General features: G+C 35.4%; 1 protein-coding gene across 1 annotated transcript; it reads right to left on the bottom strand.

Moving 5' to 3' along the window:
• Positions 1-31176: 31176 nt before the first annotated feature.
• On the bottom strand, positions 31177-114786 carry Dh31 (diuretic hormone class 2). Its single transcript, XM_090415219.1, has 4 exons — positions 114642-114786; positions 49913-50022; positions 34739-34837; positions 31177-31312 (listed from the first exon to the last, which is right to left on the bottom strand). The coding sequence occupies exons 2-4, from the start codon at positions 50011-50013 to the stop codon at positions 31177-31179; spliced, it is 336 nt and encodes a 111-aa protein (XP_090271345.1). The 5' UTR covers positions 50014-50022; positions 114642-114786.
• Positions 114787-144179: the final 29393 nt, after the last annotated feature.

Raw genomic sequence — 144179 nt, 5'->3', positions numbered from 1 at the left:
ATAACTTATTTGTAAATTAGCCATGATGGTTCTGAGTGTTGTCCATCTCTGCTTTTCCCTTAGGATAATCGGTGGAACCTTTTTATTGGGGGGAAACAGAGGGATCTGAAATGGGAACATCCTAGTCCATACCAACAACATTTGTTGACTCAGCAGCGAGAATTTTTCCCTTCTTACGTGCGTGGATTTCTTCTTGATCAGAAGGATTAGAAGTAGAGACAACTAGATTGAGTTTTTCCTCCATTTGAGGGAGTCTTCATTTTCCTTAACGTCGACTTCAGGTGAAGAATACAAGTTTAAATAGCCGGGCCAATCCCGTTCAAACTTTCTGAGAAGTTTTTTAATAAAAGTGAATGCTAGCCTTTTATCGAGTGACTCGATAATGATGTCGGGGTCAATGATGCTAGTAGGCCATGTCAGCTTGAACTTCTTTTCGAGTTTATCAATAAGTACAAGAGCTGGCTCTTTATCGAGCAAATCAGTGAATACGTCTAGGTCAGGTACGCTCATATCGATTTAACTGCGTATGTGCGTTAATAAAATATCCCGCAGGTTTAAAGACCTGCCAGAAGAAATTTTTGTAAAATATCCCGCAGCCGCAAAGGACTGCCAGCAATATCAAGCTTAGGCTAAAGAAATAGCAATTAAATATGCATCTAAACAAAGTCTTACCTTGATATTTCACGAAATGCCACGATCAATGCAAAATCAAAACAACGCAGTAAATATTTCCGAACAAGTGATCTTTTACCACTCAACTTACTCTAACAACTATCAAAATCACTGATCATATAAATAAACATTTGGTAACCGCCATCACGCACCAGTGCCATCTCCCAAAATCAAATTGAAAATTGAATAAGTTCTTATAAGAACTGGGCGATGGACTGAGTCCTTGACTCTTTATCCCGTCATCTGAATGAAGAAAATCTGTGTGGATGGAGTGTTATTGAGCTAAAAAGCTCTAGTCATGGCTGGGTAACAGCAATAGCCGAGCCTCAGTTAAAACTTCATTGGCTACAGCATTGCCATTTGTTACCCTGGATGTCCTGAAAAGGACTTTGGCTCTTCATGTTCTCCCTATCGAAATTCAAATAGAATAATACTTTAAATTTTATTATTTATATAAGTGTGATATATTTCATTTAAAGGTGTATTGAGTACATTACACAAAACTATTAAATATTATGCAATTTTAAGAAATGTTTTAAATAAATTAATTAGTTTCATTATTTTTATTATTAATATTAATTAAATGTTATACTCCCTATTACATTATTAATATTAATTAAATGTTATACTCCCTATTATATTATTAATATTAATTAAATGTTATACTCCCTATTATATTATTAATATTAATTAAATGTTATACTCCCTATTATATATTATTAATATAATTAAATGTTATATTAATAATATGTGTATAACATTAATAATAATATTAATGTTATACCCCCTATTATAATGAATAATCGTTCATTCATTAATGAATAATAACTTAATTAGTTTTTCAACTTTCAACTTTACTGACATAGGGGTGAAGCAAAAGCTTTTCATATTCCCAGCTATCTTGAGAGAAACTGTGAGTGGAGAAAGTTTATGGGCTAATTGCTCGCCCTGTGTGGGCTAGGAATTAATTAGTTACATAACATAACATAACATCACTGGCCAGAAGGGTGAAGCAAGATGCTTTTATTCCCCGTTGTCTGATAGGGAGAATGAATTGAAGGAAAGATTCATGAGCTGTGAGCTCGCCCTGGGGGGGGGGGGGCACGGAGATTAGTCACGGAGATGGCTTTTGGCCTCTTGTATTTGAAGAGGTCAGTTTCGTCATGGTTTGCTGCCTGTTTAACTAGATCGTTGGAGCGTGTAGAGATCTTTGAGAAGAATTTTTCCGCTGTATTAGTAGGAAGGAGTAAATGTAAGGGATGTTTGTATCTCTATGCAGTTGGACGTTCCTTACAAACCACGGTGCATCCAATATCATGCGCAAACACCTATTTTGCACTCTCTGTAGCCTGAGGATGTTGGTGTTGGATGTGTGGCTCCAGGCTGGAGATGCATATGCCACTATGGGGCGGATCGTCAGCAGGTAGACGATTACTTTGATTCTGGTGTTTAGTTTGCTTCTTCTATTTATTAAAGGGTAAAGTTGTGCGGTGGTTTTAGATGCTTTCGCGCATAAGGCGTTGATGTGTGGGTTGAACGTTAATCTTTTGTCTAGAATTACCCCAAGATATTTTGTTTCTGTTTGTCAGGGGATTTTGGTGTTGAATAGATAAAGGTCCCCCTTGGGAGTTGCCAATCTTCTGGTGAAAAGTATCGCTATAAACTTTTGGGGATTCACTTGTAATCTCCATTCGGAGAACCATTGTTTCTAGTTTTAGTAGGTTTTCTTGCAGTTTTTTAGTGACAAGATGTGGTCGTAGAGATCTCGCAAGTACTGCTGTGTCATTCGCATAAAGTGCTAAGATGGATGACATTGAGTTGTGTGGGATATCTGCCATATATATCGAGAATAAAATCGGTGCCAGTAGGGAACCTTGGAAAAATCCCGCAGAGATCCGTCGCTGACTTGAAACTGTACCATTTATTTTGACTTGTATGTGTCTGTAGTGGAGGTAAGATTTAATTAGGTGGACGATTCTTGATAGTATGCCTGCTGAAATGAGTTTGTGTAGTAGTCCCAAGTGCCATATCTTGTCAAAAGCTTTCACTATGTCAAGGAAGATTGCTCCAGTGTGCTGGTGCGTGCCAATTGTAGCCGGTGGAGATGTACTCAATTATCCTATGAATTTGTTGAGTAGTACTGTGATGTTGTCTATAGCCAAATTGTTCCTTAGGAAGGATATTTAACTCATTTATTGAGGCTTGGAGTTTAGAGAGGCTAATTGTTTCGGCAATTTTGCCTAAGTTTGAGATTAGGCTGATGGGTCGATAGCTTTCAGGCAGGTGTGGATCTTCACCTGGTTTATGCACGCATCTGCGACTTTCTAATAGCTGGGGAAATAGTTAAATCGGATCATGGCGTTAATTATGGTGGTGAGATGTACGACAGCTCTTCGGGGAAGCAGTTTAATTATTCTATTTGATATGCCATCTGGGCCAGGGGCTTTTTTATTCTTTAGCTTTTTAGAACTTCATAGATTTCCGCTGGTGAGGTGTTTGGAGGAATGTTTCGGTAACTTTCAGTGCATGTCTGACATGGAGGTGGATTTTATAGACATGCTTGAAGTCCAAGTTGTCGTATGTATGGCTACACTGTTTTTCTAGGTTCTTTGCTATTTCTTCAGCTTTTTCTGCGTCCGTGTGTACTAGTCCCATGTCTGACTTGAGTGGGGGAAGAGATTTGTGTTTGTTTCTGAGACTTCTTAATATGTTCCAGATGGAGTGTTCGCCGGATGATACAGAGGCTAGTTTGGCTTCCCATATTTCGTTCCTGTGAGCTTTAAGTGCTTCTCTAACTCCATTGTTCAGTTTGTTGAGGATCTTTTTGTCATGAGGTGCACGGGTGTTGTGGTACCTTTTCCTTGCTTTGTTGTTGTCCCTAATTAAATCCATAATGTCTTCGGGTAGTCGGTTTGGCTTAAGAGTGGCTTTGGTAGAGGTGACAACCCTTATGGCTGTGTTGATTTGCTGGGTCAGGTTTCTGACAGCATTTTCAATTTCTTTTATGGATCTGATGTGAGGGACAGGTCTAATGTGTTCCGATAGTACTTCTGGTAGTTTTTTCCATGAGATGAAGGAGTGGGGAGGAGGCAACAGTTGTTCTTGCTTTCCCAGCTGGAGCAGGATTGGATTGTGATCGATGACAGCTCGTTTAAAGAGTCTAGGGTTGAAGCTTAATATTTTTTAATATAGCAATGTCAAGTGTGTCGGCTGTGCCATACGTACTATGATGTGTTGGTTCTTCAGGGCATGCCACCACTGCATAATTTGAACTGGAGTAGCTGAAGAGTGTGTAGCTGTTTCTGTTGGTGGTTTTACTGTTCCATGCCAGGTGTTTCGCGTTTAGGTCACCGGCAATGATGACTTGATCTTTATTGCCCAGGACGGCATCCAGATCTGAATGTAGTAGATTCTTTGATGGAGAGTTGTAAGCTGCATAAAGTGTTAGTTTCCCAGCTGAGGTAGTGGGTACTACTGTTCCTGTGAGCTCTAGATTTTTGGTTGAGGGGCTGGTTACAGAGTGGTGAGCGATGTGGTTTTTTATGAAAATGGCGGTGCCACCTCCTCTGTAGTTTATTCTGTCGTTTCTGTGAAGGAGGTATCCTCTAACTTTGGGGTTGTCTGCTGGTCTTAAGTGGGATTCGTTTATTAAGATGATGTCTGGATTGTATCTCACTGCGAGTTCTTGGAGTTACAGAATCTTGTTTCTGAGTGCGTTCAAGTTCCAAGCGATGATCTGTAGGGAAACTGGAGTGCTTTTATTTTTATGAATTTATGAGAGCTGCTAGGATGGATTGGGTTTCTTGTAGAAATCGTTTTCTGGAGTCCGATGTGGGGTTAGATTTGCTGAAGTCTTGCAGCATATTTGCAAGGGAGTTAGTGATGACGGCTGTTAAATTTGGGTTGTATTTGCTCCTGAGTGGCCTTTGTTGAGCGGATTACATCTGCATAGGACTTCGTCTGCCATTTGAGGTTTGCTTCGATCGCGGCAATTGGTTTTGTATCGTGTTTTGGTGACCTCTGGAGGGTTGAAGAGTTGAAGCTACTGCTGCTGGTTTTTGTAGATTAGTAGAGGTAATCCTTTGTAGTTTGCTGGATGCGGGCCCCCGCAGTTTGAACATTTAGTCGGAGTAGATTTTGGCTTGGTGCAGGTGTTTGTGGGGTGGCTCTCCGCATTTTAAGCACTTGTATTCAGATTTACATAATCTATGGACATGACTATACTTTTGGCACCTGTGGCACTCTCCTGATGAGGTTCTTTTTCTTAGTGGTTCTGGGCTGATTTTTAGCCCACAAATTGAAGTTAGGTCATATATGTTTTTATATCCCTGGTGGATCTCTACTAAGACGAGTGGCACTGGACTTTTGTCTGCTCTGGTCATTCTGCTGACCTTGATGGGTGGTAGGTCTTGGTAGCAGAGATCGGCGGCTAGGTCTTCTGTATGTATGTGCTCTGATACACCACTGAGAACCACCTTCAGGCTCCTCTCGGAGTCGAGGGTGAAGGTGTAGTATTGCACACCTTTACTGTCTAGCTCCTTTGTGAGTCTGTGGTAGTCCATTATAGTGGCGGGTTGGATTTTGATGCCATCGTCTAAATTCTTTGCTGTAGTGTATGCTATCTGTAGACTAGTCATAGTGGCCCTTAGTTCTGTCGGCCTATTCTTTTCTCTTAAGATAATTGGAGGCAATTTCTCTTTAGTGGAGGCAGGAGGGTCAGAGTTGTGTCCGTCTTCCTCCATACCTTCATCTGTGGGTGGTTCTGTCGCCTGTGTTTTGCGTTTTTTCCACGGGTGGGTCTCTCCTTGATCCTGGGGGGGGGGGCGATTGGAGACCACCAAATCCAGTTTTTCCTCTGTATTAGCAGTATCCTCGCTTTCCTCATCATCTTTCATTGTAGAGTACAGGTTCAAATAGCCTAGTCATTCCACTTCAATTTTTTTTAGTAATTTTTTGAGTAGGCTTAACGCCAGACCTTTGTCTAGTGTTTCTATCAGGGCGTCGGTGTCTATGTCAGTCATAATTACGTCTAGTAGGTTTTGATTTGGGATTGGTCAATTACTAAAACTGAGAATTAATAGCGAAACCTTACTTTTCGATGAGTGAATCTCAATCAAAATGCACTCCTTTGTATCAAATGCAACTCGAAAAGTTTTCCACAAGTTAGCTTTCTGCGATAGCTACCGTTAAAAAAATCACTACAATTCCTAAATTGCAACTAAATCAAAGTCTTACCTCTATATATCAATTAAATGCATCCATCATATCAAATGTCAAAATCACGGATCATATATATATATATATATATAAACACTTGGCAATCGCCATTTAATTAAAAAAAACGAAGTCATCTGTCCTTAAATAAATTAAAATGGCGAGTTCTAAACTACCATTAATTATAATTATATATATATATATATAAATATATATATATAAATATATATAAATATATATATAAATATATAAATATAAATATAAACATTTGGCAACCGCCATTTAATTCAAAAAAAAGAACGAAGTCATCTGTCCTTAAATTAAAATGGCGAGTTCTAAATTACCATTAATTAGTTTCACTATTTTTATTATTAATATATAAGTGTGACATATTTCATTCAAAGGTGTATTGAGTACATTACACAAAACTATTAAATATTATGCAATTTTAAGAATTGTTTTAAATAAATTAATTCGTTTCACTATTTTTATTATTAATATTAATTAAATGTTATACTTCCTATTATAATGAATAATGAATAATTGTTCATTTATTAATGAATAATTTCATCTATTCATCATTAATAAACGATTAAATCACAGGAACAGACAGTTGAATTTGAATAAACGGCGAAGAGCAAATTTGAATAGTTTTAGCAATTTACTACTTCCACGAGAAATATCACCCACTATTCAAACCAAAAATTAAGTTATTTAATATTTTGTATTTAGAAAATAAAAACGTGTTATTAGAACATTCCAAATAAACTCTGAATATTTTACAGTTTATGCATATATGTATTTATTTATTTTTGTTTAAAACTGAGAGGTTTAAATAATAGCAAAGTATATTAAGATATACATTTTCCCTACTTTGATATTATTAACGTTTCAGATCACAATGAATTTTTTATATTTATTTATTTATAGAATACGTGTTGTATTCATGCCTTCTGTCGTCGTCGTCAGAGCAGTTAAATATTAAAATGTAATTTAAGTAAATCAACGCAACGACACTGGAATTTTCTACACGTGTAGTTTTCCTCCGATTTTTAGTTAAAACGTAAAATTCTTAAACTTAGATGCCTAACCAAAAAATCTCCCTCAAACATTAATAATTAATTACAAAACCGGTACTTCTTGTACAAACGTAAATTGACTACACAGGAACAAATAAATGAACCGTGCTTTAGTATTATTAACGAATCAAACTATTTACATTATTAAATGGACTTTATTCGCTAATGATTAATTCTTAAAGATTTGATAAATAAGTTTTTCAACATTATGACTATAGATGGCGCCACTTAAGATGGGAATGATTATACCTTCGCAATGTTCTTAAAATGCTGTAATCTGAATAAATTTCAAAAGTAACACAATGCATTCATAAAAACAAAATAAAAAAAAAATTACAAAGTATTTCATTTTAATTTATTTTTATAATTTGTTTTATTGAGAATTTTATTGAAAATACTACTTTTTAGTAGTTTAACAACAATTAAGAAAAGTGAAACAACATAATACGTTATGTTGGTTGTGTTTATGCCTAGTAATTGTATCTAGCGTATGGCTGAAAAGATGGAATAAAATGACTCCTAATGAACATATTTTTAATGCACAGTGAATCTATTCAGTAGCAGCGTTAATTACATTTCTATGCAGTGAATCAGTTTAAAGTGGATTTAGCAGAAAACCGTGTTGTAGTATTATCGCAGTTGAAAGTATTCATAAATGTAATTAACTTAAAAAAATGTAGAAACAGTTTGCATACAAATAAACGACTAAAACAATTCGCACAGTAAAATTACTTTCTACTTTCCTCACTGATAATTTGTTAGATGCGGTGCCGATATATGACCATAGATGGCACCACTTTAACTTGTTATTATTATTTAAAAAAAAAAAATTCCCGTATTCTTTGAAATTATTTACTCAAAAATTGTACAATATATTAAATAAAAAATAAGGGAAGTATTTATGTAAAACTGACATTTTCATAATTTATTATTTTGAAATATTTTATGAGATAACATAATGGTCACAAACATCTCTTTCAATTGAGAAATAATAATTGAAAAGAGCAAAACAAAGTGAATTTACTATGAGCTTTCGAAATTTGTAAATGTAAATAAATTTAAATGCTAATTAAATGTAAACATACATCTTCAAGGCCCACTCTTCCTAATGGGGTTGTGGGGGCAACAGCTGCAAGAGGAACTTCCAATAGTCACGATCCTCTGCCACCAAGTTCAGGTGTTCTGGTGGGATTCCCAAACGTGTCCACCGAAGGTTTCGGATATAATCTATCCAGCGAGTCCTTGGCCTTCCACGTGGCCTCCCACCCTCTGGCTTGTCAAAGAGGGAATGCTGAGGGAGCCTCTCTTGTGGCATTCTGACCAGGTGCCCGTACCAGTGTAACTGTGATCTCTCATCATGGAGAAGCAGCGGTTGAGTATTGAGGGTTTCCCGAATTGCAGAGCTTCTGACCCTGTAGAGTTTTGTCAGCCCCGCAACCCCTCGAAGGAACCTCATTTCAGCCGCTTGGATTCGTGTCCGCATTCTTTCGGATTACCCAACTCTCATGACCATAGGTGAGGATGGGGACATAGACTGTATTGAAGACAGCCAGCTTTGCCTTCTGGCTTAACTCCCGCTTCAATACTACCGAACGGCCAAGCTCCCGCAATATTGAGCTTGCTAAGCCAATTCGAGTATCTAGCTCTACGTCCCATTTTCCATCATTCGTGAATATGGACCCAAGGTATTTAAACTTCTCCACCTGTCTCATTGGGACTCCACTTACATTTAGAGTGCACTGGGATGGTTGTCTTGAGACCACAAATGTTTCAGTTTTGGACACACTGATCTTCATTCCGGCATTTGCACAAACAGCTACAAACCTATTCAGGGTCCGCTGGAGGTCATCTGTGGAAGAGCTAAGCAGAACTAGGTCATCTGCAAAAAGCAGACGTCCAATGCTACATTTTCCAATTCTGACACACTCACTGCCTCGGCTGTGCCTATCAATCCAGTCCATAAATATTATGAAAAGGAGGGGTGACAGAACACATCCTTGGCGGAGGCCAACGGAGACTGTGAAAGGTTCAGATTTTGTGATATTTACCATGACACAAAACTCTGGGCATTCATACAGGGACTTGATGGCAGTTAATAGTTGACCATCCACTCCATACTCCTGTACTACTTGTCAAAGCGTATCCCGAGGAACCCGGTCATATGCCTTCTCCAAGTCCACAAAACATGTGTAGACATTCTTGGCATATTCCCAAGATTTCTCAAAGACTTGCCTTAAAGTGAAGATTTGGTCACTTGTGCTTCTACCAGGACGAAAGCCACATTGTTCTTCCTGGAACTTTGACTCAACTATGCTCCTGCACCGTCTTTCCAAGCACTTAGCATACACTTTCTCAGGCAGGCTGAGCAGAGAGATGCCACGATAGTTACTGCAATCCTTCTGGTCTCCCTTCTTAAAGACTGGTATTATTATGCCTGTCTGCCATTGCTTTGGTGCTTGCCCAGAAATCCAAGCAGCCTGACACACTCGACTCAGCCAGAGAACACCGTCTCGATTTAAGGCTTTTAGCATTTCGGGCCGAATTTCATCATCGCCAGCAGCCTTGCCCGATTTTAGCGATTTTATTGCTAAATGGACCTCTTCTGCTGTGAGACTAGTCATTGCCCCGATTGCACCTCTTGGTTGTCCACGACTGCTGGGCCACCTGGGTTAAGAAGGCTCTCAAAGTATTCCCTCCATCTGTGGAGGATATCCTTCTCGGTTGTTAAAAGTGCACCATCAGAAGCCTTAATTGCCCTTGCTGTGCACGATTTCCTCCCTCGAAGGCGGCGGATGGTCTGCCAGAATACTTTGTTTGCATTTGCATAAGATGAGTCTAATCTTTCTCCAAGGGATTCCCAAGCCTTCTGCTTTGCTGTCTTTACTGCCTTAGCAGCAGATTTTCGTGCCTCAGCATACCGCAAACGCATCTCAGGTGACCTGACCCTAAGCCATGTTAGGTAGGACTCCTTTTTTGCCCGGACAGTTTTTCGTACTTCTTGGTTCTACCAAGGTGTCCTTTTCTCACTGCCCGTTGTCACGCCGAACCGCTTTCTGCCACAACATGAGAGTGCAGAGGCAGTGACAGCTGTTCTGAACAGCTTCCATTCCTTCTCAACATCTGCAGTATGCTTGGGAAACTCTTTGAACCTGGAGGAAATGTCATCTGCAAAATTCTTCCACACAGCCTCATTTTCCAATGTCTCCCATTTCACGCGGTATAGCTGCTTAGGCCTACCAGCGTTGATGGTAGCATCTGGTTTCTGAAGCCGTAGAGTGCACACAACAAGGTGGTGGTCAGTTGACAATTCTACCCCTCTTCTCACACAAACGTCCAACACTGAGGAAAATAGGTCTGCTGAGACTATAAAGAAGTCAATCAGAGACCTTTTTTCTAGTGTATCCGTGTACCAGGTATACTTATGGACTTCTCGGTGCTGGAAGAAGGTATTCATTATGGACAAGCTGTTAGTACAGCAGAAGTCCAATAATTTCACCCCATTCGCGTTAAGGTCACGAGCACCGTTTCTCCCAACCACACCCCTTCATGTCTGGTCATCTGTTCCAACATGTGCATCGAAGTCACCCATTAGCAGGACTGATTCCATGTCTGCCACTCTGTCAAAAGCAGCATCCACTTCCTCTAGCAAGGCAGAGTATTCTGACTCTAGATTAGGTGCATAGGCTTGCACCACAGCCAAATCATGGTTTTTCATCTGAAGCCTTAACACACATACCCGTCCCCCCGATGGGATCCACTCAGCAACACAGTCTGACAGCTGGGGGCTTGTGAGTATCCCCACACCTGCCTGAGCAGAAATTTGTCGGGCTCACACTAGAGTAGTAGAGCTTCCATCCCTTATCCAGGTTGACAGTTCCAGAGCCTCTCCTCTTGGTTGAAGAAAGCCCGACTAAGTCTAGCCGGTAGCGCTTGGCTTCCTCAACCAGTTCCAACTCCTTCCCTGTCAGAGAAAAGATGTTCCAGTTGCCTAAAGCCATAGTCTGGTGCCGTTGTCGATGCCATTTCCGTCCTTTTGCAGAACCATTTCTTTGCGCTTCCCCTAAACACCTCCCCAAACGGGTAGCGGGCCCATTGATGAAGTTTCCTCTAGCAGTGTGCTGAGGAGTGGTGTCTAAGGGAGACTGTAACATATTTTTCGAACGGGTCCCTCTGGCTAAAACCCGAACGCTTCCCTTGGTAACCCCCGCGACGGAAGATGCGGTATGAACATTTTTTGATGGCCTGATCATGTTACAGTGTTTGATAATGTCCTGTTAGCACAAGACGAAATGACATAGAAAAATAGGAAAGATTCCCCTTCAATACTCTAATAGCATTCGGGGGAAGGAGCAAGAAGAGAAGAAAGAAAGAATCAAGGGAGGAAGAGGAGGGACCAGTCTACAGATAATATAACAGATGTATATTACATGAAGTAAGGCATGGTCCAGCATCAGGTACCTCGGGTTTGCCACACCCGTACTCACTAAAGTGAGCCCCTGAGGTCTCACTTTAAATGTAAATAAATATTAAAATAGTATCTAATATAACATGCATTTAATAAAGATATACATACATGATTATATAATATTTATAGATAATTATACATAATTATTAATAATTATCTATACTTATAATTGCGTTGGATAATTATTAATAATTATCAAACGCAAATAGACATTTTATAGATATAATTAAGTAATATTTATAGATAATTATATATAATTATATTTTGATAATTATAAACGCAAATAGATGCTGTAGAATAAATGTTCTAAAAATTTCTCATTTATAAATAGTTCTATTACTTAAATTTTAAGTAGGTATTTTTATTTTATCCTTAAATTATTTTATATGATTAATTAAACTTAATATTGTGAAAATAATTTATTTAATTATTTTGGATTTATATTTCTTAAATAAGTTTAAATACGTTATTATCATTAATTCTAGCGCTTTCTTTTGTAGATATACATTGTAATCAGATCAACAGATTCCTTTTTGGGGGGGGGGATATTAAACAAATTCGCGAGGAGAACATTTAATGGAGGTTATTCAAAGAGAATTTGCTATTCCTTTGCAGTATACACCAATGCTAAATCAGATAGAAAATATGTCATCACGAGAACTAGTAAATAATATCATCGTAGATTTTAATAACATTATGGATTCAAAGCCAGACAAACTGAGTTGTGACACAAAACCTTTGGTTGTTCTAAGTATTCTTTTTTCCCAAATTGTACTCTACCCTGTAGGCCCTAGAATAAATCCACAATTCTGATTTTTGTTTGTTTGTTTGTTTTATGCATAGATGTGGTGAAATACGTATGCCTCGTATCACTGTGATTGATGTTTCTTCTATGAAAAAAAATTGCCTTAACGTTTTTAAAAAATTTTAAATATGGCTACCCTAAAAAGTTATGCAAGACAGATTAGTCTAATTCTGTTATTTTCGTCATTCGTTCAGACTAGATAAACAGACAGGTTTTTTTTTTTAGAAAATGAACAAAACTGCACCCCCCCCACCATCGTATTTAGTATGTCCATTTATCAAAACATAACTTTAAGACCTCCCGAGTGGCGTAAACTAAACACGTTTTAGGTCACCAGCATTAATTTGAAAGTAAGATATAATATTTATTTTTATTTTTTATTCTTATACCAATAACTTTGCTATACGGGCAAAACTCAACATTTCGTCGCCTTATATCATCATATTCATGTATGAATAGGGAAATATATGCAGAAATATTCATATAACAAAAACTTATGAATATAAATGTATGAAGAAAGTGAGCCATAGTGCTCTGTTTGTGCCAAATGGTAGATGTCAGCTGTTTTAGGAGCCTCATCTTCAAAAAAGGAGTTTATGTATTGGCAAAACTGTTTTCTTGGTCTTCTTCTTTCTCTGCTTCCATTAGGTGGTCTGTAACGAGGAAGAGCACTGATCGTAAGTGAAGGTAGATGTGATCTCTCTCTCTTAAAAACATTCTTTTTTTTTTACAATATTAAAGGATTTAAAATTAACCAGAGACTTCAATTTTAGCTGTTTTTAATTTTTTTGCAATTTTGAGACAATTTTTTTCATAGAAGAAACGCATCAGACAAGGCGATTTTACACAAACATATTCTACTACATGTATGAACAGAAGATACAAAAAAAATCAGACTTGGATCTTGTCCTAAGACCTGCTCGAGTACAAAATGGGCGAAATGAACACTTGGAACACTTAAGAAGATGGACACCAACTTGAAAAAATATTAGTTTGTATAAAAATACAAATAGGAATTCAAAAAATACAAAATACACACTCATGAAATTTAATAGCAGTAAAAATTGGATAACTGGAAATAAGTTGGGGTTAATTTTAAACTAACTGAAATTCTAAAAATTCTCTGGTCACCGAATAAAAATGGCCTCCATAATTAATATGAAGTCAGAAAAATAATTAAAAAAATTTTTTTCTTCCATATAGAATAGGATAAATCAAACAAACTACTTTCATTAAAAATATTATGAGGCGTCCGTTTAATTTTTATTTTGATGATTTTATACTGAGTGTACCCCATTCGTAAGGATATTACGTGCAATAGAAAAATGAGCAACAACATCGAAGGCAATTTGAGTATATTTCAATGCATGTATTGTAATATACTTAAACCATCATTATCGGTGCCATAATGTGCCTGATAATAATGGTAATTAGTATAAGGTTCTACAGTCCAGTTTGGAACATTTCAGACTTTGCTACCAAGGGCGTGTCTATGACTACTGTTTACTTAGAGATATTCTTATAGACTGACAGAAAAATAAATCATAGCCATAAATATATTTGCTCGGAACAGATTATAGTTTTGGCCTATCTTAACAAATAGATTAAACCATAATTTTACAAGAAATCATATCATTGAAATAAATGTTCTGAATAAAAAATGATTTTATTGTTAGGGCCTAATCCGTAATTCTGTTCCCTAGATTTTTGGGATTTGCCTGCTAGTATTTCAATATTAGTCATTGCAATCAGCTATCCTTAATCAGGAATCAGAGTCCTTGTCTAACCCCTTTTATAATTTCCGTTGTATCTGACTGTGCAATTTAAATTATATTTTGACTAGTTATATTATTGTACAGGAATTTTATGGGTTTTTTTGACAAAAACACGGTAACAGCAACTATGAAATCATTCAAAAATATTGAAGAAGTTGATTAAGGTTCAAAATGTGGCAGAAAATATGAACGAGGATCGTAGGCCAAAAGTATAGAGATAGAAAAATAGTATATGATAGCTATAATCAGTTATTAGATTGCATAAGAGGTCCATCATTAGGGGATGATGATATATCATTATCACGTGCCTGGAAAAGATGTAATGAAAAACAAGCGAAAAGTGTTTACATATTTGGAATGAAAGAAAAAACCAATAATGTAATAATAATATATTTACTGGTTTAGTAAACAACTATACCTAAAATCGTATCAAGGAGAGACGCAGAAAAAATTGAAACATAAAGACAACGATGTAGAGGATGAATCATGTAAACAAAAAATTTCAATCACAGGCAATTCTCTGTAAAAAAAAAAAAAAAATCTGGTTAAGTTTTCCAAATCCTGTTATGATATTAAGTAGGAATTCGACGACTCAGTATTCGGGGTCTTTTTCAAATACAGTCATCCCTCGACTTAAGTCGGGGTGCCGTTAAATCAGGCACGACTTAAGTCGACACATTAAATCAACAGAGTTATAGGGGTTAGGGACTTAATCTTAATAAGTATACTGTCATTTTAATTTTTAAACCTTATTATAAAACTGTGCTGTGTGTTAATGCCACTATAAAACAGGAGAATAATCACCCAAATCTTCCTCCACAATCATATCTTCGTTACCTTCCCTATGTGAAAGACCAGGCTCCTCTGGTGTGACTTTTTTTTTTTTTTTTTGATGAAAATGTCCAGCGTGCTTTGCTTATTCGTCTTCTTCTTTTCATCATCAATTTGTTCATAGCAAGAAAACGCATCATGTACTTTCCTTTCTACTAATAAGTAGCGTTCAATTGGGGTCCATGTCTTTAACCATTTTGAGAACATCGCTAACTGCAGAGAACATTTCTGCAAGACCCTTCATTTAATTGTTTAACTACCTCTTCCTGTTTCTCTTTTCCCCTCTTCCTTTTCTAGTTTCTCCTTTTCTGCAACAGATGTTCTTCCAGTTCGACCAATTCCTCGTTGGTCAACCATTCAGGGGCACTTTCTATGAGTTGAATTATGTCGTCATCATTCAATTCGAGATTCAGCTTGTTTGTTAGGCTCATTATTTCTTCACTCAATTTACAAAGGTCTTCATTTTTTTTTTCAAAACTTCCAAAATCGCGCACAAACCTTTTTAATGTCTTTTTCCATATGCCACTCACACATTGAGAGGTCACTTCGTCTCAAGCCAAAGCAATATTTTTAACAGCATGATAAATATTGAATGTTTTCCAGAATTGCATGAGCCATTTCCTTCAGTAACAGAAATGGCTTGTAAAAAAAAGTTCTCGTAGATTGTAAACCTTAAACACGACTAGAACTCCCTGATCCATCGGTTGGACCAATGAACTGTTTGAAGGGAGAAACATGTTGAAGATCACCGATATGAGACGGATGACTTGGAGAATTATCTATAATCGACAAAATTTTAAATTCTACATTTTCTTTCACACAATAGCTTTCCATTTCACTCGCATAACAGTTGATTAAGGCATCCGCAAACAATTTTTGAGTGTCATCCACGACTTCTTATATCTTTGCTAGTGAACTGGAAGAGAATGTTTCCTAATGTTTTTGAAGGCTCGTGGATTCTCACCGTGCCATATCACAAATGGTTTCAGTTTATATCCAGTCACATTACCTGCAACAGAATCGTAATTCGGGCATTAAGAGCTTTAAAATTAGGTATAGATTCTAGCTTTAGGTAGATGCATGCTAAGGGGTATGCGCTTTTGGTTCAGGTCCTGTAAGCATGATGGAAGTTGCTTCTCCAATCACTGATAGGACTTTGTCTTTGCTTCGTCACTATCGTTGACCTTGCAACTGCGTTTCAAGATCAGTTGCTCGCCTCTTTTTCTGTGATTCTTCACTAGGTTTTATAATTGGGCGTGTAGGGGCCCACGTTGCACAAAATACTGCGAAACATTTAACGATAAATACACAAATAACATATTTTTCAAACACAAAATCAACAGAGGAACTGTTGAAGCCAAGTGCCGACTGCCGAGGGTGGTTGCCTCTGAATGCGCTGTTTCCACTGCATCGTTGCTAAATAAAAACCTTTTTACTTTACGCTCGCTTGCGTTGCGTCTTGTTCGAAAGTATAGTAGAAAATGTTATTTATTCCCTTATGGGATCACGGACGTATCTTCGAAAGGACGTAACTCGAACGGACGTAAGTCGTGGGATCACTGTATTCATCTTCGCCGAATCAGTAGAATGATTCGCTATTCGGCTCTAAGCGGAAAAATTCCTGTTACTACGTCATAGCAAACATAACTAATCAGATAAAGCCTCTTCTGATTTTGCCCGACCACCTACAAAGGCTTTTCATTTGTTATAAATACTTTGAGTTTTTTTATTTTAGTTTATGTTATGCAATCTTAAAAAAGTGTTTATGTTATGATGCATTAAAATATTAAAAAGTATACAGTTTTGGTCATGAATAATAAAACAGCAATATTATGAAATTTTATGATTTATATGCAGATTCAAACTTTGTGAAATGTAAGATATGTAAACAACAAAAAATATCTGATTGATATAGATAAAAAGAAGTACACATCTCTGATTATAAAAAAATCTAAACTCAAATAATCTAAAAAATGAGATGCAAATGTCAGAATGTATTACATTACATTACGCTATGGCTATAAAAATTGCTTTGGATAACATGCCATAATCAAGTTTTCAAAAAGAAGCATTTTCAACGTTAATTGAGTAAACTTGTTCCGCAGTACAATTTCTGAGAAAATTTTATACGCACTAGCTATTCCAAGCAAGAGTCTTTTTCAGAAATATTTATGAAGAAGACATACGTAGCCTTTCCCAGAAACACTAACAAATTCCTTTTCCTACATCATGATTTATCGCAAATTTGTTTTGATTATTAAATTCATAATTATTCTATATATTTCACAATTTCAAATAGAACTTCCGTTAATGTTTTATTTTATTATTTCAGGAAATAAGATTTTTTTTTTAGTTTTATACTGTATTGCTTTTCAAATTAATTTAAATGGAAGTTTTATTACATTGAAAGTAAACAAAAATTTATATATCCATATATACAGTTTATATTGCAATATATAGAACTTAAGTTTTTATTTACCAGAGAACTCAATATTCGGAAATCGCCTTTTATTAATATAGAACTGAAGTTTCTATTTAAAATAAAACTTAATACACAACTTTATTTACCATAGAACGTAATACCGGGAATTCTAATATCAGGCATTTACATGCCTGACAGGAAATGAATATATGAATCCAAAAGCTCTCAAAGAGCACACCTCCTCTAACCAATGTCAGGAATTTAAAATAATCATAAACAAACTTTTGTAGGTGGCTAATAAAATATTAAAATATAGAGCGAAAAATTCAACTTTTTTAAAAAAATAAAAAAACAAATACAGAGAATATTATAGATCCATATATATTTTATAGCTAAATTTAGAAAAACTTAAGTTTCAAAAATTCACTAAACTTATCAGAAGGTAATCTTCTCATTAACTCTCTGGAAAATTTTCGAAATATTTTTTCTGTTTAGCTATAAAATATGGATAGTTCCAAAACATTCTGTTTTAGTATCTTACTTATGACAAATATAAGCCACTTTACTTTAATATTAGACAATTATTATATTTAAGGAAAACAAACAAAAAAATAAAATTTAATGATATATATATATATATATATCATTAAATTCCTGACATGTCCGCTCAAGGGATGTACAGGATACAATAGTATTACAGGAAAAACTTACATCATTACTAACTCTACAATTTTCCTCCGATTAATCAATCTGTTACCTGTTAAGACTCCAACATTATCAGATCTTATATTTCTGTCTTCTAAGAAGGCACTTTTTATCGTATCAATCCACCTATATCTTGGTCTTCCTCTAGGTCTGTTTCCTGCCAACCTGGCAGAGAACACTTGTTTTGCTAATCTTTCCTCGCCCATTCTGTTTAAGTGACCATACCACCTGAGATTAGCTCTGCTAACGCATTCCTGGATGCTGACAATGTCAAGTTCTTTCCTAATATCCTCGTTTTTAATATGATATTGCCATCGATGCCATCTGTTTTCACGCCTCTAATCTTTCTCAGGACTCTCATATCTGCGGTCTCTAGTCTTTGGTCAAGTGTTTTACTTCTGACGCTCTAAGATCCATAAGTTAAAACTGGTTTGAACGTTGTCTTGTTTAGCTAATTTAGTGTTTCCGACTAATTTCTCTCTTATTCCATATGAATTTATTCAATTGCCTTCCTACCATACCATCTTTGTTGATTCTGTTGTCTATTTCCATATTTAATTTACCATCTTCACTAAAAATCGTGCCTAAGTAACTGAAATGTTTTACATGTTCTATAGATTCTCCATTCAAAATACAGTTGATGCGTCTGCCTATTTTCATTGTCTTTGTCTTGTAATTGCTGACCTTCATACCATATCTATTACAACAGTAATTTAAGGGAATCTTGTAGACTTGTACTGGATGTCTTTAAAAATATAACATCATTGCATAAAGTAAAGTGCTGAGATTAACATCTACAGTTTTGATATCAGGTTTAATACCACTTTACTTTATAATGTGGTCCATGTAGATGATGAATAACTTCTATAACACATGACTTAACATGAAATAATCTTCCTGTGCTTCCTTCAATTCTAACTGCTGATTTACAACTCAAATAAAGATCACGTATTGTTTGATATAATGCCCCATTGACACCATACAACTGTAGCGTTTTGAAAAGCTTCTCTCTTGGCTCACTCATGTGCCTTTTCCAGATCTACAAAACTTAAATACAGATCTTTGATATATTCCCATGATTTCTCAACTATTTGTCGTAAAGTGAAGATTTGATCCTAACAGCATCTATTTGGCCTGAATCCAGCTTTTTCTTCACCAAGCTTCTCTTCTACAATCCTTCTCAACCTTTTCTCAAGTATACTTGCATAAATCCTACCGGAATACTCAGTAGAGAAACTTCTTAATTCATTCTCACATTCAGTTTTATTTCCCTTTTTATATATGGGTACTATGAGAGCTCTACTCCAATGATCAGGAATTCGTCCCTCTGTCCAGGCCTTCTGAACTATGCAGTGCAACCACTGTAAGACTTTTCATACCTCCATGCTTGAGTATTTCTGGTTTCTGATGTTTTTTTTTTTAACTTCAAGTATGGATATGTATTCTTGACTGGCATGCCTGTTGGGTATTTGTTACCACTGTGCTGTCACTGCATGTTTCATTTAGCACGTTTTTGAAATAATTGCTCCATACATCAAGGATATTTTTTCCTCCAGTTTTCATGTCACCTTTATCATCTCTAATTCCTTTTACAACATTCTTTCCTCCATTTCGGAGCTTCTTCAACAACCTCCAGAATATTTTGCCACCTTCATGATATTTATTTTCTATATTCTTGCCAAAGTCCTCCCATGACTTTTGTTCAGCTAGTTTTACACAGTGTTTAGCTTTTTTGCATTTGTCAGTGTATTCTCTAAGAGCACAAGCTGACTTATTTGACAGGAACTTTTGATATGCTTTCTTCTTTTTCTTCACTGCCATGGAGTTCTGAGTTTTCTATTCTTACAGACAACCTCGCCACATACCTCTCTGGCTGAATCAATCGGTGTTTTCTGTAGGGCTTGCCAATGAATCTCCAAGATGTGGTTCCTGTTCTCAAACTCTTTCGTTTTTTTTTCAATAATCTTTGTGTATTTTAGTCTACAGCTCACATCTGAGAGCTGCTCACTTTTATTCGCTTCGAAACTTTATACATGTTCTTCTTTTCGATATGAAATTCAATTTTATCTTGCTGAAGACTAAATAGTGATCACTTCCAATTTGAAATTCTCTGTACAGGAACAGAGAATTTGGTGTCACTCTGGTGTCCTGCACCAGAGAGAAAACATCATTATCGACAATAACATATTCAATGAGACTTTTCATATTCCATGCCTCTTCTCTCCATTTGAATTTGTGCACATTTTTATGTTGGAACATGGTGTTAGTAATAACCAGTTCATGTCCTCAGCAGAAATCCAACAGATATTTGCCATTATTATTAGCTTTGCTCTTTTCTGCAAATTTTCCCAAAATGTATGTCTGACAATCATTTTCTACTCTGCTATTTAGATCCCCAACAAGGACCAACTTTTCCTTTTTCATTGTGTCAGTACCTTTCTCTAAAGCCTCAAAAAATTCCTCCACTTCTACCTTAGTAGAACCTTCTGTGGGACCATAGGCACAAATAAGTCTCATTTTCCAGTTCCCCATTCTCATATTAGCCCACATCACTCTACTTGATATTGCCTGCCATTCATTTTTTAAATGTTTTGTCATTGTATAAATTGACTAAGGCATCAAATATTCACCCGAAGCATGCTATTTAAACATTCTGAATTAAATTTTATATAAAAAAAAATGTTTTGGGAAAAATTTACTCGTTAAAAGTTTTATCAATTTTTAATGAGTGCATTTTTTCTTCGAAACATTTGTTTATAAAATTTAATTCAGTAAGCTTCAATCAACTTTCAAACCGAATATTCGCTATTAGTATTCAGTGATTATTTCCCCAAATCATGGTTCGGCACATCCCTAATATGAAGCTCCCTTTAAGAGAGGAGAATTCACCCAACCAGATAATCACGACGAGTAGCCATCTGCGAAGTAACATTTATTATCTTTATTATGTCATTGGAATTTATATTTGACAGCTAATTTGCTTTTCGAGCGAAGTTTAGAAAGTAGCTTTATGAAATAAGAGGCTGTTAGATGTTCGTTTTGTTACTTTCTGTTACAAAATGTATTTGTAACAGAAAGGTTGTGTTTCTTTCTGTTTGTTTTTTCCACACAAACAGAAAGTAGCAGCTTACTAACAATAAAATAGTGTGTAACTTGCAGGCTTACTTGGCCGTGTGGCGTATCCGCACTTTAACCAAATACTCTCTCAGCATAACATTGAACGCGTTATTTTTATAAATGTGAACTGTAAGTTTGTAGTTTATTTTTGGGAACACGCTGAATTAACTGAAATAGTTTAAGATAAATCATAGAAAAACATGATATTTTCCCTCCTCTTATGTCTTTTAGATTTTGTCCGAAGAAGTTTCTAAGACTACAAAAATACTTTAGTCTGCTAATTTCCTTTATCTTTTTTTATGTAACATCAGATAGCTGATCATGTTCCAGTGAGTTTAGCTAAAATTCCTCTTAAGCTTCCGACGTTTATCTGCTGATTTTTTTTTTTTTTGTAATTAGCCTTACGCTTAATATAATTGGGTATACATCTTTATACAGCTAATGTTAAGGTTTCTTTCTTTCGTCAAACCTTCTATATATCAATCACCCCGCAAATCCGTGGAAAATCCAACTTTCATCCGATTTGCAGATGACAGTACAGGATAAACGTAAGAGGTTTAATTCTCAGTTCAGTGATATCCATGAATTATGTTCATCCATTTTGAAATGGCTTAAAAGAGTATTTTTTTATTAAATAAAATATATTAACAATCTGATAGAATTACATTTCAATTATTTCGTTTTTTTAAATTATTATTTTTTTTTTTATTATTGATTTGGAATTACCGTCGAGCAAACGTCGCCGAGGCTATGATCCCAATGTGTACTTGCGTGCGTTTTTTTTTTTTTTAATTATCAGCCTGTTTTGAGTGGAGAAAGGGATGATAAATGGTAGTTTCAGGAGGAAACTTAACTCACTTTCATTTTAAAAGCTTATAAAATTTGTGTACCAAAAGGACATCGTAATTCTCGACTGAACTGGACGCTCCTGATTATTTTGAACAAGTAAGTATTAGTAATGCACTTTATTGACAAGAAATTCATCTTTGGTGAGAACATGTAAGATAGAGATAAACAATCTCCGACATTTCACTTTACTTCCTCAAGCCATTCAGTCCAAACTTAGAGAATGAATTCCAATACACGTACATCACTATTAGAGAATATTCAACATATCCTCTACTGGAATTCTGCTATATTGGAGCCCTTCAAGTCTCCTATACTGAAGAATTGCGCACCACATACTTGGATATTATCAAAGACAAATAAAAGAGATCAAGAAGTGAAAAGTGAGATCTTTATTACGAAAAATAAAATGCTCCAGTTGAAACTGAAAAAGTTATCCTACCACTTAACATGGTCCCTATGGACGGGAAGAACATCGATAGTACCTAGCAAACATGATGCAATGTTGGAATGTGTCCGTAGAGTTCGAAGAATAAATATAGTAGGAATGAAATAGATGTTTAATCTTATTAAGCAAAAGATTCGTAAGAAAAGGATGATTGGAAGAATTGCCGAGTACATAAGAAAGATATCGTTATGAAAATTATAATTATAAGTAGGCCAGAAAAATGACAATTGTTGTTCAAAGGAGATGAAATATCATAAGCATGAAAAGAAACTGACTTTACAAACGAATCTATAGTCCTTATAAGGACTGGCTTAAAGGGGCGAAGCAAGAATGCTTTTCATATTCCCCGTTATCTGTAGCGGACAGTGTAGGGATAAGGTTATTGAGCTATTATTAAAGCTCTGATCATGGCAGGAGAGTAACAGCAATAGCCGAGCCTCAGTTAGAACTTCACTGGCTACAGCATTGCCATCCATTACCCTCCAAGGGTATTGGATTGAATCAAACGAATCTATTTTAATGATTTATGATTTATTTCTTAAAACTTTTTTATATTAAAATAAAAACGGTGTATTATTATTTTTCCCTTTAAACTACAGTTTAAAAAGATATTGGAAATATTTTCGATTAATTTCTAGTAAATTATAATTTATTAACTTATATTTTTATTTTATTTCTATTTTAAAAACTATATAATATAATGATATGTGAAATTTATCGGTAATACTTGAAATCAAAATAAATGTTTCGAATCAGTGGAATATAAAATCAGTTTAGCATGCAAATATGGTCAGAAGCATAGTTAAAGGTAGAGGAAGCATACCTCAAACATTATTTATTATCTCAAAATTCTTTTTTTTTATTTCACTCTAATAAACGTTTATTCGTTTTTGCAGAAGTTTTCAAACACATCAGTCATATTTCTGCAAGCGATGCTTCATCATATTTCTGCAAGTGATACTTCATCATATTTTTAAACATTACGAATATTTAGGATACTATTAATATATATACTTCTTAGTATTTGTGTTTGTTAAACATTTCGATAAGTACGTATTTATGAAAAGTACCATTTAGGTATTGTGTACATTAAATATATATGAATAAGTACCATTAATTAAATATCAATAAACATATGCCGTTTTGAAAGTAGCCGTGTTTGCTAATACTGTATATTTCAATTATTGCATTTTGAGTATGCGCTTTTTAAACATTAATATTTTAAATATTTTAAACCTTAATGTGTACTGGCATAATCGACGAGTTTTATTTATTAGCAATAATGCTATTAAATATACAGAGGTATTTATGTCTATTAAAATACTTTAAATGAAATATTAATTTTATTAATTGGTATTAAAAAACATAAGCAACTATCTTTATTTATTAGATATATTACTTTACTTAACACCATTACTAAATATACATAATTTTGATTTATTAGTATTATTAAACAGTTTTATTTATTAATCCCGGAAAAGTCCTTTTTAGGACTTACAGGGTGACAAATGGCAATGCTATAGCCAATGAAGTTTTAACTGAGGCTCGGCTATTGCCGTTACCCAGCCATGACTAGAGCTTTTTAGCTCAATAACACTCTATCCATACAGATTTACTTCATTCAGATGACGGGATAAAGAGTCAAGGACTCAGTCCATCGCCCAGTTCTTTTAAGAACTTAAGAACTTATTTATTAATGGAGAAAAGTGCTTATATCATATTAATGGAGAAAAGTGCTTATATCATATCGTATCGTAGAGTCCTTTTTAGGACTTCCAGGATAACAAATGGCAATGCTGTAGCCAATGAAGTTTTAACTGAGGCTCGGCTATTGCGGTTACCCAGCTATGACTAGAGCTTTTTAGCTGAACAACACTCCATCCACACAGATTTACTTCATTCAGATGACGGGATAAAGAGTCAAGGACTCAGTCCATCGCCCAGTTCTTTTAAGAACTTTATTTATTAATGGGCTGGAAAGATCGACCGTGAGATGCGGTGATTAATACCCTTAGAGGGTAATGAATGGCAATGCTGTAGCCAATGAAGTTCTAACTGAGGCTTGGCTATTGCTGTTACCCTCCTGCCATGATCAGAGCTTTAATAGCTCAATAACATCTTATCTCTACACTGTCCTCTACAGATAATAACGGGGAAGATTAAAAGTATTCTTACTTTGCCCCTTTAAGCCTGTCCTTATATGGATAAAGTTTTATTTATATTACCCGTGTGGTTGCCGGGATAAGAATAGCTCCACCGCAAATCCATGCGAGTCGTAATAGGCGACTAAATGGACACAGAGTTTCGAAAGTTTTACTATCTTAGGTTTCTTCCGGAATTTCGCTCCCGGTGAGGGGGACCTTAGATTTCGGGAAGTTTGTCTGGGAGTGCATATATTTTGAGTCTCTGGTGAGAGGCTTTGGTGATGGCTGATTTTTCCCTAGAATATGAGCGGTTCTGTTCGGTGGTGGTGGTGGGGGGTGCCCCATCACCGAGTGGAGCCAACACTGAGTTGGACGGTCTTTCGGCCACTGTGGAATGGTCTAGAGATCGTCCTAATTTTTAGAGTCGGCTTTACTTAAAAAAAAAGCCCCAATGTAGCTCATGCATGTCGTACGAGCCGACTAAAATGGGTACCTTGGGAGGGTAATGGATGGCAATGCTGTAGCTAATGAAGTTCTAACTGAATTCGGCTATTGCTGTTACTCTTCTGCCATGATCAGAGCTTTAATAGCTCAATAACACCTTATCTCTACACTGTCCTCTACAGATAATAACAGTGAAAATAAAAAGCATTCTTGCTTTTCCCTTTAAGCCAGTCCTTATAAGGATACGTTTTATTTATATTTATATGAGTAATATAAGCATTATTTATGTTTATGTTTATATAACTGTGTGACAATTTAATTCCATAATCTGTCGTTTGTCGAATCTTACATTTCTGTCTTCGAAGGATAATATTATAATTCCTAACTGCATCGCTTCATCTAGATTTTTTCCTTTGTTTCATTTTAGGATGGCTGGCAAGAATTCTTGAATGCTAATGAGTATCTTTATTTCTAATCTTCGATGGATGAGGTCCATTTGCTCACTCTCCTAATTTATGTGGGCTGGTCTCTGGTTCGATTCGCTTTTTTTTTCTTTTTTTTAAACCCAACTTTAAATTCATAAGTTAAATTGTATTATTTATTTAATGCGATTTTTTTATTTTATGAATATTACACGAATGTTATGATCGATTATAAAACCAAAAATGTTGTTGAAGAAAACTAAACCCAAACATGGAAAAATTTCAAGTCATTGTAGGACTCTTGTAACCAAATTAGTGGTCTCAAACCGAGCGAAAAACTCATCTGCCACCTGAAGACATTCGCAAGCATGATTTGCTTGACTGTCAACAAGGCTGAAACTGTTGACTTCAGTTTGAACACGATCTTGTATACCGCTAGTTTAGTTGGTTAGTTAGTTTTTTTTTCACGAATGCCACCCATAAAAAACTCGAAATAATAATAATAATAATAATAATAATAATAGACGAAAACTCCGTGGCCTCGATATGTGAGTAGCTAATTTATTATAAGTCGAAAAGATGTTTTAAAAGTTCTTTCACGTTTAGACAGGACACGAATCAGTTTCCATTTAATGATGAGGTGGGAAAATATAACAAAAGTGGTAAGGTGAGATCCCATAGACCCACCCAAATAATTTATCCTTCGCCAAGTAAAAGGCTTCCTCTGAATTATTCCTTTGAAGATTCTTCCTCACAGTCTTGTTCTGTATCAGACTCATGGTTGCTGACTAATTCTAAATCAATTTCACGATCATTATCTCCGCTAAATGGCTCCTCGTCTGTCAAAGCGTCATCTATAAGTTGACGTAACCTCCGTTCTTCCTGCTCGTAATTCATCTGGTAAAAAAAAAATATTATTCTCAAATTACCCTCTAAATATTTACGAAATCGTATTTGCTTATCGTTGGCATGTAAAAATATAGAAGACACAGCAGTAACGATAATATTTTAGTAGAATATACATGAAAACAACTTACGTTTCGGAAGTAATTATAGTCACACTTTTGGTAAGGGATCTGGTGCACCCCAGCACTTTACATCTCTGCACACTAAACTTGCTTGCGCGCAACAGCCTGTCGTCTATAGCGTCGAGTAGCGGTTCCGGGAGGGGAAGCTACACTGAGGCATGACTCACTGACACGCGCTGTTAAAACGTTATAGTCAATTTAAAATCTTTGGGGGTCTGTGACACTCCACCTTACTAACGTCGGGTTACACAGCCTCCGTATGAGACCAGATAATTCACCTTTAATTGAAAAGTCTTGATAAAGTTTCTTAGTGTCCTGAACGGGATGCGAACAGAGGGTTTCCAAACAAAACGTCATCGAATCGACTGAACTAAGAATTCTCTATTCTGTGATATTAATAACCAGACAAGAGTCAATAATTCATAAATTATTTTATTTTATTTTTTCTTTCGGTTTAGATGGATCAGTTCGTTTTAATCTACGATTCTATAGACGTTTTTGTGTAACTATTCAAGGTGCATCAAGTGATTGTGAAAGCAATATAATTATGTATAAGTAGAGAAGCGATGTTGCTTATAATGTGTCGTTTATATTTTCAGAACGAAACTTTCAGAACAAGTAACCAATGCTGATCATAAGTGATTCAAGACCTGCAGATGTGAAAGTAGATAAGAGAATTTACTATTTTTATTTTCTTTAAAATAAACAGCGTACAGTGAAATCTTACTACGAGTTGCTGGTGTGAGTGTAATGCTTGATTGAACTATTTATTGGCTGATACAACTTTATTTGCAAATAAAGACTACTATAGATTAACAGATGCGCTGATATGTTTGTTCATAACATTGAAAAAAATCGGAATCGTTCTTTAAAATGAAAACAATCAAACAGTACAACCGAAAATTATTCTTATATTGATGATATGTAAACAAAACCATTCTTCTTCTTCTTCTTCAACCATTTGGTTCTGTCCACTGCTGGACGAAGGTCTTCCCCATGATTTTCCAGGTCACTCGGTTTTCTGCCTCTCCCATCCATCTCACTCCTGTAATTTGTTCAAGTTCATCGCTCCACCTTCTTCTCAGTCTTCCTCTTTATCTTGCTCCAGTCTCCACTCTGTTGTTTTTCTAATCCACCTCCCGTCACTGCATCTGGCAATATGGCCAGCCCATCTCCACTTAGCCTGTTTAATGTATTTTACAATATTCATGACACCTGTTTGAGATCTTATTCAAATATTTGTCTTCCTATCTCTTAATGTTATTGTTAGCATACTTTTTTCCATGAGATGTCGTGTTGTTCTCAGCTTTTTGTTTAGTCCATGTTAAAGTCAATGTTTCTCTTCCATATGTTAGGACAGGAAATATGCACTGGTCGAAAGCTTTCCTTTTTAGACTCATACGAATGTCACTTCTGAATATGTCTCTCATTGTCCCACAAGCCATCCATCCAAGGTGAATTCTTCGTTCAATCTCTTTTCTTTGACACTCCTCAAAGGATTACAATTCGCCCAAATATACAGTACATATGAAGTAACTTGTTCTATTTCATGGTTTTCAACTTTGTAATAGTTCTATGGTTTATGTATTTATTCATCATTAATTTTGTTTTTTCTCTATATATTTTTAATAAAATTTCTCTGGAGGTTCATTTAGCTGATTTAGCCTTTCTTCTTCTAGATCTTCAAGATTATCTACTATCAGGACAACATCATCTGCAAATTTCAGATGATGCAGCCTTTCTCCATTTATGTTTATTCCTTTTCTTTCCCAATCAGGGCTTCTAAATACTTCCTCGTGCAGCTGTAAATAATTTGGGAGATATGGTGTAGCCTTGCCGGGTGCTTTTTGTATTGGGAACTTTTCACTGTTTTTATATAATTTAATTTCAGAAGTTGCATTATTGTAAATATGTTTTAGTGTTTCAATATAAGGTTTCTCAGTTCCCTGTGTTTCAAGTGCTTTTAGTGTTGCAGATGTTTTAACTGAATCAAATGCTTCTTCATAGTCTATATGGGCCAGACATGAGGGTTTATTGTATTCAATTGATTTTTCAATGAGCTGTCTTAATGTGTGAATATGCTCCAAAGTATTGTAATTCTTTCTAAATCCAGCTTGTTCACAGGATTGCATTAATACCGTGTTGGACCTCGTTTAGTCAGAATTACAGCTCATATGCGGTTTTGGAATAGAATCTACAAGGATGTTGGATTGCATCTACGTCAATAACATACCAGATGTTCAATAGACAGTCCCTTAACTGGCTCAGTTAAAGGACTGTCAAGAAAGTGCATTCTCCATGAAGCTCGGATCTGGGATTTGGTGGGCAGGGAAGATTGTGGTAGTCATTGTCATGCTGGCTGAACAATTATTGCGCGATGGACAGTAGCATTGTCGTCCATGAAACAACCGTCACCTGATGGATTAAAAGTCAACATTGCACAATGGACTTGATCGGTAACAATGGGTTACCGATCTATCAAGTCCATCCTCGGAAGACATCCCACCTTCCAGCAATATCAGAACAAGCCCTGCGCCATAACGCCTAGCACCTTGAGTTGTGTTTACTAGCCAAGCTTGGTTGTTTGTTTCATTAGCTCCCACCAAACTCTCTGCCTACTATGGATACAGAACAAGGTGTAGTGTAACTCGTTGGACCACATAACGTTTTTCAAGTCTTCCCGTGTCCATTCACGGTGTTCCTGACAACACAGTAAACGAACTTTCCGGTCCTTCGTGTTCCATACATGTATGTGAATGCCAAAAACCAATCCCCTTCAATTCCTTGCGCATCGTTCGGTGAGGTATGTGTCGGGAAGCCTTCATTAAATGCTTCGGTCAATTGAAGCACAAGGGAAGTTCTGTTGTTTGGCTGTACAAGATTTCTCAGACGATGGCGATCTCGTTCCTGATAAACTGTCTTAGGACCACATTTACGCCTGTTAGACAAGAAGTATGGGTTGTTTTTTCACTGATTAAACACCTGGGATATCTCACCTTTTGAAAGACCAGTCTGCTCTGCTGTTTCCAAATCGTAGCTACAGCTAGACGGGCACCACAATAAGCCCTTTATCGAACTCCATAAGATCCTTTGTTTTTCCCATTGTGATCAACACTGTTGACGATTACTGACCAGCAACATTCTTAAATAGTTACCTAGAACAAGTAATGACGCACGTGACCAAGTATTTTGCATATACGCTGCGTAAGTGATATTTACGTATATCTGCATCAATATTTCTAATTCAGTGTATATTTTCTTTGCATATTCTGTGCTTTCAACTTAAATGAAAGATAATAATGATTATGTATTAGTAAAAAAATAATTTCGTAAATGATTTATTTTATTTTATTTTTATTTTTTGTACTGCAAGTAGTTTTTTTAATTAGCAGTTAGTTTACATTTCCATTATCATTCAGTTCCCTGGAGTTCCCACAGTTGCTAGTTAATAAATGAACCGGCAACTGTGGGAACCCAAGTAATCAATCAAGATACTTCACGAAAAAGTTTGAATATTCCTGCTCAAGATGAAGTAATTTATTAAGAAATTTTAACATGGAATATTTTCTCTATCTATAACAATACCAATAAATCACATTTCATTTTTTTTTAAATGCATATTTTAGTTAATTTTTTTTTCTTCATCGTTTTAACTTCCATCTCCCTTCGATGTTGTTTTCAAATTAGTTTTCCTTGAATCTTCATACTTTTAATATAATTTCTGTTCATTTCATTCTCTCATCACGTGCATAGACAATAAAGGTTTATCCTAACTATCCCAAAATACTGCATCATTTTGAGAAGTTACAGGTTATGTCCAATAGAAAACTACCAATAAAACTAAATTTATATTCAGTAAAAAAACAAACACATTTTTACTCGCTTTAGATCCAGAAACGGAACGGACCTTATTATGTTAAAATCAATTCGACATTAAAATAAAGTTTGAAGTAGATGACTTTTGTTTGCAATTTTAATTCCCCCCCCCCTAATTTTGTAAGTCCATTTTCCATATGTCAAGTGACTGTTTATCTAACGAAGTCATTTGCCTGATATGAAGTGATCATATACTACTACACCTGAGGTCCTAATCTAAACAAAAATTAAAAAAAAACCTTTTTGTTAAATGAATAAAAATAGAATAAGTGTGAGAATAATCAAGTTGTTAATTGGAAAGAGAGAACGTCGTTTTCGTGAAAAACATCACTCCAACAATATATTACAAGAACGGAAATGTATGGAAAATATAACTGAAATATACGAAGAAAAAAAAACACAGACAAATGGATACTTGTAAATAATAACTAAACAATATGATTTTATATTATTCTATATCTACTGTAGTGTTAAGTGTTAAAAATTATTTAGCAATGTTTTGCTTTCTATTTAGATACGTATTTAACTGAATCTATTTTTCTTGTGCGAAATAAAAGACTTGAGAATCAGAATGAGTATTTCAATCACAGAACCATACGTTATGTTGCACAACAGGGTATTTATTTATTTTTTTCGATAACTGTACATTTTCTACAATTAAGGAACACAGAGCACTCAACACAGAATACAAAACTTAAGACTAAGAATATAGTTTTCGATGCTTATTTCAATTAAACTCCAAATCATGGCTAAATTCTAATAATTCAGGATTTTGTATAGCTAATTTGATCACTACTCTGTATAAAGTCTTCATACATCAGCTTAGACGTGCATGTACATTAGCTGGAAATCAACATTTTATAATTAATTGCTGGGAAACAAATTAGTTGGAGTTCAGATCGCGGCGCCGCCTACCGGGACCATTAGCAAAACTTGCAGCTGTCAATCCCATAAGATGTTTAGCAGCTTGGCTTCCGGAAAATCCTCTAGACAGGCCAAGATCTAAACCTCGTTTCTCGCTGAAAAAAAAAAAAAAAAAAAGTGAAGTGAACATTGATAAAATGTGCAATTTCATTGTTTATGTAAATTATTCTATTAAATTTCATAAGATGGAATTTTCGAAATCAGAGACTATTGTACAATCTTTACGACCCTTGAGGATAATTATAAAAATACGCTTTCTTCAATTATCACATATTTTTCGAATCTTTCTTGTCTACAGGAAGAAATTAAAAGAAAATGTCTCTTTCTCACTATTACTATCTAGTGTATTGAAATGCTGTTTAAAGAATAATTTCACAGTTATTTTGAATATGTTCGTGAATAAGATCACATGATGTGAGTTGAAAATGGTGGTCAATTTCAATGATAGAAATTACATTTCTATAGTAACATACAATGGCATTCAATAATGCATTTTAATATCTAATTTCAGTCTGAAAAATTGCTTTGTGTTGGTAATCCCATCGAAACAATAGGATAATAGTAGGTTTCTTTAGCGGCTAACAATTTAAATCAAATTGCACGATTCATTTACGTTTGAGGTTTAAAAGCAATAAGCCTCTATGCATGGCGATCAATAAACCGTGATGATTCAACTGTGAGGTAGCAATAGCTTTTCTAAATTGAAAAGATAATCAGTTTATGATTATAAGAGACCGTTTTTTTTTTTTAAATATTTGTGTTATAGAAATTGGTAACCAGAATAAAATAATACGGTTGAAGAGCTGCACGAAGTTTTGATGGAAAAGTTAACAATTGTTAAAACTTTTGAAGTTTCGAAGTCAGATTAGCAATGTTGAGGAAAGTTAAAATGTGTTTAAAAGCAAACGGTTGGGTGATAAGTACTTAAATCCACGCCATCTCTTTATGCACCCAAACACCTGTGAGATGCTGGAGTTAAAAGATAAACAAAAGGAAACTTAACGCTCTGAAGCGTCTCTTAGACCTGCACTGGGTAAATTTGCAATGGCGAAGTAATTTACCAAGGCTAATTTAGCGTGGACATTAGCAAAGTGCTATTATTATCATAATTCGGTGGAAACAATCACAGGAAATTAAAATACTATTAAAATGAGATTCCTTCTGCTCTAAAAATAATAATTTCTTAGTCGTATGGAAATTACATAGTTTAACAGAAATTATTCATAATATAACTAGATATAAATGCACGGTACATATACATATACATAGATAAAATTACCCAGCAGGTGGCGATTAAATATGTTATAACTTAAGCCTCTAAGAAACTAAGGAATTCGCAATTACGTAATTTTTCCCTTTATCTCTTAATAAAAACTCATTAGAATTTTTGTTTACAATTGGAAGCAAATATTAAAACAATTTAAATTCTTCTAAACTTTTTAAATTTTATTTATGTATTATGTAATGCTATTTTGATTACTAAAATATTAATTAGAATTTTTTATTATAAAGTAAATTTGAAAGTGATGCAAAAGAATAATAAAACATTTAATTTTTTTTACTTAATTCATAAGCCGAGTACATTAGTGTGGAATTAATGCCGTAGTTTGTCTCATTTTCTATCAGCGAAAGTGTTAATGGAATAGTTCGTCTGTGATGTGTGATTAGAACAGCGAAAGAAAAGAATTACAACTCATTGTATTTAATGCAATCTAAGATATGAATCTTTGAGCTGCAAATAATTGGTTCTATTATATATATAATTAAAGCTAGCGTTTTATCAGACTTTTTTATGTTTTTAAACATTGATTTTTTTAGAGTTCACGTCTTATTATTTGTCGTTGGAGGAAAGCGAAAAAATGCTCACAATTAGCGTAATTTATAGAGGAAAAATGGGTAGTTCACGTGTCTGGTGGAAAGATGGAGTATGTTATGAATAAAATGCAACTGTAGATAGCAATTATTTTTTCGAAAAGTAAGTAACACTTCTACTTTAAATATCTTCTTTTTTCATTTTCAATTATAGTTTTAATTAACTTCTACTTCCCCCCTTTTTTTTTTTTTTGGCAATTGCCTTTCTATGATTCTTTACTCCGACAATATAATTTGTATTAATTTATTCCATTCTTTTCCTGAAGCTGTAAATCCATGTGTGTTTTCGGGGCCAGTTTGCCTGTTCTGAAGGACGAAAAACCCGAGTTTCCGGGTGAAAAAAATAACCCTCTACCGCCGTAGTACGAGACCAGCTAACTCACCTTTAGCCGAAAGAGACCAAATAAAAGTTCCTCAGTCATAGACGGGAATCGCCAGGGTTTCGTACATACCGACTGAGCTACGGAGACTCTAACAGCTCATTGATACACTAGGTCAGAGAAGAATGGCAGGGATCGTGAAAAATCACAGGAGGGCTACAGTGAAACGTAACCAATCTAATCACAGACTTTTTTATGTTTTTAAACATTTATTTTTTTTAGAGTTCACGTCTTACAACAGTGGGGGGGGGGGATCAGAACATCATCTCGCATTGCACAGTACTTCGCATGGTATCACGGATGGGGGTATAGGACTAGACCACCATCCTTGCTCCCAATGCTGTCAGCTAAGAACAGGATGTGGCTTCAATGGGCACGTGATCACCGACAACTGGACAGCTTATGACTGGAACGCCTGGTCTGACGAGAACTGATTGCAGAACCAAAACATGGCAGCAACACCATGAAGCCTTGTACTCTTCCTTCCAAATAGCAACTGCTTAGGCTGGTGTGAGGAATGTTTTCTTTCCACACGATAGGTTCCCTAATACCAGTTGAACACCTCCCTGGCTACAGCTTCTCTTACTTTAGTCTCTGATCCTGTTCACTCGTGGCATCGTAGAGCTTTTCAGTAGTCTGTTATAGTGAGTGAGTTTTCCATAGCAATATTTACTGTAAAAGTTGACTGTTGTCCAGCTGTTGTCTATAAATTGAAATGTTGTTTCATACATTTATTCTATTTTAGAACAAATAAACTAAAGCTTAATTTCGAAAACATATTGAAATATCTTGGAAATGTTACCTTAGCCTTGAGAGCAAACATATTTAACAGAATTTAAATAGTCCAGAGTTTCTCTTCGTTGGTCACAAAATCATTAAGGTGAATTTATATTCATAGTTAAAAAACTAACATAAAAACGAGTTGCACCAAGCTAACACGAAACACATTTGACCAGTCAGGTCTCTTAATTTAATCCCTTTGGAGTGGGATGAATCACCGTAGTATTCAAAATTTTCTCTCTTTTCCCCAATTCAGAAAAGACTACTTCTTTGAAAGTGTTCTTGGTATGATCTGCAAAAGCTCTTTGAAGTAGCTAAATATGATGCTATTACTCCTATATTGATTACATTATGGTGAAAAATATATTAATATTTTTTAAACATTTAATTTTTTTAAAAGAAATTTGAATTTTCCCTTTCAAAATATATTTATAAAATAATTCTCTTCTCATAAAATATTTCTCTTGTTATAATTTTTCTAATTCATACCTGTTCATAGTTTCGGCTTCCAATATTCTATGAGCAAGACTTCCCAGAATACGAAGTGTTTCTTCAGGATCATCGACTTCCACTAGCGACCTCTTTGTTCTGATAAATGAACGATAATAAAATGAAAACAGATTTAAATAATCGCTTTTTTTAGAAGCTATTGATAAGCCTTTATTGAATATCATTTTCTTTTTTTAGACTTTCTTAAAGCGAATAACATTTGTAAAAAGTTTAATTTATCTAACCGGTTTGTTAGCATTTTTTAAATTAAAAACTGAATGTAGTGATTAGCATAATAAACATTTTAAAGCTTCATATAATTATTAATAAATTAAAATTCTTTCATTAAAACACTCTGTGTGGATTATTGATCTGTCTTTTTTATTTTAGATGATGAATTTGTTTAGATGTGACTAATAGCAAAGAAGTAACTATCAAAAAAAAGGTCATTAAATAAAAGCTTTTGAATTTAAACACACACACACACACACACACACACACACACATACACACACAATGTAATATAATGCAAGCCAACTGTCATCTGAATTTCCTGGTTTTGTTGCGTTATTCATTCTCTTTTTCGGGGATTAACTTAGTCATGCATGAAAATCCGAGAGTTAGAATTGGTTTTGGAGCTTTGATGATGATGATTACGAGAACTAGCTCTAAGATGCATCCCAGACCGGTTGAATTGGTAGATGAAAGTACAAATAATACTATTCAACTGAAATGCACGTGTTTAAGATGAGGAAATGCATCTTAAACAATTCTTTAATTTAACGTGTTAGTAAAGAAAATTGTGCCCTGTATGCACATATGGATTATTGCTTCCCGAAGTCATCAGTGTATGTAAGAAAGTTTTAAGATAGTCAAAATGTGACTTGAAATAATGGATGAATTATTATTATTATTATTATTATTATTATTATTATTATTATTATATGCATGCATGCAATGAGTCTGTAGACTCATTGCAAGAGGCCAAACATTCACAATAAACATCAGTATCTGTATAATACTTGTCATACACTGCTTGGAAAAAAGTCGCCGGACACGCCCATAGGCAAGGCACATCGTACCATGTAACAAGTCACATTTTCGTAGCTGGTATAAATTGGAGTAGTATGGTGCTCTTTAGTCAGTGCAAATGCGTCCGGGTGAAATGACTGCTAGAAGGAAAATGATAGAGTTTGAAAGAGGCGTTCTGATAGGATGTTATGTTGCAGACCTATCTGTTTGGCAAATTGTTAACAAATTGGGACGTCACGGATCAACAATCAGTTATCCATAGTGAGATGGAGGGGCAAGGAATCAACTGAATGCGGAGTTCCCAGAATCGACTGGAACACAAATCTGCACAAACATATTCAGAACCGATGCTCACAACATAGGTCTCCATGGTAGAACCGCACTATTCAAGCCCCACATTACCCAAACCAACATGCAGTGTCGTCTTCAGTGGATGAGGACGCTTGGAAAGCTGTGTTATGGAGCGACGAATCACGCTGCTGGTGGCAGTGTAATGGTATGATCTGTTTTTCGTGGTTTGACCTCATGCCTTTATGGTGCCACGAATATTGAACTGTAAGAAGTATCTGAACATTCTGGACAATGCAATATTTCCTACGGAACTGGCCATTGTCTCCTTCAGGACGACAATGCAATGTGTCATAAGGCTGTTGCTGTAACCGCGTAGTTTGTCGACAAAAAGGTCACCCTACTTGACTGGCCTTCTCAGAGCTCTGATTTCAACCCCACTGGACATCTGTGGAATGAACTGGAGCATCGGATGAAATTCAAGGGACATCCGCCTCCACATCAGACCAGGACCTCTTTACATGTCAGCAGGATAAATGGTCCAAAATTCCTATTAATCGCTATCGTACGCTTGTCGAAAGTATACTTCGTACGATTGTTGCATCCATTGCAACGAAAGGAGGTCCTGCATCTTATTTAGGTGGGAGCCACGGATATTTGTTCTTCACACTATGGTGTCCGTTGACTTCTTTCCAAATAAAGTGTATTTTGTTTTGAACTCTGACAAAGAACTGATATCTGACACTGGCAAATCATTCCAGTCATTCACTACTTTCCAAGAAAAAACACTCATTCTTATGGCCTTGATACCGTACTCTTACCTCAATTATCAGGGATGATAACTAGTTGTCCCAACACTAGTCATACACTGACAAATTTCATCCGTGTTAATCTTATAAAACCTCCTAAGTAAATATGTCTCTATCATTTCTCGTCCCCCTACATCCACCAATCAATCAGGCATTCTCTCATAATATGAAGCATCCCACATCCATGTCACCATCTTGGTCACCCGCCTCTGAATTCGCTCCAAATCTCCATGAAACTAAGATGACGAGATCTGTGCACATATAAGTCAAGATGTGGCCTTATCAAAGACTTATATAAACATGTACAACAATCTGCTTATTAGAATGCTATTCATTCGACTAAAGGTCAGTTAGCCGGTTTCATACGGAGGTAGAGGGTTAGTTCACCAGGAAACTCGGGTTTTTGGTCCCTCAGAACACACAAACCGATCCCGTGAACACGCACGGATTTACAGTCAGATAATATATATATATATAAAAGATACCAAGCAATTTTATAAGCTAGATTTTAATCCTTTTTCCTAAGTAAGCAAACAGACAAGTAAGTCAAGTTTGCTCCTGCACGTAGTGTAAGTCTGAGCAACTTGTGGTAAAGGTGGAGTAAGATCCGATCACTTTCCCCAGTATTTTCCCTTAATGCAAAGCATTAGGGGAAAATGTCCTTGCGGAGATGTATGATGCTATGCATTAAAGGCAAGGGCCACTACCCAGAGCGATTTCGATCTTTATTGAGGTCTCGTCAGTGGGAGCCAGACCTAAAAATGCCAAGGTTGAAGTGATGGAGGGGATGTGCTTTGCATTAGGGGAAAATACTAAGCAAAGTGATCAGAGCTTATTCCACCTTTACCACGAGTTGCCCCAGACTTGCACTACGTGCTAGCGCAAACTTGACTTTCTTGTCTGTTTGCTTACTTGGGAAAAATGATTAAAACCAAGTTTATATATATATATATATAATAGCTTGCTATCTTTAACACACACACACACACACACACACACACACACACACACACACACACACACACACACACACACACACATATATATATATAAGAAGAAGAGTTTATACAAGTAGCATTTATTGCAATAACGTTTTACGGAAAGTGATTAATAATATAATATAGCAATGATAATAAATGAAACAAAAATGAAATAAAATGAAAAAAAGTGCAAAAACTAACCGTAATTCGCACCGGATATCTGTTGATATAATCATTCAACTGCAGTTTGCGTGGTTCATTGTTATTTGCTAGAATAATGGTTGAAACGTTTACTAAGAAAGGAGTAAATATCGAATATTTCGATTGAAAGAACCTTTTAAAATTTTCTCTACCTACGCAATAAATCTTTTCTTTACAATCACGATTCCTTTCATTAGAAAGGAATTTGTGAAAGCAAAGAAACCGGATTATCAACACGTTTATTGAAAATATGGACTGCAAAATCTTAAAAGTTTCGCTGATTGATAAAACTCGGCAGCCTTTTATTCGTCTCCAAGCTTGCAGCCAAAGAGCAACATGACTTTCACAAAGCTGGAAGCGTGCACTTTGTATTAGCATACCATCATTTATGAGCGGTAGCAGAGCTATTCGTTCGATATTTAGACAGGTGAATTAATTTTCTTTGGGACTATATATATAGGGAGGAAATGAAAGCTTTTATGTAAATATGTTATAAAACCTTCGTTGCAGGAGTAGAATATAAAATGAGAATTACCAAGTTGCTTGGTTATGTTTTATAATGTAATAAAGCAATAAACACACCAAATAGATATTTGTATATATGTACACATTAAACCTTGGCTTTATTATAGGATTTTACTTATCTGTCGTTCAGGTTTATACAGTATTAGGTTAAAGTGGAAACATAAAATATAAATTGCGATAGTTTGAAAGTCATAACGGACTTAGAACTTCAAATGTTAAGTAATTTGATATTGATATAATCATGTCAAGATGGTAACGACTCAGTTTTTGTGATTGTGGATTATAAAGAACTTTTCATATATTAAGAAAAATATAGGAAACACTTTGTTATATTGAAAGCTAAGAGAAGTTAAAGAAAAAAAAAGTTGACTATTATAGGATGTGAACAAGATGGAAGTTGTCATTGACAGTATAAAAAAACTTTAAGTAAAAGGGAAAACAACATAAAAAACTAAAGAATATTTTTTTACTGTGTTCACCTCCTCCTACCTTGCTCCTTCTCAAGGTAGGAGGAGGACGAGGTGGGGCACAGTATCACTAACTTTTAAAAAAATTACTAATAAGATGATACTTTGAAGTCAGTTACTACACCAAAGGAAGAAAAATAATTTATATATATATATATATATACGATATTTAATACTTATATAGGAAATATTTTTATATTTATACTCGCAAGTCAATAACTACTTGTGCTACCTTAAAATCAATATAAAACTACTAAAATGGGGAGTATTGATACGATTTCGAAAGAACAAACCTTTGGTTAGTCTAAAAGGACAAGGAAATTTGTTTCCAGCCAAGCTATTCTGGAAAATCTGTTGATTTGAAGTAAAGAGAAAACAGAAATTGACTTCCAAGCAAGGCGCTGGTTTTGTCAATATCCAACCATTGGATCTGAAGAATTTAATACTTATACTTCGAAGTCTAAGACCTCATTCCACCAACGCGTTTCTTCTCAACTCCATTGAATACTATCTCCAGAGAAATTCTAACATGTTTTTCCAGTAACACTGTAGCTAAGGTATAAAGGTTTCGGCAATCCAATAATCAGTACTTTTGTTGGCAATTGACTCTCAACATACTTTTTTGTACGTAACTCTCTTTGTTGTTTTGATTTCACTCTAGAAATACCATGCACAAGTGAAAAATACTGCAAAATTTAAAACATTTGAAGATTTAGGCAATTTTTTAAATCCTATTCATTGATGCAGTAATAATAACTACTGTGTTCACTAGAGAGCTGTTTTTTCGTAAGAGTTTATCAACATTAGAACGCTAACAATCTTTACAAATAGCCCTTTAATTTGGACACTAATGCTCACAGTTTTCCTGATGGTACAGTCGACTAGCTTATCTATTTATACGATAGGCTTTCCATGCTTAATGAAAAACTAACTGTGAACTCCTATACACAGTTTTTATCGGCTTGGGTGGCACAGTGATTAGCAGACCCACCCTTTGTCAAACAAGTTGCAGGTTCGAATCTCACTGTGGGCATGGATGTTTAGGGATTGTATTTAGGTGGGAGATGAACTACATTGCCCGGTGTGAGGCCACCTCGCCGCTTATTGGAGGACTGAAATAGTTTGAAAAAAGTTCCATGTTTGGAGCATTTAGAGTAGGGTTTCCCGACTATGTAAAAATAAATTTAAAAATACAAAAATATATAAAATTGATAACAATAGAAAAAATCCTTGACCCATCCACGGTTCAAAATGTACTATAAGTTAGCAAATAACCTTTCGTGGAAGCAACATAAAGAAAATTATTGAACAGATTATTTTGTTAGTGAAATGAAGACAGTACTGATATAATTTTTTTAAATTCCCATTTAGATGCTCCTTACAAAACTAAGTCCCATTAAGTGACATACATTATTGTGCCAAAATATTGCAACACCTGAAAAATACAACACGGATCAAAATATCACTTTTTTTTTTAATTGAGTTGTAGGCACACCTTTTGCTTACATCGCAACATTAAATCGCAGACCTTTTTTGCGATGATAACGTATGAAATCTTAACAGGCAGTGCCGGATTACCAAATAGACAGAGTAGGCACTGGCTTACGAGTCACACGCCGTTTGAGGGCCCCGCAACAACGGAACAAAATAATATTGTTTAATAATATTTAACAATTATTGTTTAATAACATTAATAATTGTTAATGATTGATTTGTGTAATAAAATTGGTTTATTAAAATTGGTAAAATTAAAAACGCTTTAGGAGATAATTTGCGAGAGGAAATCCAAAGATTTCGACCGGCTAGGGCCTCCCCCAGGGTTTATTCCGGCACTGTTAACAGGCTATAGTTCGAATCTGCCGGTAAGCATAGATGTTTGTGAATATCTTTTTAGTAGATGATTTTCATTGTCGGGTGTATGTGATCACCATCTTGCTTACTGGAGGCCTCAAGTGGCTTAAATAATTCCATGGTTGACCTTTGAAGAAAGGATTCTGGATAATGTAACCCTTAGCCTACCCATATAAAGTACTATGACTCTTTGGTGAACGAAATGCATGCAAAAAAAATGATAACTCTTCAAGTACATCTGAGAGCTTTCACGAGAAAGTAAGCTCTATTCTTCAAGAAGGAAGGCCGTGAGTTCTTGAAGTGAGGCCGTGAGAAGGGATTGTATTTGCTGCGTGTCCAGCAGCAAACATTGTTTGCTGCTGGACACGCATCGTAAATCACATGATTTAAAAAAAAAAACTTCAATATATCTAACGAACAGAGAGAGACGAATGTAAACGATAGAAGTAAAATCTCCAAGAAAACCATTAAAATATAAATGCAAACGATTAGAAACATCATCGTTTCTCTTGTAAAATATGTTCAATTAAAATATAAAATACATAAATTTTTCAAGGAAAATTTAATTTTAAATTTAACGTTATATTCAAGAGCTAGACATAATTGCTTGACTTCTCGACTATTCCTTTAATGGCTTTCCTTCCAAGTAGGTTCACGGAAGACGGTAATATTTTGACACCATCACGTCTACGAAAACGACAAATACGTGTTAGACAAGTTCGGAGTTTAAATCACTTGAAAACAGAGATTTCTCTTCTGAGAATATTTTTATTGAGTTAATATTGCTATTAAGCGTGCACTGCTTCTTAAAGTGAGCAAGTAAAGAAACTTTATGTGTAATAGCAAAGACACGGATATGCAACAGGAGTTTATGAAATGTTTACGAAAATGCAAAACGTGTGCAAACTGCAAATCAAATTTATTTTTCTACGTTTTCCCACAGGAAACATTGTGAATACTGCGTGATATGCATAGCTACAATAGGAATCCATCATTTTTTTTTTAAATTCTGCTTTTAGACTGTTCGGCTTAACCATGTTGGTGCCATCATGTACATAATATATAATTATGACTTATCTTGGTTACACATAAACGTGATCACAAAGTAGGAAGTCAATAAATAGAAAATAAACAAACAAACAAAACCAATATTAGGTAAAAAGTAGACGAATCGTTTATGTGATATTTGCTTAAACATGGATAAACACAAATTGCAATTTCAAATGCACTAGAATTACTGTTTGTATGTAGAAACTACATTGATATACTAGAAAATATATTGTTTTTATAATTATGTAAAGTGTATAACAAATAACAGAAAATACCTCGTTATATTGAAGTATGTAATTGACGTTTTCATGATACGTCGTGATACGTCGTTTTCATATATACGTCGTGAAAGTTTATATATATATATATATATTCAGCTCATTCCAAATCCATGAAATGAGAGTGGCATCGCCAGGTTTAAAAAGATCTCTTTTCCCATTCCCTGCTGTTTCTCCATGGATCCAAGGCAAACCCCAGAAATCAGATACTGGAAACAAAAATTCAAAATTTACCACTTGGAAGTCCGATGGACGAGTCTACGTCTGTCGGATCCTAGAACGCTATCTCCCCTAATGTGTTGTGCCAACTACGAAGTTTGTTGGAAGAGGAATCATGGTCTGGGGTTGTTTTTCATGATTCTGTCCTTTCAACTTTATGGCAATAGTTCGGTAAAGACCCGTTTCTGTATCAACACGACAATTTTTCTTCCACAAAGCGAGGTCTATGCAGGAATGGTTTGATGAAATGGATGTTGAAGAACTTGACTGACTTGCACAAAACCTTGATCTCAATCTCATCGAACACTTGGTTGAATTCAAAAGCCGATTGAGAACCAAGCCGAATTGTCCGACATCAGTGACTGGCCTCACAAATGATCTTCTGGTAGAATGGAAAGTAATTACTTCACCGAGCACAGGGTGGACCAACTCCACATTGATGCCTTTCATATTACACTAACGGTTGGGATAAAAAGCTTCCGAATATTTTTGACCAAATAGTATAAATATTGCAACCACTGACGCTTGGTAGTAAATTCGATTTCCTTTAGTGTTCTTACGAATCTGGTAAAAGGAAGTCTTGCATTTTTCTCTCACTTAATTTCGTCTGTATATTAAGTGCTGAAACAAATAAACACTCGATTGTTTATTGCAACTCTCATTGGAGTCTCGTTCATTATATGTAATAAGGCTCATTATTGTTTTTTTTTCAATTAACTAAAAAAAATGTGTCTACATGACTAACGACATAAAGAACTGAGTTCGTTTACGTAAATATAATATCCTGATTCTCATCAGTGCAGAGTAGAATATAAAGTCGACTCATTCCTGTAGTTCTGCAAGTTCAGCCAGTTTTGTCCTAAGATTGTGTAATTACTGGTATAGTTATGCCATCTATTCCTTTGGTTCATTTGTTGGTTAATTGAAATGACCTCTCATTGAGCAATAAATGCACAAAGTATTCCGCCTTTGTGATCACATTCAATAACATACTTTCGCTTTCCATAACCGTGATGCATGGATATTGTAATTAACGCAGTCATTAGAATCTCTCAACTCATTATCTGCAACTTAGAATGCAACCGAAACAGTATTAAATTCCCATAATTATACGATATAGTCCATACCGCTTGCTTCTCATAACTAAATATGTTGTCTAAACACCAATGTAATGGGTTTTCATTAGTTTTAAGTTGTGATAGATTTCAAAATTTCATTGAAATTTGAATATTATATGAATGCTGTGATGATAATAAATCTTCACAGAAAAAATTGGAGATGATTAATATTACTAACTTCGATTTGTATTAATAGTATTTAAACTTGAGTTTACCTGGTTCTCTGTGAAGAGAAAGAGAACGTTAACACTAGGCTGTACTTGTCTAGTGCAAAATTGTTAGCTATATAGAGTTTCCAGTTAAACGCATTTTTTCGATCTTTAATTAGATATATTTTAAAAAAACATAAACTTCTAATAAATATTCTTAGCTATAAAATTTTATAAGTAAAATATCAAAAAATACATCTCAAAATTTCTTTTTAGAAATTATTATTAGATATAACATAATACACCATTATATATATTTAATATTTATTTATAAATATTTCATTTTATGCTCTAAACGATGCTGGATATGAAGAGGAACAATCGACCGTGAGATGCGGTGATTGATTCATTCAATCCAATACCCTTGGAGGGTAATGGATGACAATGCTGTAGCCAATGAAGTTCTAACTGAGGCTCGGCTATTGCTGTTACCCTCCTGCCATGATCAGAGCTTTAATTGCTCAATAACACCTTATCCCTACACTGTCCTCTACAGATAACGGGGAAGATGAAAAGCATTCTTGCTTCGCCCCTTTAAGCCAGTCCTTATAAGGATAAGGACTAAACGATGCTGTGGTCTTGGGATGGATGAAACCATGGGAGAGTAATGGAGGGCAATGCTGTAGTCAATGAAGTTCTAACTTAGGCTCGGCTATTGCTGTTGCCCTCCTGCCATGATCTAGAGCTTTAATAATAGCTCAATAACACCTTATTCCTACACTGTCCTCTACAGATAACGGGGAAGTTAAAAAGCATTTTTGCTTCGCCCCTTTAAGCCAGTCCTTATAAGGACTGAATGATGCTGTACAATTTCACCGGGTTTCTCAATAGCTCAAAATTATAAAATCCAATTGACAGTGGAAGTTGAAACAAATAGAATACTTTTTTTCATTGTTTGTAGGGGAGGGCGTTCATCTCAATAGTGGACCATGGCAAATTTTCCTTTGAAGTATGAGAAAGAAGTTCACCACTGGAAGATACTTGATTGCTAAATCTGACTCAGAAACAATTATTATTAAAACATTCCAAGAAAAAAAAGCATACGAAATATCCAGTGATAAACAAAAAGAGTGGAAATATCTCAGTGATGCACCCCTAAAGAATTAGTACAAATCTAAAACCATCAATAACATCTTACAAAAACCATTACGTAATGAAATGAATATATAGGAGTAAGACCGCTAAAGGTGCAGTTTACAAATAAAGGACAGAGAAAAGTGAAAAGAAGTATTTACACAGTACAGTTTAAAAATTGCCTTGACAGCCATGCGAAAATTCTCCATGTTGCAAGGATCACCCAACAGCCTCATTTTTATCTCAAGAGACCACGAGTATACAAATTTTTCTGTGCATGTGGTATTTCCTATATCAGACAGAAGCGACGATATGAGAAGATACTTATGAAAGAATGCGCTAAAGATGTGAAAAAAAAACAACGCATAAATAAATCGGAATTAGGATTTCATACTGCTGAATAAAAACATCCAGTACTTTGGCAGTTCACATATACATGAATTCAATGATTCGTAGATTTAATGTAACAAAAACTAAGTTCTCATTTTAAAACATCTTTGGTCGGTGCAGTCAAAGACTGAAAGTCATCCCCATTAGGATGGTGCATTTTTCTGATTGAATTTATCACCACATTCTAAAATATTTTTCGGCAGGTTTGTCCTCTCGGTTCAGCTGTATCGCATTAGAGCTTTCTGCAATTCAGGATAGTAACACAGACAATCCTCTATCGGTTCCATATGGACAGAGCAAATGAACACCTACGGAAATGTAAACGACGTCACCTCACTCACTACGAATTATGGAGCCATTGAAGACATTTCCCAAACTACAGTGTGTTCGGGATAAATTTGACATATTTATAATTAATTATATTTTTCCGTAAGTTACATGTATTAACACACACTTCTCTTCATTTAAAAGTTTGGACCCTTCTTCATTCATATACAAGATGTCAGAAAGGATGGATAGCTGGAACCCACCTGAATCATGGAAGAGAGTAACTTGTATCATGATGATTCGTGCCCGCCATCAAAATAAGGATATTACGACTGCTGCCCAATGCTCCCTGAATACAGTAAAAACAATCATGCATGAACTAGAGACTTGCAATGGTGACTACGAGGATGTAGCAAGAAGAAAGATCCCTAGCAGACGATCTGATTGCGTTCGTACAGCAGAATTCCTCGCAAATCTGCAGGAACAGGTGTTGAAGAACCCTGGCATTGGAATTCGGGCTTTGTTCGTGGAGTTGCTAACTGTAGTCAAGCCCTGGATAACAAGGGTAGCCAATGGTAGGCCGTATGTATGGCAGCAGGATTCGGCCCCTTGCCACACCTCTGGGAAAAGTCAAAAATGGTTGTCTGAAAATTTCTACGACTTCACCAGTCCAAATGTTTGGCCTCCAAACTCCCCAGACCTTAACCCCATGGATTATTTTGTATGGGGCGCAGTTGAAAAAGACACCAATCGCACTTCCAGTAATACAAAAGCCCAGTTAATGGATAAAATTAAAACAGTTTTTGCGGCCCTTCCCAGGGAGACTGTAGCATCAGCTTGTTCGAGGTTCCGAAGCAGAATTGAAGCTGTGATCGATGCTAATGGTGGTTATTTTGAGTAAATCTTGTTGATAGTATTGTAATTAACTCTGCCTGTAATGTTTTTTTGTCAATTCATTAAATTTAATAGATACAAAGAAGATTTTCTTTTTCCTTACGAAACTGTCAAATTTATCCCGAACACCCTGTATATATTTTAGTATTTATTCTGGCCTCTGGTTTAACAAATACATATCAAGTTGAGTTTGGAGAGGAGTGACTGCCCGGTACAAATAATGATGATATTTAACAACTTCAGTGATCTTATCTAAATTTTTATAAGATCATTTGGCATTTAAATAATTAAGTTGAAGTCAGTTGTTTATGAACATATTTCGTAAAATAGTAATACACCGTCTGTCCAAAACGAAACCGGACTTTTCGAAAATAGAAGAAACTAGCGGCGCCATTTGTTGTATCTTTTTGTTATCGAAAGCGACAATCTTCATTACTGTTGTGTCAACTACTTATGACATTTGTTTCATTAGATGCCGAGTTATAGTGGCAAGAGTGACAGTGTGTTTTGACGAACGGTCGGGCGTCACGATAATCATGCCGTACGCGACGGATTCTCGCTATCAATCGTTTCAGAACTTCGAGATAAAACTCACCATTTACCGTTTGGCCAGTAGGAACGAATTTTTTGTGGATAATGCCCTTGGAATCGTAGAGACAAATCAGCATTGTCTTTACTTTTGACTTCTCCAAGGGACTTTTTTTTTCGGATGCCCCTCTGGCGCTTTGTTTCGGGCTCCTACTCAAAACACCACGTTTCGTCACCAGTAACGATCGTTTCAAGGAAGTTTGAATCCTTACTAGCGGTTTTAATGAAGTCCTTGCAGTGTTCAATTCGATACATTTTTTGGTCGTTGGTCAATTTGTGGGGAACAAATCGCGAATTCAATTTACGAATGCCCAAGTCTCGGTCAAAATGTTGTGCATAGTTGATTTTGGAATCCCCAATTCATCTTTAACCATTCTCACGGATGATTTCGGGTTTTCTTGGATGAAATCACGCACTTTGTGGATGTTAACTTCGCTCAGTACAGTGTTTGGACGGTCTGGCTTTTCGTCGTCCTCAAGGGTCTCACGACCACTTCGAAATCTCTTAAACTACTCGTAAACTTGAGTACGGGATAAGCATTCATCACCGTATGTTTTTTGAAGCATTTGATCCGTTTCGGTAAAACGTTTACCAAGTTTAACACAAACGTCAATCGCAGCTCTGTTTGAAACTCATTTTCCGACCGTTCGTCAAACCACACTGTCACTCTTTGGCTTCTAATGAAACAAATGTCATAAACAGTTGACACAACACTAATGAAGGTTGCCGCTTTCGACAACAAAAAAAGATACAACAGGTGGCGCCACTAATTTCTTCTATTTTCGAAAAGTTCGGTTTACTTTTGGACAGAGGGTGTAGAACAAGCAATAGAAAGTCATTACAGAAATTAGTTCTGTGTTCTTGAATGGATCAGTGATTGCCTATCTACCATCCAACCCACAGGCTGTCAATTGAAATCCCATGAGAGCATTGGTTTTTGTAGATGCCTTTAGATAGTAGATATATTTCATCACCGGGTGTGAAATCACCATCTTGCTTATTGGAGACCTGAAGTGGATTTGAAAACAGGTTAGTATTTGATCTTTACCTGGAAGGATCAGGTAATCCTTTCAGATTAATTAATACTTAGCTTAATTACGATATTAATGTATTTTTGGTTTATAATCTTCCATGGGTAGAGTCATATAATCAATTAAAATAACCGAAAGTGGTTCCTTGCATGGTCTTTGTAGTGTGCCCTTCCATACTGTGTAATGTGTAACAGTTTCCTGACAAAAAAAAAAAAAAAATAAGAGCGATTATTTAGACACAGAATAGCAAGTCATAGTTTTCTTTAACTCTTGGCTTTATTGCGTCGACTAATCACCACTCATCGGAGTTAGATGCGGAGTGGATGACATGAGTTAAAACAGAAATAGCTTACTTACGAATCCCCTTCTGAAATGAACAAAAGTTTGCGAGGGCAAGTGACGTATTTTGCTTCAGAAGTTTCTAGAGTAGTGCTTGGGGAACAGGCTTTTATCCTCTTTTACACACACTTTTACTCGGCTTTTATATATATATATATATATAACGGCCAAAACTTTTGGCTTTCCTCACCTCGTTTTCTTAGGATAAAGTGATAAGTCTTAAGTCTGTTGAATATATTTTCTCTATAAATTGCATCTCCTCTCATGGCTTTATACGAACTCAATCACCTATTCAATACTCTGCACTTATTATTTATTTATTTATTCAGTTTATGAGAATATTTCATCGCATTCCCAATAATTTCATCTCTTATAGTGATTTTAAATAGTCCAGATTCTTCTATCGCTCTCTTTAATCGTGGGTAAAAAAACAAAACAAAGCAAAAAAAAAAATTCTTTTACATCATTAAATGCATCTTGCGTCATACTTTTCTGCCAGTGACATTAGCGACACCTGCTTTAAAGTTGAAACAGATTTCAATAATTTAATCAGAGTTATCGAATCTATTAATAAATTATCGTACTTATTCACATGCAAATAACTTTTTTTATTACGTTAATAGTTGGATAGTCAGAAGATGAAGTTTATACTTAAGTGTAATATCTTGCCTCTTTAAAAACTGTGTTCATTTAATGACATTCAACCATGCACACCATTAATTACACTTGTGTGTTGAGTCATGTTCTTGACTTAACTGTCCGAGATTAGCATAATTCGTTCATTTCCAGATTTTTAATTAACCTTTCAGTCCTGGATAAGCGATGTATACGTAAGAAAGGTTCTGAAAATACAAGATAAGGAGAGGAGGTCAAAAGCAATAATACAACAGGGGATTTGACGGAGAGAAAGGCGTTAAGTTAACTGTAGATAAAGTCATCTCTTTGGAGTCAAACAATTCCTTCTTGATCCTAATTTTGAAATTGTCTTTTATTTTCCCAATAAATCATGCTATTAATTACTGCCTAATTAACTACATACAGCTTCGATAACGATGACATATAGTTCGGGTCATCAGTTGCGAATTCCAGTTTCGTCTATGATGACATTAGATTTTGAATTATATCGCTGATTAATTATACTTATAATATACAAAAAAAATTATTTTAATCGAATACTGTAGCGAAAATATTCAGTATTTTATGTTCTAATTTATATTTATTTTATTTATTTATATATTTCACTTTCGTTCCTCATCTCTGCAATTTTAAAGTTTCTACTGATGAGTACGAAAAAACATATGAATAATTAATTTATGGATTCCGTGAGTTTAGAAAAGTACTGTAATTTTATCTTCTGCAAACTTTTGCTATTCAGACAGACATTTGAAAACTACTCGCAGAAAACTAACAAATGTTTTATATTCTCGTTCTCCGGTATCTTTTGTACATGACCTATAGCGTCCTCTAGTTGCCGACGACAAAAAGTTCACTAAAACTAATTTAACTCTAGAAAACTCTCTAAAAGTTATATCGTAAAAGGGGGATTTAAAACTGCCCTACTTACCTTTCACTTGACTGGCTGACTGGTATGCCAGAGCAAACAACAAACAATACGAGAAGATGAAAGGCAAAAGCCATGCGAAGAGCCACAGAAGATGTAGACATCTTAATACCCTATAAAAAATAAATTGACATATAAAGAATAAACAAAATAAATAAAATATATTAAATAATTTAAAAACAGTTTTAAAAAATTAGCCATAGTATTTATACACCTTAATATTTAAATAAATAAGTAAATTGAACAGGCCTTATCAATATTTCAAAAAAACATTTATTGCTGCTTTTGGATTGCAGTTTTCCAACTTTGTGCATTAAAAATTCACTCTAGAAATTATGTTTCCTCCGAACGTAAAGAAAAAGCAGTTCTTCATAGAGACAAATACTCTTGCTAAGAGGCTTTAGTGAAACCCCTGGCTGCTGTGTGATGAGATGAAAGTAGTTTTATCTCCTAAGCGTTAAAAGTTCAACGGATGGTGTCTATAAAGTAACCAATGCATCTGGCTCCACGAAGTTTATTGGCAAGCTATGTGGTACTCAATAATACATCCGCGCCTCGAAAAGCTGTCCATTAAATTTTGCTGGAGATTATTCAGTGCTTCAGAAGTGTTTTATGAAAACAGATAATATGTATTTGTTGTGAATATCTTTGCTGTGAATGTAGGTGGATAGTAAAATGGATACTTGTTTCGCTTAAGATAGAGTATAAAAATCTACTACACGTTCCTTTTGACTTCACGGGTATTATATTTTCGTATCATGGTATTTATTCGACTAAATGTATATCGTATCATTTTCATAGAGGTCAAGACTAAAACTGTTATATACAGTTAGTTGTCCTGTAAATTTCACTTGATGTAAATAAACAAAAATGACACCGTAGTTCACGTAAATCAGAACCGTTCGCTTCACATGAAGTATTATTATTATTATAATTACACGAGCATACGTTATTTGCAAACGTGCTCGGATATTTCAATGCAAGAAATAATTTTTACATAATCCTTTAGTCCAGGTTCCCTAAAAATTTCTAAAAATTACGATGATTTCTATCCTTTATTTTTCTGGTAAAAAATGACTTCTTAATGTGATTATACAGTTACATAGAAGAAGTTAACATCTAAGTAGCATCTGATATTTAGTGCAAAATTCTATTCCAGGAAAAAGAAAGTCAATGCTACAATTTCCTAGAAGCATACAATTAAATCAACAGGATTTTTTTTCGGCATGGGGTGGGGTAGATGGACTGAGTCTTTATTCCTTCTTCTGAATGAAGAAAATCTGTGGATGGGGTGGAGCGACCCCGAAGGATCAAAACTCAGCGTTGTTCTCCTACGTAACAGGCTCACCCTGTCACTGAGAACTCTCAGCGTTTGGCTCTACCCAGTGGCAGGCTCACCCCACCACCGAACAGAACCGCTCATAATCCAGGGAAAAGCATTCACCGACACAGCCCCTCACCGGGCCATGCCAGAGAACACCCTTCCCGGAGACTCAAAATGCCTTCTCAGGGCAATCCCCTCCCCCGAAATCTAAGCTCCAGCCCACCGGGAGCAAAATTTCGGAAGAAACCTAAGAGAACGAAACTCAGCGTCCCAGGGCAACGGCCTCAGTTAAGACTTCATTGCCATCCATTACCCTCCCTTAACCACCCTCAATTGGATTACCATCTCACCATTAACGTTACTGATGGGTGAAGCACTAGAGCTTTTCATTTTCCCCTTTATCAGTAATGAGAGTTGTTTGGGAAAGGGAGATTTGCGAGCAATTAAGCTCGCCCTCTGGGGGCAGTTGTGTTAGCTATGATCAGTTGAGAGAAGAATAGCCTTCGGTCTTTTGTGTTTGTAGTAATCAGTCTCATTGTAATTGACAGCTTGTACGATCAGTGGGTCGGAATGTGAACTTGACTTCACGAAGAATTTTTCTGCAAGATCACGAAGAAAGGGGGAGGTGTATGGGATGCCGGTTTCTCGGTGAATCTGTGAATTTCTGATGAACCATGGTGCATCCAGGATCATCCTAAGGCATTTGGTTTGGATTCTCTGCAATTTCGAAATGTTTGATCTTGAAGTGTGACTCCATGCTGGTGAGACGTAGGTAATGACTGGACGTATTACCATCCGATAAAGTAGCAATTTATTATGTACGTTCAATTTGCTCTTGCGGTTTATCAATGGGTAGAGCTGTGCTATTACTTTGAAAGATTTGGAGCCAATGAGATTGATGTGCTTGTTGAAAAGGAGTTTCTTATCCATTAATACCGCACGATCTCTGATTACCATGGGATCGTATGACCAGAGAGAAGGATGTCTTCTGTATTGCGGACCTTTATCCTAGAAAACAGCATGGCTGAGCTTTTGAGGCGGTTCACTTGAATCCTCCGGTTGGTGAACCAGTTTGCTAGCTCATTGATACTTCCTTGGAGTCTAGTGATTTTTAGGCGAGGGCTGATCAACCTTGCTAGAATAGCGGTGTTGTCAGCATAAAGGGCCGTAGTGGTTGGTCTAGAATTGAGAGGGATATCTGCCATGTAAGTTGTGAAAAGTATTGGGGCCAGAAGAGAACCCTGAGGTACTCCCGCCAGAATTATGAGCCTTGATGACACAATTCTGTTGAGTTTTACTTGCATGTATCTTTCATTTTTATATGAATATATGAGTTTCACTAGTATAATTAGAATATTGTTTTCAATTAGTTTGAAGATAAGGCCTTGATGCCAGACCTTATCAAAGGTCTTCGCAACATATCAAAATACAGCAGCAGTGTGAAGGTGCCAGTTAAAACCATGGGTGTTGGGTTTTGTTTGTCGGTGAATTTGTTGTAGTGTGTTGTGAGCTTTGCGAAACCCAAATTGCTCATTTGGAATTATTTTCTGTTTGTCCACTGCTGATTGCAGTCTTGATAGGATGACCCTTTCTGTTACTTTGCCGAGGCAGGAAAGAAGATTGATGGGCCTGTAGCTTTGGAAAAGTTGTGGGTTATTACCAGGTTTATTCAGAGGTATAATGTCAGCAAATTTCCAATCTGTGGGAAAGTACTGGAATCTAAAAATGAAACTGGTAATATTAACTAGATGAATTATAGCTTTCCGTGGGAGTAGCCTTATTATTCTATTGGTATTGCCGTCAGGGCCAGGGTCCTTTTTATTCTTCAGATGGGAAATAATATTGATTATTTCTGTTGGAGATATGGGGATGATGGTCCTTAGGCTATCTTAATGCATTTCTAACTTTACGATGAACTTTGTAAATAAGATTGATATTTAAGTTTACGTAAGATGGGCTGCATTGATATTCCAGATTGTCAATTAGGGCTTCTACTTTTTCTTCATCTGAGTGTGCAATTCCAAGACTGGTCTTCATAGGGCGAAGGGGTTATCTTTTGGTACGAAGATATTTTACAAATTTCCACATGGAGTTATCTTCTGGGTTAATTTCCATGAGTTTGGATTCCCATTTGGAATTCCTGTGCATCTGGAGGGCTTCTCAAACCTGTCTGTTCAGGTTGTTTAAGGTTGTTTTGCCCTGCGGGACTCTAGTTTTGTGATATCGCTTTCTAGCTTTGTTTTTGGCTCTAATCAGGTCCATGATCTCTTCTAGGATCCAGTTGGAAGCGTGGAAGACAGTGGTTTCAGTGACTGATGCTATTGATGTGTTGATTTGCCTAGTTAAATTGCTTACAGCTTGGTCTATGTCTTCTGTTTTGCGAATGACAGTGGTGGACCGATGTGGACTGGGAGAATCTTAGAGAGCTTATCCCATGATAAGAAAGAATGATGGAGAGAGAGCTGATCCTGGAATCCTAGCTTGAGCAGGATGGGATTATGATCTGAGATAAGCTCTTCTAATGTCTCCAACTGGTATTGATATTTGTTGTTTCTGAGGATAACTATGTCTAATACATCAGAACTTCCTGATGGGCTGTAGTGGGTGGGCTCAGTGCGTCCAGCTACTATTGATGAGTTGAGTGACATGTAGTTGAATAAGGTACGGCCTTTGGAGTAGATTGACGAACTGAACCAAGCCGTATGTTTGGAGTTTAGGTCTCCTGCTATAATTATGGAATCCGTGGAGCCGAGGATGGAGTCCAAGTCTGCTGTCAATAGTAGAATGCTGGGAGGATTGTACGCTGCGTAGATGTTGCGTTTGCATGCGTTAATAGTGTGCACCTCTACACCTGTCACTTCAAAGTTTAGAGTCAAGGGGCTGGTCAACGCATTGTGGCTCAAATATTTTTTTATAAAAATAGCTGTGTTAAGTCGGTATGTCCTATATAGAATATAACTTCTTAGTCTTGGGTTGTTTGATGGTCTGAGGTGTGATTAAGTGATCAAGATTATGTCTGGAATCTCTTCTCTTTGGGAATTCTTGCAGCTGAAGAATTTTATTTGATAAGCCATTGGCATTCCATGCTGTTATCATGAGGGAATTCGGTTTAAATTTTTTAAACATTATAGAGAGCTGTTAATATGGATTGGGTGTCTAGATAAAATCTCTTTCTGGAAGATGGTGAGGTGCTTGCTTTGCTTAATTCGTGCAACATTGTTGCAAGTTAAGAGGTTAGAGCTGATGTGAGTTTGGAGCTTGTTTGCTTTTGCGATTAAGGAGTCTGAGTTCTTACCGCTTCCTCATATGATTTGGATATGGATGAAGGTCGAGTGCCTTCCTTGCGGCCGAATGTGATGTATTATGATGTGGAGGGCGACCTGCTTGGTTGTTTGTGTCATTGCTTGGAGGAGCGTGGTTCGTTCTTGCTGATCCATGGTTTTTTGGATAGAAAAGGCATCCCTTCTAATTAGAGGGATGTGAACCTCTACAATTGGCACAGCAGGCAGGTGTGGATCTGGGCTTGGTGCAGGAGTTGGTTTTGTGACCCTCACCGAATTTAGGCATTTGTAGGCAGCTTTGCACAGTTTTTGGGCTTGCCCGAACCTTTGGCATCTTCGGCACTGCCCTGCCGATGCCTTCTTCCTTAGAGGTTCAGTTTAATTTTAAGCATACAAATGTCAGTAACTTCATAGATTCTTTTTTGTGTATTGGAGATTTCGACCAACCAGTGGCATTGGTTTTTATCTGACCTCAGTATTCTACTGACTTTGATTGGGGTCAATCCTTGACTGATGAGGTCAGCTGTGATCTCATCAGTTGTGATGCCCTCAGCCAACCCTCTGAGGGCATCACAACTGATGGAAGGTGTGGAACGACAATTTAGAGTTGTCCAGAATTTTTGTCATCTTGCGATAATCTGTGACGGTGGTAGGGTGAATCTTTACACCCTCGTCAGTATTTCGTGCCCAGGAGAAATTTATATTTTGTTCCCCTAGGGATCTTGAGACTGAGGTCCATTTATCTTTAAGGATAACTGGAGGGACCTTTTCTTTTCTATTTTGGGTGACTTGATTTTCGCGAGTTGTTACATCTTCCATTTCATCTTCCGATGTTCTGCGTCTTTTATTAGATTGTTCTTCCTGCGAACAATCGAACTGTCAGGGAGTCTTTGTAGGTGGAACAGGTGTAAAGTTCCCTTCAGTGTCATTTACTTGAGTGAAGAGATTCGAGCAACCAGGATATTCCGTTTCAAATGTCAAGTGATATCTCTTGTTTCTTAATATCTTTTACATTCTCCATCCTTGTGTACAATGAAGGAATGTTCCGATGTCTTTGAATGTTCCTGTCGACCTAGGAGGGTCTATTGACAAATCCCTTAGACGCACGCAAGAGTCTACAGCTAAGCAATGTGTAATCATAAAAATAGTCAAAAAGAAGAAAGCTTATCTCTAAACATCATTCGGAAGTCCCGACAATATCACACTAATCAAAAACGCGAGACTAATAATAAATGCACGTACCATCTTGTCCTTCCATTCGAATTCTGACCGGCGCTTCAATTGGATTAATATTTGTAAAGAAAACATATATTTTTTATATTTATTATTTTAATAGGTGTAGTTAACATATTTGAATTTACTTATTTAATGCAGTATAAAAGTTCAAAATATATAAAAATATATTTGTTGATATTAATTAAGTAATTAGTTTTGACTTTTAAATGAGGTAAATTTTTGAAAGAGTATAATTCCTGGCTAAAATATTTTTAATCAGCCAGTACTTGATATCTACATTGACTGATTAAGATAATCACCAAGAGGCAAATATTGAAACACGATTGTTTTCATGCTTATTTACAATCCTTCTGGTTATAAATTTAATTTTGTTCATTTCCTCTTCAGAAATCATTTTATCATTCTTTAACCACAATTATTAGAGCACTTTGTAATTAAGGTTTCTGATTAAATCCAATTATCTATTAAATGAATGTAAATTAAATATTATCTAAGAAACTACTTACGGTAAAATGAAAAATTTCGAATAACGAGTGAGCAAAGAAAGTAATTATTTCAGTAAAAGTTCTGTCAATTAATTGAAGAGTTTTTTTTTATCTTTCATTTATTTTTTCTTGTTATCAGCTGATTTTTTAATGAACTGTTAACATTCAAAGGGAAAAAAAATCCCACTACCTACTGCTTACTGAATGTTTTTTAAATATATAGCTGTCATCAATACGATTTCCTTTCTTAATGCCCTTCGAAACTCACTTTCAAAATGACGTCATATCCGCTTAACTAGTAATTGATGTTACATCGACGAAATAATGTTCTTCGCTCATGACACTATCCTATTTGAAAAAGCAAAGTGACGAGAAGGAGTGCGTTGAAAAAACTGTTCCGTTCTCTTACTGGAAGACATTAATTTACCTTGAAGGTCATCCATCCAGTATCTAAAGTTCTCGGGCCAAATACGTGAACTTAATATAACGTGATGCAAAACGAATTTCGTTGTCAGTTTTTAGACATCTCGCCCATCCGGGCAACCTACTTGAAGACTAAGATTCATCGATTTCATGATAATGAACAGCAAACGACAAGAACAAAAAAATAGTTGGAAGGAGGAAAAGTTTGTGCTCGCATTTTTCATTGTATACGCAACAAAGATGGATATTTCGTGTAAGATATTTTGAAAGGTTTTTTTTCCCTTCACTTTTTTAGGTCATCGAACACTTTGTATCAGCAGAAACAAAAATGCTTTAATAGCAAGAACATGGGGATGAAATCTAAACTAGAATAATCGCCCATAACTTTATCTGACAATCGGATTTATATGTTATCGGTTTGTTATCTGTCGGCTACCATAGCAACGAGCATTAAACATGTCGAGGAAAAGCTTTGGATTCAACTCCAGATTTATTTTAGCCTGAATTGTTTTCGCTATCACCTGTAAGTATCCAAACCAAATCCGAGAAAGAAATGAGGCTAATCCTTATTCAAGTATTTCTACGCGTTAGAAACAAGTGAAGCTGGAAAAACGAAATAACATTTTCGGATTATTGGGAAGATTATTCTTCGCATTCGGCACATAAGGAAACTGTAGTATTTCAGAAGGGCGAACCTCTGTATTTTTTTTATTTATTTGATCCACACACGAAAGACCACAAGACCTATAGCACATCAGTGCCATGCGTGGGCAAGAGGAATAGAAGAAAGGAGGAATCTGTTCACATTTTGCTTGAACAGCTGAGGGTTGTAATCTTTGTGGAAGGCAGACTGGGAGAGACACTTCCAAAGGACAGAAGTAGATGGGATAAAAGAAGAGGTAGTGACATTGGTTCGGTGGGTTTGGAGGTGGACTGTAAACGGGTGGGGTAGCAGTAGCTCTTTTTAAAATGATTTTGGCGGAGAGTTAAGGAATAATAGTGGCCAATTAAGTAGAGCACTGTCCATGAAAGTATCTGTGAAAAAGGCACAAGACCGAAACTGAACGTCTGTGAGACGGATTGAAGTGGGTTTGAGATAGAGATCATCAATCAACTATATTGTCCTCTTCTGGATAGAATCGAGCAATAAAGAGGATTTTGGTGCAGCACCTCAAATATGGGAGCAATATTTCATGGGTGGGCGGTTTTGAGCTTTGTATAGAGTTAACAGTTGTGAAGATGTGAAGTAGTGTCCTGTGCGGAAAAGTATGCCAAATTTGTGGCGGCTACAGAGACTATAGTTTAAATGTGGTTGTGTCAAGAAAGATCGCGGAGGTGCAGGTCAGTCCAAGAAGAGAAATCTGACCACTTTTGGATATCACAGTATTACTACTGAAGGTAAGAAAAAAGAGATGCTGGCTCTTTCTTGCGAGAGATCAGACAGAACTGAGCTTTAGTTGCATCGAAGTTTACAAGACTGTCCTTGTCTCACTAAGATACAACTAGGAGATCTGAGTTCAGGTCACCGATCGTGGTAGATCACGAGGATTCTAATAGTTGAGCACTACAAGGAATGCTGCTAATATTGTCCAACAAAGGAGCAATGGAGTGTACTGTCATCGGAAGCTATTGATGAGATTGGAAGTCTGTGAGAGCAGGTCATTTATATACTTAATCCTAATTAGTATTTATTGGAAGAGAGTGGGTGAAAGAACAGAACCCTGGGGATACTACTACATTGGTGGGGAAATCAGAAGATAAATATGAGTAATGCTAAGTTGAAATGACATACGAAATATTTTTCTGGATATTTCTACTCGCATATCCGAGAATTATCTTTAAATTCGACAACTAAGATGAAGCGTTTGTAAAAGCCATTGTTATTTGATCCATTCCTTTCTTATTCACCTCAAATTCTGTTCGTCTAATTAAGCGTCCATAAAAATTAATATAAAATTTTTTTTCTAGATGTTATAAGGCTGCTTAAATGCTTATTAAAGTTTATTTTAAATGAATGATAATTTTAAATAATTAATATTAATCAGTATAACCCATACGTAATAGTTCAGTGTCAAATAATATACAACAATCGGAAATCATACAAGATTTGAACTGGAGATTTCTTTAGTCCTAACTTTAGGAAATTGGTTAGCGGCTGTAACTTTCTTCGTCATTGTCTGAAGTTTGTATATTTTTGAATGGTGTGAATAGACGGAAATCAGTACCGCACTCAGGATTTAACCTTGGGGAAGGGCCCGAGTTGAGTAGACGATTTGAGAATACACTACGCATCGCGTATGACCTATGACCGAAAATCTGCAATGATCGCTAATTCATAAGTAGTATAGAAATAGAAGACACGACACAACATAAATAAAAAAAAAAGAATTTTAATTAGGAAAAGATTTTTGGAAAATTTTGTAGTGTTTTTTCCTTTTTTCTTTGGGGAGGGCCACGCCCCCCTGCCCCCCCCATCTGGGTGCGTCACTGAAGGAAAGTGACCAGATTGTCAAACAGATTCCACTCTCTTATCTTAATCCTAATTAATATTTATTATATATGCTAGTGTGGGTTTCTGCGATCGATGTTTTCATAAGGGGAGAAAACCAACCACCTTTCTAAATAATAATAATAATAATATTTGCTTGCTTTACAGATCGACTGAGAAATATGTAGGGAAAAAAGTTCCTCTAGTGAGCACTTAAAATCTGCAGTTATTTTTTCTGTAGACGTCATGTACGTTACTACGAAGATACCCAGGTATCCCATATGTATAAGACGATACAATAATATAATATAATATAATATAATATAATATAATATAATATAATATAATATAATATAATATAATATATGGTAAATAACATAAAATAATACATAACATATAATATAATATACGATAATTAATATAAATACCGAAATAGGTAACGGAATAATAACAGGGCCTTTATATTCCTAATCCATCTCGCGATATTGCGAATGAAAAAAAAAGTTTGTATATAAGTCTGAATTCGATATGTCATAAGTAATGATTGCTTTCTTCCTTAAAGACTAAATGAGAAGTGGGAAAGTAGAACGGTACTATAATATCAAGGACTTTAATGGATACAGTAATCGTTAATTTAATTTTCAATTACTCAATAAGACTTTACATTCATGAGTCTATTTCTATCCCTCTCAGCCCACACTTGCATATGAAGTGCCATGCATTCTCTTCGCAATGAAACAAGCACACGAAATTAGCCAATTATTTAATTTCTTTCCTGATAAAATGCAAGTGATTTCGTTTAGTTCGTTTAGCTCTTTTTCGGTTGAAAAAGAACTCGAGTTAGAGGTTAGATTAGCCCCCACTTTGTCAAATGCAGTTGTGTTTTTTAATGAAGACATTCCTATTGCCGCTACTATAGTCAAATAGAGTTATATACCTCCTTCTATTCTTATCTCCCGGCAAGAGTGTAGTCCCTCTAGGAAAAATAAACACGTTTATACATAATCCAGTCCGCATATTACAAGCGGAGTGAATCTGTTTGTGTCCTCTTACTGTCACTTCCAGTCTTCAGACATTTGGCCTTCCTTCTGATTTGTTCAAACCCCACGCATTTCACATGTGACAGAAAACAGCCTCTGGTTTAAGGTGTAAGGAATAATCTGCAGTACAAACACGTTGAATGTTCTTAACACAAAGAGATAATTAGCCCTCTACAACTATCTTCTCACTAAATCCACCAGAAACTTATTAGAATCTGTTGTCGAGAACATTTGTTGCAATTATGAAGCGATAATCGTATAGCAAGAATTAACCAGAAAGGATAACAATCCATGAGCGAGTCTAACTGTATGCGCATGCGTAAAGAACAAATGTTTATTTTATTTTATTTTTTTATTTTATTTTTTTTACAAGCTTCATGTGCCGTCTGTAATGTGCGTTGCCATTAGCAACCATATTTTCCAATTCTTGCTAATGATGATTATTTATATAAAAATGACTACTTTTTGGTTACTTATTCTAATTTATGCTAAAATGATTCTATAAACAAACAAAAGAACTTGATTCGTTAACTGGTTAATCGTGGGGAAATGAAATACTAATTACAATGACAATAACAGAGCGCATAAATTATAGTTAATGAAGTGACATTTTATATAACTGTACGATCTACGTTAAGTATCATAATTGCTTGAAATCTCCCAAGTGGGAATAATAAAAAAACATATTTAAAAAAAAAAGTCTGATAAACAAATATTTTGCACCTTCATCTAGGGAAATCAATATTTTTAAACATCTAACAATTTTTTTCCAATGATTTCGATTTAATATGCAACTAAATAATGTATGTTAAAATTATGCAGTTAGGTATTCGAAAATGAAAATAAACATCTGGGAAATCAGAAAAATATACGCATGCTCAGTTCAAGTGAACGTTTTTTTAACATTAAAGAGAAAATAATTTGTGATGGATGCAGGCGCCCCTCAACGGAAAATTTTGAAAGCTAGTAGATGAAATGCTTATAAAATGTAAATTTATTTTCATACATATTTTATATTCTTAAACAACTTATTCGAGGATAATATAATGCAATATAATATAATATAATATAATATAATATAATATAATATAATATAATATAATATATTGATATACTGAAAATAGTGAAGATTCTTCTATATATATGTAACTACATAAATTAGCATAAATCTTGTGATACTGCAGATACCAAAGTTCTTCAAACCCAAAGTAAAAACCCGACAGACCTAGCTCAAATAAAACTACTAGCTTCTACAGAGTTTTACGAGAAAGCTAAGCACAAAGTCTAAATCCAATCCAAGAGTAACAAGCCTAAAGAAAGTTTCCTTCTGCATTTGTAAAGTATCATCGTCCATATTTTAAGCCCTCAAAAAAAAAAAAAAAAAGCGAATGCACAAAGATAGCCTTGTGACGCATCCACTAGTTCGCTCGACGGAATTAAGTAGTCGAAGACAGTAAGAAGGATGGAGAACACGGCGTCATAGATCTTCGCGCGGATGTCGGACATTTTAAACTACCCAGACAGATACAGTGTTCTGTCTGAATTATCGGACGGACTATGTTCAAGCGCTAAGATATGAGGGGAAGGGGAGATGTAAAATGCTTATAGCCATATAAGCATTTTACATATAAGCATATTTTAGTTATTCATACTGTATCTCACTTTATATGTTTCTGTTGATGTGATTATATTTCCAATTACGAACTGTTAAATAGTTTTAGAGTGCCTGTGTGGTCCTGTGGAAATAGAGTTTACTTCCATAACACTAGATCGCCACAAAAAAGACTATTAGAATTAGATTCTAGTCGCCAACTAGAAGAATTCTTTCTAGGCCTTTTTTTTCACCAGTTAGTCGATCGTTGGTGCGGACAAGTAGGATTTCTTCCTGAAACTAGGATTTTAGCAGTGTAATTCAAGAAAATCGACTGTAGAACTCATTTTATTTTAGACGAGACGGCGGTAGCTCTATAACGCACTCACCTCCTCGGACGCTGATGAAATCACTGATAGCCTTGGGCTAGTTGTCAGTGATGGATAAGGTTAAAGACCGGCTGTCCTTTTGGAAATCAAAGGCGTTAGAGAATAGATATAATACTAAATCTTTTGAGAAGTTTAAAGGACATTATAGTATGACATCTTCATGTTTAGACATGGTGAGATATTAACCTTCACAGTCTTGCTAAATACCCGGTATTATGCAATTATTCCTCTTATATTGCACTCCATTTACATGTCACTGTTTTAAGAATTTTCAAAATGAAGGAAAATTTGGTAAATGAAAACTACGAAGGGATTGGTAAACGTTATGTTTAGCTAGCAATCCTGAAGGAATAAAAGAAGAAATGATAATAATAATTAAAACCAAATAATAGTTCAAAGGTGTATGATAGATTAAAATATACTTACTTTAAAATATTAGTTTAAACTATTTGCGATTCAATGCTGTAGTCATTGTCGGTTTTGTTGATGCGCTCTGTTAAAACTATTGCTTTTATACAGAATAAATCCTTTCCATAATAAATAGGCTGTTGGGGTCGTAGGTATTTAATATTACATCAAGTATTATACTGCATTAAATGGTTTCTTTGTTTTGGAGGACTGAAGTACTGAGCTTCCCGGAAAAAAAATTGGTAGCTGGAGACAGTCTATTAGAATCCTTTTTAATGATTTTTTCCCTGAAGTGACTGCAGCTATGATGTCACAGAGAGAGAATACACATATCCGTACTTGAGCATACGTCAACCATGATTAAAATATATTTTTAAAAAATCCCATCTCTTAATAACAATTAAAGATGCCTATTATATGGATTACACAGCATTACATGCGTAATGTTACTTATATTTTTGCAGAAGTCTATTATAAAATAACATACTCAATGCAGTATCAACTTTGTAGCTAGATGAGGTCAAATTACACCGTTACACAATACAGAATCTTAAAGATTTTATAAAATTTATTTTAATCATATCACAGTTAATAAATCTAGTTTTAATCCTTCTTAATTCCGGCAGTTTTATAACATAATTCTCTTTCCGTATCGATATAAATATTGGATTAGTTTCAGTACAAGCAAGATAGTCTACTCTCCTAAGATACCATAGGCAAAAAAATGTTTCCTACACGACCACTTTTACACTACTGACATCATAAATCTTCCCCTTTCATGTAAAACTGCTACAGGAGAAATCTGAAGGCTTTGTGGAAGGATTAAGATCTGTTTCTTGGGGAAAGAGATGACGCAGAACCATTGCTCGACTTTAACTAGGACAGTAATCTACGGGAATAGAGTTTTTGTGTCAATTCATCTTACATTAATATTTAATGGCTGCTTCATTATTTTGATTATATTAATTCTAATGAATACTTGAAATGCTCCGTCCGTTATTCTGCGTGTCTGGTGAAGTTATAAGTTACTCGGAGACATCATAGATTCGTCATAACGGTTCATCAATCCATTAGATTCAAATTTTACAGACTGCATGCAATGTATTTAAATTTCATCATTATAGCGTATATGTAAGTTACAAATAACATTTTCTGTTTCTTTCTGCATATATATCGCTAATGAATAGTAATTAATTACGTATATGTTTATTTCTTAATTAATATTCATTAAAATATGAAATTAAATTTTATTAAAAATATATATTTGAATACTTTAATGTTTTTGAATTTAATTAAGAATTTAAATATATATTTAGATAAAATTCAATACAGTATTTTTTAGTTTGTATAAATTTAAACAAATAATGAGTGTCAAAGAGGATGAAGCATGGTGGATTATTTACATGGTGGATTATTTATTTATTACCGATTCAGCATGCTTTGTTCTATGTAAATAAATTGAAATTGGCAATTTGTCGTTTATTTATATTACATTTTACATAGTAACGATGTCCAATTTATTCTTCCATTTAAATTCGTTATAATGGCTATTTTTTTAATCATTAGTCATTGAATGAATTAAACTGCATGAAGTGATAGATATTATTTATATATAGATATACTATAGGGGACTATGGCGCCTACAGCGCCCAACCCTCGAGTTCTGGGCCGGTAAGCTGGAGACAAAAAACGTGACATAAAAACGTTTCAAATTTTGGCTTATCATATTAGATTTATAATTTTATTTAACTGAAAATCAAATAAGGGGTAGAAAAAATTAAATAAAATGAACAATTTTATTACGATTTATAATTTGACCTATAGAATCAGCTCAGCTTTATCTCTTAAAATGAATCCAATAAACACAAAAATATTAAAACTTGAATTTAACGACAACGAAAATGATCTAACTGGTGTAATACAGCCAGTCAATGAAGTTAAAAACCGCATACATTTTTTTTTTCTCCTTAAAAATTCTAACCCAACCTTTTAGGTTTTTCCTTGTCTGAAATTCAGCCATTTCCTAAGAAATCATACGACGCCATGGAAACGCTTGCATTATTACCTTCATTAATATACAAAAACAGATGAAGCTTATGATTTAACTAATGTCGATGTTATTGTAAGAAACTACTTTCTTCAGAATAAAAAAAAAAATTATTTTCTGAAAACAAAGTCGACAAATCACTGTCCTACAAAAAATTCAATTCGAGGTATTATTGAGTTACTTTTACCAATTTTGAGATTTATATAATTTTTATTTTATTTTTGTTAGGTTTGTGGAAAGACTACATTTATTACAATATAATAAGTAATAATTTCATTATTTTCTAGGAAATAAATTGTAATTCATATATTAATTTTAAAAATAAATTTAAAAATTTTAAATACTTTCCAAAATTTTAAAAATGTGAACACACCTTTAAATATTAAAAATTAAAATATTATAAAAATTATCGGAGAGTTCATTTTACTATCGTATGTAATCCACAAATGTACATTGATCTTAATATAAGTATTGCTTTATTTAGAAGAACGTTTACAAATACTAAAATCTTTTCGCAAATTTTGTTATTTGATTTTGAAACGCCCACCCCGACAACTACGAAAAAGTGATATTTACTGCTTTCGATTGACTCCCAATGAAATCACAATTTTTCCCCTGACCTTGCGACCTATTATGTGACGTATGGCACAGAATTGAAACTGTAGGGCACACCTGTTCTACCAGTGTCCACAGTGCAGCTCATTTGGTGCAGGTTACCCGAAGTGCTCAGGCAACTTCCTCCAAATGTCATCCTTCTCTCAGGTGGTCCTCACCAATTCCCCCATTCCCGGTAATTTAAATAACAATAGTATCTGATTTTCTTTATAAACTTCTTAAAATAGCACGTTTTTTAAAATACGTAAAAATGTCCTCACTGAGGAAAAGAGAATTTATGAACGAATTAGGAATTATTTCTTCGCTTGTTTCCTCCGATTCTTAGAACAGGAAAGATACCTCTTAGGTGAAAAACGGTTTACTTTAGTCTAAATTGATTTTTTCCAGGATAGTGTGGGTGGGGGATTGGCCTGAACAAACCCGGGCTGCATTGGCTTACATACGGCGCGATCTCCCCAATCTCCGTCCTGTTCTCGTTTTTATCCGTTTATTGGTGTTTTACAGATTTTTTTTCTTCATTATCTGCTTTTTACGATATTTTCAATCTTCTGCTTTATTTTTATTTCGTTTACTCTTGCTAGGTTTTTAGCGTCTTTCGTTTTTTTTTTCATTCTGGGACTTCTCCTTTAATATGTGAAAACTCAAACGATCGTTTTAGCTGGATAACAGCTAAAACTGGACACTGAGGCCTCTTTCTTTCGTCTATCACTATTTGCCCTTTATCTTTTTCTCTCTTTGCTGAATTTCAGTCCACTTTTCTATTTAAAAGACCAATGGTGAGACACTTGAACTCACAATATATAATGAAAAGAATATTGCGTATGCATATGTGGGTTACATAAAAATTCAGCGAAAAGGCAATTCATCGAACGAAAATTCGTTGAAAATGCAATTCATCGAAAAAACAATTCGCCGAAAATTTTAAATTTTCGATAATGTTATGCTAGAAGTGATCCATTTAGAACAAAAACTTAACCATGCAGACTGCTTCTTGTACTGGCAACTTCTAATTCCGCTACGTCAGAGAGTTTTTGTAATACATAATTTGGACACGTTATTTCTTTGTCGCCCAACTATAGCTGAATTGAAAACTGGACTGGTTCGACATTTTCTTGTAAAAATTTCAAATAGATAGCGAATCTGAGTAAAATTCATCTTATAATAATGGCTGTATTGAAGTTGCATATTTCTACTAGCAATAATAATAATAATAATAATAATAATAATAATAATAATAATAATAATAATAATAATAATAATAATGGAGTCTGCATAGTTCAGTCGGTATAAACGAAGCCGTTTAGTTAGAAAGACCTGGGTAGTTGGAATCCCATTTACGACGCGCATAATTTTTATTAGTCCTGTTCAGCTAAAGGTAAGTTAGCAGGCATAATACGGAGATGGGTGGGCTTTTCCTCCAGGAAACAGGCAAAACAGTCACATGAACAGACATGAAACAGTCATCGGACAAGAAAGACTATAAGAAACCATATTGTTCTATAATTATTCCCTATGAAAGTCGCATTGCTATCTCATTATGCACGGTTAAGTTTTTGTTTTAAATGGATCAATTTTCTCATAACATTTTCGAAATTTTAAAATTTTCGGTGAATTGTTGTTTCGATGAATTGCATTTTCGCCGATTTGTCATTCGATGAATTGTTCATTCAATGAATTGTCTTTCGATGAATTGCCTTTTCAATGAACTCTCCGGATACCCATATGTGAGTGTATGTATAACAAAAAAGATATTTAATTTTTCAAATAAAAATTAAAAATATTTTTTGTTATGATATATATATATATATATATATATATATATATATATCTTCTATAAATCAACAGAATAGAGAATATCCAATCGGTTCTCTTTCTTATTTCAAGCAGCAAAGTATCTCTTATCCTTGCACTGATCAATAATAAGACTATTGCTCATTAACGTATATGATTTTTCCATTTATAAATTCCATTGGGGTAACGTTTCGAAGTTTTGCGTCACGACGTTCAAAAACCTTTCTCTGCTCAGTAATGTTATCAAGCATAAAGTATTTCTTTCTTTCTTGTTTGTTAAAGGAGACAGACAGACAGAGAGAAAGAGAGAGAGAGAGAGAGAGAGAGAGAGAGAGAGAGAAAATAGTTGTTTAGTGCGCTTGCAAATTATGTACAACGGATTCCTATTTAGTCCGTGCTTGGCATGCACCTCGTTCTCTTGATGACGTCTGAAATTTTTTCCATCAACAACCGTATCTCTTTCTCAGCAATTCGTTCTTGTAGGAATGAATTCTTAGTGTAATAATGAATATAAACATTCCAGCTTTCTATGTTAACCCATTATCTGCATTCCTTTAGGCTGTATGTAGGATGAAATTAAGTCACTTATCTACCATGTGGTATTTCCATATGAATTACTTTACCGAATGGTTTACATATTTCAATCTGTTGCGCAAGGCTGAGATGACATTAGTTTATTCCCACTAGGACTCTTATAATCGAGATGTCACGAAATAGCTTAATTCACAGCAGGTTCAAACATGAACAAAGAGGCGTATAATTATTGTTGTGCAAAATACACTGAGTATTAATAAATATAAGAATATATTATAAATAAAAATCTTTCTTATATTTTAATTTGAACAAAAAATAATTGGTATCATGAATAATACATAAAGTAAACTTAAAACACCATTAAATATATCGCATCTCAATAATCCTTATAATTCAGCTTTGGTTTAGGAAGTGACAAGTAATTTCGTGCGAAGTGGGGTGAGATTGAGTGAACACAGATACCACCCATTGGATGGCAGTGTTGTAGCTAACGAAGTTCTAACTGAGGCTCCGCTATTGCTGTTACTCTCCTGCCATGATCAGAGCTTTAACAGCTTAATAACACCTTACCATTACACTGTCCTCTACAGATAACAGGGAAGATGAAAAGCATTCTTGCTTCGCCCCTTTAAGCCAGTTCTTATAAGGATAGGAAGTGACTATCAACCGGTACGTCGTGTAAAATATATATTTTACATAATACTATGAGATAATCTGTAGACAACCATTAGATTGTTATTGTAGTCCTGATGTCTGAGTCATCTGGTGTTTATGTTTATGTGCAATGATTATCAGGATATTAAACAATACTTGTAATTCCAGATGAGGCTAAAGTGTTAATACTGTTAAGTAGGGAATATTGAGACTTGGCAGCGATATATCCCGAGTTATGTCACATCACATAGACCTCTGTAAATCTCCCCATCCACCTTTATCCCTTCCCCTGTGGGAAATTGTGCACGTGTATTTGAAACAGGCGTAGAAATTGATCGTGGGAGTTATGGTTTACAAACAGCCTGATTACTTCATATAGGAATGTAGTTGTTAACCCAGCTGCACCTTTTAATTAGATAATTTTAAAAGTGACTCATTCCTAACATGCTTATAATAATCCCTCTGATTCTACAGTATTAAACTTGATCTCAGAGCAAAGAATGTATGACGCAATTTTGTCATTTATGGAGTACCTCCCATCTCACTTAAGCCTAAGGGGAAAAAAGGATTGAAAAACAACCGATTAAGTATAGGAATGTGAAGTGAAGCAGAAGGTTTGTGAAATATAATCTTGTTTACAGTTCATGAATAATAATAATACAAAAAAATACCGTGATTATCCTGGTGGAGATTAATCTTGTCGTTGTCATGGTAACAGCGAGTTCTGTTTTGGAATTGGAAGATTCATACGACCAGGAACGGTCTTGGTATTTTACTGTAAACAAACACGCAAAACATGAATTAATAGAGAAAAGACCTTGAAGTACATCAAGGGTAGCCTCTTCTCTCTCTTTCTAAGAAATTCGCTTTGTTTTCGTTTAGTAAAAGCATTTCGAAATAAATGTCCTCCAAGCATATTTTTCTCTTTTTTTTAAGGTTATTTTTTATTAAAAGAACATAAAATATTTTAGATTACGTAATTAGATTTTTACAAATAAGAATTAAAATCCTTTTTCTTCTTCAACTTTTTCTAAAGAAGAATTTTGGTTGCATTTAGGAACCAATATGGCTTTATTGATGTTTCCTATCTTAGGAGAAAATACCAGTCTGTCTGCCATTTTGTCTATATGGCAAGAGAGTAGAAACGAAGAAGGTGCATTACCGATCTCAATGCAGTCTATTAATTCACGTGCTCATACGAGAGAAGACGTCTCCGAAGCGCTTAGATGAGCAACGGTGCCCATCCTTTGGCAAAACCAGCTACTCCAGCTTCACCAGAAAAATCCTTATAAATATTGTTGAGTATTGAATGGGATTAGAGGACCTTTCATACGAATAATATTAGTCAAGGATGGATTTGCAGTTTTCATACCTCTTCCGCATGAAAACTGCAAATCTTTCATTTCATTCTTAGAAACTCAGGTTTCTCCCCACCCGCCCTCACACTGCTGGCGAACACGTTACCGCCCGTAATGCGTATACGTTGCATATTAAGTTTTATGTGCATGTTAATGGCCAATTTATATGCTTTACGGAGAGAAAAAATAAAGACTCCGAATAATGTACTTAACTGTCTCTCTGTCAAGACTATTTATCCCCAAGTAAATAAAACCATCTCTGATTTAAATTATTTAGGTTTTTCCCAGTATAAAAGAAACGTAGTGCAGTAGTTTGTTGTGCAGTACATTGATCACAGTGATTTTTTGCTTAGTTCATTAAAGCGCATAGAGATAATAATAACGTGATCTATTATACACCTCTCGATGTGCGACTAGTCCGCTTAACTTCAATAGCCCAACATAATTCGACTAGGCATTTAAAGCCTCGTTGTCTTAGTGGATAGCGTAACCGCTCTCAAACAAACAGGCTACGGCATCGCATTCCACTGGGACTCAGGACTCAGGACATATATGGCTTTTCATATTCCCTGTTGTCTGTTTCGGGAGCAGTGATGGGAGAGATTTGTGAGCTATTTCAGCTCGCCCTGAGTGGACAGAATTGATTACACGTCGTTGAGCGTTAGAATGGCTTTCGGTCTTTTATGTTTCCGGTGGTCATTACCGTCATAGTTTCATGCTTGCTGTATTAGTTGGTTTGGATGCATAGATGTCTTCATAAAGAATTTCTCTGCTAGGGAGCGTAGTAGTGGAGAGATGTTGGGGATATTTATGTCCCGGTGGATCTGCGTGTTCCTAATGACCCACGGGGCGTCCAGAATCATTCTCAGGCATTTGTTCTGTAGTCTTTGTAGATTGAGGACGTTTGTCTTGGAGGTATGGCTCCAGGCTGGGGAGGCGTATATAACTGTGGGACGGATCACTGTCTTGTAGAGTAGAATTTTGTTTCTTGTGCTTAGTTCGCTGTGTCTGTTGATCAAGGGGTACAGCTGGAAGATAACTTTTGAAGCTTTGGTGCATGTGCTCTTGATGTGGCTGTTGAAGCATAATCGCTTATCGAGAATTATTCCGAGATATTTTGCTTCAGTTTTCCATGGAATTTTGGAGTTGAACAGGATGATGTCTCCTTTGGGAGATGCTCGTCTTCTTGTGAAGAGTATCGTTTTGCTTTTCTGCGGGTTTAATTGTAGTCGCCAGTCTTTAAACCATTTTTCTAGATTCAGGATGGTATCTTGTAATTTTTTGGTAACGAGATATGGTTTGCGAGATTTCGCTAGAATAGCCTGTCATCAGCATAAAGGGCGATGGTGGATGTGAGAGGATTTTGAGGGATGTCTGCCATATAAATGTTGAACAGGATTGGGGCTAGTGATCCTTGAGGAACTCCAGCGAGGATTTTCCGTTGGGGGTTCATGGATGTTTGCAAATACCTTTAGGTGATGAATTTTATTATCCGGTGTGAAAACACCATCCTTATTATTAGAGATATTTTGGCTGAAAAAATTCTGTATGGGATATCTCGGGTTTTAGAATTATGAAGAAATAATAAAAGTATATAAAATTATTGAAATAATCCAAAATATATAATAATCCTTAGCCCCTCCACCTATAGTAATAATTTTCTATAGTTTACATGTTTCACTGGCAAGGAGTTCACACAACAATTGGTCTCTTTGGACTAAAGATGAGTTAGCCAGTCTCATACGGTAGTAGAGGGTTTTTTCACCCGGAAACTTCGGTGTATCGTCCCTCAGAACAGACAAACTGGCCACGTGAATACACACGGATTACAGCCATGAATTCTTACGACAATATTTGGGGAAGATAACGTCCTCACCACATGTGTGTCGTTACGACCGTGCTCAACTATGAGTCACATCATGGTGGCCAACCTCTGGATAGGAGATGACACACGAATGGGATGGGGGGAGTAGTCAAAAATAGTTTGTAAAAAGAAGAAAATATTTGCAAAAACATAGTCCTGAAGTAATCGTCATTTAATTTTAATTAAAAAGATCCATCTACTACATGTGATGGTATAGGGATCTTTATCTCGAACTTTGCAACTAATGCTGACATGACATACCGTAGGATTCTGTTCCTTTATTTACTCTTTCCCTTCGATATATCAAAGACACTGTCCAGTACATTACAAATGCAATTCATCATTAAACTTAATTCTGTTTTGTTTTTCTGAAAAAAGAATTTTTTTATTGTATTCATACTTTCTGCAATGCGCGAACATTTCTCTTCTTGGCATAAATTTAACCTACAATCTTTTTTTTTTTTACCATAAATATTACAAACATAACTTCCTCAGATTCAAGAAATTAAGTTAGTTTCTCTTTTGCTTAAGATTCAACTTCACTTTTGACATATATATACATACCAATCGAAAAATCGTTCAAAGTATTGAACTTTGTTCTCCGATTTGGTGTGGTTTCCCTAAGAGTTCCCTAAAACCACATGACAATATAGAAGAGAACAATTAGGTTGATTACCGACTCAATTCAGTTAACTCACTTTCATTAGATCTGCTATTTGCCTTTTCTACAAATATTCCTACTAAATCTTTTAAATCACGACAACAAATCAACGATTTTTCATTCTTCATTCATAGTTTTGTTGGTTTTTACAGTCTTGGAACAGAAAATATGCAACGTTATACAAGACACCCGCAGCTTTTTGCCCATATCAATGAAGGCTACCTTGCGTTTAAAGTGTGACGAGGTTTATTCATTGTTACAGCTTCGTATACCACTTTAGCGAATAATTTATCTTTTATACAATAAAACAAAAATGAAATTTCTAGACAAACCTAACTGAAATTCAGATTTTTAAACTTGATCAAATTATATAAACAAAGACGACCGAACAAACATACAAAATGAAATGTATTTGCTGTGAAAAAGATATGGACGAAGAAGCCAACTTATACAAAACCTATTTTTGCATTTTGATAGGTTTCCCATTAACCCCACAGAGTTCTATTCAAACTTCCACAGACTAAAAAATTAAAATTGGCTTATGATGACTTCTCATTGTACACGTGACTGATAGAGTACAACCAATCATTTTCGACCTGAGTTACAGGCAAGACAAAGATTTGTACGAAACTTCACAACCGCGTTTCTTCTCGTAAATATTTCATGTAAATATTTATTAAATATTTACAGACGTAAATATTTAATTGTCGCTACATTTCCAGTTCGTATATATTTCTATATTTTAAATCCAACATGAGTTGAAACTGTTTGTGTGTCATTAAGAACATGCTAATTTCATTTATTTGTCCGAGAATGGTTATCATGATTGATAACCATCCACAGAAGTCCTTATAGTCCTTATAAGGACTGGCTTAAAGGGGCAAAGCAAGAATGCTTTTCATCTTCCCCGTTATCTGTAGAGGACAGTGTAGGGATAAGGTGTTATCAAGCTATTAAAGCTCTGATCATGGCAGGAGGGTAAGAGCAATAGCCGAGCCTCAGTTAGAACTTCATTAGCTACCGCATTGCCATCCATTACCCTCCAAGGGTATTGGACTGAATGAATCAATCCCCATCCACAGAAGTTTGTCGTTTCCGCTTTAATTTCAGTGAACTTGTTCATATTTTTAAGTGTTTTAAGTTACCACCGTATAAATAAAAATATAACGCGCATTTTTAAATTATATTTCTTTAGGACGTTTATTATTTTAAAGTTATCTTCTTTTTTAAAAAAAATTATCCTTGCTTTTTTACAAAATGAGATGATAATTTCCAGTTAGAGTTAAGATTTCATTTAGCATTCATTTCAAAACTGAAATAGAATGAATTAAAACCATAGAAAGGAAAATAATATTTGCAGTTTTAAATATTAGTAAATATTCAGAACTCGTAAAATTATTCTGCTGTCGTAAGAGCTATTACAAAGGTACGTGAAAGATCGGTTTATTTTTTCAGAATTCAAGATCAATTTAAAATCTTATAAGAAAATAAATTCATAAATTTGGAAAACAAAAGATATTTTATTCTAAATGTATGTTCTAATATTCAAGCAGTTTCTATCTCTTCAAGAAGTTAATAATTTTTACAGCGAGAGAGAGAGAGAGAGAGAGAGAGATCATCCCATATCTTTCTTACAGGTGTTTCGAGTGATGCAAGTGGACTTGTAAGCTTTCATAAAATTCTATACTGCAAGATACATTAGATTGAATAACCCAAACGTTGAGATCGGGCCAATAAAGTTGTTCTTGTGAAACGTTGAAAATCCAGTAATCTTCTCTGTACCAGTCTTGGATGATTTAAGCCTTTTGAGCCGATATATGGTTCAAGTGGAACGTCCGTTATTTTTTCCCACTGAGACAGTTTGTATACTCGAATTTGTTCTCGGTGAAACGATCTCAAGAAAAGTGTCATACACGTAAGTCAACTGACGATTGATAGTGAATCCCCGCTCGGCAAAGACGTCGGAACTTTTGTTCCAATGTCTATTTTTCATATTTTGAATGTCCAACAATCTTCCCAGTTGTATGCCTTGATAGAAGAGGATTAAAATTCAAACAAAGTTCTCGTTTTGTGTGCCACTCGATATCATTTAATTGCGTCGTTTTAGTTAACCCTACCATACAGATTAGTTTTAGGTGGCACAGGTTTTTCTCTCCGGGCGAATTAATCTAAGACCGATAATGATTTTATACTTATAAAAGTTTCAAACATTCTATAATAAATTTGATTGGGGAAAATAAACCCCCCTAGCATCATGAAAGAATAAGATCTTGAGATAAGGATGACTTCTTTGTGTGGTGGAAGAGAAAGTTGAATCATTACACAAATTGATTACACGTTTTCGTAAACATTGAAAAATCTTCATTATCATAGAGGAGAAACAATACAAGATGTCGAATCTTTTCTCTGTAATTACTTAATGCAGTTATCAAAGCAACATATTAAATATTAACATGTGATGAGTAGATAAAAGAATATGGAAAATCGCTTTTATTCACCATAATAAAAATGCGTTGAAAATTATAAATCGCACGAAAAGATTAATTAATTATTAAATTATTGTTCTTTAATGAATGCACTTAAATTCATTAAAACAGTTTAATTTGATTAATAACGTTATAATACTTTAATTAATCTTAGAAAAACTCTTTATTAAACTATTATTTCAAATAATTCATAATCGAAAAAGTAAATTTGCTTATATTTCATATTTCATATATATATATATATATATATATATATATATATATATATATATATATATATATATATATATATATATATATATATATATATATATATATATATATATATATATATATATTATATTATATTTCATCATATAAATAATATTTGTAATTTAATAAATATTTTTAATTTATGAAATTAATATCCAGTTGATTCTATAACCAGATAGAACCAAACATGTGAAATACTTATAGTCCTTATAAGGACTGGCTTAAAGGGGCGAAGCAAGAATGCTTTTCATATTCCCCGTTATCTGTAGAGGACAGTGTAGGGATAAGGTGTTATTGAGCAATTAAAGCTCTGATCATGGCAGGAGAGTAACAGCAATAGCCGAGCCTCAGTTAGAACTTCATTGACTACAGCATTGCCATCCATTACCCTCCAAGGGTATTGGATTGAATGAATCAATCACCGCATCTCACGGTCGATTGTTCATCACATCCCTTTCCCTCTAATCCCATGTGAAATACTGTAATCATTATACTTAGTCCTTATAAGGACTGGCTTAAAGGGGCGAAGCAAGAATGCTTTTCATCTTCCCCGTTATCTGTAGAGGACAGTGTATGGATAAGGTGTTATTGAGCAATTAAAGCTCTGATCATGGCAGGAGAATAACAGCAATAGCCGAGCCTCAGTTAGAACTTCATTGGCTACAGCATTGCCATCCATTACCCTCCAAGGATATTGGATTGAATGAATGAATCAATCACCGCATCTCACGGTCGATTGATCCCCCACTCACTAATCATTATACTGTAATCATTATTTCAAATAGTTTTGTGGTATATAAAAGATAAAAAGGTGTTTTCAGCTACTTGCAAAAAGACTTAAAACCAGCAGTAATATTTTAAAATTTAAAGATTATTTGAATTAATGAAATAGTAAAACAAATTTTTTAATTCATTATTTTATCGATAAATAAATATCTGCTTAATTAAAACCCTTAAACATTTAATTTACGTTGCAAGAACTATCCCAGTAGTTACAAAGAAATATTTTGGAAAGTCTTTCTGTAGCATACTTTAATCAACATATCCACAAACGTCTGCAACAAATTAAATCTATATAGAACAGAAATAGATAAAGGGATTATTACAGCGAAGCGAAAAAAAAAGTAATGAAATTCTGCCAGAATACTTGACTATTATCTTTTTTGCAAAGGTCAAATATGAAGATCCGGAAAAACTGTTGGGATGTTAAATATCCTTTCTATTCTAATCGCTTGGAGTATTTGCTTAAAGACTTATGTCAACTTTAGTTTTACTTGTTGATTTATAAACGTCTGAAACTCCGTCAAATGCGTATTACAAGTGATTAATGACATTCAGTCGGTTATAGCAAAATATATGCAATTTTTCTGTATCTAATTTATAGTTCATTTATTACGGACGTATGCATTGACAGAAACGACGGCGTTTATTAATAAAAGCTAGTTATGATAATAAAGACAACGACATCCTGTATTATATTATTATAACTAAAAATCTCCACGGAGTCAGGGACTCATTGAGGAAAGCCACATATCACCCATACCAATTGTCATAGTTGTTCTTCAATTCATCACCACCTTCAAATGGAATCCATTCCAATCATCGAACGCTATATGAAAGAAAAATCTAAATCTCACCCCCCTACTACATTTAATCTCGATTTCCACTAATACCTTCTCTTCCGCTAGTGTGTACAGACCACGCATTCTGATTCTCTCTTCAATATTATATTTCTTGCAATTCCTGATATTATCGTAAACGTTATCCCTTCCACCTGTTCTATCTCACAAAACAGGAGACTAGATCAATGCATGATAGTCCAGATAAAGTAGTATCTAAGCCTTATATAGAGGGGAAAAATCTTTCATATCCATACATGCCAATGTTCGTTTCAGCATTGCTATTAGCACCTGAAATTTCATCATTCTGTTTATTAAAACTCTAAGTTTCCTGTCCTGATGAGTTTCTTCTAGCAAACTCTCACCAGTATGATATCCAATTGGATATCTCATCACACCAAAGTGTATATAATTTAGCATTTATTGCCACTGAACTGATAATCATTTCACTGCCCACAATTCTGCCTATTCAAATCACTGTGCACGTGTTGCATATCAGGTGCCATTCCTCATTGTCCTAACTGAACTGTTGCATTGTTATAAAATGTGAGCAAGTTCCTTGCATGATCGCTTTTATTAAACTCATGAGGTTTACTGAAAAGAATACATTCTCTGTAACCCCGTTTCTGTATGCTATCTCTTACCAACTTTTCCAAAATCTTCACTACCACTCCAAAGAAACTGATAGGTCGAGAGTAGACCCATCAATTGCACGATCCATGTGAAATGGGATTATCTCCCATTATTTCCACTCCTGTGAAATCTTTCACTGTGAGAACCTCAAATCATACAGCCAAGGCACCTTTTATTAACATAACTCAAAGGCACAGCCAGTCAGCTGAACACCCTTTCATCATCTGTGGTGATATCTGATATCCCATCCGATCCTATTGGTGAATTCTTATTCAGTTTTTGCAACAGTTGTAGTATATCCTTTTCATTCATCTACGTTTCTTCATAAAGTGTTGAGGGAGCAGTGAGTTCCATATTGCATATAAAGGAAACCTCGATTAACGCGAATTCGATATGCGCGATAATCAGTTAGCGCGATTGAGTGAAATGATACTATTTCCCGCTTTAGGCCCATGATCAATGAGTTAACGCGATTTTTTTTACGTTATGCGAAATTTTACGTTTATGCGAATTTTTTTTGTCGCTAATCTGCAGCGAACAGTGGCACTTGTCAATGTAGCAACCAGTAGGCAGTGGCACTGTTGTGGGCGGTGGCTTGCGAAAAACATGAAAAACATGAAAGTGGCGCTAGTAATACAATGATTGTGAGAGACCTGGGATACAGTGCGTCTACAGTTTTGGATTATACGAAATAAGAGCAAAGACTACAAAGAACAAATAAAAGTTGCTACTGCTTCTTTAAGCATGCAGATCACCCGAAATAGAAGCCATTTAATGATCGAGAACGAGCGTCTTCTCTCACTCTGGATTGAGGATTATAACCAAAAAAGAATACCTCTCAGTACAGGGAATATTCAGGCAAAAGCTCTCAATATTTTTATTCCATTGAAAGAAACCAAATTTCAAGAAGAGTGTGAAAGCTTTACTGCGTCTTTTGACCATTTTAAAAATCGAACTGGACTGCATAACGTAAGAATAACTGGGGAATCTGCTAGTGCTGATAAAGATTCTGCTGCCAAGTTTCCTGAAGAATTGCAAAGGATAATTCAGGAGGGTGATTATGACGATACAAATATTCAACGTCCACGAAACTGGTTTGTTTTGGATGTGTGTATGCTGACAAACACTTTCTAGCTAAAACTGAAGCAACTCAACCAGGATACAAAGTACAGTGGAACCTCGGTTGTCGAACTTAACTCGTTCCCGAAGGCTGTTCGGAAACCGAATTGTTCCAAAACTAAAACAATTTTCCCATAAGAATTAATGTAAAATGGATTAGTCCGTTCCCGAACCTCAGATGATTGTTTATTTAAACCTTTACAACAGTACTTCATGGATAAGATCGTATTCAAACATAATGAAAATGCATAAAATCTTACACAAAAAGAAGAAACACAATAAATAGATAAAATATAGACAAAAAATGATCGCCTCTTTATTTTTGAGTATTATACAGATCGTTGATTTCGCCATACTGAACTGCATGGCGAAATCAACGGCAAGATCCGAGACACGAACGCCATTTTCATGTTTGGATATGATTTCTTTCTTCATCTCTATCGTGGTTCTAACAACTTTTCTTTTCGCTTTGCTACTATCACTATCCTTCTGTGGCCCCATGGTAGCTTAATTAATAATAATGTATGAAACAAACAAAAAAAAAAAAATCAAGAAAACTCACTGCAAATTCAAGCAGGTGTCTGCACTGAACGAAGGCTGCCGCTTAACTGACGCTTTCCCGCCTTACAGCTCAGCACGTGGTTTGCCTGTTCGAGAACCGAAATTCTGTCCCGGAAACCGGGGCGTTTTTTGTTCATGTTCGGGAACCGAATTGTTCGAGAACAGAGGCTTTCGACAACCGAGGTTCCACTGTAATTTAAAGATCGTCTTACGCTTTTATTAATAGGCAATGCAGAAGGCGACTTTAAACGCAAACCTATGTTAGTTTATCTGGGGAAAAATCCAAGATCTAACATTATTGAAGAAATCAGTACAATTAGAAAAGAACTTGGATTTAATGAAGTGGATAATGAAGATGTGAGAAACTTGCTCGATTCCCATTCAGAACAGTTAAGCGAGCATGATCTTCTTCAACTAGAAGAAGGGCGTGCATATGAAGACGATAAGTAGTGCGAAGAAGAAGAAGAAGAGAATGTTACGATTAAGAAGCTAACTGCAATAGAACTTGAGTTACTTTTCAATCACATTGAAGAGGCTAAGGAAATTTTATTTGATGCTGATCCTGATATGGAACAAAGCTTCGAAGTCTGCCGAAATCTTGATAAAGCGATCGCGTTAATTGTATGACAAGAAGAAAATGTCTACCATTATTCAAACATCTTTACTTAATTTGTTTTTTGTAAAAAAAAGTAGCTCAGTCAAATGTTTAGACATTTAAGTAATTGTTTTTTAACTTTGATGATTTTATCCTCTAGTATAGCTTATAATGTAATTTCTTTTCAAATTTACGCTAATTGATGGATGAATTATAATTATTCCTGTTGTTTATTCTGTTCGCTTAACGCGATTTCGCTTAGAGAAATCGCGTTAAGCGATAATTAATGGATGGATTAAATAATCGTGTTAAGAGGGGTTTTCCTATACACAGGTTTGATAGCTTTCCATCCTCATTCATCAGAGTTATTATTTCCATTCATTCTTTGTTTTTATTGCAGAATAAATACAGAATTTGTTCATGGTCTTTAGCTTATAAAGCAGTTTCTTTCATATTCACTTAACTTTCCCTATAATATAACGTTTCGTGGCTGCACTTTATAATTTTTAGAACTGACATCATCCTTATACACACTGTATTCCTTCCACATGATGTTTTTTTTTTTTCTTGGAGAATGTCTTATCTAATAAGAATGCACATCCATTTCACTCCAACCTCAATTTTGATAACTTTAGGGATACATTCTGATATTGTATCATTATGAATTTTAAACGTTCCCATCTATTGCCAGTATCTTTTCTATCCAGCAATTGATACTAATGTGGCTTAATCAAGCATTCTGATCAGTTAATCATAATTTCCTGATTGTATTTCAGCAAATAACATTTATAAGGAAACATTCGTATACTTAGCCACTTCCAAGGTCAGCACAGTATTATCACTGTCAAAAAAGACTCGGCAATCAAATCTAACACTCTTTGACCTCGATTTCCTTCTCTCAAACATGTTGTTTGAGGAATCTATCGTAAAACAGTTCAATAATTCGATTTCATTCATCTGAAAAGATTTCACGGCTACCCAAAAGAAGTTCGAATAATTAATTGTCAATCTACTGGATTGACACCGCTCAGGCTAATTAGGTGATGCATTTTATCTTCACTGAGTATTTAATCTTGTTAGCTATCTCACTACACAGCTTCCAACTCATTGTTACTTGGAAAACTGATACTGATATTGCAACTATAACTTTCTGTCCTAACTCAAAGCATATGATATTATTAGCAACACGCTTCCTCTTCTCCTATATTGTCTGTCCTTCCTAAAATTATTGTATCTTTTATACTCGTTTCCAGTTAGTAATCTACCTTTGAGAGCCAGGTCTCGCTAATGTTTACGATTCGCAACCTCAGCATATTTATCTAGATAACAAACTCTGTTCCTTTTTTTCTTGAGACTCCTGACATTTATGAAAAGCCGTAATAAGTTACCTCAAAGCTTTTTGTATAGTCGCCTCTGTATGACCCAGTTGGGCAAACTTGCAGATCTCTTATTTGTCTCTAACACCTTATTTATGCAGATATTTTGACACATAATAATTCCTAACTGGACTAGTACACCCTCATCCTTTCTTCATAATCACTTCAACGATTATGACATTCGCATCATTAACACAGATGCATAACTTAGAAGTATTTTATGCATAAATAATCACCATTTCCATTCCACACATAATGATGTAATGTCCCTAATTCTCCGTATTAAAATTTCTCTAGACTGCGAATGTCAAACGCATTCAAGTGCAGGTTGTCCATCTTACATTACTCCATTCCACCAAACCTCCTCTACACATCCACAAAAAACTCAAAACCATTCCTTCTACACACCATACGCATTGAATTATTTGCCATCATAACTTTTTTTAACTCATTCTCTCAGTCTGAAAATACTTCGAGAAGTAAGAATGAAGAGTTCTCACTTCTTTCTTTACTTTTTTTCTTCGCCATTTACGTTCTTCTGGCCATTTTGCCTTTTGTGAGATAAAGATAAATCCGCGAAAGAAAAAAAAAAACGTTTCTTCATCTCTATAAAACTAACTAAATCACCTTTAGTTGAAAAGTCTTTATACAGGTTGAAGACCCCTTAAAAAACCAGGGTCTTCAACGTATGGCCTGCGGACCACCTGTGGCCCGCCTGCCAGTTTGAAAAAATAACTACTTAACATTAAAACGCGATTAAATAAAGAATAATTTCAATGAAGCCCGCGGGCCATTAAGCTATACTGCGGTATTTAGAATTTGAAGATGCTTTCTAGATTCACAAGGAACGCTGTGCATTTGATACTTTACATAAAATCCTATAAAAATAAATGTTAAATAGACATGCTTCTTTAGCCATCTACCAGCGCCAAGCGGTACTTAAGTATTAGTACTAATACTTAAGTACCGCTTAAGTATTAGTACTAATACTTAAGCGGTAATAATAGTACAAGTAGATGGCTAAAGCAGTAGTTCGTTCGAGTGCGCTGTCTAGTGCCTTCCAGATACATCTCGAAGGTTTTCGATACTTCGTTATTTTCATATAAATACAAGAGGATCTCATCCGCCGTCAGTCAGTCGTGAATGTGATATTCGTGTATAAGGGCACGCAAGTTCGTCGTGTCAGCCATAGCCTATTGTAGTTTTATATAGCCAGACTTTTATCATTAGTGTGAGACATATTCAGTGGATAATAACCATTACACGGCCATTTTGGATCATTTTTTGGGTTCACCTTCCATTACTATGGCGTATACGAGTAAAAAGCGTAAATCAAGTGATTCTTGTCGGGTTTTTAACGAAAAGTGGACCAATTTGTACTTTTTTTGTGCCGATCGACGATAAATTGGTGTGTTTAATTTGTCTTGAGTCGGTGTCATTATCAAAAGAATACAATATAAATCGACACTATGAGAAAAAGCATGCGTCCAATTTCGATAACCTTCAAGGGCAGCTTCCTATGGACAAAGTGAACCGTCTCCAAATTGATTTAAAATGCCAGCAGGGTACTTTTAAAAGGTAGAGGGAAGAGAGCGAAGCATCAGTCAAAGTAAGGTATGTAATAGCTGAAAAAGATGCTAAAAAAATTAAAAGCCTTCTTGGACGACGGCGAGTTGTGAAAGAGTGTCTCATCGCTCACTGGGGAAATTTTGTGCCCAAATAATAAGGAAGTGTTTAAAAAATCGAATTTGTCTGGAGTAACTGTAGCACGACGTGTCGACGAACTTGCCAATGACATTGAAGGAACTTAAGAAAAAACGGTCGTCCGAATTTAAGTAATATTCAGTTGCTTTAGATGAGAGCACAGATGTGAAGGATACAGCACAACTGGCTATCTTTGTCCGTGGCATTGATCAACAATTCAATGTGACAGAAGAACTGCTAGCGCTCGTACCTATAAGGGAACGACGAAAGGCACTGATATTCTTGAAGCCGCCAAGAAAACGCTCCAGCGTTTCGACCTCAGCTTAACCAACCTCGAGGGTGTGGTAACTGATGGCGCCCCTGCTATGGTGGAAAAGAACGAAGGGTTTGTTGTGCTTCTACGGAAAGAACCGGAACTAGAAAGAAAAGATTTTGTCCACAGTTTCATTCACCAGGAGAGGTTGTGCGCGAAAACTATTGGATTTGAGAAGTCATGAAAGTTATTGTGACTGTCGTCCACATTATTCGGGCAATAGGATTGAATCATCGTCTATTCCAAGAGTTTTTGACTCAAGAGTGCGAAGCGGATCACGGCGATGTGGTTTATTATAGTGATGTGCGTTGGTTGAGCAGAGGGAAGGTTCTTAAGAGAGTCTTTGACTTAAGGAGCGAAATACAGCAGTTCATGCAAAACAAGAGGAAGCTGAATGCGGAATTCAACGATCCGAAGTGGATGACAGACTTTGCCTTTGTGACAAACATCTCGTTGCATATGAATGACCTAAATACGCGGCGACAATCCAAAGATCAACTGGTGCACACACTCTGTTTGATCTCATCAAAACTTTTGTGGCCAAGCTCAAACTTTGGGAAGCATAACTCGCAAAAAAAGACTTAAGTCATTTTCAGCTTCTCGCTGAGTCCAACTGTTCGTCTCTTAATGAATACGTTACAAAATTAGCCGTGTTGCGAAGTGAGTTCGAAGAGAGATTTAGTGGCTTTCATAACTAACATCCTTCTTTAGAATTATTTTTTTCAAGGCCATTCAGTGTCAATGCTGCCGAAATGCCAGGATCAGTACAAATGGAGCTGCTTGAACTTCAAAACAACTCTTCTTTGAGAGAAGAATTATTCAATGTGCCCTTGCTTATATTTTACAAAGACTACATTTCTGAGGACGCATTCCCTAATCTTCGCCGCATGCTTTGAAGACGTGCGCTTTGTTAGGAAGCACATATTATGTGAGCAGTTCTTCTCCAGAATGTGAACTCCAAGACAAGAACTCAGATTACGGACCAGCATCTCGAGAATACTCTGCGCATAGCGACTTCAAACATTGATGCCAACATCGACAAGCTGGTCAAGGAAAAGCATTGCCAAGTTTCCCATTGACATTGTAAAAAATGAATGTTTTCTTCATTAAATTATATTTTTTTCAAGTATTGATTGTATTTACTTATCGTGAACCTGACTCCTACCTACGTTCTCAAAGCTAAGTTTGTTTATTTTTATAGGATTTTATGTAAAGTATCAAATGCATAGCGTTCCTTGTGAATTTGGAAAGCATCTTACAATTCTAAATACCGCAGTATAGCTTAGTGGCCCGTGGGCTTCATTGGAATTTTTAGTGCTGCCCGCACTATCTGAAAGGTTGAAGACCCTGCCTTAAACAATTTGTTTTTCATTTTGGAGCCTCCCAGCACTAATATAACAGCCTATGATGAATAACGTTTTGGAGTTTGGTTTATTTCTAAACGCTCGTTCATCTTATATGATCAGACAACCATTTGTTTCTTTTTTTTTTTTTTAATAATTTGCCTGTTTTTTAAAGAAAACAAAAGAAAAACTCTCCAGAGATATAGTTCCGTTTGTTTATCTGTCATAGCCTATAAATAATCGATCTATGAATAGATTATTACGGACAACGTGTTATTTTACTGAGGCATCTCCATGAACTCAGTGCACGACACTTTTGCTTAAAATTGACGAGTTTTTAACTACAGTTATGTATGCGTTTCTTCCATCTGAATGGGAGAAAGATTTAGTCTTTAAACATGCAATTGAAATCAATTTTTTTCACGTTATGATATTTTTTCTTTCTCTCCTGAAAGTCTTGATTCATCGATACCATTGAGGTCAACTATCACTGACGGTTGAAAGGTCGACAACAACTGCCTAGCGATCTTCAAAAAACGGTTAGGAACAAAGTAAATCCGGCTAATGCCTTTGGGAATTAAAGGCGTTACAGAATTTATTATTTATAATAAATTTAAAAATGCGAGGAATGGAGCAGTAAGACTGGAATTGCTCCAGACAGAACAGAACTACTAAACGAACCTTAATACAAGAATTTTTATTATGATTCAACAAATCATTTGAAAAGAGTTTCAAATTGTGTGCCCTAAAGTTAAAAAGAATTACACTTCACAACAGTCTTAATTAGAAAGATTACTGGAATTTGCATATTTAATTATAACATGAGTATCATAACGAAAAACATATATAATTACCTTCTGGGATAGCTTATTTTAGATAATGTTACGAGAGATAAAGTGGGCTTTTAGAAACGCATAAGATTTGCTATCCTTAGGATCAGATTAACATAAATCTGCTCATTTATTTCTCATTAGGAGGAGAATTCTTTCAGGAAAAATAGAAAAGTTTAGAATAATACATTTATTGCAATATACGATAGTTATTTTTTCAATAGAATTAAATCTATGAAGCAACTTTGACATTTCCATATATTTTTCATAATTTTGGTTGATTACAAACGAATAATTCAGTCTCGAATTTGAAACAAAAAAAAAATCTTAAATTTGTATTTTATTCATCTGTTAATCGTATATTTCATGTGCTGTTGAGATGAAATGAATAAAATGTTCTTTCGATACAGAATTAAACTTGAGAAAGTTAATTCTAGATGTCTTTTAGATACTATTTAGATAATAGTTTGTTAATCAAGACATTTTAAATAAAATTTATTGTAATTTATAAAAATCATCTCAATTTTTTTAAAAATTCTTTAATTAAAAGAAAATTACTAGTTTAAATATAATATATATTTGTATTGTTTTATTTTTTTAATATAATTTTTCTTTTAATATTATATCAGAAAAGAAATTTGAGGTTGGGCAATGTCTTCATCTAATCCGTTCATATCTTCAGAATAGATCAAAGCAAGTTAAAATTAACGGTTCTACATCGTCCCAGCGCCATATCTTTGCTGGAGTGCCGCAGGGATCTCTACTGGCTCCATTGCTGTTTTCTGTATACAGACATCCCACACAATCCGATGACTTCCATTTTAGCACTGTATGCGGACGATACGGCAATACTAACCAGATCTCTCAGACCCCACTTCGTTACCAGAAAGCTTCAAGAAAATCTTCTAAAGCTGGAGGTTGGTTCTCCAAGTGGAGATTAGAAGTCAACCCCCTGAAAAGCTCAGCGGTTCTCTTCTCAAAAAGGACAATGTCTCCTGCAGGAGATGTATTACTATTCAATACTAAAATTCCCTGGCAGAAAGAAACAAATTACCTGGGTGTGGTTCTCGACAAAAAGCTATCTTTCAACCAACATATCAAGTCTGCATGTGCAAAAGCATCTAAAGCCATAGCTCAGATCTACCCGCTAATTAATAGAAATAGCAAACTCAGCAACAGAATCAAATTGCAGCTATACCAGATGACGATTCGTCCTATAATCACCTATGCCTCTCCAGCTTGGAGCCACACCTCTAATACTAACATTATTAAGATACAGAGAGTGCAGAACAAGTGCTTGAGAATGATTTTGAACGCCCCGTGGTATGTTAGAAACAGCCAACTCCACAGAGACACAAATATTCCCTATATTCTCTCTTATCTACAATCCTTAGCTTCCAAGTTTTTTCTAAAGACGTCCACACATCCCAACGATTTGGTTCAACAAGCTGCAGCATACGAGCCAACGGACATATTTAAATATAGAAGACCAAAAACTATATTAGCCTCCTATAGCGATACATAATCTCCATGCCCATTCAGGGCGAGCAAACTGCTCGTAAATTTTACCCTCACTGTAACCACGACAGATAGCGGGGAATATGAAAAGCATTTTGCTTCACCCTTAAAGAATAAATGTCAATTGTCAATTGTCAATTGGGCAATGTCTTTTGTCGACAACAGGACGTAATGGAATATTCTGTTTGTGGATTTTTTGTTTGTGTAATTTTTGGTGCTACATCAATTCTTGGAGGATAAAAGGATATTCGATATTACATTTTGTTTCAATTCTTCCGGATTGTATATGTTGAAGAGATTCAATGCTGAACATGAATATGTATGTTTCTATGGTTTAACAAATATTTAACTTCCGGTATTGAGACAGCCTGTTTCTAAACATAATGCAGGTTTATTAAAATAAACAATATAACCCGGCAAGCTGTAGTAAGTCGTCCTACTTGCATCATCAGATGTAGAAAACTTGTAGAAAAAGAGTGGAAAAAAATTAATTACACAGCGGATATTATCAGCACTTCAACAATAGTACATAATAACAAAGTTACAAAAAAGTTGTATTAATTGATATACAAGCGTATACTAACAATGCTATTTGTTACTGTCACGTTATGTGGCATAACGCGTGTCATATGCTAGTTCTGTTGTTGTTGTTAGAATGTTGACGAATGAAATTTAGTGTAGGATTAAACCTTGGTTTTAGTTACATTGTGAGAGGATACAGAACATTCTGAGGCTTCTTTACATTTTCTTACTAAACACATATGATCAATATACATTTCTGTTTCTTATCAAATTATTTGATGGCGTGAATGAGTTGTATGGAAGACTAATCCTGATCTGTGCTTTCGTTTTTTTTTTCTCAACGTATTTTACATATTCAGACACGCGTATTTCTCCCGACTATCTCGTCTTGCCTACACAGCAAATACCACTTAAATATATCTCAAATCAGAATTAAACTCTCAAAGAATTACAACGCAACAAAACATACTGATAGTCGAAGTGAATAAAGGGAAGAAAATGCAATAGTGACAATGAACGCAGGTGAATACATAAGAAAAATGAACAATGTACTAGACGATTCCAGTAACTACGTAGTCTTAGACTAGGATCCAAGTCTAAGGCTCACATTTCAGGCACCCGCATAATGAAATGAAAAATGACAATGAAAACGTTACTGAATTGGCCGGAAGAATTGAAACAAAATGTAATATCGAATATCCTTTTACCCTCCAAGAATTGATGTAGCACCAAAAAATCCAGAAACAGAATATTCCGTTACGTCCTGTTGTCGACAAAAGAGATTGCCCGACCTCAAATTTAGTGAAAGATCTGCCAAGCCTAATAGCTTCACACATGGGAAACATAGAATCATGTGTGAAGAATAATTTAGATTTTATTGAAATGGTAAAGAATTTAAGTATATAACCTTCAGACATCGTCCCTGGTTTAGATGTTTTCATTCTGTTCACCAATGTAACTAGGGATGACACGATGGATCGTCTTCAAAACTTTTTCAGCCAGACACAGTTAGGCTATTCAAATGTTGCATAGAAAACACTTTCTTCGCATTTCAGGATAAACTTGGGGGAACCAACAGGTGGTAAATTTTTTTATGGCGAATTTGGAAAAGAACGCTATTGAAAATGATCAAAAACCGTCTAAAATTTGGTTGTGTTTTATTCACGACATTTTCGCTGTTTGGTAGGGAACAACGTACGACTAACTAAATTTGAATATTACCTAAAAGCTTGAACCCAAACATAGAATTCACACTTGACCTGGAAGATCACAGATAATTAACTCACATCTCCAGGGTCATGCAAGAAAATCAAAAATAGAAGATTCTTACATGCTGTTTCACAACACCATCCATTATAAAAGATAGGCATGATTAAATATTACGGGACAGACCCAGCCACATTTACAGCACATCAGACAAAAGGAATGAAGAACTGCGTTATCTGAGACATACTCTTTCCATCAATGGATACGAATCGAAGACGATTAACACAATTCTTGATATGCCTAAGACAGCCCCTTCAAATAAACAGGATTTCAAAAATGCAAACACATCATATTACATCAAGAATTTTACGAACAAAGTTGCAACGTTACTTCATGATCAGGATCCTGATGACTTAAAGAAAGCACAAATCAGGATTAGCCTTCCACACAACAAATACAAACCAATAAATAGTTTGTTAAGAAACAAAAAATGCCTGATATTGATCATAATTGCTTTACAAGAAAATTCAAGGAAGTTTCGCAGATGCTGTGGATTCCCATACAATGTAGCAAAAATCAAGACTTAATCCTACAGCAAATTTGATATGCCTTCAAATATCTCAGAACCTCGGAACTGTATAGCATGCATGTTCATAGAACGTGACTACAACTAGCGTTGTCTCAACGCCGACATATTAGGTAATGCAATTACAATTTTTTTTTCTGGGTTACATTGTTTACATGTTTACTAGTTTTGAAGTTCTGCTAAAGTCTTCTATGTAATTAATTTTTTTTCGTACAATTCCGGTAGTCCTTTCGTAAGTCCGACGACTTACGAAAGTTATCGGATTATATTGTTTATTTTAATAACCTGTTTATAAACATGCGGTCTTAATACCGGAAATTAAATGTCGATAATAAAATGTTAACAGTCTACCGAAAAATCAACCAATCCGATAATGTGTTTCTAAACGTAAGTAATAGCTTCATAAACAAAGGCGTTATTCAGACTTACATCTCTGCATTCTTTTCTCTCAACTTAAACTCTTATTTTTCTTCTCACTGCTTCCTGGTATAGGAAGAGTATCGGTGAGAAAGATGTAAAAAAAAAAAAGCAAGCAAAGATTTTATCTAGATATTCAGCTGTCTTATCTGTTTGTTTTCTGACCTAGAAATGAACGTTAACTCAAAATCACGTTTTAAATGGTGGCTTTTCTTTCTTTTATGCTATGATTGAAGCGTAATTTCATTTTGTTATTATCGTCACCATACATATGCTCTTAAAAATCATATTTGAATTCTGTGCTTTATTGCATTTCAGGAATTGAAATACCGTGCAATACTATTACACAATAACTTATTCCATTTAGTTGTTCATTAATTATTATTGCATTAAATTTTATTTTATCTATAAAAAATTAAATATATAAATACATGTAATATTATAAAACCTTAAATTTATTAAATATTAAAATAATTCATAGCTTTTTGAGAATATTCTAAAACACCTTTTAATTTTTTTTTTTTTTTTTTTTTTTTTTTTTGCGTAAAATGAAAATAAGAATATTATGAACAATTACAATAACGGGGGAGAGGAATCCAATATCCTTGGAGGGTAATGGATAGCAATGCTGTAGCCAATGAAGTTCTAACTGAGGCTCGGCTATTGCTGTTACCCTCCTGCCATGATCAGAGCTTTAATTAATAGCTCAATAACACCTTATCCCTACACTGTCCTCTACAGATAACGGGGAATATGAAAAGCATTCTTGCTTCGCCCCTTTAAGCCAGTCCTTATAAGGATATAAGGATACAATAACGGGGGATAAATCAGAGGTTCTTAGATAAGGACCGAATAGTCCTTTTTATGACTTCCAGGGTAACAAATGGCAATGCTGTAGCTAATGAAGTTTTAACTGAGGCTCGGCTATTGCCGTTACCCAGCCATGACTAGAGCTTTTTAGCTCAATAACATCCCATCCACACAGATTTACTTCATTCAGATGACGGGATAAAGAGTCAAGGACTCAGTCCATCGCCCAGTTCTTTTAAGAACTACAATAATGGGAAATTTTGATGGATCATTCTGCTCTTACTTTGGTTTAATTTGAATATTACCTAAAAAAAAACATTTTTTTATTGGCATATATAAAAACACCACTCGATCTGTTTCTTGTAATTCTGGTAGTGGATTGATTTTTGATGTTGGTGTATTAATATTGTGGAGTACAAAATGCCTTTGTAGGAATTATAATTCTGGAATTAATTTTAGTTTAGATCTCTCCATTAAAAAGTTTTTTTTTGATAAGTACTATTATTCAAAAACTTTAAATACAAATTTTTGCTTCCTATGCCAGTAGATCGATTTGATCAACGGGATATTTATATTGGGTTCTAGGACCCACTTATAACTTTATTCTAAAATTTTTTACCTACATGACAAAACTTCTAAATGAAACCATATTCGAATTCGAAGAGGTATACGAAGAATTTCTAAGATTAGGAAAACTATTGAGCGACAACTGGCCAGGGAAAGTAAACCTGTTCGATACATACCTGCCTACAGCAGTCACAGAAGACAGAATGGATGATTTAAATGACGGAAGTATGCTAACTCAACCGGAATTAGGACACTCCATAAATCGAGAGGATGCTTCGTCCCTAGATAGCACCCAGCAGTTTTTGTACCCAACACAGAATTCCAAATAGTCAAAAAGAAAAGAAAATCTCCTCGACTGCAGATACACCCAAAAAAGCGAAGATAGAACCAGATAGTGAACCTGAAGAAAGGGGACCCCCCAGTCATCCTAAGGGCCAAGGAGCACTGGGCGTCCGTTGCATCCGCACTGAAATCTTCAGATATCACCTTCACGAATGCTACAAACACACAAGAAGGGATACGTATACAGCCGAAAACGTCGTCAGACTACAGAAAAATAACCAACTTCCTATACAACAACAAAGACCTGCCATACCACACATTTGCGCTCAACAGTGAGAAGAATCTAAAAGTGGTATTAAGAGGAGTAAGTGAAACAATACAGATAGAAGTCACAGCAGACCTCCAATTTAAGTGATATACCCAATTAAAGTCAGTTGAATGCGAAGAGCTGATAAACCACCCTATCCCCTAATTCTAGTGGAAATAAGTAAAGACCAAAAACATATATACACAATCTCCAGACCATCTTTGATCTAGTCATAAAAGTTGAATCATTAAAACATAAATCAACTACAACGCAAAGTCTTAGATGTCAAAACTTTGGACACGCACAACGATGCTGCAAGGCTGAATTTCGTTGCGTGAGATGTGGTGGCAAACACGCAACAAATGAATGTCAAAAACCACGCACACATCCAGCAAAGTGTGCAAATTGCGGAGACCCACACCCTGCAAAGTATAGGGGCTGCATAGCATTTCCCCAAAACCAAAAGACACAACTCAAAACCAGTAAAAACATACAAGAACGCGTGTCCTTCCATCAATCCACAGTCTGCACAACGGATGGAAGATCGTATGCTGAAATTACAAATTCAACCTTATAAAAATACCCAAAACCAAATCAATCACAGCAAACCAACAAACCTATCCTACTGAACATAACAAGCCACTTAGGTGAAATGTGAAATGCTTGCTGAACTCCGACAAACCAACCCAACTCAAGAAACCAAGGATATCATCTTAAGGCACACACACAGTCACTCTTTGTTGAAATCCTTAATGAATAAGGCCAAAAGAAAGCCAAAATCACTACAGATTGTTAGCTGAAATGTAAACGGTCTATCAAACATTACAGGAGCTGCAGGATTTTGCAGCAGAAACCCAAGCAGACATCATCCTCATAAATGAGTCGCATCTTCGTCCAAGTGATAAGATCAGAATTAACAGTTACAGCATTACCGTACAGACAGATCCTATGCCAGAGGTGGAGGCACCGCCATCTTTGTGAAAAGAAACATAAAGCATAATTCAATAGCCGAACTCTAAACAGAACACATGGAAACTACAGGAATAGAAATACATATGGAAAACACAAGCAGCAATACGATATATGCAGCCTACAACCCCCAAAATAAAAAAAAACTCCTTGAATCTGACTTAGATGTGATACTAAATTCAGGCAGAGCAGTGATCATAGCCGAAGATTTTAATGCCAAACATTCAGTCTGGAATAGCAGAAACGCAAACATTAACGGACGAATACTCAACCCTTATACCACTTCACGAAATATAACAGTGAAAGGACCCAATGAACCCACACACTACGGAGGAACCGGACGTCCTGATGTACTCTATAGATATAGATATATTAAAAAACATAGCGCACAGCTATCAAATACAAGCAGTCAACGACTTGAGTTCTGATCATAACTCCATCATATTACAACTAGGCACCATACAAGATTTAACGGGAAACACCACCACATTTATAAACTGGAAACAACTTCTCTCAGCCTTCCAGGAAAACCTTGGCTTAATACCGCATATAACATCCACCGAAGATATAGAAAAAGCAGTGAAAAACTCTTGAAAAACAACTAATGACAGCGATAACACAAGTAACAAATATAACCAAATGTACACCACCAAATAAACTCCCAGAGGATATAAAACGTCTTATCCAAGAGAAAAAACCAGATTAAGAAGTCAATATCAGAGGACAATGAATCCAGCGGATAAACAAGCAGTTAGTAGAGCAGCAAACCAGATTCGGTATGCCCTAAAGGATTACCATAACCAACTCTGGAATAAAAAAATTCACCAATTAAACACAGAGGATCAGTCAATATGGAGAATGATGAGATCACTTCCTTCGAAGCGTTTTACACTTCCTTCAATGCAAGGTGAATATGGTGTTGCCTACAGCGATGAGGTAAAAGTAGAAGCATTTGCAGACAACTTAGAAAAATCAATGCAGCCCCAATTATATCAATACAGATATAAACTTCATAAGAAAAATTCACATCCAAGTGCGTAAAATAAGTCAAAACGCTTCATTTCAATCCAAAAATAAATCCCTGTCACCAACAGAAATATATGAGATCATAAGAAAACTAAATAACAAAAAGGCTCCGGTTCAAGATGGAATAACAAACAAGGCGCTCATGCTGCTTCCCCGCAAAGGATTATGCATCTGGTAGCCATCATTAATGCCATCCTTCGGCTGAATTATTTCCCGGAGTGATGGAAACTTGCTGACGTTTTCCTAATTCCAAAACCTGGAAAAAATACACAGTTTCCTGAAAATTACGGACCGATCAGCCTTGTATCATGCGTAGGTAAGATAGCCGAACGGGCTATACGCACACGGGTTAAAGAGGCAGCAGATATTCACCATGTCATTCAAGACGAGCAATTCGGCTTTAGGAAATATCACTCCACAACGCTACAAATTTAAACAGTCGACGAATATATCACCCAATGGCACCAACACTCTGGGCAGTCTTCCTGAACATCACTCAGGCATTTGATAGAGTGTTCATACTCTAATTTTTAAGCTACACCAAGTTGGAATTCCATTACCACTAATTATACTCATCAAATCCTACCTATATAACAGAAAATGTAAAATAAAACTCGGTAGGATCAGATCCACAGAGAGGAGAATCACGGATGGAGTCCCTCAAGGTTCTCTGCATCTCCCCTACTCTTCTCCATATATATGGCAGATCTCCCCAAATTGCCTCCATCTATCACCGCTCTATATGCCGATGACACAATCATTATAGCCAGCTCCCTCCGTCCACATCTGGCCAAAATCAAACTGCAGAGAGCAGTCAAGGAACTGGAGGATTGGTACACCAAGTGGCGTATCGCAATCAACCAAGGAAAACGCTCTGCAGTACTTTTCACCAGACGTAAAGCAGAACCGAATATGAGCATACAGATGTTTGATAAAATCATCTCTTGGTACAATTCTACCAAATATCTGGGAGTTCACCTTGATAAACGCCTAAATTTCAAGACACACATAGATAGTGTCGCTACTAAAGCAAGTCAGACCATAGCACAGCTATATCCACTTTTGAATAGGAACAGCTTCCTAAGTATAAGCAACAAAATTATCCTCTACAAATCAGTGAACAGACAACAACTAACTTACCCCTCTCCAACCTAGGGTCACACAGCTAAAAGCAACATCAACAGATTACAGATAATCCAGACTAAATGCCTAAGAATGGCATTTAATGCCCCGTGGTTCATCAGAAGCATCCAGTTACACCAAGAAACCAATCTTCCAGACATCAATACCTACATGATAGGCACTGCAGAGAAATTCTTCGCAATCACAGATAATCAGCCAAATCAGCTAATTCGACAGGCAGCGGACTACAAACCCTCAAATCGTTTCAAACATAAAAATCAAAAATCCTCCATCGCAAGAGAAAGCTGATACAGCCTCAATGCTCACAATGAGCGGGTAAATTACCCACAATAATCTCATCACCCACAATCTAAAATCCAGATGAAGGGATGAAGAGTCAAGGACTCAGTCCATCAACCAATTAAGTTCAAACTTCAATGTACAATAACGTACTTTATTGTTTTTTCCTGTTCTTTTGGCCTTAAATTTCAATTACAGATATAAAAATGCTGAATGCGCATTTTTATATTTGTAATTGAAAGAGTGCCATGGCCTTGAATTAAAACACATGCAAGCACACCAACACTTTGAATACAAACTAAAATATTCTGGAATTATTTATTAATGAGAACTAAATATTCATTACAAGTCTTAATTAGAAAATAGTGGATCTATGCACTTGGGAATTTCTTGGCAATTTCTTTTCCAAATAAAGCAAAAAAATAGGATCGAACACGAAACTACGTTGAAAGAAAAATTTGAACGATAAACTCTGTATGGAATATAAAGAAAACTAGTAAGAGCGGAAAAAAAGAAGACTTGAGAAGTGCCTCGAGTGAAACTTTTGCAAAAAAAAAAAAAAGAGTTGACCGAAAACGATTGAAGTCTCGTTGGGTTCAAGCTTTATGACTTGTTTGCCTGAAGGGAACAGCACAGATCATGTACAGATGAAAAGAAGATATGATGGTAACTTGAAGAATAAAACGTTGGCACTTCATTTCATCTATTGAGAAACATTTGTAAGATTTCATTTATTATTTTATCTTGAGGCTTCTCTCTTTATGAATTAGAAAAGAGGAAAAAAAAGACTAACTTAGTTGGAAGGTTATGGCTACATTGTGAAGTTCAACTCGCTCGGTTATATACAAGACAGAAGTTCGTAAAGTTTTTCGTTACTAGCAACAACAGGGAAATACAAATAAGAAATTGAGCGCTGGAACACTAAACTTAAAGATGTCAGAACTGACGGATTAAAGTGTATATTAAAAGACCACTTCTGTTCGCAAATGCGCACGCGTGCGTCTTCATGTTTTAATAATAGATTGTTGGGTATTTCGTTGTTATTCAGAACTATTAGCACTGAAAATGCAAACTTATCATCTGTTTCCAACTTTTATTTTAAAATCTGAATAAAATAATATTTACAAACTAAAATATATTAATAATTTAATATTAAAAATTCACAAATTTTTATAATATGGATTTTTATGAGAGTATCTTAATATTCCTTTATATTTCTTTCATAAAAGTTTTATAAAGTAGCTTTAAAAAAATAACTTTTTTATCTTATCCTTATAAGGATAAGAACTTTTTTCTATCAAGGTGAAAGAATCCTTTTTAGGACTTCCAGGGTAACGAATGGCAATGCAGTAGCCAATGAAGTTTTAACTGAGCTTCGGCTATTGACGTTAACTAGCCATGACTAGAGCTTTTAGCTCAATAACATCCCATCCATTGAGATGACGGGATAAAGAGTCAAGGACTCAGTCCATCTCCCAGTTCTTTTAAGAACTTTTTATCAAGTTGGAGAATCGACCGTGAGATGCGGTGTTCAACAATGTTCAACAATACCCTTGAGGGTAATGGATGGCAATGCTGTAGCCAATGAAGTTTTAACTGAGGCTCGGCTATTGCAGTTACCCTCCTGCCATGATCAGAGCTTTATTTAATATATATTTTTTATTATGTTATATTTATATAGCTCAATAACACCTTATCTCTACCCTATCCTCTATAGATAACGGGGAATATGAAAAGCATCTTGCTTCGTCCCTTTAAGACGGTCCTTTTACGGATAACCCTTTATTTCTTTCTGCAAGGTGAAAGAAATAATGACATCGAAACGATTGTATGAATTTATGAATACCCCTTGCCCTTTACGAAATCGATGATGTGACCCTCGAAATCTTTCAATTCGTTAATAACGCTAAGGAAGGAAATAGCAGGGTATAAAACCTCTAAAGTATTAGATGTGTCAAAAATATATCTAGAAGTAATAAAATGTGGGTACAGAAAATGTAACATCATCACAATGGAGTCCAAAGACTCATTGCGGGAGACATCGCAAACATTATTCTGATCCTCGCCACACTAGGCAAAAACTAACCATTATTCATACAGCAACTATTGATAGCACTCCTTGAACTGATTCATCAAAGAAATATTGAGAACCATCTCAGGAAGCCATTACACTCACTCACCATCATTCTATCAAAAAAAAATCTAAACGACAACTTTTTAGTTGCAGTTTACTCAACTTCCGATGATGACTTCTTGTTCTTTCCTCCAGCTGCCATATACTCAAATGTTTCCAATACCTCTGTTCTATAAAAACTTTTTAGCAGCTTGTATATGTTTATCTCTCCTCTTCCGTCTATCTGTGATTTTTGTAACCCATAAATTTTAAAACTGTCTCATGCAGAACATTCTACAGTACCGAAACGATCTTAGTTATCCATATCTGGACCTTTTAAACTACCTTCCAATATCCAAGAATACCTGGCGAAAACGTGGAGCACAGTAGTCGAGGTGTAGACATATCAGAGCGTTTATAATAATGAATGCGGAAGCTATCTGTGGACTACATGTGGATTTTCACATCCAAATTCGGTCGACCTGACTTTATTTATTTAGATTTGAACGTCAAGAAAGGCTAGTCTGTTGGCCGAGTGATTAGCGTACCAATTCTCTAACCAATATCTGTGGGTTCGAATTTGACCATGTATATAGATGCTTTCGATTGTCTTATTAATTCTGTTTGAAAAGGGCATCTGCTACCCTATCCTACCATTCTTTTCAGCAAAGAATCCATTCCTAAAACCATAATTACATATCTTGTATCATTGTTTTCTATTTGTATTGTACTACATTATATTACTAATGTTTGGAATTTGCATTATGTGGAAAATATTTTTTATCACAGTTTAAAAAATCGCATATTTGTGTCATTCGTTAGTAATTTGTACGTTATTTTATTATAATCATAAAAATTTAATTTCTGTAATTTGCGTTCGTTGAGATGTTTGAAGTGCTTAATTTATAGAAAAAAGAAACCACATAATGACCGATGTTATGTTTGTGAAAAATATCGCAAAAAAATTCTTCAGAAGTTTGAAAGTGAAAATAATGTCTTTCAAGATGAAGACAGTAATGACAAACACCCTACTGCGAAAACCAAAGAGACTGTCATTTGTCACATTGATATTATTGATTCTCGTCAAACTTCTCAGCGGTGGTTTTGTTTCAAAAAAAAATGTTGCAGAAGTTGCAGATTTAGATGTACGACATCTAAACATAACTTAAGCGAATATTACAAGTAAAATATTTTTGCAAGTAAAATTACAAGTAAAATCTTTATATCATAACTAAAATAAATCCACCTCGCGAATAATCAAAACTACCCTGAATTTTAATGACGCATAAATATTAAGACTGATCCATTTATTGTGAGCCAAATTTAATGTTTACCTCTTAGATTAAACTATATTTTACAAACTACTGACAGAATTCTGCTAATCTGTGAATTCTCCAAATGGTGGAGCTTTTGTATGAATGGAGACAAGTCCGGTTGTTACGAAATTATCGACTAAACTGAATACCGTTTTGTTGAGTTTAGAACACACAGTAAATAGCGGTGATAAAACTAAAAACATGTTCTTCGTTTCTTCCAACCATATTTTAATATGTAAATAAGTTAGAGTGTGAAATAATATGCCGTTTGCATTAATGAATTTCATAATAACTCGAGAAAAAAAAACACTCAACGGCGATTTGTTTTTTTCATTGAAATTAAGTGAGTCTTAGAGATTTTTACACGGAATACAAACAAAATATCATTTAAAACATAAACAAAATATTTTATATATAATTATTTAGTGTATTTTAATTTAATTTATGTTTATACTTGAAATATATAACCTAAAATAATCTTTGATATCAAAAACACCTTCATTTTAATTATATAATTTATCTTTTAGTTTAATTATAAATCACAAAATTATATTTACACCTTCATGCGGACTATAGCAACCAAATTCTTTTCAAAGGCAAGTGTGCATCCTAACAGACTGATCAAACTGGCCGCTGACTATGATGCAACGGACTATTCTAAGCACAAAAGACCTAAAGCCATCCTAAACCCCCTCACTGAGGATTAATCTCCTAGCCCAATCAGGGCGAGCAATATAGCTCATAAACTCTTTCCACTCACAGTCTCTGTTAAGATAGCCGGGAATATGAAAAGCTTTTGCTTCACCCGTTAAGCCAGTAATGTTACTAGTGTTACTAAAATTATATTATATATATATATATAGGATATAGAAATGGGGAATCAATCGACCGTGAGATGCGGTGATTGATTCACTCAATCCAATACCCTTGGAGGGTAATGGATGGCAATGCTGTAGCCAGTGAAGTTCTAACTGAGGCTCGGCTATTGCTGTTTCCCTCCTGCCATGATCAGAGCTTTAATAGCTCAATAACACCTTATCCCTACACTGTCCTCTACAGATAACGGGGAATATGAAAAGCATTCTTGCTTCGCCCCTTTTAGCCAGTCCTTATAAGGAAAAATTATATATATAACCCAAAGAAAAGATGCTTCCGATCATCCTTAGAGAAAAGCATAAGTGGGCAGCTTTAAGATCCACAATGTCCAATTTGCATATTGGCTTCATTAAGGCCAAAAATGGATGAAGGCATAAAGATCCAGCCAGCAACAGTGACAGACTATAGAAGGCTGTCCAAAGAACTGGACGACAGAGGCATCCAGTATCATACCTTTGCGCTGGGCTCCGAAAAAAACTTAAATCCAGCCAGCAACAGTGACAGACTATAGAAGAATGATATAATCACGTAATCACAAGAAAGATATTTATTTAACCAAATATTTCGGTCTGGAAATAGCAGACCATCGTCGGTGGTATTACAAGAACAGTTTAAAAAATATACAAGCTAGAATACTAACAATAGATCGTTGAAATTAGAACATGCCGCGTGATGTTATATCACTAAGTATGAAACGAAATATTTTGAAGTAGAAACATGATTGAATTTGCTATTAAAAAAAAAAAAAAAAAAAAAAAAAAAAAAAAAAAAATTAATGAGTAATCTTGATTAGGCTTTCCCAGATTTTTGATATAGATATGCAGTCATTACGATTCAGGTTGGGATGATGGAGCAAGGCCTCCACGCTTTCCTTGAACAAACGTTCGAACCTATAACGGGATCTATGTAAGAGGCGCGTTTTGGACCAAAGGATGCTGTGGTCAGTTTCAATCCCGTGTTGAGCCAAACCAGACTTTTCAGGTTTATTGTGAAGAATGGATGATTGATGTTCTTGGATTCTTTTTTCAAGAGAACGTCCAGTCTGTCCAAAGTAAGAGAGATCACAGTTGCAAGGAATTTGATAAACTCCAGGAAGAGATAAAGTTGAGCGTTTGTCTTTAGGAGAAGGAAAATGAGAAGACAATTTGTTAATAGGAGAATACGTAGCTATTAAATCATATTTCTTCAAAATTCTTGCGATAGGTTCTGAAATACCGGAGATATAAGGAATAGGTACTCGACGTATTGAATCTTTGTTGTTTTGTGGAGGATTATAAGATGTAAGAAGACGTTGAATACTTTTTTCAGAAAAGCCATTGAGTTTCATGTGTTGCTGGATAGTAGAAAGTTCTTTCTGTAGATAATCAAAAGTAGAACAATTAGTTTTGGCTCTTTTGATGAGACATTTTATAATTCCTGTTTTTTGACATGGATGATGGGCTGATTCTTTCAGAATATAACGACCTGTGAATGTTGGTTTCCTGTATACTGTAGTTGTAAGAATATTTGAAGATGATCGGATGAGGAGAACGTCTAAAAAAGATAACTGGTTGTTTTCTTCTAATTCCATAGTAAACTTTATGCGATGATGTAAGGAATTAATACTGTTTAAAAAGGAAGATAAAGTGTTTTTACTGTGAGGCCAAATAGCAAATATGTCATCTATATATCTTACCCAAAAAGATGGTAGAGGGAAACTAGATGTGAAGAGGACTTTTTGTAAATGTTCTAAATAAAAGTTGGCTAAAGCTGGAGAAAGAGGACTTCCCATGGCTGTTCCTTCTACTTGGCTATAAAATTTGTTTTGACATATGAAATAACCAGAATGTATAACGAAATCGAATAGTTTTATAATATCTTGAGGAAAGATGTCAGCAAGTAGTTTTAAAGTTTCCTTAAGAGGTACATTGGTGTATAAAGATTCTATATCAAAACTAACCATAAGATCTGTAGGTTGTAATGAGACATCTTTTAATTTTTCTAAGAAATCTGAGGAGTTTTTTAAAAAAGAACTCGAGTTGCCAATGTAAGATTTCAGTAATTTAGCTAGATATTTAGCTATACGGTAAGTAGGAGAATCAATGCAATCTACTATTGGACGAAGAGGATAGTCAATCTTATGGATTTTTGGAAGGCCATAAAATCTAGGAGGTCTTGCAAAATGAGTTTTAAGTCTTTCAATTGTGTCTTTATCCAAACTGATGACTTCATCAAGGAGAGAATTTAATTTCTTTAGTTGTCTGTTGGTTGGATTATAATCAATTTCTTGATATGTGGAGCGATCTCGAAGCAAAAGAGAAAGTTTTCTTCTGTAATTTACTGAGTCCATAACTACTGTTGCTTTTCCCTTGTCAGCTTTAGTGATAATGAGGTGATTATTTTTTCTCAAGGACTGTAAAGATTTCATTTCAGAAGGAGATATGTTAGAAGGAGGAAGTTTAGCCTTAAGTAGAGAAGAAGCGACTTCTAGGCGAAGAGCATTAGCATTATCGCTGGTTAGATGATTAAGATTCCTTTCAATGTTAACTAGGAAATCTAGATATGGTATTTTATTTGGAACAATAGAAAAATCATGTCCTTTTGAAAGGATGAGGGTTTCGCTTTTAGTCAAAGGACGTCCGGATATATTTACAATCCAATTATCTGGAGTTATGAATGGCTTGGATTGTTTAGACGAAAGAGCCTCATATTTACGGTTAAGATGTTGACAAGGGAAAAGCAACAGTAGTTATGGACTCAGTAAATTACAGAAGAAAACTTTCTCTTTTGCTTCGAGATCGCTCCACATATCAAGAAATTGATTATAATCCAACCAACAGACAACTAAAGAAATTAAATTCTCTCCTTGATAGCCAAGTAGAAGGAACAGCCATGGGAAGTCCTCTTTCTCCAGCTTTAGCCAACTTTTATTTAGAACATTTAGAAAAAGTCCTCTTCACATCTAGTTTCCCTCTACCATCTTTTTGGGTAAGATATATAGATGACATATTGCTATTTGGCCTCACAGTAAAAACACTTTATCTTCCTTTTTAAACAGTATTAATTCCTTACATCATCGCATAAAGTTTACTATGGAATTAGAAGAAAACAACCAGTTATCTTTTTTAGACGTTCTCCTCATCCGATCATCTTCAAATATTCTTACAACTACAGTATACAGGAAACCAACATTCACAGGTCGTTATATTCTGAAAGAATCAGCCCATCATCCATGTCAAAAAACAGGAATTATAAAATGTCTCATCAAAAGAGCCAAAACTAATTGTTCTACTTTTGATTATCTACAGAAAGAACTTTCTACTATCCAGCAACACATGAAACTCAATGGCTTTTCTGAAAAAAGTATTCAACGTCTTCTTACATCTTATAATCCTCCACAAAACAACAAAGATTCAATACGTCGAGTACCTATTCCTTATATCTCCGGTATTTCAGAACCTATCGCAAGAATTTTGAAGAAATATGATTTAATAGCTACGTATTCTCCTATTAACAAATTGTCTTCTCATTTTCCTTCTCCTAAAGACAAACGCTCAACTTTATCTCTTCCTGGAGTTTATCAAATTCCTTGCAACTGTGATCTCTCTTACTTTGGACAGACTGGACGTTCTCTTGAAAAAAGAATCCAAGAACATCAATCATCCATTCTTCACAATAAACCTGAAAAGTCTGGTTTGGCTCAACACGGGATTGAAACTGACCACAGCATCCTTTGGTCCAAAACGCGCCTCTTACATAGATCCCGTTATAGGTTCGAACGTTTGTTCAAGGAAAGCGTGGAGGCCTTGCTCCATCATCCCAACCTGAATCGTAATGACTGCATATCTATATCAAAAATCTGGGAAAGCCTAATCAAGATTACTCATTAATTTTTTTTTTTTTTTTTTTTTTTTTTTTTTTTTTTTAATAGCAAATTCAATCATGTTTCTACTTCAAAATATTTCGTTTCATACTTAGTGATATAACATCACGCGGCATGTTCTAATTTCAACGATCTATTGTTAGTATTCTAGCTTGTATATTTTTTAAACTGTTCTTGTAATACCACCGACGATGGTCTGCTATTTCCAGACCGAAATATTTGGTTAAATAAATATCTTTCTTGTGATTACGTGATTATATCATTCAGTCTTATGTCGCAAGTATCCTTAAAACAACAAAGACTATAGAAGGCTGTCCAAAGAACTGGACGACAGAGGCATCCAGTATCATACCTTTGCGCTGAGCTCCGAAAAAAACTTAAAAGTAGTCCTTCGTGGTGTCTGTGAAGACATTGACACAGCAGAAATAGCTGCTGACTAAATTCTCAGGATCTGCCCCCAGCCAAAGTGAGCAGAATGTACAAAGCTGACAAGACTCCCATGCCATTGGTCCTTGTTGAGATTCATAAAATATACAAGGATATTTACAACTTAAAAACAGTCTGTGGTCTCATCGTCACACCGGAACCACTCCGTAAAAGATCATCTTCTGGGCAGTGCCACAGGTGCCAGAAGTTTGGCCATGCCCAGAATCTATGCAGAGCGGAATATAGATGTTTAAAATGTGGAGACAGCCACCTAACCAATACCTGCACAAAGCCGAGGACTACCTCGGCCAAATGTGCCAACTGCAGTGGCCCTCATCCCGCGAACTACAAAGGATGTACTCAGCACCCAAAGAACAGACGGATGGAGGCAATCAATCAGCCCTCCTCCATCACAAGAACACCAGAGACCCAGACATCAAAACCGGAGACTCAGCGGCCTCAGTCGGAGACCTCCAATAACAGAGACACCCGAAAGGAAACAAGAAGCTATGCTGATGTGACCCGTACAGCTAGACCAAATCCAGAACAAAATCAACCAACCAACAGCACCTAAAAACCTAACAGCTGTTATTACGGCCTCACTAGCAAACATGCTACAATATTTCAGCCTATCAAACCCTACTGAAACCTCCACTAAAAGATTTCTTCGTGAATCACAGGTCATCCTCACAGCTCTCATAAATGAATAGTAACAAACTCATTCCAGCATCTCTTCAGATAGTTGCGTGGACTACTCTACAGAGGCGGCGGCACTGCCATCTTTATAAAAAACTACATTAAGCACCTCTCTGTGAGCATTCCTTCAACGACTAACCTTGAGATCACAGGAGTGGAAGTAGTCACCAGCTCCACTGGCAAACTGAAAATCTACTCAGCTTACAACCCTCCCCAAAAATCTCTACTTCACTCTGATCTAAATGCCATCTTATGCACCAGAGAGCCCACCATTATTGCCGGGGATCTGAATTCCAAGCATCCTGCGTGGAATTGTACAACCACAAACAAGAATGGTTGCATCCTTTACAATTACTTAGCATCAAGCAACGCTGTTGTGGCAGGCCCCACCGAACCAACTCATCTCAGTACGTTCAGCACTGCTGACATCCTGGATATAGCTATCCTTCAGGATAATAAACTTCAATTCAGCATCATATCTATGGATGAACTATCATCCGATCACAATCCAATTCTACTACATCTGGGAAATCAAGAATACCTATGTCCTCCTTCTCACTCCTACATTGCATGGGAAAGACTATCAGCAGCACTGAAGGATTATATTGGACCTGTTCCTCACATACGCATAAATAAAGAAGTAGAAACTGCAGTTACAAATATCACACAATAAATTAATTCTGCTATAAAGGTAGCTTCCTCCTACAAATCTGCCCGCAAGCCAGATCGTTTGCCTGAAGACATCATGAACTTGATCAGAGACAAAAACAGAGCTAGGAAAAGATACCGTAACACATGTGCACCACAAGATAAAATACATCTAAACAGATTAAATGAGGAAGTAAGAGATGCACTCAGAGCCCATAGAGACCAAGAATGGGATGAAAAGTTATCCTCCATTTCACCTATTGATCACTCCATCTGGAGACTACTGAAAAATATCAAAAACAAAGACAGATCCCTTCCCCCAATATTCTCTAACCAGGGCCTTGCTCACACAGATGTAGACAAAGCAGAAGTTATAGCACACAACTTAGAGGAGCAATGCAGGCCTTCGTATGGAAACCTTGACTTTGACCACATATATAAGGTTCACAGCAAGGTCAGACACTCACTCAAACTTCCTATCTCCAGCACTGACCATATTGCACCAACATCACCTGCTGAGTTATATGACATTATTAAAAAATTAAAGAACAAAAAAGCTCCTGGGCAAGACGGCATTACTAATCGGGTGATTAAACTTCTGCCCCAAAAAGCAGTAGTGCACCTGACCAGTATAATAAATGCAATTTTAAGATTTCACTATTTTCCTTCCACCTGGAAACTGGCTGACGTAATTCCTATACATAAGCCAGGCAAAGACCCACACCTACCGCAAAATTATCGTCCAATCAGTCTTATCTCAAATCTGGGTAAGGTTGCAGAAAAGGTCATCCTCTCACGACTCCAAACCTCAGTAAATGACCTAAACATCCTCCCTAAAGAACAGTTTGGTTTCAGGCAACACCATAGTACTACCCAGCAAATCCACAGAATTGTGGAATACATCACCACCTGCTACAACTGGCACCAGTGCACAGGCGCTGTTTTCCTAGACTTATCCGAAGCATTTGACAAAATCTGGCATTTTGGACTCCTGCACAAACGTATCTCAGCCGGTACCTCACTAAAAATGGTTCACATAATCCCTTCATATCTTCAAAATAGATCAATGCAAGTAAAAATCAACGGTTCTACATCCTCCCAGCGCCACATCTTTGCTGGAGTGCAGCAGGGATCTCTACTGGCTCCATTGCTGTTCTCTATATACATGTCAGACATCCCACACATTCCGATGACTTCCATTTTGGCCCTGTATGCAGACGATACAGCAATACTAACCAGATCTCTCAAACCCCATTTCATTACCAGAAAGCTTCAAGAAAACATTCTAAAGCCGGAGGGTTGGTTCTCTAAGTGGAGATTGGAAGTCAACCCCCAGAAAAGCTCAGCCGTTCTTTTCTCAAAAGGCCAATGTCTCCTGTAGGAGATGTGTTACTATTCAATACTAAAATTCCCTGGCAGACAGAAGCAAATTACCTGGGTGTGATTCTCGACAAAAAGCTATCTTTCAATCAGCACACTACGTCTGCGTGCACAAACGCATCTAAAGCCATAGCTCAGATCTATCCGCTAATTAATAGAAATAGCAAGCTCAACAACAGAATCAAATTGCAACTATACCTGATGACAACTCGTCCTATTATCACCTATGCCTCTCCGGCCTGGAGCCACACCTCTAATACTAACATTATCAAGATACAGCGAGTGCAGAACAAGTGGTTTGAGAATGATTCTGAACGCCCCGTGGTATGTTAGAAACAATCAACTCCACAGAGACACAAATATTCCCTATATTTTCTCTTTTTTGAAATCCTTAGCATCGAAGTTTTTCCTAAAGACGTCCACACATCCCAACGATTTGGTTCAGCAAGCTGCAGAATACGATCCAACGGACATATTCAAATATAGGAGACCAAAAGCTACATTAGCCTCCTTTAGTGATGCATAATCCCCATGCCCTTTCAGGCCGAGCAAACTGCTCATAAATTTTATATATATATATATATATATATATATATATATATATATATATATATATATATACACACACATACACATAAATCAGATGAATCTTTATAAGAGATTTTTCGATGTTAGGCAACAGGAAAACTCAAGCTATCTACTAGAGTAGGAGTTCCCAACCCTATGCCCGCGGGCACCATGGCGCCCGTACCAATTTATGTGTGCTCGACGCTGTTCAACCGTGTATCGTATAGTTAATAATCACGCAACAATTCATGGCATGCTATATGACGCATGCGTTAATGATACATGACGAGTATTAAACGCATACAATGTAAAGTAGACGCGCATTCGAAGTTGTTCATTCCAGTTTAAGAACTGGAATATCATCATATTCTCCTAATTATGAAGCACTGGCCAATGAAATGCAATGCCAAAGATCACACTAACTTATATATATATATATATATATATTATATAATGTAAACTTTTAAGTAATAAAACATTTGATTATAATGTAAACTTTGTATGTATTCATTTAACAAACGAATTCAAAATATTTGCATGAAAAAATAGATGGTGCCCGTCGCCCTATCGGTATTTTAGAATGTGCTCTAGGAAACAAAAAAGGTTGGGGACCACTGTACTAGAGTTTGCTGATCTGATATTCCTTCTTACTGGTTCTTTGTAAATCTCGACAGATTCTTTCACTTACTGATAAACATCTAATTCAGAATTAATTAATTAAGAAGTTGTTTGAAAAAGAAACAACCATTTTTAGAAATAATTTCAAGAAGCATCCTGAGATTTATTTACGTTGCTTTTAAGATTACGTTATACTTACAAGCTCTATCCGTTTCATCATTCTTTTTTACCTATTAAGCAAGGTGGCCTGTTGCTGCTAGTAACTTGGATTCTTATAAATTTAGTGCTGTTAATAGGTTAATCCTATCTCCATAATGTATTACGCCTATCGATGAACGTGATTTCTGGAAAATTTGTCTAATCTTGCAGGGAGAAAAGGGAAAGTCGTTTTCAGACTCAAATTCCTGTTCTTCCATATAAAACTCGCTAATTTCTTTTCATTTCACAACGGTATAAAGATCCCTAACGTTCAAGACTGGTTTAAACCTAGTTATTTCAATCAAAAGATGCCATTATTAAGATCAAATTCCCATTATTTAAATCAAGGATTTAAATAATTTGATTTTATAGCCTAATTAGTATAATAATCTTAAATTCCGTAGCAGACTAAAATGTACATTTTAAGATTTATTTAAAAACAGAACAGAATTAAGTCGATTTGACATTTCTTGCTTATTTAAATTTCCCACTCAATATATCTGTGTTGTAGATAATCATTCGAGACATCTTTAAGAATATCTAGCAGTACGTATTTTAAGAACTAAGATTCTGTTGCTGTGCTGTAAAAACTGGAAGGAAAATGTTGCTGCAACATAACTTACACATTGTCGTTGGATATGATTAAATGCGAATGCTAAAAGCGCATTCTAGCGACAACTTACTTCTTTTAGTTTGCGGTTGTCAATTATTTAATTACATATAATTTAAGCTCTTTTCTTACAAGAAATTTCTAGTTACTAATTTCTAATTTCTAGACAACTTACTTCTTTTAGTTTGCGGTTGTCAATTATTTAATTACATATAATTTAAGTTCTTTTCTTACAAGAAATTTCTAGTTACTCCAAGGGGAAATCAGTCCATGCAGAGTTTTGTTTTCATTGAAACCTTTATCGCATCTGTTTCTAATAAATTTTCATATCTGTGAGATAGAAAAATATTCATCACCTTTTTTTTAAAGTTAGCTTTTCGAAAAAATTCGTTTCAAATAAAAAAAACAAATAAATAAAAATAATTCTCTCTGTTCGCAGACGTTACGAAAATGTTTTGTCAAGTTATATTGTACTGTGGTTGATGATTTGGTTGTACTGTAGACAGTATAGGCTTTAGGCTTACGATTTCATATTCGTTGCTCAGCTACGCCAGAGCTTAACTCTCAAAATCCCTATAGTTTCAACATCGAAATTCAGATTCTGACTTTGAGCGACACTGTGGATCCTTTCTGTTCCTCCACCACCGTCTACACTATATACTACCAGGTCGGTTTATATAATTCAGGGAATAAAAAATCTGAATTATAAGAAGAAAATTTCTGCCATCATCGTAAGAGATTGGCTAATACATCTTCAACTGAATCATCCTTTTACTTCGGAGAAATCTCATTCTAGTGATGAGATTAAAATTCCAGGTGGTATTTCTACCAAATTATCAAAAATTCGTTTTAAAAAAATTAAAATCCGAACCTCATTCACACCTAACCAAACTGCGTTTCTTGCCTTGTCCACTAAAACTCAAACACCGCTGCTTAAATCCAGCAGTATTTGAATTTTACTGGACGCATTTGGTGTGATTGCAATGTCCTTTATTAGGACAAACGAAAAAAAAATCTATACAACTTCGTATGAAAGAGCATGTAAGGGATATCACTTATGGTAGATCCAAGGCCTCGGCTCTTTCATGTTCTAAAAACTCTTTTCGTCCTAACATCGACAAATCCACCACACATCTAGTAAAATGGAATGGATCTGAGATCCTACGTAGATACTGTGATGCGCTTAAGAAGAAAATATTGGAATTCACAATAATTTTTCTTGACCTTCTTCGCTTTACTCTAAATTCAGCTACTATCAATCACATTTTCGCACTGTTATTCAACGCTCACACGTTCAACAATTCAAGGCCCGGAATGACTTAAAATGAAAGCAACCTGTTTTTTTATTTATTTTTTATTTATTTTATTGTAATATTTATTGTATTTATCTTTTTTTTTTGCTTCGGAAAATCTAATTCTATGTAAAATTATAAGATATTCATAGTATCGTTATATGCGTACGGACAGACAAATTATATAGTTGGGTGCGTACGGAGAGTTTAAGATCGAAATGTGGAGATCAGGAATAATAATAAATCAGTTTCTCACAATCTTAAAAATAAAAAATAAAGTTTTTTTTTTTTCTGACCAAACAAAAAAATTCATGCTTATTTATGTTTCTTCTTCGTTATTTCATTATTCTTAAATTTTCTAATGAATTCTTTTGATATAACGCTGTGAAAACGGTGTTTTCTTGTGTACGTGCTAGATATATGTCTTTAACAGGAAAACAAAATTTTTTAAGCCTCACCAGTTGTAATACTGCACGAGAGAAAGGTTTTCACTCTATCCTGTCTTAATAAGGTAGTTGAAAAAAAATAACTCTCTGTCATTCATAAGTAGTCAAGAGTACAAAAGGTATTCTATAAGCTTAGTGCACAGCTAAATAATTAGACATCAGGACCTGCTCGCGTTAGACAAACTAGGAATCGTTCTTGAACTTCTGCTCCTAACTGAATCAACCAGCAATTTTTAAGTTCTGTCAACATCTTTTCATAAATTCTAACAACATCTTTTCATAACCTCTAACAACATCTTTTCATAAGTTCTAAAACTGACGTACAGTTTATTAAATACCAAATGTTTGCAGCACACTTCTAAGATGCATTGGATCAATACTTATGCAGTCAAAACTGATTCAGAGAGAGAGAGAGAGAGAGTGAGAGAGAGAGAGAGAGAGAGAGAGAGAGAGAGAGAGAGAGAGGAGAAGAAATAGAATTTGTAACATTTGTCTTTCTTGATGCATTTCAGTCAATATATTCATTCATAACGTCAACTAAGAAAGGAGATGACCAAATAATTTTTAGAACAAATTACAAAAGAAGGGTAATAATTACTTCTAATTATGGTGTTATTCATATTAACGTGGTTTACTCTAAATTATGTTTATTCAATTGCAGTTTCAGCTTTAGTTGCTACAATCCACTGTCGTATTTGCTGAACACGTAACGGTTTTCAGTTTAAATGTCCCGTTTCTCTTATTACCTGCCATAAATAATGAACTATGGTTATATAGTTAAATGGATGAATTGTCATTTTCAAACTATAAATCACTTTTACTTTGGTTTTATTATATTTAAGTTCTTGTTTTACATGATTTAATAATTTTATACATCCTTCTCACTAACAATAGTCAACATGAATAATTGAGTTACTAACTTTTACTGACCTGATTGGCCGAGCGTATAGCGTACGCGGTCGGTCTCCACCCAACAAATCCAACCGTAGGCAAGGATGTTTGTGATAGTCTTTAATAGGTGAATTTCATCGAAAAAGTTCCATGTTTGGTCTCCAGAGAAGGATTTCCAGAATATATAATATAAATTCCACCACCTTTCGTGAGTGGGAGTAACAAAAATCTGGATTTATTAATTATTATAATACTTAATGTTTTCTACAAAAGTACTGCTGAAGCTAGTCCAGTCTTGTCAAGTGTCATCTCCATCTAAGAGGTTGACTATTATTGATCGCCGCCTGAGATCCATAACGTGCAGTATCTCCACCTCGCAGTTGCTTTTCCGTGTCTGTAGGTATGTGTGTTCAAGTGTCTGTCATGAGGGACGTAAAACTCGAGTATCTGGGAAAAGATTGGGATTTGAACCCCGCGTCTTTTCAACCAAAGGACTCGTGTATATCGGTTGAGCTATGGAGGCTTTGTTGATACTGTTGTTGAACCCAATTCATTTCGTACTAACTAGTTTTATACTTATGAGAATATATAATGAAAACCGAGAATTTGGCTTACCCTATATATGTGGTTAGCCTCTTCAGTGTTTCATATTTCGTATTACAAACATTTACTTATGCGTACAATTTACTCGACGAATTATCTTGAAATTAATTTTTTTAAAATTTGATTTTATGAATTTAATAAACAAATAATAATATTATTATTTTATTTTCATTTTTTTTCCGGAGATGGACCGAGTCTTTGACTATTTATCCCTTCACCTGATTAAAGAAAATGTGTGGATGGGGTGTTATTGAGCTAAAAGCTCTAGTCATGGCTGGGTAACGGCAATAACGGAGCCTTAATTAAAACTTCATTGGCTACAGCATTGCATCTGTTACATTGGGTATATTCCCCTTCCACAAATATTATTAAGCAATTGTATATTCTCCTTCCACAAATATTATATTATACAATTTTTTTTGCTAGATGGGCAAAGCAAGAATGCTTTTCATATTCCCCGTTATTTATCTGAAGAGGACAATGTAAAGATAGGGTGTTATTGATGTATGAGCTCTGATCATGGCAGGAGGGTAACAGCAATAGCCGAGCCTCAGTTAGAACTTCATTGGCTACAGCATTGTCATCCATTATCCTCCCTGGGTACACATTTTAGTCGCCTCGTACGACATGCATGGGCTGCAGTGGAGCTATTCTTATCCAGACTTAAATATACGTAATGCCGTCTCTAAAAATTAGGACGATCCCTACAGCACTCCATAGTGACCAAAAGACCATCCAATTCAGCGTTGGCTCCACTCAGTGACGGCCCCCGCACCCACCACCACCACCGAGCAGAACCGCTCGTATTCCTGGGAAAAGCGTCCACCGACGAGGCCCTCCCTCACGGGCCACGCCGGAGAACACCCTCCCCAGAAACTCAAAATGCTCTCCCAGGAAACTCCCCCTCCCCGAAATCAGGCCCCCACCCTCACCAGGAGCAAAATTCCCGAAGAAACCTGAGAGAGCAAAATTCTCGAAACTCAGCATCTATTTTAGTCGACCCGTACGACGTGCATGGATTACGTTCGGACTATTCTTATCCCGGCCACCACACTGGGAACAAATATTATTAATTAAGCAATTGTACAAATATTATTAAAGTCCTTAAAACGACTAGCTTAAAGGGACAAAGTAAGAGATGCTTTTCTTATTTCCCGCTATAAAAGGACTGGCTTAAAGGGACAAAGCAAGAATGCTTATCATATTCCCCGTTATCTGTAGAGGACAGTGTAGGGATAAGGTGTTATTGAGCTATATAAAGCTGTGATCATGGCCGGAGAGTAACAGCAATAGCCGAGCCTCAGTTAAAACTTAATTGGCTATTGCATTGCCATTCATTACCCTTCCTCTATGCCCAAATATTATTCTTAAAAATTCTTAAAAGAACTGGGAGATGGACTGAGTCCTTGACTCTTTATTGCGTCATCTGAATGAAGAAAATCTGTGTGGATGGAGTGTTATTGAGCTAAAAGCTCTAGTCATGACTGGGTAACGGCAATAGCCAAGCCTCAGTTAAAACTTCATTGGATACAGCATTGCCATTCGTTACCTTGGAAGTCCTAAAAAGGACTTTTTAGCATTTCATTCTTTCCTTCGGAGTGCTGAAGCGTCCTGACGTCCTTAAAAGGACTGGGAGATTGACACTGAGTCCTTGACTCTTCATCCCGTCATCTGAATGAAGAAAATCTGTGTGGATGGAGTGTTATTGAGCTAAAAGCTCTAGTCGTGGTTGGGTAACGGCAATAGCCGAGCCTCAGTTAAAATTTCATTGGCTACAGCATTGCCATTCGTTACCCTGGAAGTTCTAAAAAGGACTCTTCTTGATCTTAAAGATATATTCCCCAAATATTATTATAGTCCTTATAAGGACTGACTTAAAGGAGCGAAGCAATAATGCTTTTCATCTGCCCCGTTATCTGTAGAGGACAGTGTAGGGATAAAGTGTATTGAGCTATTAAAGCTATGATCATGGCAGGAGGGTATAACAGCAATAGCCGAGCCTCAGTTAGAACTTCATTGGCTACAGCATTGCCATCCATTACCCTCCAAGGGTATTAATCATTGCATCTCACGGTCGATCCACGTAATCAACACCTCCCAGTTATTATTATTATTAATTGGTGTATATTCATATTTTGAATATATTGAAAATACTAAATTTACATTCAAACAGCCTTTTGAGACATGTATTTTGATTAACACGATAGTAATAAAAATGAATCTAGATTTACCTATAGATATTTTTTAATAAGAACATTTTATTAATAAATAACGTCTTGATGCATTTTGCTAGCTTTCTCGGACCGATGATGTTATGGATAAAATACAGAATTTAATTAGAATGACATTGCTGCAAATCATTTTAATTTTTATGCAACACCTAAAATGAAACGTTGCGTACTGTATAATTTTATATAAGAAATACAACTGAGCAGCATATCATTAAACAATAATTACTTCTGGAAAGAATTTTTTTAACTGAAATTTCTATTTGTGCATATTTCATTTCTGTTTCGGTATACTATACTATAAAATTAAAATATTTGAATTAACTATAATAATACAAAATATTAATACTGGATATCGAAATACCAAATATTAAAGAATATTATTTAGTTAATTATAGACACCATTTTATTATTTAGTGTATTTCAAATTATATAGAGTACAGAATGGCACATTTGTGTTAAATTCAATGCTTTCAAACAAATATCTGTATCTGTAAGCTGTAATATTATTTAGCGGTTAGCAGTTAGCGTATCCGTTCTCTAACCAACAAGTTGTGGGTTCGAATCCCTTTGTAAGAATGGCCGTATGCGATTGTCTTTGGTAGGTGGTAGATGAATTTCATCGCTCGGTTTGGGAGGGGGGAGTCTAGATCAGTGCCTCTGGACCAAGCAAAATAAATGCAAAAAATAATAATAAAAAAGATTCTTCGTCCAAATACGTACCGTTGGTTTACTAAGTTACAATCTGTTATAGATTTATAACCTTTTGCGAGTGGAAGTAACAAAAAAAAAAAAAAAAGGAAAATGATCAGTCACGCGCTATTTTCGCCCCATTATACTTTTATGAAACAAGCAAACTTTGTATTTACATATATTTAAGCATTTTAAAAGAAACCTTTACGTTCAATGTAACATTGAACGTATACCAAGCGTATACAGAAGTAATATTATTTAGCTACTCTTTTGATCACTACTTTCACTGATTTAAATTTTGAATCGTACACTAAGTGACCTTGACGAGTTTTCAGTAAGTAAACATGATAAAGAAGTTGTCTACCAAAACAACAGTTATCAAGTAGCTCTCGTATATTAACAGGTTAACCAACACTTGCTTACGTTTTAGTAAAATTGCATGTAGATTGTTCCAAACCATTGAATACAATGTTGGAAACATTGTAAGAGTCCGTTAAGTAAACATTTCAACTTAAACAACACCTCAAAGTATTTCGAGATAAATCTTATACCTGAGTATCTAAAACCGACAATTTCAGTGCGAAAAACCGAACAAGAAAATATGACATTTTACTCACCTGACACTCTGATATGGAAGTAAACGATACGCTAGTCAGCGACTGCAGAAACAGAAAGAATCTCAGTGAGAGAGAGAAAAGAGAAAGACAGAAAATCTCTATTCAGATAACGCTAGCTGCTTGAGGGGGGATTTTCCTCGATTTGTCTTCGTTGATCAAGTTACCTGCTCGGTCTTCAACAAGCGAAAGGATGCGTTTTATATGTCGTGCTACTATTTGAGGAGAAGCGGGAATGACGTCATAACAACGCCAATGCTCTGCTGCCTATGATCCTTGATCATTCGCATCCAAGAGAGGAGAACTAAGCATCGAGAACAAAGTAGGTGATAGTTACGATGCTACGAAATCATAGTGAGTTTTTCTAAAGGATTATCGACATTAGGAAAGTCGTAAACACTACGGAGGCGGCATATGTCTTATTTTTTCAGTCGTAAACCTAGTGGAGGTCGCCTAGAAATGTGAGAAGTTAGTTGCCTTGATGGAGAAAAATACATTAGTGGAGAAATATATAACTAAGAGAACCGTATAGCTTTAGGTTCAGTTATTTACGGTAGATTTGGTTTTCGTAATTCGTCTCCTCGCTTCCTGTGGACTTATATTTCCTTAAAATATGTATTAAATATTCTAGAAAGTTTGGGAAAGTATCTTGAATATACTCATTTACGCAGCAATAATATTTTCAGTGAATAAGGCATTATCAAAGAATGAATAATAAGAATAAAATTATTTGTTTCACATTTCAGAAAGAAATACGAACACAAAAAGCTTGGCGGGCGTCATCACGATAATTATTGATTTGAGATATTAAGAGGCATAATTACTAATCTCCGCATTTAAAACTTTATTTTAAATTGGTCATCTTAAATTGAGAAAACTATTTAATGACTGAAAAAATAATATTCTCACACGTAAATATGAATATAAATAAATTGAGGTAAACTGCGGTGGTTATCTCTTTAAAAACTGTGAGTGATCTAAAAGGACCGTGAGTATAGATAAAAGGAGCATGAGTAGATAAAAAAATTTATACCGCAAAAAAATGCCAAGTCGACAAAGACATAACCACACACATATCAGTAAGTAACATTTTTTCATAATTTATGTATTAGAAAACAAACATGGTGTATGAAGTAATTACATAAAATAATTAATTTCTGAAGAATGTATTTTAATAACTGCTAATGAATTGAAATAGCTTAATTTATATTTTGTAAGTGCATTATCATTATTATTGCATAACGTATATTTTTATGATTAAATATTAAAATAACTCCACAATCATAAATGACATACATTGATTATAGATAAATTATAACGAAAATATGGTATGATATTATGACCTTAAGTATTTATTTTTTAAAATTGTTGAATTTAATAAGGTTTAAAGTGAAGGATATTAAGGACAAGGACCTTGCTAGAAAAATTAAGGTGCTGTCCATTTTAGCAAGTGCTAGAATCTGATTGGTTACCGATCCTGTTATCAGGGGCATCATTGCTACTATCTCTAGCCATGTTGTAATCGATCAGGAAACTGAAACCATTGAGTTAAGTAGAAAACTAATGCATTGCTATATGATCGTAGGAGAAGCTGAAGTTTTTAAGATTTTAACTTAGCGGCATGGCGTTTTTGAATGTAATAAAAGTGTACACATTAATCTGCCTTTCATTGTAACATAAATGTATTGTTTAGGTTTATGTGGATGACATTAAGCTTAATTGTGTTGCCAGTTGCAATTTGCAAAGGAGAAAAAAAAACGATCAGCGCCACTTATAAGACTGGCTAACTCACATTAAGTTAAAAAGTTGTTATGAATGCCTCTATTTCTAACCTTTAATCCTTCCAACATCATTTTCAGTATGATAATGATGCTTTCTGTTGTTCTTCCATTTATTAAAGATGATGCTTCCAACGGTGTAAGTTCTTTCGGTATCTCTGCGAATTAAAATTTTGAGGAATTGATAACATTTAGCCTGAAATAGTTAGAGCAGCCGGAATCTTGATCCTAATGACACTAGTAATAACATAAGTAAGATCAGTGATTACTTGGATTAAAATTAAGGAAACATTTGTTTCCTACAATCATTTTAAGAAAATATAGTGCGTTAGTACTATTACGTATGCCAGTACCATTTATGAAAATATATTATATTATATGTTATATTATATATTACACAATTTGGAGAAATCTGTAGTAGTCGTTTTTTGGCGAGATGGGTGAAGCAAGAATGCTTTTCCTATTCCCCGTTATCTTCAGAAGAAAATGTATGGTGTTATTGAGCTATAAGCTCTGGTAATGGCGGGTTAACGGCAATAACCGACCCTCAGCTAAAACTTCATTAGGTACAGCATTGACCTCTGGTTTTTTTGTACACCAAAATTGTACTCAGCATAGTCGCAAGACGCAAGACGTTGCTGACTATAAGGGTGAAGCAAAATGCTTTTATAATCCCTGCTATCTGATAAGGTTGCTGTATGAGGAAACGTTTATGAACTAAGTGCTCTGCCTGAGTGGGTGCGATTTAAAGATCTTCATTTGGAAGTAGGATGGCCTTGGGTCTCCTATATTTTGAGAAGTCTGTTTCATCATAATTGGCTTTGTTGCACTAATTCATTTGGATGTGAAGAGGATGCTGAGAAGAACTTTACTGCTAAAGACTGCAGGAAAGAGTAGATGTAGGTGATATTTGTATCCCAGTGGAGTTGGACATCTCTGATATACCATGATGCGTTTAAGATCATGCGGAGACATTTGTTTTGCACTCTCTGTAGTTTGAGGATATTTGTACTTGAGGTGTGGCTCCAGGCTGCGGACGCATAAGTAATAATGGGTCGAATCATCAACTGATGAAGGAGCAGTTTTATTTTGGTATCCAGCTTGCTATTCCTATTGATAATAGGGTAAAGCTCTTCTGCAATGACTCTTGATGCTATTGTACATGAGGCTTTTATATGTGGACTAAAGGTTAGTTTTCTGTCCAGCAGTACACCCAGATATTTGTCTTCAGCTTTCCAGGGAATCTTGATATTAAATAGGAAGATGTCATATTTGGGAGATATGACATCTTCCTAAATATGAAGATGTCATATTGAGTTTTTAGTGAAGAGCATGGCGATACTCTTCTGAGGGTTTACTTGCAATCTCCATTCCGAGAATCGGTGCTCTAATCTCTGCAGGCTTTCTTGCCGTTTCTTGGTGACAAGGTGCGGTTTAATAGATCTGGTTAGTATAGCTGTGTCGTCTGCGTATAGGGCAACGATGGATGACATTGGATTTTGTGGAATGTCCGCCATGTAAATCGTGAAAAAGTATCGTTGCCAGTAGGGACCCTTGAGGCACTCCTGCCAAAATTCGTTGCTGGGTAGATAATATATCATTTAATTTGACTTGCATTCGTCTGTCACTAAGAAATGACTTTATAATTTGAACTAGATCTAATGGAATGCCAGCTAAAATCAACTTGTATAGTAGTCCAAATTGCCATAATTTGTCGAATGCCTTTTCTAAGTCAAGAAAAACTGCTCCGGTGTATCGGTGCCAATTGTAACTTGTAGTAATGAATTCGATTAGTCTATGAATTTGTTGGGTGGTGCTGTGAAACTGGCGAAAACCAAACTGTTCTGAAGGAAGGATGTTTAATTTTTTACTGAAAGTTGAATTCCGGAAAGGATAGCTTTTTCTGCTATTTTTCCCAAATTAGAAATCAGACTTATGGGACGATAACTTTGAGACTGCTGAGGATCCTTTCCAGGCTTGTATATAGGAACTATGTCTGCCAACTTCCATGCAGAGGCAACTTAAACCTGAACATAGCATTTATAATTGTTGTAAGATATACGATGGCCTATCCGGGTAGCAGTTTAATAACTTTGTTGGATATGCCGTCAGGCCCTGGAGCTTTTTTATTCTTTACGTTCTTTATAATGTCATAAATTTCAGCTTGGGAAGTAGGTGTGATTTGGCTGGTACAGGTATCAGGCCGTTTTAACACGGGTCTGACTTGGCAGTGGACTTTGTAAATATGATTGAAATTTAGATTATTGTATGAAGGGCTACACTGTTTTTCTAAATGTTTAGCTATAGTTTCGGCTATTTCTGCATCTGTATAAACAACGTTCAGGTCAGATTTGAGAGGAGGAAGAGATTTGTTTTTGTTTTTGATGTCTCTTAGGAACCTAAAGACGGTTTGATCACCAGGTGATATGCAGACTAATTTGCCTTCCCATGGTTTGTTTCTGTGGAGTTTAAGTGCATCTCTCACTGCACTGTTCATTTTGTTAAGATATTTTTTGTCTTGGGGTGCTCTGGTGTTGTGGTATCTTTTTCTTGCTTTATTTTTTTCCCCAATTAAGTTCATTATGTCATCTGGTAGTCGTTTAGGCTTGAAAGCAATTGAATTTGAAGTGATGGATGCTATGGCTGTGTAGATTTGATCAGTAAGTGTATTGACTGCAGAATCACTTTCTTCCTTGGAATTAATATAAGCGAGGGGATCAATGTAGTTTGGAAGCATTTTGAATAGTTTTTCCCAGGGAATGAAGGTGTGAGGCGAAGGGGGAAGTCCACTCTGATAACCCAGTTGGAGCAGAATAGGATTGTGGTCTGATGATAATTCATTCAATGATTCCAGGGTGTACTGCAGATTGACATTCTGAAGGACAACTATATCCAAGACGTCGGATGAGCCAGCGGGACTGTGGTGAGTTGGCAGTTGTGGTGAGGGTCCAGCCACAGCTGAAAAATTTGAGCTTGTGTAGTTAAAGTGGATGCGGCCATTCCTATTTATAGACCTACTGCTTCAGGCGTGATGTTTTGCGTTTAAATCTCCGGCGATAATAACCGGTAGTTTAACGCCGAGGATAGCATCCAGATCTGTGGTCAGCAATGTTTTTGATAGTGGATTATAAGCAGCATAGATTTTTATGTTTCCGACAGAGTTTGTGATGACAATGATACCTGTGACTTCGAGATTAGTGGTTGTAGGAATGGCTACAGCATGATGGTTGATGTGATTTTTGATGAGGATGGCTGTACCACCACCTCTGTAATCCAGCTTATCATTCCTGTAAAGTTGATATCCTTTGAATTTAGGATTTTCAGCAGGTCTCAGGTGAGTTTCATTAATTAATAATATATTCGGATTATATCTGTCATTGAATTCCTGCACTTCTAGTATTTTACTTTTAAGGCCATTGGCATTCCATGCAATAATCATTAGAGAATCTGGGGTGAATTTTTTCCTGTGCAGTGGAGAATGCAGATAAAATGGACTGTGTTTGCTGCAAGAAACTTTTTGTAGTGCTTAGTGATGGATTTATGTTACTGAAATCCTGTAACATATTTACGGGCCACGTTAGCATATGTTCATGTTTGGTGTTGAAGATTTATTTTCTTGGGGGGGGCTCCGTTGATGGTGGGTGAACACCTGTCATCTTGTTCAAACTAATTGGAGCCTGATGAACTTGAGCTTCTGGGGCTCTCGTTTCTGATAGATTGACTAATTAACTCAGTTTGCTTGTTTTTTGGGTGGAAAATGCACCCTCTGTAATTTGCAGGGTGGGGGCCACCACAATTAGCGCACTTAGCCGGGGTGATTTTGGGCTTGGAGCAAGTATGTGTGGGGTGGGTGTCACCACATTTTAAACATCTGTATTGAGCTTTGCACAACTTCTGGGCATGACCAAATTTTTGGCATCTATGGCATTGTTCAGAAGAGGCCCTCTTCCTAAGTGGCTCCGGTGAGACCTTAAGCCCACAGATTGTTTTCAAGTTATAAATATTTTTATAGATATTGTGTATTTCCACCAATACCAGAGGCATAGGGGTCTTTTTTGATCTGTACATTCTGCTGACCTTTATGGGAGGCAGATCTTGCATGTTGAGGTCAGCAGCTATTTCAGCTGTTTCAATGTCTTCAGATACTCCTCGGAGTACCACTTGTAAATTTTTCTCCGAGGTAAGTGTGAAGGTATGGTATTGTACACCTCTTACATCCAACTCCTTGGTTAAATTTCTATAGTCAGTCACTGTAGTGGGGTGAATTTTGATGCCCTTCTCTGTGTTCTTTTCAGTGGAGTAATTATCTGCAGGTTGATCATAGTTGTTCTTAAGGCTGTTCATCTCTGCTTTTCCCTAAGAATGAATGGAGGCACTTTTTCATTGGTGGAGGCAGAGGAATCTGTGTTGGGGGCATCCAGGCCATTTTCGTTTGCTGACTCCGAGGCGAGAGTTTTGCGTTTTTTGCGCGCGTGCGTCTCTCCTTGATCTGAATGAGTAGAGTCCGAGATTATGAGATTTAATTTTTCCTCTATTTGAGGAGCGTCTTCATTTTGATCTTCATCAGTCTCGGGTAAAGAGTAAAAATTTAGGAAGCCGGGCCATTCAAGCTCCAACTTCTTAAGGAGTTTCTTTATGAAGCTGAATGCCAGTCCTTTATCTAGAGAGTCTATAATGATATCAGGATCTATCATGTTTGATGGCCATTTGAGCTTAAACTTTCTTTGAAGTTTATTTACAAGAATAAGCGCTGGCTCTTCATCCAGAGAATCTGTGTGGGCGTGCAAATGTAACACATTCATCTTTAATGATTTGCGTATAAGCGCAAGTAATTCCTGCAAATATATGGATCTGAAATAGATGTGCTAACAATGGCGATTCTAACGGCTGTTAGGCCTAACGAATCGTCCTCGTTTCAATTACAGTCCACTTAACTTTGCTGCTGTTCTTAAATACAGTATAATCCGTAATTTAATAACATTTTAATCACGTCTCTGCTAGTTAATCTAGCTGCTACCCTACAAAATCAAAGTTTCTCATATTTGATTAACACGTTCTACCGAGAAGAAAATCTACAACCGTCATCAACGAACTCTCATCATATCACTGCCACTCAGTGTAGTCCTTATAAGGACTGGCTTAAAGGGGCGAAGCAAGAATGCTTTTCATCTTCCCCGTTATCTGTAGAGGACAGTGTAGGGATAAGGTGTTATTGAGCTATTAAAGCTCTGATCATGGCAGGAGGGTAACAGCAATAGCCAAGCCTCAGTTAGAACTTCATTGGCTACAGCATTGCCATCCTTTACCCTCCAAGGGTATGTTGGATTTTCCTGCTAGGAAAAGAATCAATTCTCAGTGTAGTTCTTATAAGGACTGATCTATCGGCCGAGCCTCAGTCCTTATAAGGACTGGCTTAAAGGGGTGAAGCAACAATGCTTTCTTCTTCCCCGTTGTCTGTAGAGGACAGCTTATGGATAAGGTGTTATTGAGCTATATAATATATAATAAAGTAAATAAAGTAAAGCTCTGATCATGGCAGGAGGGTAACAGCAATATCCAAGCCTCAGTTAGAACTTCATTGGCTACAGCATTGCCATCCATTACCCTTCAAGGGCATTGGATTGAATGAATCAATCACCGCATCTCACATTTCTGCGTAGTTATTTTAGAAGGTGAAAATTTATAATGCTCACATATAATCTGTAAAAAACGGGGTATATGTAATAAAAACAAAATAACAGTGTTGCTTTATTTTTCTTCTTTTAAAATAAATAAAATATAAATTTAATTAAAATAGAAAATAAATTATATATGTTTGCAATATTTATCTACTGAAATTAATGATTATCATAATCAAATTCCTAACATTTATCCTAAAGTGGTCTACAGGATATGATAGTACTACATGAAAAATTTACATCATTACTAACTTCCTACCTACAATTTTCTGCCAAATCAATCTGTTACCTGTCAAAGCTACAACAATGTCAGATCTTATATTTATATATCCCTTCTAAGGCACTTTTTATCGTATCAATCCACCTATATCTTGGTCTTCCTCTGGGTCTTTTTCTTGCCAACCTGGCAGAGAACACTTGTTTTGCTAATCTTTCTTCACCCATTCTGTTTAAGTGACCATACCACCTGACATTAGCTCTGCTAACGCATTTCTGGATGCTGACAATGTCAAGTTCTTTCCTAATATCCTCGTTTTTAATATGATATTGTCATTGATGCCATCTTTTCACGCCTCTAATCTTTCTCAGGACTCTCATATCTGCGGTCTCTAGTCTTTGGTCAAGTGTTTTACTTCTGACCCAGCTCTCAGATCCATAAGTTAAAATTGTTTTGAACATTGTCTTGTATACAGCTAATTTAGTGTTTTGACTAATTTCTCTCTTATTCCGTATGAATTTATTCAGCTGACTTCCTACCATACCAGCTTTGTTGATTCTGTTGTCTATTTCCATATTTAATTTACCATCTTCACTAAAAATCATGCCTAAGTAGCTGAAATGTTTTACTTGTTCTATTGGTTCTCCATTCACAAGGCAGTTGACATTTTCATTGTGTTTGTCTTGTTATTGCTGACCTTCATACCATATCTATTACAATAGTTATTCAATTTAGTCAGGGAATCTTGCAGACTTGTAGCTGATTTATTTAGAAATATAACATCATGCACATAAAGCAAGGAGCTGACATTAACATCTCAATTTTGATATCAGGTTTAATACCACTTTCTTTCATAATATAATTCATACAGATAATGAATAACAGAGGTATTTATTTATTTATTTAGCGTATGGCTCACACATGAAAAGTTACATTACATTAATCCTTAATATATATGGACATAGTAATAGACATATGTACAATAATAAGACATAATACAGTCATAAAAGAGACACTGAAGAATTAGGAATAGGCTACAACTGAATGTGTAGGTTGATTATCCAGTCAATTGCACTTGGTGTAGCATGGATGAAGTCTGACAGGTTTCCACTGTATGCATGTTGGACACATTCTGCTATAATATGATTAATTGGCTGGTGGGGTATTCCACATTCGCACCTGGGTGAGGCAATCATACCCCGTTTGTAAAGGTGGTCTGCACATCTGCCATGGTTGGGGCGCATTCGGTTAAGGGCAGACCAAATTTTCCGAGGTAGGTCAAAACCCGAAGGTATCTGTGTTGGGTCCACTAATTCATGGAAGATCCCTGTTGAAGTGTTACACCAGGACTCTTTCCACTTCTCCTTCATGTTGAAGCTTGTCTCTGAAAGATTTTTTGCTGTTAACATTGGAAGGTACCTTGACTTTAGCCTGTTTATTTCTACGGGTGGGACATCTTCGTGGATTGGAAGATTTTGGATTTTCATGATTTTTCTGTATTCATGTAGAAGAAAATTGGATCTGCGGATGTGTGGAGGCTGGCTGTTGCTTAGCAGTGGGAGCCAGTAGATTGGGGATGATCTTACCGTTCCAGAAATAAGGCGCATAGTGATGTTAAGCTTGGCATCAACCAAATACACATGGGTGCTGTTCAGCCATACCGGGGAGCAGTATTCATCTGTAGAGTAAACGAGGCCAACAGCAGTGCAGCGAATCGTAGTTGTTGAGGCACCCCAAGTTGTTCCACATAGTTTTTTCAGTATTGTTTTGTTTTTAGCTTGGATGCTGTGTTAATGAGATGTGGTTTAAAAGATAGTGTTCTATCTAGAGTGACGCCCAGATATTTCGGGAATCTGTTGTAGTGTAGCAGTTTGTGGTTGGAGTAGACCATGAGTTCTTTGTTAGCCTGGCTATTGTTCAGATGGAAGCATGAAACTTCTGTTTTACTAGGATTTGGGCGTAATCTCCATTTGCTGAAGTATTCATCTAGGACTGCAAGGTCGTTTGTTAGTGTATCTTCCATTGTAGTAAAATTGGTGTATCTGGTGGCTAGAGCAATGTCTTCAGCATAACAAAACGTCTTGGAGGCTGTATTAGGCAAATCCGCGTTGTATAAATTAAAATGGAGGGGAGCCAGAACTGACACTCGTGGTAGTCCATTATCCAGTGTTCTTTGTTTACTTTTGTTCTTGTCCATACACATCTGGAACAGGCGGTTGCTTAGCATGTTATAGATCAGTTTTGCTATTGTTTTGCATGCTATTGCACGGATCAAATTGCAGACTGAGCCATGTCTCCAGATTGTACCATAAGCTGCGGTAAGATCTACAAACGCTACAGCTGTTTTCCGGCATTGTTGGTAGCCTGCCTCTATATGTGTGGTGAGTGATAGAACCTGATCACAGCAGTACGTCTGAATCCGGACTGTTCCACAGAGAGTTGTTCTATTATCTTAGGGGCAATTCTATTAAGGATGAGCCTTTCTAGGAGCTTATAGCAGGTGTTAAGCAGGGCGATTGGTCGGTAGTTTTCTGGTTTGTTGTTGGTTTTTCCTAGTTTTAAGATGAGGATAAGTTTTGTCCTCTTAAACTCTTTTGGAAGCTTACTACCAGTCTAGAGGATCAGAGATAAAGCAAGCCAACCACTGTCGAGCTTTTATTTGGCTTGTCTTCAACAGGAAATCAGGATGAATTCCATCGAAACCTGAAGCCTTGCCTAGTTTCATATCCATTAGAGCAGTGTTAATATCTTCAAGAGTGAAGAGTCGTGAATAAAGAGGGTCTGATGTCTGTTATTTTTCAAATATGTAAGTTCTCTTTTTATTTGAAGAGTGTGTTGTTTGTCCTTGGTGGTATATCTTGACCTGTTGACAATATATGATGCATATTGGTTAGGAGAAATAGCTGATTGTTCCCGGAGAGTCAGGATGTCACTACCTAGGTAGAAGGCACCATGCTTTTCTACTGGAGCGCCGGAAATGGAGTCTTTCTACTGTTTCAGTCCATTTCTTCTGTCGGTTGATGTCAAGGCTGTGAATGAGTTCATCTGCAATGCCAGGATCGCCACACTCTAGATATTCTTGATACAGTTTATTACTATCATCATCCCATCCAGGGATATACTCCTTGCGGAAGCCTCTTGGTATGGTCGTCTTACCTATAGTTAAGACAGCTCCCATGAATCTCTTGTAATTACTGCTTGTTGGAGGGATCCAACAGATATATTTGTCAAGATAGGCAGCAAATGTATCCCAATTGACTTTCTGGAAGTTCCAGCGGGGACGTTGGATGGATCTGACAAGGGGTACCTGCAGACCTACCTCTAATATAATTGATCTATGTTGACTTCGGGAAAAGTTGGAGAGAACTCATGTAGGTAACGGTCGTCCATTGCTGTCTTGAGTGAAGAAGCAGAGGTCGGGGTTGTACTCCCTGTTCCAAGCTGATGACCTGAAGGAAGATCTATCTTTTGCATCGGAAATTATGTGAATGTTGTGAATTTATGCCCATTCAGTCAAAGTCTCTCCACGTTCATTGTTGGAAGCATATTTCCATAGCGTGTGGTAGCTGTTAAAGTCGCCTATATGCATCGAGGTTGGTTGTGCACTGGTAGAATTTGTTGAGGCCACCAGAGGGCAGGGGGTCGTAGATAAACTGGACATCCTGCTCTGGAGACTAAAAGTTTTAGAAGTCAGTTAAGATGTAAAGAAATCCCCCACCCCCGTCTTCGATTATCTGCCTGTGAGCTGCATTGATGCCAAGTCATATAGTAAAACGTTGCGACGTTCTTATGTTGGTATCCAAAAGAAACATCTATCAACACCAGCTGTACTCTGAGATGCTCCTGCTTTATGGCAACGTTATACTGGAAGCAGATTGTCCCTTATTCAGAGAGTGCTGTGACCACCAGGAAATGTATTCATGATGAAGACGGCATGTATACCAGTGAATATAAACTATTTGATTATGAGATTTTATTAATCTTACCCAGTTCATCAAACTAATAAGCAGTTGTTACCAACCTATCTCCCGAAGGGCAATTGCATCTTGTTGAATTAAAATGTAACAACAATCCTCTGGGTATATGGATTCTATATTTAGCTATTCCACGCTTTCACTCATTTTAATATAATTAATTGTTTATTGCGAATTTTTATATAAAAAACAAGCAATATATTTAATCAGGTAATTCTCTTCCTGAAATGGATAATTTCTTTAACTAAGAAATGCTTTTAATATAATAATATTATATTAATTATTTTTTTCTTGTCAGAACTCAGTGTTATCAGACATACAAATTGATTTAAAGTATAGCGAACCAATAGCATTTTAATAATTTATTACTGCAATTATAATACTGAACAACATTTTAATTTCTCTTGGCTAATATTCTCTTTGAGATTTAAGATGCTAATATTCTAATATTCTCTTTGAGTTTTTTATTTGGCTAAGAAACGATATGGGATATATATCCCTTAACTTAAACAAGTCATATGTCGCCGAATTGAAGCCTTTGGCTCTTCACATTTCTAATAATTTATTAGGACACCTCTCGGCAACACTCATAGAAGGGTGGTAAGTTCTGTTCGCTACAAACTTGCTATTAACTAGAGAGTAATATGAAAATCAAAAGTCCTTTTTAGGACTTCCAAGGTAACAAATGGCGATGCTGTAGCCAATGAAGTTTTAACTGAGGCTTGGCTATTGCCGTTACCCAGCCATGACTAGAGCTTTTTAGCTCAACAACACTTCATCCATACAGATTTACTTCATTCAGGTGACGGGATAAAGAGTCAAGGACTCAGTCCATCTCCCAGTTCTTTTAAGAACTTAAGAACTTGATATTAACTAGGTCTACCTACTCACTGATGAGACCTCAATAAGGGTCGAAACCGGTCTGGGTAGTGACTTTCTCTCATAATGTAGAACAGTAATACAGCTCCTAGGAGTTAAGTTCACATTATGGGTAAATATCAAGAATAGTGATCGGAGCTTGCTCCACCTTAGACATGAGTTGCCTCAGCTTGCACTACCTTAAGGGTCAGTTGCCGCAGTATCCAGGTGTTTGCTTACGCTTGGAAGCGCCGAACTTTATATAGTTTCTGGGTCAGTTGCCGCAGTATCCAGGTGTTTGCTTACGCTTGGAAGCGCCGAACTTTATATAGTTTCTACTATATTCTGCATGAAACTCTTTGAGTTTCTTATTCGGCTAAGAAACGATATGGGATATAATATCCCTTAACTTAAACAAGTCATATGTCGTCGAATTGAAGCCTTTGGCTCTTCATATGGCTAATATTCTGATTTTTCTAGTATATATTTTAATTTAAAAAAAATCAGAGAACAAAAAAACTATATGATAAAGTTTAAATTTAGAAGTTTACAAAAACTGCATTTTAAAGGTTGTTTATTTGCATTATTTCCCCGCCTCACTCAATTATGCATGCTAATTCATAGTGCGAAGATAAAAAAATTCAATTTGTTTACAAATAATTATCATTCTCTTGAGGAAGAATTGCTTTTATTATGTTGGTAAGTATACAGAGATTTTCTTTCTTTGCTAAGGACCTTTCATTATTTTTTAAGCTTATTATAAACCAATGTGTATTAGAGCAATTAATTATTTTTTAATTTTTTGATTACTTCGATACTTGAAATCAATTGTTAAATTTAATTTAAATTTCATTAAATTGTATTAATAAACTTTCATGAAATTTGGTATTTAGAATCTTCTTAAAATTGCTTTCGGTTTAATTTGTAACTATAGCCGTTTCAAATGGATGATTTTAATGGCAAAATTAAAAAAAAAAAGAAAAAAAGAAATTTTGTTTCCAGTACCTGTATTAAAACGGCTCTAGGGTTAGTTATTGTCATAATAGTGTCACAAGTACCAATTCGATAAGTACCTTTTTTATAATGGCAACGATTTCTTTATTTTATTCTTAAACAAGTCATTTATGCTTTAAAATTCTGTTGTTTTTAGTCTTCTCATTGTATAAACCGCAAGAATATGCTTTTTGCTTGTGAAAGTTGAAACGGTCCTCAGATAGTGAATTCGATTCGATCCTTTTAACAATTTATAGAAGAAAAAAATAATATTTTGCCATATAAAAATTTATAAGTTATTTTCTATTTTATAATTTTATCTTTTGCTATGATTTTTTTTTAAAATTAACTTCTTTGTAATTAATATTTTATGCAACACCATTTCATAATTTTCATATGCGTTATACTTTATTTGAGAACTAGGAAAAGTAAAAGAGAGGTTATTTTGATAATCTCTGTCTATGTTGGTTCATCACCCTTTTCCCCCCATCTTTATTGGTTTCCAGTTCTTTCTATATAGTTTTATTTTCTCTGTACTTCATGTTTTTGTTTTTGTTCCATGTTTCCTTTTTAGGATTTTTCCTTTTTCTTCTAAAGTGAAAAATCAACGACCGTTTTAGAATCGCCCCTGGGGGGCAAACGGCTAAAACAGGTCAACTGAGGCCTCTTTTACCTACCCTACTACTATGCACTCTATCTTTATTTCCTCTCCCGCTATATCTGCTGATTCTCAGTCTATCTTACTCTACAGGCCGATGATGAAGATTTGTCGAACTCACAAATTATTTATTTATTATCAGTTATCTATGTTGGTGTTAGTTTTAGTATCAGTTATCGATAAACATAAATGACACCCTTTCCCAAGGAAACGAAGGTGTGATTTCAAACCGTCGGATGGAAATCGAAGAGTAAAACGATATGATTCGAAAGTGCGATTTAAAATGTAAATTCACAAAATACGAATTAAATAAAATAAACATTAAAACTGTGATATCTGAAACTGAGAAGGAAATGGATAAAAATAGGAAAGCATAATAACATACATAAGGACGAACACAAGAGCAAACATCAACAATATCATTTAAATATAAAAATACATAATTATTAATTACGTATTTAAAAAATTATAAATATGCGTTTGAAGATGAAAAAGGGGTAATAAATTTAATACGTATTTAAATTCTTGAAAAGGAGCAAAAATATAAATAAATAGAAAGAATTTTGTTTTGTAACGAGTAAGAAAATTAAAATCTCGATAAAATAAAATCAACAGAAATTATCATTATAATTGCAGATTTAAATGCACGAATTAAGTAGTAGATAAAAGTTTAAGAAACAAAATGAAACTAATAACGAAATCTAGGTAATAAATCAAAATTTCTAGGATAACGATTCAAAACACTTCGTACCAATACCAATAAATTACAAAGCGACAATGAATAATGTATATATATATAAATACCAATACATTATTATTTAACAAAATTCTGGGAACAATATTTTACTAAATTTTATGAAGTTCTTTCAAAAACTACTAAAATCAATATATATATAAGATTTATTTTTATTTTATTGTTATTTTATTTTAATAGAATATTATTTTTTTAAAATAATTGATTAAATTTTAATAAAATTTAGAAAACACCTCAAGAAATTGTTAAAATATACAATAACAGAAATATTTCAGTTAAGTATTAAATTTAAAAAAAAATGAATGAAAAAAATATCACAGTGCCATTTTTTATATAAAAAAACAGTGATCACAAAAAATATCCGCTAACGTCTTTTATTCCCATATAGGGAGTAGGTGAGGCCGATTTAGCCCTATCTGCCTTTTGGATATTGAATGGGCAGTTCAATCTCCACCAGCAGATAGCTGATTAGAGGATACCTGACTATCGCTAATTTTACGTTGCATCCAGTGAAGAGACGGCAAACGAGTGCAGCTGTCTTGTAGTCCATAATCCTAAAACAACACGCTATTGTCGGAAATAACGTGCATTCTACGGTCTATTATATTGCATTTACGGGAAAAACAACCTGAGTTTCCTGTATTAAAAACCCACTTGCCAGTGCAACAGATCTACTAACTTAGGTCTTTCTTCAGGCGACCTAGCGGTGTGAATGCGAACATTACTTCCACTGTGCTACACAGGTATATTTGCTATATACTGAGTTATATATCAAAATAATTATAAAAAGATCACCAAACACTTTGAAAAGCTGTGCAATGCTTATTCAAGAAATATAAATAAATTTCTGATAATAAAGAAAGAACAACAAAGCTTTCGATCTGGAAGATCGTGCAATATTTGTAGGAAACCAACTAATAGAGAAATCAGAAGAATATAACATTCCATTTTTACGTGTTTTATTGTAAAAAATAACAAGATATTTTTAATATAATAGTGGAAAGAAAAAATAAAATCACAGATAGTGAAGCTTATTAAGATATTTATATAGATAATAACTGCGTAATAAGGAAAAACACTTAAAACGAAGAGAGTAGCGAGAGTCACGCATTAAGTCCATTTCTGTTCCATATTTTAATAGATGGCGTAATAACGAATCTAAAAGACAAGACGTTAAATGGAACAAAAATTGTTAAAGTAAATCTGTGAGTTATGCAGATCACGTAGCAGCTGTTGTTGGTAATAAAAACATTAATACTCCGTGGTACTTAAGACTTTTAAGGACACATCCTGCCCAGATTGGCTGTCATAAACATAGTTTGAGGATAAGGTGGTTAGTCTTGTCCGTAAACCCTTGTGTTTTCTTGCTGGGTTTGAAAAACTCTTCCAATTCCGTATGAGATCGAATCACTCAGCTTTTATTGAAAAGACCTGATAAGGGTTCTTCGTGTCCTAGATGGAATTCAAATCAAGGTTTTTTCCAACCAAGGGGCTTCGTTTAAAACGAAGAAGTCCTTTACTGGCTTTAATGGTTTCAGACGCAGGAAATAATTTACAATGAGAACATATCAGAGAGTCGTTTAACTGGCTCCGTTTTGACGGAAGAGGACATTCTTAATGGATCCAAACTGGGACTTCGTATTGTCCACTGAAGACCGTGGAAGTGCTGTCATGCTCGTTCAACCATTGCTGAATTCTTTGGACAGTAGCATTGTCGTCCATGAAACAACCGCCACCTACTGGATAAAGAGTCCACAATACAGGATGGACTTGATCGGCAATGATTCCTTGGAGAGCACCTGACCTGGCACCGATATCAGCGGGCCTGTTTCATAATACATCCCGCACGCCATCACACCACCTCCAGAACTATTAGTTGTGTTTACAAGGCAAGCTGGGTTAATTGTTTCATGGGGCTTCCACCAAACTCTCTGCCTGCTGTCGGTACAGAACAAGGTGTACCGTGACTCATCGAACCACATGACCTTACAGTGTCCAATCAAGATATTCCTGAGGCCACTGTAAATGAACTTCAGGTTGTTCGCAGAAATCAGTGGTTTCCGTGCAGACATGCTACTGTCAATTCCTATCGTATTCAAATCGCAGCAAGTCATCTCAGTTCATTAATTCAATTTAATTCAGAAACATTCACTATCTACCAATAATTGTCCGAACAACCCTGTGATTTGAAGTTATGGAACATTCCAGGTTTGTTAATAACATAAAACCGGTGTACAGTTAGTAGGAAGCAGAATTTCATCGTAGCAGTTGAATACAGGTGGAATGGCAAGCACGGCGTGAACTCAGTGACTTCGAGAGAGGTTTCATCGTGGGCTGTCACAATACGTGCCATTGCAGCTCAACTAGAGCATCCAAATCAACGGTTCCCGATGTGATCAACAAATGGAAATGTTCTTGCATCACTAGTTCAGGGCGGCCCCCGAAAACGACTGACAGGGACAGGTGGGTGTTTAAACGGGTGGCACACAAAAGCGGGCTATAGTCGGCACAAACCATCCGCGATGAGTCCGAGAGCGCTAGTAACACCATGGTGAGCACTAACACTGTACGAAAAAAACTCCATTTACTAGGTTTCCACGGAAAAACAGCTGCACACAAGCCGAACATCACAACAACGAACAAAGCGGTTCGTCTGGCGCGGTGTAAAGAGCGTGTGAACTGGACAATTGACCAATGGAAAACGGTACTCTAGAGCGATGATTCAAAGTTTAACTGTTACTAATCTGATGACAGGGTGCGTGTGTGTGTGGAGGCAGTCTGGTGAACGCTTGTTACCACAGTGAGTTGTACTCACGGTAAAGTTTGGTGGTGGAGGAATGGTGTGTGTGTGGGGGGGAGATGCATTTAGTTGGTTTCGAGTGGGACTACTGGTCGTTGTCCCTGCTTCCATGAAGGCAACTCAGTACCTTGACATTCCGGATAAAACGTTGTTGCATACACTGTTGAGGTTTCATGGAACGGACCCATGTTACTATCAAGACAACAATGCCCCACGCCGTAAAGCTGCAGCTGTTATTGAATGGTATGAAGAGATGGGTGTTAAAGGACTACCCTGCTTGTGCAGAGTCTTGACCTCAATCCCATCTCACACCTGTGAAACGAATTGGATTGAGGTCCAGAGCAGCACGTCCTCGATCTGTCGTGGATGTGCTGCTTTGATGGAGGAATGGAGACAAATTCCACGATGTCGGCCACACATTGGTTGAAAGCCTTCCTCAAAGGGTGCAGGAGGTGATCAAAGCCAAAGGTAGATATGCCCGATTTAGAGTTCTCCTGCTGGTATCAATTGTAAATTATTAAAATGTCCGGAAGATTATTGGTAGATAGTGTATATGGGCTGGGAAGAGCCCTCATTAAATGCTTCGGTCAGTTGCCACACATATGAAGTTCAGTTTGTCTGTATAAACCATGTCAGACTGCGATCTCGTTCCTGACTATCTTAGGACCACAGTTACGCCTCTTAGATAAGTAACGTGGGTTATTTTTCTAACACCTGGAATATCTTACTTTTTTCATAACCCAGTCAGCTCTGACTGACTGAGTTATGAAAAAAGTTATGAAAATTTTATTTATTTTTTTATTTAAAGTTAAGAAAATTTAAAACTTTTATGAAAATTTAAAATTTAAAAAGGTTATGAAAATTTTAAACTATTTTTAAAATCGTGGCTCCAGCCATACGGGTACCCATAATAAGTCGTTTATCGAATTCCAAAAAAATCCTTTGTGTTTCCCCATTTTGATTAACACTATTGATGAGTACCATTAACATTTTTAAATAGTTGCCTAGAACACGTGATGATGTACAGGGTGTTCGGGATAAATTTGACAGTTTCGTAAGGAAAAAGAAAATCTTCTTTGTATCTATTAAATTTAATGAATTGACAAAAAAACATTACAGGCAGAGTTAATTACAATACTATCAACAAGATTTACTCAAAATAACCACCATTAGCATCGATCACAGCTTCAATTCTGCTTCGGAACCTCGAACAAGCTGATGCTACAGTCTCCCTGGGAAGGGCCGCAAAAACTGTTTTAATTTTATCCATTAACTGGGCTTTTGTATTACTGGAAGTGCGATTGGTGTCTTTTTCAACTGCGCCCCATACAAAATAATCCACGGGGTTAAGGTTTGGGGAGTTTGGAGGCCAAACATTCGGACTGGTGAAGTTGTAGAAATTTTCAGACAACCATTTTTGACTTTTCCCAGAGGTGTGGCAAGGGGTCGAATCCTGCTGCCATACATACGGCCTACCATTGGCTACCCTTGTTATCCAGGGCTTGACTACAGTTAGCAACTCCACGAACAAAGCCCGAATTCCAATGCCAGGGTTCTTCAACACCTGTTCCTGCAGATTTGCGAGGAATTCTGCTGTACGAACGCAATCAGATCGTCTGCTAGGGATCTTTCTTCTTGCTACATCCTCGTAGTCACCATTGCAAGTCTCTAGTTCATGCCTGATTGTTTTTACTGTATTCAGGGAGCATTGGGCAGCAGTCGTAATATCCTTATTTTGATGGCGGGCACGAATCATCATGATACAAGTTATTCTCTTCCATGATTCAGGTGGGTTCCAGCTATCCATCCTTTCTGACATCTTGTATATGAATGAAGAAGGGTCCAAACTTTTAAATGAAGAGAAGTGTGTGTTAATACATGTAACTTACGGAAAAATATAATTAATTATAAATATGTCAAATTTATCCCGAACACCCTGTACGTGACCACGTATTTTTCATATATTGTACAAGTAACGTTTACTAACATATGCACATAGGTTTCAAATTTAGTGGCCGGTTTGTGTAAATAGAAAAAGTAATGAACAGATGATGAATTTTAAATAGAAATTCAGATTACCCTGATAAGTAAAAGTGCAGTCACTTAGGTCAAAGATTTCTTGATGTTTAAGTAGAACACTATGGAAAAATAAATAATAAATATTGTACCCGAGACAAATATATATGTAAAAGTATAACAAGTAGTCGAACATTACAGAAATTAAAAGACTTGGAAAAATTGTGGGTTAAACATTATTTCATAATCAGAAATTATGAGAGATATACAGAAGTTTGCATTTTTAACCAGTAAATGAATAGATAGCGAAGAGCAAAAAGGAGTGTTAAAAGCATTCGAATGCAAATAATTAGAAAAATAGAAAATAGAAACCAAGTACTAAAATACCAGTTGGAAGACCAAAAACACGGTGCGAAGAATTCTCTGCATTTTTGGCGTCTATTATATCCGTCTTTATTCTTTGTTTTATGTCGTTACGAAGTGCAGAACATCTAGGACAGAAAGCACCTCTTGAGAAGAGAGAGATTATTATCTAGTTGACAAAAAAGAAAAAAAAAGAAACTTTTTATGCTACTTTCAACTATGAAAGGTTGAAAACTTTACTAGAATAACACGGTTAGTCGGATCTCAAGATCTGCGTAATGCAGCTCCAGCGTTGAGTATATTAGCGAGTAGTACTGGCTAGTATACTCAACTCTGGAGCTGCATTCAATGCAGCCCTCATGGACGATCCGCCACTGCTTCACACCAAGTGTTAGTAAGCCAGTGATGTAGTTGAATTCACATTGTTAGCTGTCTTTTTTCCTTTTTTGATAAAAAAATAAAAAGAATAGAAGTCCACATTTTTGAAAAGGCCCTGGTAAACTGAAAGTTTCTTTATACTAAAGTCTTGCTAACCTTCCTACAAATCGTCAGCAAATACACGATAGACTAGACCAGTGATGGCGAATCTTTTAATGTCCGCGTGCCAAAAAGTTTACAAATCGAATTGCTGACGTGCCGGCGCGTGCCAAAAATTTACAAGTCAAGTTGCAGACGTGACGGGCACGTCAGCAACTAATTAATACAACAGTAATTAATTAATTAACATTAATTAATTGCAGAATTTTATTGAGACAAGTTTAAAACTTAACATAGAATTTCATAAAAATGAACTCATAATTTGACATACATATAGTCGTATACAAATCAATATCAACCTATTCTCAATTTATTAATTTATCGATATCAATATATCAATTTATTAATGAGATGTTTGCTGTTGTACATTAGATGCCGAATGCTTTATATCAGGTTCACATTTTGTCACTTTTAGTAATACGCACGCGGAACTAGATTCATCAGTCATTCTTTTCCTTAAACTGGCTTTTATAAAATTCATTTCGAAAAATAATGACTCACAAGCATATGTAGAGGAGAAAATTGATAATATAGCCATCGCTAGTTTTTTAAAACAACAAAAGGTTTCAGGAATGGCATTCCAAGTTCTCAATATTTCCTCTTCTGGATTCGTTTTAATTGTCCCCAATAATCGATCATTTTCCATTATTTCCAAGTCATTTCTCAAATCGACAAACTTTTGTTTCCATATAGAAATAGATTGAAAATCGATTAGTTGCATTTCTATATCTCCCAAATTCAGCCACTCGAAAATCTCCAAATTGAGTTTATCTGTTGATGTTGATGTTGTGTCTGGATGCAAAATAAATTTTGATGTCTCTGCAAATTGCCTGAACTGTGTAAATCTTGAAAACAATTCATTGATTATCGACTGATGAACTGTAGAAAACTCTTTTGTCAACTTGATCTGTTTTTTTCATGGGATTCTAGATCTGGAAAGAATTTTTTTTTTGTATTTGGAAAATATCGGAAGGTATTGGAAATAACGCCAGGATTAAAAATTGGTAATGTAGCTTCGAATGCTTTGATTCATCAAACATGTCAATAATTGTCTTGTTAACACCTTGCAGTTTAACATTTAATTCATTTAAATGTAAACACAAATCAGTAAAAAACATTAATTTCGGAAGCAATTCGACGTTCATTAATTGATTTTATTATTCAATGATTTTTCTCATTATGTAAAAAAAGTCTGACTTCATCTAAACACTCAACGAATCTTTGAAGAACTTTTCCACGACTTAACCATCGCACGTTGTTGTACATAAGTAAACCATTGTACACCGAGTTTACCTCACTTAATAATTCTATAAATTTTCGTTTATTTAAAGCGCGTGCCGATATAAAATTGGCCAATTTTGTTACAATGCTCATAATATCTTCCAGTGGCTTGAAACTAGCCTTTGCGCATAAAACCTGCAGATGTATAATACAATGAAAACCCAGAACTGAATGTTCAATACGTTTGGCAAATAAATTGAAGAACCCATTTTACTCTCCAATCATACTGCGAGCACCATCAGTAGTTATTGATACAATTTTGGAGGGATCTATATCTCTTTCAGCAAGTGCATTTACAACTGAGTTGCAAATATCTATTCCTTTTGTTGTTGTTGCTAATGATGTTAAACTTATCAATTCTTCTTCTTCTTTGATGTTATTCCCAACACAATAAAGAATACAAATTTCTAAATGAGCTGATCGAGTTATGTCAGTACTCTCATCATGAGAAAGAGAAATTAAACCAGAAGATTTCATATCTGTTTTTGCTGATGAGTTATATTTTTAGCCATTTTTATGATTCTATCTTTCACTGTGTTTCTAGCCAAAATCATATCTTTTATTCTTTGAATAATTTTTTCCTCGTTTTCAAAATCTTCAAAGAGAACTGGTGCGCATTTTAACCATGCTTCTTTTATATATTCCCCATCACTAAAAGGTTTCCCGTATTTAGCAATTACATTTGGGGCAAAAAAATTAGCAGCAGTTATATTTGAAAGACTGCCGATAAATTTCATTAGGGTTGTTGACTGGATATTCCTATTTTTAATTGCCCGAGCAATAAATTCTTTCTGTTCGTCCTTGCTTTTTTTCAAGGAGCGATTTATGGTTTGTCTCATCATGCCGTTTTACTGACGACGTTCTGCACACAACTGTCCCGGAACATAAAACGCATATTGTTTTATTGTCTTTATTAATAATACGATACTCTTCAGCCCACCAGCTTTGGAACTCTCTGCTGATTGACTGTGATAATTTTCGTTTTTTATTTTCTCCAGCCAATAATTCACATCTTAAATCAAATGCATTTTTTATAGTTTTAAAAAGATCAACATTTTATTATATGCCTAAATTAAATTATCTTTATAATTCCCATTTACAGTAGCAAAAACAAAACAGTGCACATACGCAACAATAATGCACTTGCCGTTGCTTATTTCTGCCTACTGGCGGATGCACGGTGCAAAATGCATAATGAACGCACGTGCGATTCCCTGACTTTTCCCTTTTCTAAGGGAAAAGTCAGAGAATCCTAAGGATCAGTCGTTCTCAATTCTTTTTCTATAAGACTGTATTTTTATTTATTCTTACTGTATTAGGGGGCTCAGTCCAAACAAACTTACTCATGAATACCGTTCCCATTTTTTCCAGTCCCCCTTATATTTTATTTATCTATCATTATTTTACTTCTTATTGGGTTTTCTCCTTTGAATGCCATTATTTGTTTGTTTTTTCTTTAGATATTGTCATATTACATTGTTTTGAGATATCATTTAATGATGATTTTAATGATCTTTGTAAATCATCTTCTGATGTAGCTAATACTATTTGATCATCTGCAAATAGTAATGTATCTATCTTCGTTTGCGGGGTCATTTGTATACCAAATGGGTTATGCTGTTTCCAGATTGTTATTATTTTATTTATACATATATTGAAAAACAGAGGTGAGAGGGTACATCCTTGTCGTACTCCTCTTGATATATCTTTCCATTCTGAGATGTGTTCTAATTTAACTGCTATTTTATTTCCTGTATATATTTCTTGAATAGATTGTAAAAGTTGGTTTGGTATGTTTAAATAGTTAATATTTCAAACAATGTTTGCCTACTAATTTTGTCAAAAGCTTTTTCATAATCAATAAAGGCCACGTGTGTTTCTTTTTGAAGTTCTCTTCTCTTTTCTATTAATAATTTTAAAGTAAAAATTGGATCTATGCAGGATCGGCCTTTTCGGAAACCATTTTATTCTTCTAGTAGTTCGTCCTCTATAATGCTGCTTAGTTTCTCTTTTAATATTCCTGAATATATTTTATATCCTGTATTCAGCATACTAATTCTCCTATAGTTACTGCAATCGGCTTTATTTCGTTTTTTCAGATTGGGATGACCAGTGCTTTTTTCCAAGAGTTAGGAGTTTTTCCGGACATCCAAACCACATTAAAAAATTTCAGAAGTCTTTCATTAAGTTTTTCACCTGTATTTTGTATAGTTCTATATTTATATTGTCTTATCCTGGCGTTTTCCTATTTTTCTTCTTCTTTATTATATTTTTCAGTTCTAACATTGTGATAATTTCTATTAGGTCATTCTTTGTCTTATCAAATTTTATTTCATTGTTCTCATCTGTCCAGAGATTTTGGAAATAGGTCACCCATTTTTCTAAATCTATTGTTTGTATTTTTATCTTTTCTTTTATTTCTTTATTCGTGTATTTTATTACTTTATAGGTTTTGGATTGTGGCTTAAATGCATCCTTTTCTAGTTCTGTTACGAAATTGTTCCATCTTTCTCTATGTTTTTTCCTTACTTCTCGTTTTGTAATTGCACTATTTATTTTATACTCTATTTCTGCTTCTATTGGTTTGGAATTTAGCCATTTCTGTTAACTATCATTGTTTGTTTTTATTATATTTTCCATTCCTTTGTTCCAGTCTCACAGTCCTCTTTTTCCTAATCCATTTGCGCTTTATTCCTAAGGTTTTTGTTGCTGCTTTTGTGAGAATTTGTTTCAAATTTTCCCATTCATCTTCTATATCACTTGATTCATGTGTGGTTTCTGTTTTTAAGTTTGTGCATTTTCAATATTGTAGTCTAACTTGAGGATCCTGTAATGAGAAATTTTGTATCTTGGCTGGTAAGAATATTCAATTTTTTGTGTTTTTAGCCACTTTGGTTTAAATCGAATATTTGCTGATACCATATAATGATCAGAGTTTAATTCAAAGCCTCGATATGCTCTTACGTCTAAAATTAACTCCACTAATTTAAAATTTGTGATAACGTAGTCAATTACTGATTTGTATCCTCTGGCTGACCAAGTACATTTATGTATTTCCTTGTGTTTAAACATTGAATTCATTATTCTCATATTATTATAAATGAACAAAATCGCGCAATCTGCGACCATTTTGATTACATGTACCTTCGCCAAATTTACCTATGTTTGTTTTGTATTTTTTTTTTCCTATTCTGGCATTTAAATCTCCTGCTAGTACTACATAGTCAGTTTTGTTTGTTTTATCTATGGCAATCTTTAATTCTTTAGAAAATATATTACTGCCTTCTTCTTTTCCCTCTTCTGGTGCATATGGACCAATTATTGTTATGTGGCCTCTTAATGTCTTGAGTCTAATTTCTATTAGTCTTTCATTCAAATAGTTGTAATATACAATATTGTTCTTTAGGGATTTATGTACCATAATCATTACAACAGCTTTTGCTCTTTTTTTTACCCCACTGTAGATTTGTATATAGTTGTTTGTTTCTTTTTACCTTTTTGTTTTTTCTTTGTTTCTGTTACTTACTATACATATCTTTATGTTAGCTTGGTTTATTTGTTTATGAAGTTCTTCTTTGTGTGCAATGCTTCTCCTATTCCATGTGGCAATCTTCATTATGTGTTCCTTTTTCCAATTTTAGGAAATGTCATCTTCAAAATTTATATCTTTTTTTTTGCGAGTAAAAACAATACTTCCTATTCCTGTAACAGAAATTTGGCTTAATAAGTAGGTTATGGTTCTTGATGGTTTAATACGAAGGAAGTTATAGGCAGTTCAATATCTTCACAAACTAATTTAAATCACAGGGGCTAATTTTTTAAACCTCGATCTTTACTTTAAAGTTACATCCTCCAAATTATATTTTAAAACCCTTCTCGTTATTCTCCCGTGCATCCTGACCATTCTTTAACCCACTTTTATTTCTCTTATAATCCATTACAGCTATTATCTTTGATTTTTCCCCATATTTTTAAGTATATCATAGCAGCTATGACCTTACCCAACTTAGTGAAAGTGTCAACTTTTAGATGCATATCGTACTACTAACAATATACCCTCTTCATAAGCACATACATTCGAATGACTGACTGTTCTCAATGCTCCACCTAGCTTGTCTTACATGCCTTCTTCTCAAATTTTACAACTACTGCTGCACCGTACAATAACAGAATTCTTGATTAAGATCGTTACTATTTCCTTTAATTCTTCAATTACCGTGCACTGCTTACAAATACGTAGCATAGATTCCTATTCGGTATGTTAGTTATGTTCACATAATCCAGTACGACCTCTCATGTGACAATTACCGCACGTATTCTATTTCAGCCTAGTCTGTTTCTGCTAACAACCTTCCTGCGTTTTTTGCTTATTCTTATTACCAATTCTCAATAATACGAGAGGATGATGGCTGAAAAGTTGCGATAAATACCTAGACCAAAGCAACCGATCTAACCACAGCAATGAACATATCTTAAAACTCTTTAACTTCTCATGATTGATCAAATTGTAGTAAGTTGTTCTTTTTCTTTTATGATATATCAGAAGAGTTACGTTAATATAATGTTTTCTAGGTGTTCATTAGACCTTTACAGCCCTACCCCTACCTGGTAGCTCAGATTAAATCTTATATTCTAAGTTATTGAATGATAACAGATAATAATTCACGATTAAAATGTAACTTAAATGTTTAAGTCACATTTTAATCGTGAATTATTATCTGTTGCTGGTATTATTAACGTAGGAGGTGTGTGGGAGTTATTCTCCCACACACCTCCTACGTTAATAATACCAGCAGGTCCTCTTCGATGGACCGCATTTACCGAATACATAGGTAACGTAAATAAAACAAAATAGAACTAGTTTACAAAGTATGTGTCAAACTATCCTAAGGTACAATAAAAATGTACATCCTGCGTATACAACAAATGCAATACATTTAACAGCAGCACTTGGAAATAAAATAGCAAAAAAAAACATCCTCTTCTTTGAGAGAGAGAGACGATGTCATATTCAATTGGACAACAAGAACACAAAAAAAACTAAGAGTAAAACATATATGATGTTTTACTTGTATGATTTAACTACTAGTTCATCAACAACAATAGACTAACCAGAAGCAAGCAAATATCACATATCACTCTAAAGTCAACAAACCACAGTATAAAATTATATAACAAAAAGCCATTCTGGGCATTCGAATCTACTAATCGTCACTATAATGAACTGATAGCACAATACGTCACATCACTATTTCATCCATGTGCAACGTATTTTATACAACATTATATATATATATATATATATATATATATATATATATATATATATATATATATATATATATATATATATATATATATATATATATATATATATATATATATATATGTAGAAAGTATTTTACCTTGGGTATAATAAATGGCAAAGATACCAAGCTATTTTAAACCTAGTTTTACTCCATTTCCCAAGTAAGCAAACAGACAAATATAAGTCAAGTTTGCGACTGCAAGTATTGCAAGTCTGGGTTATCCCACAAGTAGTGCAAGTCAAGGCAACTCGTGGTAAAGGTGGATATTATTATATCCCAAGGTAAAATACTTTCTACATCTATCTCTCATCCTGAGATTTTTATTTAATAAGGTTAAAACACCTTATTGTAACTTGTTCTGGTAAAATACTTATAAGCTCTGTATTTCTAGCCTGGCTGCCCCTGATGAGACCTCAATAAAGGTCGAAACCGGTCTGTGTAGTGGCCCCTTGCCTTTCATGCATAGCGTCATACATCTCCTCAAGGTGATGAGCTTTGCATTAAGGGTAAATATTAAGAATAGTGATCAGAGCTTATTCCATCTTTTCCACGAGTTGCCTTGACTTGCACTACCTGTAGGATCAGCTAGACTTGCAACACTTGCAGGCGCAAACTTGACTTGCTTGTCTGTTTGCTTACTTGGGAAATGGAGTAAAACGAGATTTAAAATAGCTTGGTATCTTTAACATATATATACATATATATATATATATTTTTTTTATACAACATTATATATATATATATATATATATGTGTGTGTGTGTGTGTGTGTGTATTTCATATATATATGCAACATTATATATATATAATATTTATATATATATATATGAATTTAAATGTGTCTATACCGAGAAAGAAAAGTTAAGATACGACTAGTATCGTTGAAATTCAACTTCTTCAGGTATTACAGGCAAAGAATTAAATAAAAAATAACAGAGACATGATAAAATACATTAACAGATCTAGTACAAAACACACAAGTACATTTAAAAACAGGAATGAGTGCTTGAGTTCCAAATGAAGTTGAAAACGTGCGTGAGCTGACACGAGTGCGCCAGTACTGGACAGTGGCAATGTGTGCATCAGAAATATTGTAGCTGGAATCCGAAGACAGTCTTCCCTTTCTGGACTTAAAACTTACGAGATGCGCTGAAATTATCAAAATCTCCATTTTTAGAAAACCCACTCGCACAGACAGATACCTTCATGCTTCTTCCCATCACTACCCTCTACAAAAGTTTGGTAGTATTTCAACCTTGGCACATCGAGCCAGATCTTTATTAACAGATGAAACAGAAATTCAATATGAACTCAATTTTCTTAAAAAGTCTTTTGTGAACGATGGATTGTCTCTTAAAAATATTAATAAATTTCTCTCTGTCAACCGCTCAACTGCTTTTGAAGATTCTTCTCCACCAAGAGATTTTATTTCGTTACCATACATCAGTTCTCTCTCCCCAAAACTAGCCAAAATGATTCAGAAATTCAACATTAGAACTTGCTTCACTACGTTTCCTAAACTTCGCTCCATAGTAAGCAGACGTAAAATGAAACATCTTCCAACTCAGTATCCAGGAGTCTACAAGATTTTATGTGATTGTGACAAACCAAACTACGGCCAGACAGCTAAATCCACCCTTTTAAGCATGAAGAACACCAAAGAGACATTTCCTACAACAGAGTCAGAGCTAAAGCTCTCTCTCTAGCCACGTTCTCTTCTCTGTCAACTCGGATGAAGGCCGCCAACACGTAGACTGGCCACAAACTTCTAATATCCACGTGTATTATGATGAACTTGAAAGAGGAATAATTGAATCTAGAGAAATATTGCTTGCTTCATCTCATATTAATAAGAGCCTTAGCTACAATATTTCTGATGCACACATTGCCACGGTCCAGTACTGGCGCACTCGTGTCAGCTCACGCACGTATTTAATTTCAGTTGGAACTCAAGCACGCATTCCTGTTTTTAAATGTACTTGTGCCTTTTGTACTAGATCTGTTAATGTATTTTATCATGTCTCTATTATTTTTTTATTTAATTCTTTGCCTCTGAACCTGAAGAAGTTGAATTTCAACTAAACTAGTCGTATCTTAACATTAAACTTTTCTTTCTCGGTATAGAGTCATTTAAATTCATTTTTATATACATTTTCTACAGAGTAAATTATGATCATTAATATATATTCTTCAAATCTTAAAGTTCTTAAAAGAACTGGGCGATGGACTGAGTCCATGACTCTTTATCCCGTCATCTGAATGAAGAAAATATGTGTGGAAGGGGTGTTATTGAGCTAAAAAATATGTGTGGAAGGGGTGTTATTG

This window comes from Typopeltis vanoorti, unplaced genomic scaffold (assembly GCF_054136105.1).
Source record: "Typopeltis vanoorti isolate ZY-2024b unplaced genomic scaffold, IOZ_Tvanoo_1.0 HiC_scaffold_24, whole genome shotgun sequence".
NCBI classification, from domain to species: Eukaryota; Metazoa; Arthropoda; class Arachnida; order Uropygi; family Thelyphonidae; genus Typopeltis; species Typopeltis vanoorti.
Note: the sequence above shows the minus strand (reverse complement) of the source record. Positions and strands in the feature narration are given on the sequence as shown.

Excerpts from the sequence above, each read along its gene's own strand:
- Dh31 (XM_090415219.1), bottom strand. The coding sequence starts at position 50,013 with ATGTCTACATCTTCTGTGGCTCTTCGCATGGCTTTTGCCTTTCATCTT. Across the intron at positions 34,838-49,912 it reads GTCAGCCAGTCAAGTGAAAG|AACAAAGAGGTCGCTAGTGG; the intron begins GTAAGTAGGGCA and ends TTCATTTATCAG. Across the intron at positions 31,313-34,738 it reads GAAGCCGAAACTATGAACAG|CGAGAAACGAGGTTTAGATC; the intron begins GTATGAATTAGA and ends TTTTTTTTTCAG.